General features: G+C 41.8%; 1 protein-coding gene across 3 annotated transcripts; it reads right to left on the reverse strand.

Moving 5' to 3' along the window:
• Positions 1 to 30,505: 30,505 nt before the first annotated feature.
• TAMM41 (TAM41 mitochondrial translocator assembly and maintenance homolog) lies at positions 30,506 to 96,274 on the reverse strand. Of its 3 annotated transcripts, none has more exons than XM_023739669.1 (8): positions 93,292 to 93,336; positions 87,921 to 88,013; positions 79,392 to 79,495; positions 78,725 to 78,875; positions 54,501 to 54,646; positions 48,866 to 49,031; positions 47,555 to 47,617; positions 30,506 to 31,160 (listed from the first exon to the last, which is right to left on the reverse strand). In XM_023739669.1, the coding sequence occupies exons 4-8, from the start codon at positions 78,858 to 78,860 to the stop codon at positions 31,087 to 31,089; spliced, it is 585 nt and encodes a 194-aa protein (XP_023595437.1). In that variant the 5' UTR covers positions 78,861 to 78,875; positions 79,392 to 79,495; positions 87,921 to 88,013; positions 93,292 to 93,336; the 3' UTR covers positions 30,506 to 31,086. The 3 variants fall into 3 exon arrangements, with proteins under 3 accessions (XP_023595437.1, XP_023595396.1, XP_012409751.1); XM_012554297.2 differs by lacking the exon at positions 79,392 to 79,495 and adding an exon at positions 95,924 to 96,274 and having other exon boundaries at positions 31,026 to 31,160; positions 93,292 to 93,474; XM_023739628.1 differs by having other exon boundaries at positions 78,725 to 79,495.
• Positions 96,275 to 144,179: the final 47,905 nt, after the last annotated feature.

Genomic DNA, 144,179 nt, shown 5'->3' on the forward strand with positions numbered 1-144,179 from the left:
CTGGAAATAAGTCAAATGTCCACCAACAGGTAAAAAGACAAACATATTGTTGTACACCAGTACAATGGAATAGTACTCAGCAATAAAAGGAATGAATGAACTACTGATACAAACAACATGAAGGAATCTCAAAAACATTACGCTGAGCAAAAGAGACCAGATACAAGAGACTACACACTATACGATTTCATTCATATCAAAGTCCAGAAAAGACTGTGATGGTTAAGATTTTGTGTTAACTTGTCTAGGCCATGATTCTCACTGTTTATATGTGATCACCCCCATGATGGGATCTGCTATGACTAGCCAATCAGTTGAAGGGGAGTTTTCTTGGGCATGTAGCCTGCATCCAAATATAAGCGGACATTATGGCTTTTGCCTGCTCTGGATCCGGCAGCTGCCTCTTGTTCGTCTGACCACCAGATCTTGGAACTTGAGCTAGCAGCTTAACTGCGGATCTTGGGAGTCATCAATCTTCACAGCCTGTGAGCAAGAACCCCACTCTCTGACCTGCTGATCTTGGGTTCGCAAGCCCCTGTGGCTACATGAATTAGGAGAAACCTCTATCTTGATCCATGGGCTTGGGACGTTCCAGCCTGTACAATTGTGTGAGCTGTTTCCTTGATATAAATCTCACTCTCTCTGTATATATTTATACACTTTACTGGTTTTGCTTCTCTAGAGAACCCAGCCTAAGACAAAGACAAATCTAATCTATGGTGATAGCAATTAGATTGGTGGTTACCTGGATAGGGGTTGGGAGGGTTTGACTGAAAGAGTGAGGGAAATTTCTGGAGTTATATCTTGATTGGTGGTTACACAGGTATAAACATTTGTCAAAACTCACTGAACTGTACTTTAAAAATAGATCTGAATTATACCTCAACAAAGTTGAAAAAATATTAGCAGAACACAGATAAGAAGAGTAGACTCCATACTTATATCTCAAACACTAGAGCCTCACCCTTCAGCTTCAACATAATTAGAATATGTCTCATATTAAAGCTATTAATATTTTCATACACTTATATGCAGCAGTAAAATGATAGAGAAAGGAAAGAAACAGAGACTGACATTTTTGAGAGCTTTCTCTTCTGTGGGAGCTCCTGGAGGGGTCATGTAGAGGTACCGGGGGTCCTGCTTGGCAATCTCCCATCATATTATCATTTAACCTGCAACACCTGAGGAAGTAGGCTTTAGTGCACTCGTGTTCATAGTCGAGCAAAGAGGCTCGGATTAGTTAAATAACTTACGTGTGGCCACACAGCCAGTAAGTGGTGGAACAAGGACTTGAGCCCACATTTCTCTCTCCAAAGTCCATACTGTTTTGACCACAAAACTGGGAATCGGAATCTTATATTCATAAGCTTTGAGTCCTGGCCGTCAAAGCTTGTTTCCTTTGCTTCACAAGATTAAGGTCCCCAGGAGAACCTCTAAATTCTGAGAAACTCCGATCTACACGGGTAAGACATAGGGAAGCTGATCCACAGTTATTAGAGTTGGTCAAGATATACTAACAGATTTTTTTTCTCCTTTTTGCTCTTGAGCCATTTATCTCTTTTCATTTACAGTTGTGCTCAATGCAAATCAATTCCATAACATGAGAAGTTAGCATGGATCCAAGCATAAATACACAAACACAGTGTATAATCCAAAACAGATGTGCAGCATTCAGATAGGAAACAAAAAGGACTGCTCATTCACATTCATAGCAGCTTGAGATCTGTTGGATCTGCTCGTTCCCATGTTGGTTTCTAAAGAAGGCAAAAATTGACTTGGGTTGTTAAGACTACTCCATGGCCTGTCTGTCAGTTTGTCAAACTGTGGTGGCTTGGGTGTTGCTATGATGCTGGGAGTTATACCACTAGTATTTCAAATACCAGCAGGGTCACCCATGGTAGACAGGTTTCAGTGGAGCTTCCAGAGTAAGACAGACTAAGAAGGCCTGGTGATCTACTTTCAAAAATTAGCCAATGCAAACCCTATAGATCACAACAGAGAACTGTCTGACTTGCTTGCTTTGGACACATCATCAGAGGGATAAATTGCTGGAGGAGGACATCATGCTTTGTGAAGTAGAGGGCCAACAAGGGTGAGGGAGACCCTCGGTGAGATGAATTGGCACAATAGCTGCAATGATAGACTCAAACATGCTGGTGATAATGAGGATGACATTTTGTTCTGTTGTACATAAGGTCGCCATGAGTCAGAGTTGACTCGATGGCAGCTAGTAATGATAACAATGACTTCTACGGCCATGCTGCATATTGGAACACCTCAGCATCAGTGTGTGCCCATGTAAACCAAAGACTGAAGTCTTTGAATGGAGTGTCTATTTCTAAAAAGGATTCTGTGTATCGAGGCAGTTGTCAAAGACTTGCTTTGCAGAATCAGGCCCACTTTAGGCTTAGGACAACGTTCTAACCATCTAAAACTATTGACTGATGCTGACAGATCTTCTGATTGCTCATGTCATTCTGGTGACTAAAGACTTGTGCCTTAATGTCCTAATAGAATAAAATCTGTTTGAAAAATCTGGGCACCACAAACTAAAGCTGGGTTTATCCTCACCTCACCAGATGCCTAGGTGGACTGTAAACCTGACTCAATCTGATTTCATCCCTCCCGCCAGCTGCCATGGAGCCGACTTCAACTCATGGCGGCCCCATGTGTATCTGTGCCCCACGGAGTTTTCAATGGCCGCTAAAGGAGTATGGATTTTTTCAAAATACAGTGGGAAGTCTCACATTTCCCTCTTATCCTTGGACCGTCTCTGTATCATTGTAAGCTGCTTTTTCTGCACCTGCCGCTTCAGCGTTCTTCTCCTAGCTTCTCTCTTTGGCTCACTGTTCTCATTCTACCTGGGGGATCTTGATCACTTTCAATGGGCAACCCAGACTCTCTCCAGAACTTTGGGCCGACGTTACCAAACGCCTGCCGGACTCTGTGTGTAGACCTCACAGACACCTCAAGCCTAGCTTATCAAAGTCCTCCAGCATCAACTCCCTTTAATCAGTTCCAAGCCCTGTACCTCCACCTCAGTTATCAGCACTACCTGCTGCCCAGATCTCCAAGCTGAAAACTCGAGTGTCATCGAGAATTCTTCCCTCTCTCACCTTATAGCCAATCAAATACAAACGTTTTTAACCTCCTAAATATTTCTCAAGTCAATGTTTTCCTCACTCTCCTGCCTTCCGCTGTCCTAATCTAGATGACTCTGAATTACCTCAGCAGCCTCCTAGTTAGTTCCCCTTCCTCAGGCTTGCTCCCCTCAAATATACTCTTCACTGACCACCAGAGTGACCTTTCTAAATGTAATTCTGCTCAGAACACACCCAGAAAATCCAAACTCCTTCCCGTGGGGTGGTATTAGTTAAACCAGTTGCCGTCGAGTCGACTCCAACTCATGACGACCCCATGTGTGTCACAGTAGAACTGTGCCTCATATCAATGGTTCCAAATCAATGGCTGATTTTTCTGAGGTAGATTGCCAGGGCTTTCTTCCAAGGTGCCTCTGGGTGGGCTCAAACCTTCAACCTTATGGTTAGCGACAGAGCACTTAACCATTTGCACCACGTAAGGACTCCCTTGGGGTGGCGGGATCCATTTTTCGCCCTTCCTCCCCCCACTCTTGTTCTCCTTCCTAGCCTGGGCAGATAGCTAAACTAGGAAAACAAAAGGAAGCCTTAGAAGATGGGATTCAAGGTAGAGAGAGAGAGAGAGGAGATTCGGCATAACGACACATGCCAAAGAGGCCCCCATCTCAGTTTTGTGAAAAGTCAGGACACCCACAGGACCTACAGACCCCCAGCCATTGCCGCTGGGCCTCTCACAAAGGATCCAGGCAGGGACTGTAAGAAGAGTGGGTGTGTCAGGGAAGGAAGGAGAAACAACTCAAGGGATCCAGGGACTGTTGGGGGAGAGAGAAAGCAGAGAAGGTCCAAAGGTGAGAGGTAGTGTTTCTGAGGGTCTGTGAGGGGACTGTGCAGTGGTCCAAGCTCCTGTGTCAGAGGACACATTCCTGTTAGGGAGCTGGGAAAAGGAATCCAGATGAGGAGAACCACTTGAGCCTTCACCCACCTCTAGATACTGTGGGATTGGAATGTACAGCTTGAACTGGAAGAGAAGCCATTTTACCTGCTCTTATGCTCTATGTGGAAACCCTGGTGGCATAGTGGTTAAGTGCTATGGCTGCTAACCATAAAGGTCAGCAGTTCAAATCCACCAGGCATTCCTTGGAAACTCTATGGGGCAGTTCTACCCTGTCCTATGGGGTTGCTATGAGTCGGAATCCACTCAACGGCAATGAGTTTGGTTTTTTTTTTTTTTTAAATGCTGTATGTGTACTCGATGCTAGCGCTAAAGTTGCTTGAACATATCCCACCTCTCACTAGGATGGAGTCCCTGAGCGGGACAAACAGTTAAGCACTCCACTACTAACTGAAAGGTTGGTGATTCAAATCCACCCAGAGGCACCTAGGAGGGAAAGCCTGGCGATCTGCTTCCACAAGGTCACAGCCTTGAAAACCCTGTGGAGCAGTTCTACTCTGCACACATGGGGTCTCCATGAGTCAGCTCCACAGCAACTGGTTTGTTTTGGTTTTGGTTTTCCTCTCACTATGAGGGGAATTATTAATCACTATTCTATACATGCAGAAGCCCTGGTGGCAAAGTGGTTTAAGAGCCCAGATGCTAACCAAAAGGCCGCTGGTTTGAACCTACCACCCCGTCCATGGGAAAAAGATGTGGCAGTCTGCTTCTGTAAAGTTTACAGCCTTGGAAACCCTATGGGGCAGTTCTACTCTGTCCTCTAGGGTCACTATGAGTCGGCATCGACTCAAAGGCAATGGGTTCATTCTATATATGAACAAATTGAGGCTCCAGGAAGTTAAATAACTTTCCTAGAGTCACACAGCCAGTAACTGATAGAGCCAAGATAGACATCTAGTTTTCTGGATTCCAAAGTCCATGTTCTTTTGGGTACACCACATTTCTTCTCATGAAATACTATATAATAGTAATAAAAATAGTTAACACTTAGTGATTACGTGTGTGCTGGGAATTATTATAGCTCTGTACATGTATTAATTTAATTACCCATTGCAAACATCCCATGAAGTAGTTACAATCATTATCCCATTTTACAGAGGAGGAAACTGAGGCATAAAAGGTTAAATAACCTGCCTGGATCATGCACCTGAATCTGTGTGTATGTGTGTGTGTGTGTTATGGATTAAACTGTGTCCCCCCACAATATGTGTTGAAATCCTAACCCCTTTACTGTGGATGTAATCCTGTTTGGAAATAGGGTTTTCTTTGTTATGTTAATTAGATTATACCCAAGTTAACAAAACAATCAAACAAACAAATGCATTGTTGTCAAGTCGATTCTGACTCTTAGGGACCCTATAAGACAGAGTAGAACTGTCCCATAGGGTTTCCAAGGAGCTGTTGGTGGGTTCAAACCGTCAATCTTTTGGTTAGCGGCTGAGCTCTTAACTATTGCACTTCCATGCCCAAGTAAGGTGGATACTAAATCAAATCACTTCTGAGTTATAAAAGACCAGATTAGACACAGAGGCGCACACACACAGGGGGTGGGGGACACAGACACCGTGTGAGGATCGTCTACAAGCCAAGGAACCAAGGAACACCCGAGACTACCTACAAGACAGGAATTGACACAGCCAAGACCCTGATCTGGACTTTTAGCCTCCAGAACTGTGAGAAAATAAATGTCTGTTCTTTAAAGCCACTTACGTGTGATATTTGTGTTACAGCAGCACTAAGAAACTAAGACAGTGTGTTTCTGTGCGTGTGTGTGCATAGTCATTGAATACTGTAGTCTTCATTCTATCTTCTTCCTTCAATGAGTGTAAGATCAAATGCTCAAATGAGAGAATAGTGGAAACACTTTATGAACTGTGATATGGGAACGTAAGCTGTTATGTTGGAATTCAAGTGAGGGGAAATTTTGAGTGTACTCAGGGTTTGCAAACCAGTGAGCACGGGCACTGCTCTCCTGCAGTGCTGCATTTGCCAGGGACACTGTTGCCCCAGAGCTGAGGGTCACAAGCAGGGTGAAGGAACAGGGAGACTGACGTTTGTCACCCTCCCTGGAGAGCCAGAGGATCAGAAGCCTTACGAAGACGAGCAGCAGCCCAGGAGACCGAGGACAGCCTCTTCCAACCAGCAATACAGAGCTGACAACTTGCAGGATCCCTGGGGAGTATGTCACCATGATGTCACCTTGTTTACTTCCCACATGGGAATCAGGCCCCACTGGGGCTCCAGGAACTGCTGGTCCCAGATGGCATGATGACAATGCTTTTTAAGTTATGCTGCAGACCACTAACATCTCCCCATCTGAAAGTCACTCAGAAGTAAATCACAGCGTTGTTTAATCTTTGCTCTGATTTTGCGATTTAGAAGCAATTCTGTGTCCCTTCCCCTCAATCACTGGGCATGTCATCACTTACATACAGAGTGGAAATCACTCATGCAGACAACACGTATCCATTGAGAGTCTCTTCTAATCTCTTCACTGCGGGGCGAGGGGGGGTGCTCAGGATGTGCTGGTGAGTAAGAATGACACAAATGGTACACTTAAAAATGGTTAAAGTGGCACATTTTTTGTTATATATATTTTACCACAATAAAAAGAAAATAAAAAAGAATGATATGGTCTCAGTGGCTTAGGAGCTAAGTCTAGTGCGGAAGGGAGACATTTAAAAAACAATGAAAGTTAAGGCTTATAAAGGAGATGTCTAGTGAGTCAGAGGGCAGTGGTGGTGGTTTAGTGGTAAAATTCTTGCCTTCCACGCGAGAGACCCGGGTTTGATTCCCAGCCAATATACCTCATGCGCAGCCACCACCTGTCTGTCAGTGGAGGTTTGTGGGTTGCTATGATGCTGAACAGGTTTCAGCAGAGCGTCCAGACTAAGATGGACTAGGAAGAAAGGCCTGGTGATCTACTTCTGAAAATCAGCCAAGGAAAACCCTATGAATCATAAGGGTTCAATCTGCAACCGATCATGGGGATGACACAGGACAGGGCAGCATCGTGTTCTGCTGTCCATGAGGTTGCTGTGCGTGGGAGTCGGCTTGATGGCAGCTAACAACAGCACAGAATAGGGGTCCCAACCCAGTCTTGGGGAGGTCAGAGGACACCTCCCCGCGTAACTGATAGGTACGCTGAGGCCAGGAGGTTGCGCAGAAATGAGTCAGGTAAGTGAAGGAAAGAACAGTATGTGTGAAGTCAGGAGACAGGAAGTCCAAGGAATGGAGACAATTGCAGTTGAGCGGGGAAGGCCGGGGTCCCCACAAGGTGAGGCAGGACTCTGTGGGCCAAGTCAAAATGTTAAGAATTTCATAGGTTTTTGTTCTTGTCCCCTTAAGGGCAATGGGAAATGGTCAAGGATTTTAAGCAGAAGAGTGACATGATTTTCTAGGTGTATTTTTTATTTTTAGGCGCTCACAGTTATCTAGTTTCTCTTCTGGTGTTTGTGCATTGCTAGTCATGTTTTGTATTCTGTTTATGCCATGTATTAGGGCTCCTAGCGTTGTCCCTATTTTTAATTCCATGATCTTTATCATTTTAGATTTTATATTTAGGTCTTTGATCGATTTTGAGTTAGTTTTTTGTGCATGGTGTGAGGTATGGGTCTTATTTCCTTTTTTTTGCAGATGGATATCCAGTTATGCCAGCATCATTTGTTAAAGAGACTATCTTTTCCCCATTTAATGGACTTTGGGCCTTTGTCAAATGTCAGCTGCTCGTAGGTGGATGAATTTGTCTGGATTCTCAATTCTGTTCCACCGGTCTATGTATCTGTTGTTGTACCAGTACCAGGCTGTTTTGACTACCGTGGCGGTATGATAGGTTCTAAAATCAGGTAGTGTGAGGCCTCCCACTTTTTTCTTCTTCTTGAGTAATGCTTTACTTATCCACAGCTTCTTCCTGTATAGGTGTATTTTTAAAAGTCCACCCTGAGTGCATGTGGAGAATAAATTGGAGGGAAGCAAAGGGAGAAGTGGAGGTAAGAAATAAAGGTGTCTTGAATTAGGATTGAGGAGTCTGCAGTGCAGCTTTGTGGGTTGGAACTGCCAACCTTTTGGTTAGTAGCCGAGTGCAAACTGTTTGCACCATCCAGAGGCCTTTTTAAGTGAAATAAACCAGACACAAAAGGATAAATATTGTATGATCCCACTTACATGAAAAATCTAGAATAGGCAAGTGCATAGAGACAGAAAGTAGATGGTGATCACCAGGGATCTGGGGGGAGGGGAAGATGGGGAGATATTGCTTAAAAGGTACAGAATTTCTGTTTAGGGTGACGAAAACATCTCAGAAATGTAGTGGTGATGGTTATACAACATTTGAATATAGTTAATGCTACTGAATTGTACTATTAAAAATGGTTAAAACGGCAAATTTTATTGTATGTGTTTTATCACAATTAAAAAAAAGAAAAAGAAAAGAAAACATTCCTGAGCAGAAAACTCACACAAAGATGACGAACCTAATGATAATATTTCCAGAACACGTCGATTCTAGTCATTCTGGATGGGCAAGGTATGCCTTCTCAGGAAGTTTTTCAGATTAAAGAAACATTAGCTTCATTGTCAAACAAAGCTTGTTCTCTTCCCTATAATGCAAGCAATTGCCTGTTTTCTTTCCAAAGGCTGGAGGCCAGCCTACTGTCATTTCGGACATTAACCCAGGAGCTGGTGAGTATAGCATTCAAGGACATGCTATGGAGTTCCCTCCCTGGTGGTGATGGAGAATCCTTAGAGCACCAGCTCAGCATTACCTCCTGAGCCTTACCACCAACCTGAATCAGTTGCTTTCTTTTCTCTCCTTCGTTAATACTTTGTTTTCAATGATCACATTTTTCTTTTTCTTTTTTTTTTTATTGTTGTGCTTTAAGTGAAAGTTCATATTTCAAGTTAGTCTCTCATACAAAAATTTATACATACATTGTTACGTGACCCTAGTTGCTCTCCCTATACTGTGACACTCCTCCTTTCCACCCCGGATTTCCCGTGTCCATTCAACCAGCTCCCGACCCTCTCTGCCTTCTCGTCTCGCCTCCAGACAGGAGCCGCCCATTTAGTCTCATGTATCTACTTGAGCTAAGAAGCACGCTATTAACGCATATCATTTTACGTGCCATAGTCCAGTCTAATCTTTGTCTGAAGAGTTGGTCTCGGGAATGGTTTTAGTTTTGGGCTAACAGACAGTCCAGGGGCCATGTCTTCCAGAGTCCCTCCAGTCTCAGTCAAACCATTAAGTCTGGTCTTTTTACTAGAATTTGAGCTCTGCACCCCACTTTTCTCCTGCTCCATGAGGGACTCTCTTGTGTTCCCTGTCAGGGCTATCATTGATGGTAGCTGGGCACCATCTAGTTCTTCTGGTCTCAGGCTGGTGAAGTCTCTGGTTTATGTACAATCATATTTTTCATTTTCAGAATTTGCCTCTTTTTCATATCCATTTAAAAAAATTTTTCAAAGGATGTTATTCCTCCCTTTATCCCATGGAGGACTATAAAAAATACTCATCTTAAAGTCATTTTTAGGTTGCGTGATTATTTTCATTTTATCTGGATTGAATTCATCTTTTTTAATATATTTTTTATTGTGGTACATATATATATGTATATATAACTAAACATTTGCCATTTCAACACTTTTTACATGTACAATTCAATGACATTGAATTCATCTCTTGATTGTTGATTTTGTTTGGCTATGTGTCTCAGCACTGATTTTTCTTGTAGACTTTGGGACTTTGGTTTGCAGGTTCACCTGGAGGGTGTTTTTCTGCTCTTGACCACCCCAATCTCTTAGCTGCATTCCATCTTCCCTGTCTAGCAAGTTGTGGTTGCCTCCATCCAGCGCCTTAGGCTCCTAGTCCAGAATTAAATCTTATATTGCTGCCTTGGGATCTCATTCAGTATTGGACTCTCAATCCGTATACGGGAAAACTCAGACCTAGGCACTGAGAGTCACTGGAAAAGCTGACCCAGGTCTTGATTTCTCCATTGTCCAAGAAACACACCTTTATAACCTGTCACGGATTGAGTTGTGTCCCTCAAAAATATCTGTCAGCTTGGCTGGGTCATGATTCCCAGTGTTGTATGATTGTGTAATCTGATGTGATTTCCTTATGTGTTGTAAACTCTATCACTATGATGAGATTATATGTGATCTCCTTACGTGTTGTAAATTCTATCACTGTGATGAGGTTATACTGATGAGGTTGACAAGATTAGATAGTGTCTTAATGCAATCTCTTTTGAGATATAAAAGAGAGAAGCGAGCAGAGACACATGGGAACCTCATACCACCAAGAAAGCAGTGCTGGGAGCAGAGCGCGTCCTTTGGACCTGAGGTTACTGCGCAGAGAAGCTTTCAGACCAAGAAAAGACTGATGTATCACAAGGACCTTCCTCCAGAGCCGACAGAGAGAGCCTTCTTCTGGAGCTGATGCCCTGAGTTTGGACTTGTAGCCTACTGGACTGTGAGAGAATAAACTTCTCCTTGTTAAAACCATCCACTCGTGGTACTTCTATTAGAGCAGCACTAGATGACTAAGACAAAAGCCATAGGTCCAAATAACTGTCAGTTGAAGATTTCTTGTCTTCCTTTCACAGATGGAATGTATATGTGTGCATGCATGTGTGTTTGTGTATGTATGCAAGCGTGTGAATAAAGCGGACCCTCTGTTTCCTAGCCCCTGATTTGAAGCAGTGGGCCCGAGTCTGATCTTGCACCTTGCTTGGTACACTTTCTGTTCCTGTTCTACACAAAGCCAGGTTCCTGGTCATCCCTGCCTGCTTCTCCACCTACAGCCCTGCAGGCCTATTTCTTATCTGTGTTTTTGTTTCATTTCTGCTCCACACAGACAGTTATTACATTCTTTAGTGTGGCTATGTTTCTCTTTTCATACTTTATTATTTCACATATTTAGTGCAGGGGAAAGTTTCAAAGCACAACCTTATGACACCATCTTGACCAGAAGCCTCCCACAGTCCTTTGCACACACCTCTGTTAAGAGTCTTGTTACATGGTATTGTGATTGTTCACACGTTTGACTTCACCACTTGCTCAAAGTCATAGATTTGAACCTATGTCTACTGACACCAAAGCCTCTTGTCTAGAACATGAAGGAATACTCCTCCATTCAGTTCCCCAACCCCAGAGTCTTGCAAAAGTTTTGGCTCAGTTAACGTTTGTTGAATCACTTAACCTTGGAGTCCCTACTGTCTTCTCGATTTATCACAATCCTCCTTCGCTTTTTTTTTTTTCTTTCTTAAAGCTAACACAGTTTTCATATCTTTAGAAGAGGTAAGTCAGGTAAGTGAACACCTGATCCTCTTGCCTATACTGTTCTTTCTGTGCCCATGGCAAATATCACAAACTGATCAGAGAACTTTCTCTTATAGTCCTGACTTTGCTACCGGACCCTTCCTTACATAGCACCTCAAGCAATCACCATTAATTGATAAGTGCTCGCCCTCCCAGAAGCGAAGAAACAAATTTCTCTTTTACTAATTGGAGATTCTAAAGCTCTTGAAAGACAAAACACAGGAAAATTGCTAAATTAGTTGGGTTCATGCAGCAGTGGCCTAAAATGTGAAAAACAAACACATCTAGAAAGAATACAATTCTAGTGTGATCCTGGGTTATCTGTAAACAGCACACAATTGAAAAAAAAATTGTATCTCTATAATTTCCGAGAATGCTACCTTATATTTGAGTAACATTCAATAATTTATTATGTTATTTACTTTAATAATATTTTATTTCTTAATATCATATTTAATTTTCAACCTAGTGAGGTAGGCATTATTCTTTTTTTTACTGAGGTGCAGAGAGGTTAAGTGACTTGGCTAAAGCCACACAATGAATCAGTGGCAGAACCTGTACCAAACCCCACATCTTTTCATTTTTAATCTTTGTATTTCTCAGGACACCAGCAGTTTCCATTGTCATACCATTTTTTTTTTTTTAAACACCAGAAGATGACCTTCACACAACAGCCAGCATCATCCTAAATGAGAGAGTCTGAAAGCATTCCCCTTGAGAACGAGAACCTGACAAGGATGCCCTTTATCATCACTCTTATTCAACATTGTGCTGGTGGTCCTAGCCAGAGCAATTAGGCTAGAAAAAGAAATAAAGGGCATCCAAATTGGTAAGGAAGAGGTAAAAGTATCTCTATTTGCAGATGATAATGATCTTATACACAAAAAACCCCAAAGAATCCACAAGAAAACTACTGAAAATAATAGAAGATTTCAACTAAGTATCAGGATACAAGATAAACTCACAAAAATCATTTGGATTCCTTTACACCAACAAAGAGAACTTGGAAGAGGAAATTACCAAATCAATATCATTTACAGTAGCCCCCAAGAAGATAAAATACTTAGGAATAAATCTAACCAGAGACGTAAAAGACTTATACGATGAAACCTACAAGACACTACTGCAAGAGACCAAAAGAGACCTGCGTAAGTGGAAAAACATACCTTGCTCATGGGTAGGTAGACTCAACATTGGGAAAATATCAGTTCTACCCAAAGCAATTTATAGATACAATGCAATCCCGATCCAAATTCCAACAGCATTTTTTAATGAGATAGAGAAACAAATCACCAACTTCACACGGAAAGGGAAGAGGCCCCGGCTAAGTAAAGCGTTAAGAAAAAGAACAAAGTGGGAGGCCTCACACTACCTGATTTTAGAAACTATTATACCGCCATGGTAGTCAAAACAGCCTAGTACCTGGTACAACAACAGATACATAGACCAATGGAACATAACTGAGAATCTAGACAAATTCATCCACCTATGAGCAGCTGATATTTGACAAAGGCCCAAAGTCCGTTAACTGGGGAAAAGACAGTCTCTTTAACAAATGGTGCTGGCATAACTGGATATCCATCTGCAAAAAACGGAAACAAGACCCGTACCTCACACCATGCACAAAAGATGACCTTCACAATCATTTTCGTTTCAGTATTATCTGAAGATAAAACATTCACAGAGTCACTGCCTTTTATTCTTTACAGGCCCTTCTGGTTTTTTATACTTTATAGGTGCAGTTCTGTGAATGCCTTGCAGATAGGGGCCGGTTGGCACCCTCAGGCTCAGTAAGGTGCTGGGCACTGACATACAGTTGCTGAGCCGTTTCAAACAGTTCTCCATAACGTTTCACAAATTCAAAGATCAAGTTTAAGGGCAAGGTCCCGACTGGGTGAATACATAACCAAATGTGATTTAAGTGCACACAGGCCTTTTCATACATGAAACACCACAAATCACACAGATTAATAAAAACAACTTTTCCGAGACTATAGGCAAAAGACAGTCACTGTCAGATCACGATTTGTACAAAATGCTTTGTGACTCAGTCAACCACCAGCTGACCTCAGGATGCAAACCTTAGCTGGCCTCGCCCTCCCTGTGGTTTTTCCACCCTGTTTTTGTAGCTTTCATTTAAAATAAGATTAGCTTGAGCCTTCAACATAACCACTCCTTTGTTCTCATCCTCCTTTTGCTCTTCTAGCAGAACTGACGATAGAAGCCTTTTCTCTGGCTCTGGTTAAAGACAAATCCATTATCAAGTGAACCTGCAAACCCACTCGGTGGGCTTTTACCACTACTGCTAGTCACCTACAAATACACCTCAGGGACAACCAGCTATAAATCACCATCATCAGTATTGTCACCGTCATAATAAAAAACCAGGGGCTGTCAAATTGGCTCCAACTTGTGGCGACCCTATGTGTGTCAGAGTAGAACTATGCTCCATAGGGATTTCAATGGCTGAGTTTTTAGAAGTAGATGGCCAGGCCTTTCTTTTGAGGGATCTCTGAGTGGATTTGTTTTTTTCTTTTTTTTACTTTCTCAGTCCTAATCAATTAGCAGCAAAGTAGCCTTGTGTACTGAAAGAACACAGGTTTTGGAGTCAGATGGGTCTGTGGTCGAGGTCCTGCCACTTGGTCTGACCCTGGGCAAGGCGCACAAGCCCTCTGAGCCTCAGCGCCCCCCTGGAGTATATGGATGCTCCCAACCTCTCTCTCTGGAACATTTTGAGGAGAGGTGTGTAATGTGTAGTACAGTGCCTGCGAACACTAAACCAGTTACCATTAAGTCGCTTCTGACTCATGATGGACCCCGCGTGTGTCAGATGGAATAGTGCTCCCTAGAATTTTCTGTGGCTGATTTTTCAAAGATCACCACAGCCTTTCTTTCAAGGTGCCTCTGGGTGGTCTCAATTCCTCCAGACTTTCAGTTAGCATCTGCGTGTATTAACAGTTTACACCACCCAGGGACTCCACCACTGCCCGAGTCAACTACAAATATACATAAGGAACAACTGCGAATAATTCACCATCGTTGGTATCACAGTCATCATAATACCAAAAAACCAAACCTGTTGTTATAAAGTTGACTGACTCCTAGCGATGTTATAGGACAGAGTAGAACTGCCCAATAGGATTTGGGAAGTTGTAATCTTCAGGGAATCAGACTGCCACATCTTTCTCCTGTGGAGTGGCTTCGAACTGCCGGCCTTTTGGTTAGCAGCCAAGTGCTTAACCACTGTGCCACCAGGGCTCCTTGTAATCATAATAGCTACCAGGTATTGAGCCATTACTATGTGGCAGGCACTCCACTGAGCCTTTTACATGAATTAGTTCATTTAATTTTCACAATAACCCTATGGAGTAGGTGTCATGGATTGAATTCTGTCCCCCCAAAAATGTGTGTATCAGTTTGGCTGGGCCATGATTCCTGGTATTCTGTGATTTTCCTATATGTTGTAAATCCTGCCTCTGTGATGTTAATGAGGGAGGATGGGCAGCAGTTGTGTTAGTGAGGCAGGACTCAGTCTACAAGATTGGATTGTATCCTGAGGCAATCTCTTGAGATATAAAAGAGAGAAGCCAGCAGAGAGACAGGGGGACCTCATACCACCAAGAAAGCAGTGCCAGGAGCAGAGCGTGTCCTTTGGACCTGAGGTCCCGGCTCAGAGAAGTTCCTAGTCCGGGGGAACATTGATGAGAAGGCCGACAGACAAGAGAGACTTCCCCTGGAGCTGATGCCCTAAATTTGGATTTTTAGCCCACTTTACTGTGAAGAAATAAATTTCTCTTTGTTAAAGTCATCCACTTGTGGCATTTCTGTTGCAGCAGCACTAGAGGACGAAGACAGTAGGTATCACAATTTTTCTTTTACATAGAAAGAAACTGAGACTCAGAGAAGTTAAGAAACTTATCCAAAGTCACAGAGCTACAAGACATAAAGATAGAATTGAAAACTAGCTTAGCTCTGGTTTTGAATCCTCATAGTATTTAATGCACCCATATCACACATTGAATATATTATGTAAGTATAATACACACACACACACACACACACACACACACACACACACACTTGAACATATGAGTTGAATTGCAGCTGACTATTTGATTGGGTCATATTTTGTACACATTTAAACATTTCTTAATGATTTTATGGTTTTTCTTTTCATTTTTTTGGAGCCAATAAGTATTTTTGGCACCTCAAAACTTTGGTCAGTTCTTGAAAAATTCACAGGGTCTAAGAGCTAGGCTGGTGGCTCTTAACAAGTAAAAGATGCCATCAGATAGCAACATGGTTTAAAGAACATGGCCATACTGTGCCTTTGAAGTTTTTATTTTCAGAGAAGAGGAATAAGGAAGACATAGAGTACTTTTTAATTAAACTCTTTCTTTTGATGTAATTGTAGATTCACATGCACTTGCAAGAAACAATACAAAGAAATCCATTTACCCTTTACCTAGTCCCCTCAGTGGGTAACATCTTACAAAACTAGTACAATTTCATAACCAGGATATTGACATTTATAGACTCTACCAATCTTAGATCTTATTTGAGGTAGAATATTTAAAAAAAAACTTTGTTGATATATATAATTCACATATCACAAAATTCCCCTATTTAAAGTGTACAGTTCAATGGTTTTATTATATCCATAGAGTTGTGCAACCATCAAACCAAAAACCAAATCAGTGGCCTTGGAGTCAGTTCTGACTCATTGAGACCCTATGTGTGTCAGAGTAGAACTGTGCTTCACAAGGTTTTCAGAGGCTGATTTTTTGGAAGCAGATCACCAGGCCTTTCTACTGAGGTACTTCTGGGTGGACTGGAACCACCAACCTTTCAGTCAGCTGAGCACATTAACTGTTTGTACCACCCAGGGACTCCTGTGCAATCATCGCCACTATTTAATTCCAGAACATTTCCACTACCCCAAAAAGAAACTCCCTACCATTAGCATTCATTCCCATCTCTCCTCCCCACCCCCCAACAGCTGTAGGCAACCACTAATTTACTCTATGTCTCTACGAATTTTAAAATTCTGGATATTTCATATAAAAGGAATCCTACAATCTGTGGCCTTTTGTGACTGACTTCTTTTACTTAGCATATTTTGAAGGTTCATCCACGTTAAAGCATGTACCAGTAATTCTATAGTTTTAATGGTCAAATAATATTCCATTGTATGGGATATGTCATTTTATTTATATATTTGTCCCTATGAGTCATAATCGACTCGACGGCAACGGGTTTGGTTTTGGCTTTTATTTATCAATTGATGGGCATTTGTGTTGCTTCTACTTTTTGGCTGTTATGAATAATGCTGCTATGAACGTTCGTGTACAAGTTTTTGCGTGAATGGAAGTATGTTTTCATTTCTCTGGTTTACCATATTTCCTCCTTTTGAGGAACAGCCAGACTGTTTTCCAAAGTGGCTGCACCATTTTACATTCCTACCAGCGGTGCAGAAAGGTTCCAGTCTCTCCACATCATCAGTTATTGTCCGACCTTTGGATTCTACTGGGTGTGAAGTATCTCATTGTGGTTTTGATTTGCATTTCCCTATGGCTAATGATGTGAATATCTTTTTGCTTCATTTGTATATCTTCTTTGGATGTAGAATACTTGTAAAAGTTCTGAAGGTACTTAAGAGTAAAGTGACTGTGACAATGTGTTCACTGCATTTTTAATGTGAGAATACAAGAAAAAATGGATGTATTTTATCCACTTGTACTCATTCAGACATTTTCTGAGCACCTATGATATGGTGAGCCAGGTCCAGGAGGTCCAGAGATAAAAAGAAACCAGAGAGTCGATCACAGAGGGTGGCATAGACAAGGTTCCTGGCACTTTTATAAAGCCTCTTTTGAACTTAACTTATTATCCAGATGATTCCTCTCCTTTCCTGTCAGGGACAAAGAGGCAATTAGACAAGGTCCCTAGCTCACTGTCCAGTGGGGGAAACAAATATATAAACACATAATTGCTATCCAGTAAAGTGAATGTAATGGTCACCATCTGTCCAAAGAGCTATAGGAGCACACAGGAGGGAGCAATGAATTCCGCTGGGCACCTAGGAGGGATTCATAGTGGAAGTGACTTCTGAATTTGGTCTTAAAGAATGTTTAGAGGTTTGACAGATGGAGACAGGAGAAGGGCCTTCTAGGCACAGGCACAGCATGGACAGAGGCACGGTGATATGAGAGAATGTGGCATGACTTGGAGAATGTTTAGAAAATGGTTGTGTTAGAGGTAAGGGTGCACAGAGGTGGAGGAGTGGAAAGAAGGGATGGAAGGGAAGTGTGGACCAGGTCTTAAAGAGCTACACTAAGAAGCTTCAGTCTAAAGACCAAAAACACCAAACCCGTTGCCGTAGAATCAATTCCAACTCATAGCAACCCTATACAACAGAGTAGAACTGACTCACAGGGTTTCCAAGGAGCGGCTGATGGATTTGAACTACCGACCTTCTGGTTAACAGCCAAGCTCTTAACCACTGCACCACCAGGGCTCCAGTCTAAGGACAGTGTGTTCTTATTGAGGTCATTTTTTTTTTCTTTTAGCAGAATAGTGATGTGATTGCATCTGAGGTTTAAGACGATCACTTGGGAGCAGCTAGGCAGGTGGATTAAAAGGTTGCAAAACTTTTTCTGTAAAGGATCAGATAGTAAATATGTCAGCTTTGTAGGCCATAAGTTCTCCGTTGCAATTTCTCAACTCTGCTGTCGTAGTGTGAAAGCAGTCACAGACAATACTTGAATGAGTGACTGTGTTCCAATAAAACTTTATTTACAAAAACAGGTGGGCTGGATTTATCCCAAGGGCTGTAGGTTACTGACCCTTAGATTAGACTATAGGGTCGCTGTGAGTTGGAATTGACTCAGCGGCAATGGGTTATGGTTTTTTTATGGTAGATTAGACTAAGTAAAGAATGAAAGCAAGTAGGCCACTGACTATGGAGTTCTCTCATTAGTGGTGAAAATCAAAATGGGGCAAGGGAAGCTTGAGTTTTAACTAAGGCAGAGGATATCTTTAGACTTCAAGAACAGTCAGGTCCTCAACACAGATTGTGCTGGTACCTCAATGTAGATTCTGCTAGAAATCGGGAACTCCATGCTATACCTCCTGCCCCCATTTCCTACAAGGCAAGGCAGCCCTCCCCCCCCCAGCTATGCCTAAGGGCATCATTCATTGCCCAACCACTGGAAGTCTCTGAAGGTCATTCTGTGTCATGGGAGACACAGAGCTTACACCAGTCACAAACACACCTAGGAACTCACAGCCCAGTCAAGGAGAAGCTTAGCAGACAACAAGGTGAAAAGTTTTGGAAAAGCATCATTTGGTCCAAGACACAGAAAGGCTTGATTCCAGTTAATTTAAGTAAAGAAGAGTTTGAAACCCAGAGGCGGGACACGCAGTTGGTCCTAGACTAGATCCAGGAGTCAGAGAGTTAGGAGCAGGTTCCTCTCTTGGCCTCTCTGGGTGGTGGTGTGCAACAAACCCTCAATGAGTGCGGATGGAGACACGGATAAGGTTTATGAGTGTACGTTGTTGTGTGCTGACAAGTCAATTTTCGACTCCTAGCGACCCCATGTGACAGAGTAGAAATGTCCCATAGGGTTCTCTAGGCTGTAATCTTTATGGAAGCAGAACGCCAGGTCTTTCTCCTGCAGAGCTGCTGGGTGGGTTTGAACCGCCGTGCCAACCTTTCCGATAGCAGCCAAGCGCTTACCGGTTGCGCCACCAGGGCCCTATAAAAGCCCGCATCATGGAGGCTCCTCGATGTAAGGAGGGCTGACGTCTAGTCCTGCTGCTCTGCTAACAGCACCCTGTGTGACCCTAGCCAAGCCCCTTCCCCTCTCTGGGCAAAATAAGGGGCTGAAGTAGATCACTGGTTCTCCACTGGGATTTCCCAAAAGTAGTGATGAAGTTTATCTGCAAGTTATTTGCAGTTTTTTAAAAAGTCATTGAGAAGGCTCTGCCTGCTGGCTAAACCCGTCAAGTTTCTTTGCTTTTGGAGAGGATTATCTCAACCCAGGGCAGTAACGCAGGTTAGCGCATGCTATTCGGGAACTCTGATTGGCTGCTGGTGACATCATAGGAAGCGCCGGCCCGTGACTGGCTGACCAGACGCTGTTCGCAGAGCCGCATACCGGGTGGGTGTAGGACCAGGACGGAACGTGTCTAGTATGGGAACAAAAGTACATGTGACAACCAACATCTTTTTAAGCATGAAGCCGTGTTTTTAAATATAAAGAGGGCCTTCAATGGTGAAACTATGAACGGGCCATCTCTCCTGGCTTCATTTGGGTTGTTTCTCCCTCTCATGGTCCCAGCGTCTCTGCTGCGGTGTCAGTAGGGACGGTTGTGACTCGCAGGTAGGTGCTGACACGTCTCCTTCCACAACCAGGCCACTTCTCTCTGCCCAAACGTTCTCTTGGGGCCCTGGGGCGGGCGACCAGCTCCCTCCTGCAGCCCACACCAGACTGAGGCTGCCCCCGCTGCCCCGGGCGCCCGGCAGGGACCCTGGCTTCCGCCACACGTCAGCCTCTCGAGCCCGCGCCTAGTGCACCGCTTTGAGAATTCTCAGAACAGAGCAAAGAAAACCACAGAGGGAAGAATAAAAATCAAAAGAAACAAAAGCCTATGGGCACCTTCGGGAAAGCAGTGTTTTCTTTAACAGGAAGAGTAACTAGGGACTGAGGACCGGCTCACCTGGTGAGTCACCGCTCCTTCTCTCCTCTTGGCTGGCTACCAAAACAAGAGAATACAGCCTCACCCGGCCTCGAGGGACAGCGTCGGGCATTTTAGAAAGGCCCTGGTTTGCAGAAGAGAACAGCACACCCTTTACACATCCTTTGCCGTGGAGTCGATTCCCACTCCGAGAAAAGCAATGGGCTGAGGCAGGCGGGTGGGATTCTGTGCCTGGCTCACCGCAAACTTTGGACTCCTGAGTCTGTTTCCTCTTCTGTTAAACAAGGAAATAAAAACCAATTTGAGTCTCTGAGGTCTTTTCCAGCTCAGACAGTCTTTCCCTAATGGAACACTGGTGTTTTGTTAGCTGGATGAAGTGTTCTGATACTAGTAATATTAAAAATACCTGTCCTTTATTAAGCTTCCTACTATGGGTGGGGAGTCCCTGGGTGGTGCAAATGGTTAAGACCCTCAGCTGCTAACTGAAAGGTTAGTGGTTGGAGTCCACCCAGAGGCACCTTGGAAGAAAGGCCTAGCAATTTACTTCTGAAAACTCAGCTATTGAAAACCCTGTGGAACACAGTTCTATTCTGACACACATGGAGTTGCCATGAGTTCACTCTACGGCAACTAGCTTACTATGGACAAGGTCCTGTGCTGGGGGCTTTACATACATACAAACTAGGAGCTTTACAAACACATCCCACTGTTACATAGCTAATACTCTCAATTCAAACCTAGGACTTTCTGGCTCCAAAGCCCCAAAACAACTTTTTTTTCTTCTTCTTGATCTAAAAGTTAATAACTAGTCCATCAATTTTAAGTTTTTCTCCCAAAATCTTTCTTTCATGACTACTGCCAAGTACCACCAGAACATCCAAACCTAATGGCAAATGAAAAGTAATGGACATACTTGGAAACTTCATCCTGAATAGCTCAATAGCTTGTTTTCTTCATGAGCCAGTGCATTTATGGCTGTGTTATTTTATAACAGTACGCACATGTAATTACTCAGAAAATTTCTAACCCAACCTAGATGCTAATTCCATCCATGTATTCTTCTGAGCTAAATCATGGTTGGTATGAGAAATAGAAACATCAGTGTTACATTATCTTCTGCAAATGAAGTCATGACTTCCAGGTGCTCTGCCACCTAAACAGGTTTGAGCACTCTGGTTCGCTCTTTGAATACACAATTTATGCACAGGAACACTTCCTGGACAAAAGACGCAGCAAGGGAGAATTCTCTCCCCACCATAGAAAGTCCAAGCCTGGGAAGTATTTTCTTCTCTTCCCTGGGAATCAGAATGTGTGCCTTTCCTTTTGTGTCCATCCACAAAGTTCTCCATCAAATCAAGCTGACACAGGCAGGCCCTCCACTCTTGCCAACAAAAGCAATAATTGAGTTTCAGAGTGGCTATTAACTAGTTGGCTGGGCTAGCACAAGACAGCTTGTGCCATGGGCAGAAGAGGGAGCACTTTGCATACAGCAACCACATGCACTGGCCCAGGGGTGGAGCTTGCAATGTCCTAGCTCCCAAGACAGCTCCTGGACTTTACAACTCTCCCTTTGAGGTGCAAGCCATGAGCCAGAATATTTGCCTTATTACTATCACCTGATGACCTCTGGAGCCCTGGTGGCACAGTGGTTAAGAGCTCAGCTTGCTAACCAAAAGGTCAGCAGTTCAAATCCACCAACTGCTCCTTGGAAACCCTATGGAGCAGTTCTACTCTGTCCCTATAGGGTCACTATGAGTCGGAATCAACGGCAACAGGTTTGGTTTGGTTTTGGTTAATGAACTCTGGTCCCTCCCAACATTCACTGTAGCTTTGGGAGCCAGCACACCATCTTCCTTTCTGCCACATTCCCAGCCATCATCCTGGTGATTCCCTACCTCCATGTGAACAGCTCACCTTTCAACTGTGTTTTTCAAGACAGCATTATAATTCCACTCAGGTTGCCAGGACGTGGGTGTTCTGCAGTCATGTCAAAACCATTACATATTTTAAGAGATGTGTGTGCTGAGACGTTTTAAGATAAAGCCATGCCAGTGCGCTGGTGGAAGTCAGTTCATTCAGATTCAGATGGAATGAATATTTACTATGCTCCTACTGTGAGCTAGGTGTCACTGTGGGTGTTGTCCTATATGACCCTAGCGGTAACCATTTGAGCTTTTACTTTTTATTTATAGCTGCTCGACTACTAACCAAATGGCTGGAAGTTCAAGTCCACCCAGAGGCAACTCAGAGAAAAGCCTGGTGATCTACTTCTAAAAAATTAGCCATTGAAAACCCTATGGAGCACAATTCCACTCTGACACACATGGGGTCACCACGAATCAGAGTCAACTTGATGGCAAGTATTTTTTTTTTTTTCAATCTAGCTCCAAAAAGGATTTGGGTGTCTCCAAAAAGGATTTGAGGTGCTACTGTGTGATGTCATGATTAATACTACTGCAATTTACAGATAAGTGAGCATTAGAATGAATGATATCCCCAAGGCCACATGGTAATTGGCATAATGGAAACTTGAACCTACTTTTAAGAGGTGCAAGGCGAAGAGCAGACATCAAAATGGGAATTTTAACACCTACCTGCAAGATTATTGTAAGGAAAATGAGATAATTTAGGTAAAGTACCAGGCACTCAGTAGGTATTTCACCAGTGTTACCTTCTCTCCCCTTCTGACTGCAAATTCAGAGCTCTTTTTATTATATCACACCGCCTCTTGAATTAATCAGAGAGGACATTATATGTAAACTTTATGACTGGTGGAGTCCCTGAGTGGTGCAAACAGTTAATGTGCTTGATTGCTAACTGAAAGGTTGGAGGTTTGAGGGCACCTAGAGGCACCGCAGAAGAAAGGCCTGGTGATCTACTTCTGAAACAGTAGCCACTGAAAACTCTATGGAGCACAGCTCTACTCTGACACACATGTGGTCACCATAAGTCAGACTCGACCTGACGACAACTGGTACTTATGATTGATAAAATACTAGTCATTTAATTTGATCCTTGTGCCAATCCTTGCAAGGAAGGTATTACTATCCCCATTTTATAGAAGAGGAAAGGTAACTTCTTAGAGAACAAACGATCTCCTCAGGCCTCCTAGCTGAGGATTTGAACTAAGTCTGACTACCTCCGAGGCCACACCTTTCTTGTTAGACCACATCGTCACTTTCTGAGCTGATAATTAAGCTTTTAACAGCAATAAGCATAGAAAGAATATGTACTTCCTTTGAACAAGTTAATACTCAGTGGAGATATGGTTTGGGTACTGGAGAGTGGCATTGCTTTCTCTTCCATGCTGTGAGTAAAGAGGAAGGAGAAACTGAGAAGAGTGTTAGCTGCATCATCACGTATTTTAAGGTTCACATGCTGGTCTGATTGAAACAACCTGCTTAGTACATCTATATATATTTTTTAAAGAAACACGTTTTATATTTGTAAATGAGTTAAACATTTTAAAAGTTCTCATTCTTTCAATGGAAAAAAAAAATCTCATTTTTTTTTGTCTTAAATAAAAATATCTGGAACACATATGCTTATTGTTCTAGTTAAATAAAGCCACTGAAATCTCTATGCTTATGGTAGCTGTGTCTGTACTCCTAATAAAAATAGTGAAAATATTACCCCCCAACCTTCACTGACCTGCTGAATTGGAAATGGGTTACTTTCCAGGAAATTCAGTTATCTGTTTCAATTAGCTGCATATTATGAATCAGCAGCAAAATTTGAAAAACAAATGATTATCAGCATCTGGTCCTCCGAAAAAAGAAAGCCTTAAAATTATCTTTGAGCTAAGAAAGATAAGGCAATGTTAAACTACTAGAATGTACTTACCAAAGAAAAACTTAAATGGAATCTTCTGTGCTAGGGATCAAACCAGGACTAAGTATTTAAATCACAATGTAAATGAATTTGATTATAAAGTTTAATCAATGTCTTTGAATTACGACTTAGATTAAGAACCCTACTCATTTGGTTTCATTCAGTTTTTCAATACGAAAAATACGAACTTGGCCAAGGAGCAGGGGTCAAAATCCCAAACTCCACAGGGCCAGGTAGATAATGTAGATCAGAATTTGGAGAGACTAGAGGGTTTCCTCACCTGTAAATTGATGGTCATAAAAATACACATCTCACAGTATTGTTATGAGGATTAAATAATGCCTGTGAAAAGCATTCAGGACATGTTGAGCATCTTTTCAAATACTTGTTGGCCCTCTGTAGATCTTTTGAGAAATGTCTATTCAGATCCTTTGCCCATTTTTAAATCAGGCTACCTGTCTTTTGATTATTGAGTTGCAATAGTTCTTTATATGTTCTAGATACAAGGGCCTTATCAGATACATGATTTGCAAATATTTTCTCCCATTCTATAGGTTGTCTTCACTTTCTTGATTAAAAAAACAAAACAAAAAACAATCAAACCCGTTGCTGTTGAGTTGATTCTGACTCACAGCGACCATATAGTAGGACAGGGTAGAACCGCCCCATATGGTTTCCAGGGAGTGCCTGGTGGATTCAAACTGCCAACCTTTCGGTTAGCAGCCAAGTTCTTTAACCACTGTACCACAAGGGCTCCAACTTTCTTGACAGTGCCCTTTAAAGCACAAAAGTTTTAAATTTTGATGAAGTCTGGTTCAACTATTTTTTCTTTTGTTGCCTGGGCTTTTGGTGTCATACCCAGGAAACCATTGCCAAACCCAAGGTCCTGAAGTTTTACCCCCGTGTCTTCTTCTAAGAGTTTTATAGTTTTATCTCTTAAATTTAGTTATGATATCCATTTTGAGTTAATTATTTTACATGGTGTGAGGTAGGGGGCCAACTGTATTTTTTGCATGTGGGTATCCTGTCGTTCCAGCACCATTTGTTGAAAAGACTATTCTTCCCCCATTTAATTGTTTTGACATCCTTGTTGGAAATAAATTTATAGCATGAAGCCTTTCTTGATCTTCCCAGCTGAATCTGACTTTTGCCACTTTTCAGTCAGGATAGAATAGGCAATGCGGTAGTTAACAAGTGGTTCCAACATCTCAGAGGCTACAACAACAAATGTTTATTTTTCACTCATGCGAAGTGTCCATGCGGATCAGCTGTGGCTTCCCTCCAGGGCCCAGGCTGATGAAGAAGACTCCGTTTGGAACATTGTTAATCCTATGGCAGAGCGATAGTGATAAAACTCTGGGCTGACTCTTAAACGTTTCTGCTCAGAAGGGACACACATCACTCCTGTTCTCACTTTATTGGCCAGAACAAGTCATAAGGCCAAACCTGGTATCAACGGAGTAGGAAGATCAATCCTCTGACAGGGAGGGGCACTGCAGGGAGGAAAAAGAGATTATCCAGGAGAACAATAACACAATTTAAGACATCCTTATTATCCCCCCGTACGAACTGACACCCAGTTCTCCTGGTTTTCCTCTGACCGCTCCAGCCACATCTCAGGTTTCCGTGCCCATTCCTTTCATGTTGGTGTTCCGCAGTGTTCTGCCCTTGGCTGTCTGCTTTAAAAAATGTTTTACTTTTACTCATTATTGTGATAAGAATATACATATATAAAACATTTGCCAATTCAACAATTTGTATTATTCAGTGACATTTATTACATTCACGTTGTGCAGCCTTTATCACTATCCTTTTCTGAATTATTCCACCACTATTAACATAAACTCAATGCCTTCTACACAGTAAGTCTCCCTCCCCACCCATTCACGCATTCAGTGGTTCAAGTTAGCATTAGAAATTACATTTAGGTGGAGAGCCCTGCCACTAATAAGCTTAGGTTCTATCTATTTGCCTATTTAATATAAGCAAGATCATACAGTATTAATCCTTTTACGACTGACTTATTTCACTTGGCATGTTTTCAGGGTCCATCCATGTTGTGGCATGCTTTAGAACTGCATTTCTCTTTATGGCTGAGTAATATTCCTTGGCCCTCTCCTTTCCATATTCTACAGACTTCCTGGGGCATCTCATTCACTGCCATGGTGTTTTTAATCACCATAACCATAACCTTAAGCTGCTAACTCCCACATTACATTTCCAGCTCCATCGTGTAGCCACCTGTCTGCTAAACATCTCCCAGACACCCCAAACTCAGCATGCCCAGACTTGAATTTATCACCATCCTCATGCCACCCCAAACCTGTTCCTTCACCCGATGCCCATTTGGGAAACAGCACATCCTCCTCCCAGTGGCCCACCCAGAACCTTGGCTCCTCCTTCTCCACATTCAATCAAGTTGTACTGAGTCTACTTCGGAAACACTGCTTGAGTCTGTCCCTTTTGGTCCGTTCTCGGTGCTTCTGCCCTAGACCACCATTATCTCTCAGTTAGATGAGCACAGTGGCCTCCAGTCTTACTTCTTCTAACCCATTCTCTACATTATACTGCAAAAATCATGATTTTTATAAAATGAAAATCCAGTTTTGCCACTTTTCACCTCAAAATCCCTCAGTGGCTCTCTCTCCACTACTCTTGGGATAATGATAAACACACTAACTTAGGAGGCCTCTCATGATCTGGCCTCGAGCTCTTCTCCAGCCTCGCCTTGTGCAGGATCTTCCTGGTACTTTCTTTATCTCGAGTGACTTTAGCCTCCTAAACACACCATGGTCCCTTGTTCAGGGCTTTTGAACATGCACCTCCCTATGCCTGGGATACTCTCCTCTCCCCTCTGGGTAATTCCTACTTGTAACAGGTGGACACTACTTGCTTCCTCCCCTTCAGACTGGGGAACACTAAGTGATGGAGAGACAGTTTAGTCAAGAGGTGACAAGGGAGGGCTCTGTGACCAGAGTGCCCAGCTCTGAATCCTAGCTGTCATCTGCTAGCTGTGAAACTGTGCACAAGGTACCACTTCTCTGTGCTTCTGCTTCCTCACGCAGAAAATGCGGAATAATAATGAGTCCCTATCACAGGCGGCTTTGGGGAGGATTAAATGAATACATATATAGAAAGTGCTTAGAACAGCACCCAGGCACACTGTGAGGGCTCAACCAACGTTTGCCATTACTTTTACGTATCTGCATACCAAACAAAAACAAAAACAAAACAAAACAAAATAAAAAACCAACCAGTTTCTGTGGAGTCGTCTCTGACTCATGGTGATTCTGTGTGTGTTGGAGTAGAACTGTGCTCCACAGGGTTTTCAGTGGCTGATTTTTTGATTTTTTGGAAGTATATCACTAGGCCTTTCTTCCAAGGCACCTCTAGGTGGAGTTGAACCTCCAACTTTTTGGTTAGCAGCTGAATGCATTAACTGTTTTTCAGGCCGGGGACCTCCATAGCGTGGTATAAAACCAAAAAACCAAACCCACTGCCATCGAGTTGATTCTGACTCATAGTGAACCTATAGGACAGAGTAGAACTGCCCCCACAGGGTTTCCAAGGAGCAGCTGGTGGATTCGAACTGCCGACCTTTTGGTTAGCAGACGAACACTTAAGCACTGTATAGTTACCCTTATAAATAAGCACTTACCAGAGAAATATAATTCCCAATTTACTTACCTGTCTACTCTTCTGCATTGTAAGGTCCTTAGAGTTGGGGCAATGTCTTATTACTAGGGCTCCAGTTTCTGGCACACAGTAAGCATTTATCAAATATTTGTTGAATGACTAAATCAATGAATGAATCTTTGCTAAACCAATAAATTAATGAACCTCTCTTCATGGCATTTATCACTTCTCATCTTATGAGTATAAATATTGTCCTCCTTACTTGATAGACCTCAAGCTTACTGAGGGCAGGATCACAAGTATAGCCATCTTGGCATATCCTATCTCCCTCCAACCCAACATTGCTTAGCAACATTTTATTTTTGGTAGACAATGAATTAACACTAGTTGAATTACACTGTTCTGTGAATATGCTTTAGATTCTTCCTGCTTTCCCACCTGCCACATTTCTGATCCACTGCTATGTAACCCACTTGTAACCTACAGACCTTCTTGTATCTGTAGCTCAATTATTATAGTAGGTTAGTTACACAAGAAATGATTAAGGACAGTGGTTAAAGTTAGCATTAGAAATTACATTTAGGTGGGGAGCCCTACCATTTTTTAAAAGAATGGTGACCCCAAGATTTTGTTTCCCCTGATCTCACAAATGCTACTGCAGCCCTGTTGTTGCTGTTGCTAGCTGCCATTGAATCAGCTCCCGATTCATGGTGACCCCATGCACAGCACAACAAAATGAAATCCTGCCCGGCCCTGTGCCATCCCCATGGTAGGTTGCAGATCAAACCTTTTTGATCCATAGGGTTTTCATTGGCTGATTTTCGGGACTAGCTCACCAAGCCTTTCTTCCTAGTCTGTCTTAGCCTGAAGCTCCACTGAAACCCGTTTAGCATCATAGCAACATGCAAGCCTCCACTGACACACAGGTGGTGGCTGCGCTTGAGGTGCCTTGGCTGGGAATCAAACCCGGGTCACCCACACGGAAGGCGAGAATTCTACCACTGAACCACCACTGCCCCAAGCTCTAGGCCTGTAGCCTGGTGGGGAGAACAGCAGGTTGAATTGAAAGGGGAATTAAGTAGGACGTAAGGGATCCAGGTTTTAGTTGAGGCTGGTAACAAATATACGTGGCCTTGAAGTCACAGTCTCTCTGGGACTTATTTATCCCACTGTAAAGTAAGGGAGTGGAAATGATTTCTATGTTTCCCATCAATTCTCACATCTAGGAATGATCTCAGAAAGATTAGAAAAAATAAAAATGGGGAAAAAAATACAGGCGGTATCTTGAGCTCCAGGGCTAGCGACGGTTGCCAATAATCACAGAAGTCATCTGGATAAACTTGGAGAATTACCCAAATCATGCAGACAAGGGCTAAAGATGGGGTGTAATACTGGAGAGAGAATGGGCTTTTGAGTCAGACAGACCTGAATTTAAATCCCACCCTTGCTATTTACTAGCTATGGGCCTGTTACTTAACCTCTTTAATCTTGAGTTTCCTTGGTTGTAAAAAAGAAAATGGGAATTCAACCTATGTTGTTGGTCTAGGGTACAGATTAAATGAAGCAGTTTACCACACCTGACATTTATAGGCCCTCAATAAATGTTAGGTCATTTTCTCTACCTTTATACACTCCTTCAGAGTTGCTGGGTGGTGCAAATGGTTAACATGCTCAGCTGCTAACTGAAAGGTTGGTGGTAAGAATCCACCTAGAACCCAATGCCGTCAAGTTGATACCGACTCATGGAGGTACGTTGAAAGAAAGGCCTGGTGATCTACTTCCAAAAATCAGCCATTGAAAACCCTATGGAGCACAGTTCTACTCTGACACATGCACGGAGTTGCCATGAGTCAGAATTGACTTGACAGCAACTGGTTTGGTTTTGATTATACACTTTCACTAGTTAAAAGTACTTTCTCAGATACCTGTCTGTGCCTGTGAAACTACTTTATTCATCCACTCCTCACCACAAAGTTGGAATGTGGGGAGTGGACATTTCTGCAGGTTAGAATAGTTCCGTAATCTCCTGGTAGGACAGAGTACCTAGGCTGGTGAGATCTTCCCTTCGTCTAATACAGTGCGTCTGATAAGATGCAGCCCTGCACTTCCTGCTGTTCACTGTGGTGTTTGGTAGTTAAGATGACCATCAGCTTGGGGCGGAGCGGGGAGGAGAGTAAGGAGGGGCAGGGCTCAGGTGGGAGATCTGGGGCTTGAAGACTCACTGGCCACGTCATACCTCAAGGGAGTAAGAATTCACAATCCAGAGGGAGTTGCAGTCCAGGACTCTGGCCATTGAGACCCCTCAGCAACCCCAGGGAGCTACAGGGGTGCTTCTTATTTCTAAGAAGTTCTGCTCACATGACAAAGCATAGAAGAATCTCCCTGAGCACACGGCTATTTGGAATGCCATCTGGGGTCATTTGGGCTCTGACCTACACTTCTAAGCAGAGGCAGCCCACCTAGGTTGGGCTTTCTTCCATCCGAGGTCTTGACAATCCATTTTTCTCCAGGCTCCCAGAGACTGACCTGTAGCTAAGTGAGGGAGCTAACCATCAGGTCCTTAAGACAGAGCCAAGGTCACCTGGCTGACGTGTGGCAGAGCTGACCTGATCATGATTCTTGGGTCACCAAATCCAAAACTTTCTCCAAGGTCACCTGGCTAATACAAGAGAAATGTGTGGCTGGAAGCCAGGACTCTTAATTTGTAGAGAAGCTCTCTTCTCGGAATCAGGCTTTTCGTTAGATAGACAGCTGTAAATTCTGAGACACTGTTTTAGGAGTGGGCCAGAAATCAGGGAGATACCCTCCTCTTTGCCAGCATTTATTTGGTCAACGAGCAGTTAATAAAAGATTCAGAACTCCAAGAGACAGGTATCAGTCAAACGAAAGTAATAACAATAGTAGCTACCACCTACTGAACCACATGCTTACAGAGGTAGCATAGCATAGTGGTTAAGTGCACAGCATCTGGATCCAGACCATGTGGGTTTGTAACTTGGCTCCACCACTTACTAGCTGTGTGACTTTGGGCAAATCACCCATCCTCTCTGAGCCTCAGTTTCCTCATCTGTAAAGTTGGGATAATAATAGTATCTATCTTACCGGACTGTTGTAAGGAAGATGTTGATGCGATGCTTCCGAGGCCTTGCTGGAAAAAAGCAAATGAACAGAAAGAACAAGACAGGCAGAAAGAGGAAACTTCTTGGGCCTGCGATCAGCCCAGGACTGCTTGATTTACAAGTGTACATACAGTTTTCATGTCACTGATGCTCCGGGGCCTGGGGAATGTAGACCGCGGTGAAGCTCTGATGAAAGTGGGATTCAGATGGTTTAGGAGGTAAAGCAAGCTCTTTCCTGTTGATGCTAAGCCCTCAAAGATATTTGAGTCCCACCTGGATAAATGTCTGATACATAACTTTCAAAAATAAAATATTATACAAACCAGGGTATCTTCAAAATTGAGCAATGAGTCAAAGTAACAAACACTGTTCTGTCAAAAAGGTCAAATACTTTATTCATCTCTACATACATATATAAAAGCAAGCAACATTAGGTTTTCCTCAGCCATCCTCTCCACATTTTGTGTAGTTTTAATGAACTATAAATCACCGATTTCTTCATGCCTAAGAGAGAGAAGAAGACAGGGTGAGACAATGGAGGCCTACTGAGCGTGCCTACTCGGTGAGCGTCCGGCACATTCTGACCAGAGACCTGTCTTTGTAACGGAACGGCGATCACTGACTAGTGGGGTCTCAGAGACCGTGGCCGCTGAAGTTTACCAAAAGCCACCAGGGATCAATGTGGGGGGAAGATTCTGATTTAGGCACCTACTGAAACTGTGATATGATGCCAAAGGTACTTGGGTTACGGGGATAAGTGAATCTTTTGAGCTACACGTATATTGGCAGCGTTTGAATTTTAAGGAGGAGAAAGGCAGGACCAAGACAAGACTCTGTATGTGACTAGGTCCTCAGCCTGCCACGACGCCTGCCATCACCGCACACTCAGTTCAACGTTCCTGCATCACTGCATATGCTGTTATCTGCCCAGAAGGGATGCTGTGCTCTTCACTTTCCACACAGGAGACTCCAAACCCTTTCAACGTTTCTTCTCTAGGAAGTGCCTTCCTTGACTCCCAGGCTGATTCTGATGCCACTCCTCCGGGCACCCCAGCTTACCTCAATCACAGCACTTCCTACACAGTACAAAGCCTGCCACTTCACCCACCTGCTGTCCCTCCACCTAGACTGTGAGCCCTTGTCCTACTCTTCTCTGTAGCCCACCACCTAGTACAGTACCAGCACATGGCAGGTACTCAGTACATGCCTCTGAAATGACTGAGCAAATGCTGATTCCTCGGATACCTGACCTTCTACTAGCACCCCTCCTGACTTCATCACAAATGCATGATGAAACACGAGAGGCTCTGGGGGCTGATGGGAAAGAAGGAAAGTGGGACAAAATGAATGGAATGTTATCTGTCACATCTAACAGGATCACATTCATGGCCGGCATTAGGGTTTGTCTTCCTTTGCGTTGAGGATGAGATCATTTAGATGGTATCTTAGGGTGTTGTTCAAATATGTAAATAGTGTTTTTCACCATGAGATATAAAAACCCATTGAAACCAAGTCCATTGCCATTGAGTCGATTCCTACACATAGCGACCGTACAGGATAGAGCAGAACTGCCCCATAGGGTTTCCAACGCTGTAAATCTTTATGGAAGCAGACTGGCACATCTTTCTCCCACGAAGCGGCTAGTGGGCTTGAACTGCTGAGTTTTCAGTTAGCAGCTGAGCGCTTAACCACTGCGCTACCAGAGTATAAAATGCACATCCCTGGCCATGCTCTTTGGTAAGCACTGCTGACAAAGTAACAGGATTCGGTCTGGAGACTCCTAGCACTAGGGTTTGAGTGATATCTTGAAAATATCTGGCCCTGTTACCTGTAAGCTGCTGAGTCCACTGAGAACATTTGAAGAGGCTATTGTAGGCAGTAGCAGGTAAAAAGGCAGAGTACCAGTAAAATCATTAATGAATACTTCTAGATACTCCGGCCTGGCTTGTCTACCAGCTGACTCCTTGCAAACTGACACAGCCTAGTCAGGAAACCCAGAACTCCCTCCCCTGCCTTCACTCCTTTTAATTTTCTTCCTGGAGCAACCACTCTGGTAAACCTCACCCACTTGAGCATTGAGACCGGAAACTTATTACGTAAGGTGCTTTTCAAAATTCCAGCCAGAACCAATCAAGAGGCCAAACAGCACACAGGTAGTTGTATACGGTGAGGTTCAATACAGCAACCCCAGGGCACTGAGTCACAGCTGGAGGAAGATGCATCCACCATGGTAATTTCCAGCTCAACTTCAAAAAACTTAGTCACACTCTCCTTGGAGCTTAAACATTTAAGGCAAATACATAAAGTACATGAGTGTCACCAACCAGCCATTTTTCGCTGCTAGTGGAGAGAAACCTCCCTTCACTAAAAACAGTCTCTCCCTTGGATGGCAGCGGGAACCACGTTAGAAAGAGCACTGGAACAGGAGACAAGAGACCTGGATTCTGGTGCCAGCCGGGTCACAGAGTTACAGTATGACCCCCTTTTCTCGGCCTCAATGTCCTCATCTGCAAAGTGACTAGGTTGAACTAGATTAGGGGTCCTCTAATAAGGGGCCCATAAACAGGCTCGGATACCAGTTTGTGAACCTCCTGAAATTGTAGGAAAATCTGATGTATATGTGCACACGTGCACTTCTGGGCAGGCGCTCCAGAGAGTCCATTAGATTCTCGCAGCGATTCAGGACTTGCAAAAGGTTAAGAACCAAGAGATCGGAATGAAGGGTCCCTTATTTTAACATTCTAATTTCAACCAAGGTGGAGAACTTCCGCTACCAGACATGAAGGCCTATTATAAACACAGCAGAATAGCTTCAAGAATCTGAAGTAGGTAAAAATTTATCAAAAGGACACAAAAAGTTGTCCTAAAGAACAAAACTGATAGATTAGGCTAAGTAAAATCAAGAACTTCTTTTCACCAAAAGACACCATTAAGAAGAGTGAAGAGACAACCCTCAGAGTGGGAGAAAATTTTTACATTCCATATGTTGAACAAAGGACTTGTATTAAGACCATATGAAGAATTTAATAAGAAAAAAGCAGATAACTTGATAGAAAAACGAGCAAAAGGACTAGCATAGACACTTCACAAAAAGAGGAAATGCAAATAAGCATGAAAAAGTGCTCAATTAAAATGAAAAAGACATAGTATCAAGTACTGGCCAAGGGGAGTCCCTGGGTGGTACAAATAGTTAACACACTCAGCTGTTAACCAAAAGGTTGGAGCTTCCAGTCTACCCAGAGGTGCCCCGGAAGAAAGGCATGGCGATTACTTCTGAAAAATCCGCCACTGAAAATCCTATGGAGGCAGTTCTACTCTGACACACATTGGGTCACCTATGAGTCAGAGTGGACTCAACAGAAATGTGGTGGTGGTGGTGGACTGGCCAAAGAGTATTGGCCACAGAACTCTGATAGTGGGAGTGGGATTTGGTAACTTGCTAAATTGTTGCTGTTGTTAAGTGCCGTTGAGTCGGTTCCGACTCACAGCAAACCTATGTACAACAGAATGAAACACTGACCTCACAATTATTGCTGTTTGAGCCTGTTGTTTGAGCCACTGTGTCAATCCATCTTGATGAGGGTCTTCCTCTTTTTCACTGACCCTCTACTTTACCAAGCAAGATACTACTTGTTTAGTAGTATCTGCTAAAGCTGACCATTCACATACTTTACAACTCAGTAATTCTACCTCTTTCCTAACAGAAATGCATATATAGATTCACCAAAAGATAGGTACAAAGACATTCGTAGCAGCACTACCTGTAACAATCCCAAATGGGAAACAACCTAAGTATCCATCAACAATAGAATGGATTAATAAACTGTGGTACAGTCAGTCAGTAGAATACTATAGTGGAATGAGAACAGATGAACAGCTGTTACTCAAAACAACACGATGAATCTCATTGATGTTATGAGGAGTGAAAGAAGCTAGACACAGATGAGTATATATGATTCTATCTATGTAAAGTTCAAAAACAGGCAAAACATAACCATGGTGTCAGAAGTCAAGATAGTTGTTATCCTTGGAGGGGGTAGTGACTGGGAGTAGGGTGTTAGGGGGCTTCTGGGTGCTGATACTGGTCTGTATCTTGATTTGGGTACTAGGTCCATGAGTGTATTCACTTTGTGAAACGTCATCAACTTTATGATTCTGTATATACGTTATACTTCAATTAAAATTTTAATTTAAGACAGTCTATTTCCATGGAAATCCTTCCTATTTCCAGAAGATTTACAATCTTTCATTATTCAGTCACACGCTGAACAAGTATTTATTGAGCAACTACATATATGCAAAACACTGAGCTAGTTGCTGGGGATACTGGCATGAACAACAGTATGGTCTCTGCCATCACAGAGCTTACAGTCCACAGAATTCTTCTTGGCCTGCATTAAGCTTACTCTTGGTTTCTGTTTCCTTTCTACAGAAAAGTATAGAGATTTAGAAATTCTGTACACCTTAGAACCCATTTAGAATGTGTCTTTGAGGGAAGACAGGCTACTAAGAGAATGACTTTACTCTGACTGTGTCTCACCATCATTGTCTCTGCTCCTCTTTAGAGAGATCCTTATTTACCTAAAGCTAGGGTCGCTGTGAGTTGGAACTGACTCGAGGGCACCTAACAACAACAGTCATTAGGAACTCTGATTAGGATCTAAAGTCCAGATTTTTATTTGGAAGCACACAGAAATGGACTTCAACACATGGCTCCTAAGGCTTTTCTTTTGTTTATGGTCAATTGCCAGCTTCTTTCACATGGCCTACAGCAAAATGCATACATGCATGAGACCCTGAATTTCCTGTGTGACCTTACACTGATGGATCCAGTGACAGACAAAATTCTTCAGGAAAGAATGTGAGGCAGAGCTATGACTAGGCTGTGACGGGTCTCTATCTTCCCATCATTCTCTATTTCAGATATTTGGGAGAGAAAATTAGTAAGCCTCAATGTAATTCTTCCAATTAACTTTCAATCATAGTTAGACATATTTACAAAGAAATTCTCTTCTGAGCCAGGAGTACAACTTAAGAACTTTCAGGCTTATGTAATAAGCACATCTCCAGAGAAACCTTTACTATTATCATGTGTTATTTTTCTTTAAATACCAAGGTATCAGAAAATAGAAAAATAGTTTTAGTTATAAGAAACCAGAACAGAGAATAATGAAAGATCCATTCTATTGTGTTTCTGGAAAGGACTGGTAAAGCTCAATTGAGGCATGCCAGCATCTTTTTAGGAACAAGACTAGACCTGTCTTGCTTAATTCAGTTGACTCTTTTGAAGCTGGAGAAGTAGTAAATAGGCTAACTCTGATTGACCAGAAAGTTAGGTGAGGAAATACAAAGCAAGGTTTCAAAATTAATCTCATCTCCCTCTCCAAACTCCCTCACCTCAGGGAAGGGGACCACCATTCACTGCTTCCCAAGCCAGAAACCCAGGGAGTTATCCTTGACTCCTCCCCTTTTCCTCACACCCCATATCCTTTCAATCAACAAGACCCAGTCATTTACCATCTAAATACTGCTTGAATCTCTTCTCTCTTTGTGTACTGCATGACCTGGGTTCAGGCTGCCATAATGTCTCAGCTGGCTGGCTGCACCCATATCTAATTGGTCTCGCTAGGGATAGCTGTATTGCCCTTTCTCTCTCTTCTCTGGCTGTAGTGATCTTTCTACATTCCTTCAGTGGCTTTCCCCTGCCCTCAACATAAACTCTGAACCCCCTGACATAGCTTTAAAGGCATTCCTTTGTCTGCTTCTGCTTACTTGATCACTAAATATCCCCACTTCTCAGCTACCTATTCCCACAGCATAACACACAAACATTTCCACTTCTCTCCAATTATGTTAGAAACATAAACGGCAGCAAGCTCGGAATTGAGTGTACTTAGCTGCTCTGGTTATCAGTTGGGATGCAAAACTGTCTACTGCTCTCAGAAAGGGAGGAGCCCAAGTATTAGGGAAACGAATGCTCCTTCTCTGCTCCTGAGCCGCTGGCTTCACTTGCTGACCCGCCAGCCCTGATGAAACCTATGCTATTCTGTTAATAGCATGGCCTAAGAGAAGTCAGTGCTATTTTCTAAATCACTTTCCAGGCTAAAGGAAAAGAAAACAATGCTTGGCTTTGGAAGCATTTCTGCACTCACATTTGAACATGGGTATGTCTGATGGGTCAGGGAATGTCAACGCAACAGATAAAGACAGTGTCAGACCACATGAGAACATGCTATTGTGTTACCAACATAGTTGCCTAGAAAGGGCAATCCTCTAAGCTGGTTTTAGATGGCTTCCATTTTTTCGAGGAATAGAGTGAGATTTAGATCTAGACTCACCCAAGTTCATGAAACACCTACTGGGTACCAGGTAACCTACTGGATACTCAATTAAGCCTCATAACACCTTGTGAGTTGGGTATTAATATCCCCACTGTTTCATAGAAGAGAGGTTAATTAACATACCACCAAGGTTACATAATGAACAAGGGAATAACTAGAACTTCAAACCCCTGTCTTCTGGCCCCAAGGTTAGTTCCTTAGCTTAGCTGTCTCCCTGGATGTAACTGTATAGGAATATAAAAGGTGCTCCCTAGCTAAAGGGCAAACTGACTTTTCTTTTTATAATCAGTGATGAGGCTGCAAAGGGGAAGAGTGATAATGCCTACCAAGCCAAAGACACTGGGGTTTTCTCACCCTGCAGATGGTATACCGGCTGGCTGAAAGACTGGACGGAGGTAGAACTCTGGAGATTTCAGGGAGAGGACCTAGCAAAAGCAAGGCATAACAACAGCAGTTACTGCTACAACAAAAGGACTTCAAAGGACAGGAGGACAGAGGAACGGTTCCGAAGCTCGCTGTGAGGGTAGAAAAAAGAGAAGCAGGCAAACTCAGTGCCTATCATTGCTAGTTTACTCCAGTGGGAGAATTGGCTAGCATTTGAATATGACAGTTATAAGATTTGAATGTTGTTGTTAGGTGCTGTCGAGTCGGTTCTGACTCATAGTGACCTTATGTACCACAGAACGAAACACTGCCCAGTCCTGCGCCATGCTCATAATCGTTACGCTTGAGCCCATTGTTGCAGCCACTATGTCAATCCATCTCGTTGAGGATCTTCCTCTTTTTCGTTGACCCTCTGCTTTACCAAGCATGATGTCCTTCTCCAGGGACTGATCCCTCCTGACAACATGTCCAAAGTATGTAAGATGTAGTCTCGCCATCACTGCTTCTAAGGAGCATTCTGGTTGTAATTCTTTCAAGACAGATTTGTTCATTCTTTTGGCAGTCCATGGTATATTCAATATTCTTTGCCAACACCACAATTCAAAGGTGTCAATTCTTCTTCTGTTTTCCTTATTCATTGCCCAGTTTTCACATGCATATGATGTGACTTAAAATACCACGGCTTGTGACATCTTTGCTTTTCAACACTTTAAAGAGGTCTTTTGCAGAGGATTTGCCCAATGCAATACGTCTTTTGATTTCTTGACTGCTGCTTCCATGGGCACTGATTATGGATCCAAGTAAAATGAAATCCTTGACATCATCAGTCTTTTCTCCATTTATCATGATGTTGCTTACTGGTCCAGTTGTGAGGATTTTTATTTTCTTTATGTTGAGGTATAATCCATACTGAAGGCTGTGGTCTTTGATCTTCATCAGCAAGTGCTTCAAGTTCTCTTCACTTTCAGCAAGCAAGGTTGTGTCATCTGCATGACGCAGGTTATTAATGAGTCTTCCTCCAATCCTGATGCCCCGTTCTTCTTCATATAGTCCAGCTTCTTGAATTATTTGCTCAGCACACCGATTGAATAGGTATGGTTAAAGGATACAACCCTGACACATACCCTTCCTGACTTTAACCGTGCAGTATCCCCTTGTTCTGTCCGAACAACTGCCTCTTGATCTATGTACAGGTTCCTCATGAGCACAATTAAGTGTTCTGGAATTCCCGTTCTTAGCAATGTTATCCATAATTTGATATGATCACATAGTCAAATGCCTTTGCATAGTCAATAAAACACAGGTAAACATCTTTTTGGTATTCTCTGCTTTCAGCCAGGATCCATCTGACATCAGCAATGATATCCCTGGTTCCACGTCCTCTTCTGAACCTGGTCTGAATTTCTGGCAGTTCCCTGTTGATATACTGCTGCAGATGCTTTTGAATGATGTTTAGCAAAATTTTACTTGTGTGTGATATTAATGATATTGTTCTATAATTTCTGCATTCAGTTGGATTGCCTTTCTTCGGAATAGGCATAAATATTGATCTCTTCCAGTCGACTGGCCAAGTAGCTATCTTCCAAATTTCTTGGCACAGATGAGCGAGCACTTTCAGAGCTGCATCTGTTTGTTGAAACATCTCAACTGATATTCTGTCAATTTCCTGGAGCCTTGTTTTTTGCCCGTGCCTTCAGTGCAGCTTGGACTTCTTCTTTCAGTACCGTTGGTTCCTGATCATATGCTACCTCCTGAAATGGCTGCATATCAACTGATTCTTTTTCATATGATGACTCTGTGTGTTCCTTCCATCTTCTTTTGATGCTTCCTGCGTCGTTTTAATATTTTCCCCATAGAATCCTTTAGTATTGCAACTCGAGGCTTGGATTTTTTCTTTAGTTCTTCCAGCTTGAGAAATGCCGCACGTGTTCTTCCCTTTTGGTTTTCTATATCCCGGTATTTGCACATGTCATTATAATACTTTACTTTGTCTTCTTGAGCCACCCTTTGAAATCTTCTGTTCAACTCTTTGACTTCATCATTTCTTCCTTTTGTTTTAGCTACTTGATGTTCAACAGCAAGTTTCAGAGTCTCTTCTGACATCCATTTTGGTCTTTTCTTTCTTTCCTGTCTTTCTAATGACCTCTTGCTTTCTTCATATATGATTTCCTTGATGTCATTCCACAACTCATCCAGTCTTCAGTCATTAGTGTTCAATGCATCAAATCTATTCTTGAGATGGTCTCTAAATTCAGGTGGGATGTACTCAAGGTCGTACTTTGGCTCTTGTGGACTTGTTCTAATTTTCTTCAGTTTCAACTTGAACTTGCAGATGAGCAATTGATGGTCTGTTCTGTAGTCGGCCCCTGGCCTTGTTCTGACTGATGATATGGAGCTTTTCCATCGTCTCTTTCCACAGATGTAGTCGATTTGATTCCTGTGTATTCCATCTGGCGAGGTCCACATGTACAGTCACCTTTTATGTCAGTGAAAAAAGGTATTTGCAATGAAGAAGTCGTTGGTCTCGCAAAATTGTATCATGCAATCTCCGGCATTGTTTCTATCATCAAGGCTGTATTTTTCAACTACAACTCTTCTTCGTTTCCAACTTTCACATTCCAATCACCAGCAATTATCAATGCATCCTTATCGCATGTTTGATCAATTTCAGACTGCAGAAGTTGGTAAAAGTCTTCAATTTCATCATCTTTGGCCTTAGTGGTTGGGGGGTAAATTTGAATAATAGTTGTATTAACTGGTCTTCCTTGTAGGCGTATGGATATAATACTATCACTGACAGTGTTGTACTTTAGGATAGATCTTGAAATGTTCTTTTTGACGATGAATGCAATGCCATTCCTCTTCAAGCTGTCATTCCCGACATAGTAGACCATATGACTGTCGAATTCAAAATGGCCAATACCAGTCCATTTTGGCTCACTAATGCCTGGGATATCAATGTTTATGCATTCCATTTCATTTTTGACAATTTCCAGTTTTCCTAGATTCATACTTTGTACATTCTGCATTCCGATTATTATGTGGATGTTTGCAGCTGTTTCTTCTCATTTTGAGTCGCGCCACATCAGCAAACGAAGGTCCCAAAAGCTGTACGCCATCCATGTCATTAAACTCGACTCTATTTGAGGAGGCAGCTCTTCCGCAGTCATCTTTTGAGAGCATTCCAACCTGGGGGGCTCATTTTTCGGCACTATATCAGACACTGTTCCACTGCTATTCATAAGGTTTTCCCTGGCTAATTCTTTTCAGAAGTAGAGTGCCAGGTCTTTCTTCCTAGTCTGTCTTAGTCTGGAAACTCAGCTGAAACCTGTCCGCCACGGGTGACCCTGCTGGTATCTGAATACCAGTGGCATGGCTTCCAGCATCACAGCAACACGCAAGCCCCTATAGTACAACAAACTGACAGACAGTGTAAAGAGGCATGTTTTAAAGAGAGGTCAGAAAAGCTGCATAACTTTCAGGTAACGATACCAAAAGAGGAAAGACCAGGCATCGTGCTAGATGCTTTTACATTTAAAAGACATTTTAAGATATAATTTTCACAACCCGGTGAGGCAAGTATAATTATTGTTACAAAATTGAAGCTCAGATGAACTAGGTAACTTGCCCAAGTCACAGTAGTTAAGTTGAAGTTTGGACTCCAGTCTGGGGGCTAACAAACCCTTGCACTTGGCACTACCCGTCATCACAACCCACCACCACCATAAACCAGAGAAACCAGAGCAGAAGGTAAGTACACTCATAGCATCTGAAGAGGTGCTCGTCACTCTCCCCAAGTTCTGTAACCTCAGTGCAAGGTTACATACATTCAGTGGCTCTGGCCATCCCTCATCTGATGTGACATCTTTAGAAGTGAAAGGGAAGCCAGCCATAAACACTGGGGGAAACCAGCATCCGGCCCTTGGCAGCCACTACGTGGAAAATCAGGGGCTGAGGTTCTTTGAGGTGTTCCCACTGCCCTCTACTGGCAAGTGGGGAGGATGTGTGAAGACAGAACAGAAGACTAAAGGTTCGTTTCAGGTTGGAAGTATCAAGAAATCATGATGTAGGACCTTTTATTAGAGAAAATTTCAAACTTATACATAGATAGGCTAGTATAACATATCTCCCCTGTACTCTTCACTTTAAAATTTATCAATTCACGGCCAATCTTGTTTCATCTATCTCTTATTCACTTCCCTCTTCTATGTATTATTTTGAAGCAAATACCAGACATCATCTCATTTCATCCATAAATATTTAAGCATGTATCTCTGAAATAAAAGGAATCTTAAAGAAAAGTCATAACATCATCATCACAACTAAAAAAACTAACAATAATTCTAATAATTCCTTATAGCATGGGAAGACAAAAATCAAAATAAGCAAATGATTGTGTCTCACCCAAGGAGGATCACGGCAAGGGAGCTGCAATCATGCAAGACAGACTAATAGCCTGAACCACTCATGCAACACAAGCGCCACATCTTCATCTTGCCAGGATATGCCAGTAAGAACACAGATTAAGTAAATATCTTCACTGGAAATGCAGAGCTACGCACCCTGGAGTGGTGGGAAAGTCTTTGGCTGAACAGCACTTGGCCCACATGCTACTGAATGTTTACTGCATCTTTGCAAAGATTCAGAAGGGCAGCACTGTGTCCTTGGGGCCAAGATGTCTGGAAGAATATCCAAGCAGCTGGGCTGTGGCATGGAGAGAGGTGTGACCACACCACCTCCCTGCACCCTGAACCTAGGGATCAGAATCAGGTTGAAAGACCACTCCCATTCTTCGGCTACTTCTGTGCCATTTATCCCCCATGTACCACAAAGCTCTATTTACACGTCTGTTTCCCCTTCTAGATTATGAGCTCCATGAAGGCAGGATGGTGTTGTGTTCCCTTTTGTATCCTGTGTGGCTAACACATGAGAGATGCTTAAGAGATGGTTAAAGGAAGAAAGACTGAACTAGAGATGCCAGTTATTTGAGAATACCAAGTGCTGGACAGGATGGGGAGAAATACAATGTTGATGGGACTATAAATCGATGTAACCACTTTAGAGGGCAATTTGGCAATAACCAATAAAGCTAAGGATGCAGATACTCTATCTCCCCAGAGAAACTGCCCAGCAAGTGCCCAAGGGGACGTGCAGAAGAGTATTCAGTGCAGCACTGCTGTAATACTGAAAAATCAGGAACAAACCGCTGTCTACCAACAGAGGGTTGGATGAATCAATTGTGGTATATTAATATGACAGAATACTACACAGCAGTTAAAATGAATGGGCTAGATCTACACTTAACATAAATTACAAAACAACATGGAGCATAGAAAGCAAGCAGCAGAATAATAAATGCAGTGTGATAACAGTTATTTAAAAAAACACATCACACATAAAAACCCCTTTATACTGTGTTGTTTATGGGATATGAACATCAAGTAAAAGTATGAAAACATGAACAGGTCAGAAACACGCCAACTTCAGAACAGTGATTACCTCTGGGAGAAAGAAAGGGAGGGAAATAAGGCTGAAAAGGGAGCATAAAGGATGTTTTGACTATCTAATATCCTAGTACCTAAGGGCGAAGCCCATGAGGCTTTTCAAATTGGAGACAGTGTCACCTGTGCAGAGAAGTGGATGCTTCTATTCCTACTGCCTTCCCTCGCAGTATCATGCATTTCGTGGAGCTGGGAGAAGGGAATCTTAATGTTTGTTGACCTTTTACCACCTGCCAAGTGCTTTATATGGATTATCTCATGCCTGGCAACAACCATTTGAGGTAGGAACTATTATTGGTCCTATTTTAAAGACAAGGTTTAAAGAAGGGTAAGTATCTTGCCCAAGGTTTTAACAGCTAGTGAGCGGGAGAATCAGGATTTGAAGTCGGGTGTGTCTGATGCTAGATCCCACTCTTAACCCCATGTTAAACTGCTTCCCTGATTTGCTGTGCCAAAAAAGCAGAGCAGAACATGGATAAGGATTTCCAAAAGAAGATGCTTTTGGGAAAAAGTGGATGGTTTTGTCACTTTCACCTAAATACTTTAGGTTTGATTTAGATTTCATTTAAAGCTTTTGTCACAGTGGAGCTGCAAACTGAAATATCATGTTTAATTTAACCAAATTCCTATTGTAAAAATTGGTGTTTGTACTGATTTTTCACTAACATGAAAAATGCTGGGATGAAGAATATCTTTTATACACAAATTGCTGTCAGCATCACTGATTATTTTTCCTAGGATAAATTCTAGAAATGGAATTACACTTTCCTGTATATTTGAAATACTTCATTTACTAATAGTGAAATTACAGGATCAAAGGAAATAAACACTGCAATAAGGTTTGCAAACATTTAGAATGTTGATGTCTAAAAGAACCTCCACAATATTTGTGTGTCACCTTTATAGTTGGATGGATATAAATTATCTGGCGTGGAACAGATTGAAGATATTTAGGAAAAGCTATAAGCTTAAAAAGCTGGGCTTGCACCAAGACTGTCTGAAAAGGGGAAAAAAATATCAAAATAAGCTTATCAGAGTGTCCCATCCCAGGTTACTCTTAATAAATTCCCAAAGAAGAAAAATAAATCAAAATGTAATTATAAATCTGAAGAACTTTAAAAATTATTGGACAAATATCAGAAGATAATTTCTTGGGTTAGAAAGATGACAGGGATTAGTCTAACCTTTGTTGTCAAAGAGATGCCCTTACACAGAAAGGTTTGCTCAAATACTTAAACCCAACTGTTTGTGGTTCATAGGAGATGCTATACATCTAAGTTTGAGTGCTTCTTTCTTTTCCTTCTAAAACCTTATGGTTTTCAATTCATATAGCTCACAGGGTGCAAGGGAAAAAATCAATGAGAAAGAAGGCAGAATCGCTTCTCAGCCTTTTGGCTCAGATCAAGGGTGAAAAAAAAAAACAGAATCATAAAGAATATTTTAAAACAGCCATGAAGTAAAACAGAACGCGGCTTAGAAATGTATACCCTAAAAAAAAACAGGATAAGTAAACCACAACGCAACTACTGACATTTAGCAATGACAGAATGCATTCATGCATCTTTGAGGAATAAAGCATAAAAGAAAAATAAAGACAGCAAAGATAACTGATTGAACACGTACAGCATAGTTTACTAAGTCCCCAAACTTGACAAAATGACAGCAAAAGGATTTGTTAAAAGCTGTAAGCCAACAAGGGCATAAAATAGCATACAAATTTTGGAAGCTGGATACTAAATAGATGACACTGACTTAGTGCACTTAAACCAAACCTGATGCCACTGAGTAGATTCCGACTCTTAGCGACCCTATAGGACAGGGTAGAACTGCCCCACAGGGTTTGCAAAGCTGTAAATCTTTACAGAAGCAGACTGCCACATCTTTCTCCTGTGGAGTGGCTGGTGGATTCAAACCATCAACCTTTTGGTTAGTGGCCCAGTGGTTTCACCACCGTGCAACCAAGGCCCCTTATTAGTGCACTGGGGAAACCAAATTCTAAGCCAGAAGAGGAGAAAGCCAAGAAGTGGCCTGATTTACCCAGTAGAGCTCCCCAAAGGTTCAGGAATTAGTGCACCCTGGCATCTTTGGAAGTAGAGGTGAAGGTGGGCCTGGAAAGAAGAGGATGAGTTGAAAGTCTGCATAAGAAGTAGTTACCCACAAATTCCCTGCCGCACTCGGAGCAGGCGGGTAACTGTACATCCTCTAAGAGATCACTGGAGGTTCATTCTCTGGAGACGGTAAAATAGAGGGTTTCTGTAATACTGGATACCAGGTACATTTGAGGACAGTGGTAACATGCTAAAAGAAAAAAGACAAAAACCGACCAACCAACCAAAACAAACAAACAACACACACACTTCAGGAAAAAAAAAAAGAAACTTAGAGGAAACAGAGACCATGAAGGGAGATGATAACTTCTAAAAAACTAACCTTCATATGGTTAGGAATAAGAGAAGATATTTTAACCCTAAACAAGAATAGGATGCCATGAAATAAAAAAAGGAACATTTTGAGAACAAAAAAGAAGAGCTCCTGGAAATTAAAAACACAATAGCAGAAACAAAAAACTCAATAGAAGGGCTGGCACCTAAAGTTGAAAAAATCTCCCAGAAAGCAGATCAAAAGGACAAAGAGATTAAAATAGGAAACAAAGAAAACCAAAGGATCATTCTAGGAAGTCCAATATCTGAATAAACAAGGTTCCAGAAAAAGAACAGAGAGACAGATGGGAGGATATCAAAGAAATAATATAAGAAAATTTCCCAGAATTGAAAAATATGAGTTTTAAACTGAAAGGGCAATGAGTCCCCAGTGTAATAGATGGAAACAGACTTCCATCAAGGCACATCATGAACAATTTCAGAACCCTTGGGAAAAACAGAAGGCCTAATAAGCTTCCAGAAAGAAAGAACGTACACAAAGGAATAAGAATCGGAAAGGTTTTGGATGTTGACAGTGACCCTGGAAGTGAATTCTAACGGAAAATGATTCTTAATCTATACCCAGCATAAGTATCAATTATATGTGAGGGTAGACTAGAGATATTTTCATACATGCATGGTCTCCAAATTTACCTCCCATGCACTCTTTCTCAGGACATTACTGGATGATCTGCTTCTCCAAAATAAGAGTGTACACCAAGGAAGTAAAAGACACGAAATGCAGGAAACAGGGGATCCAACACAGGAAAGAGGTGAAGACAATCTCCATGGGAAAAGAAAGTTGTGCAGGAAAGGAAAAGTATATCACCTGGCCCCCCTATATATCACATTGCTGTTGTTAGCTGCTGTCTAGTCAGCCCGACTCACGGCAACCTCATGCACAATGAAACTAAACACTGTCCAGTCCTGCACTAGCCTCATGATCTGTTGCGGATTGAGTTGTTGTGATCAATAGGGTTTCGTCATCGGCTGATTTTTGGAAGTAGATTGCCAGGCCTTTCTTCCCAGTCTTAGTCTGGAAGTACTGCTGAAACCCCTTCATCATCACAACATGCAAGCACCACTGACAGATGAGTGGTGGCTGCACATGAGGTGCACTGGCCAAGAATCCAACCGGGGTCTCTGGTATGGAAGGTGAGAACTCTACCACTGAACCACCAGTGCTTCAATGAATCATATTAGCATAACCATAATAATGCCAATACTGAATACTGACTTAACCAAAATTAAAATACAACTACGGTGAAACTTGTCAGGGCTGGAAATCAACTTGTTTTTTCAGGTCTCACAAGTTTTCCACTTTTGACAGGGTACAGTCTTACCACTTTTCTATCACTCATTTAAGTGGAAAATATTTGAGTTTTCCTTTTCTGACAGGTTTCTGCCTTATGCAGGTTCTGGCTTTTCAGGTTTTACTGTATATAGTTGTATATACAATACAACTGTAATACAAAATTGTAATATACAACTATATTACAATACAACATAGAGGGATGAGGGGGTGAGTATGTGCGGTGAGGGTGGGTGAGAGAGTGGAATTCTAATCTTCCATAGTGAGAAGTCTATGATGTCTAAAATGGAAAAACAGACAGTAGTAATATAAGTTTATAGTTTAGAGAAATGGTAGTAAAAACTAAAATAATCAATTAAGAGAGTTGGAGGCAGTTGTCTCTGAAGAGGGGGAAGTAGGGGAAGAAGAGTAAGATGCTGCTGTTTTTGCAACTACATGAATGTGTAATGACAAGTATAAAAAACATGAGGGAAAAACTGCATGCAAGGACTTATTCCCCAATGTTAGAGGAGCAGTAAAGCTTTCCAATGAAGTTCCTCGGTAGCATAAATGGTTTAGCACTTGACTACTAGCTGAAAGGTTGGCGATTCAAACCCACCCAGACACACCTTGGAAAAAAGGCCTAGCATCTCTGAAGGAAAACCCAATGGAGCAATTCTACTCTGCACCCATGAGGTCGCCATGAGTAGGAATCCACTGCAAGGCAACCAACAACAACAACAAAGCCTTCCAGGAGTACTTCAAATGGTTTGCATTTTCTAGACACCAAATGACAATGCTGTTCTGCCTCATATGTTGCAATATCCCAGTTTATGACCATCACAATTCAGCATTTCACAAGTTCTTAGAGGATGCAGATAAATCTTTACATTTTAACCAGGCATGTTGAAGCCACTGAAACCAGCAGGTACATCAAGCATGGACTTTCTCAAGTTCTTACCAGCAGTAAAAATGCCCTTGGTGCTCTGTCTCACACTGGAGGGTCTCACGATTGCTGAAAGGCCTGGGAGAAGAAAACAAAAAACACACCCCAAAGCAGATGTTAGCCGTCCATAGAGTTAAACCCGGACCTAGACGTTCTTTCCAGGTATCTAGGAAAGCTGGTGTCCTAGACTGACAGTGACAAGGGCACCAGGAGTAACAGCTGGGAGACTGGAGCTGCACAGGCCCTGACTGAGCACCCTAGGCCTCCTCATCTGGAAACCCAGGCTGGGGGGTAGGTCACCCTCACAGGACACTTTATCACTTTGAGACTGTTTAAAGCTGCTGGTTCTCAATTCCAAGATATAAACAAATAAAAAACACATTCTGTCTCCGAGAGAAACTTTCATTCTGAAAATATTTGCACAGGATTCCTCAGAGAGGAGCAACAAGTCTTCCATGCCCTCAGAAAGGCAGCAGACATTACACTTTTAACAGGACCACATTAAAACTAAAACAAACCAACATGTCTCCCACAGACTTATCTTCAGAATAGGTACGTGGTTACCTATATATTTGCTCCGAAAATCTGGGGCTGGTCCAGGAGATGGTGAGAAGGGTGCCTGTATATTGTAGCTAATGTTCAGATGTGGTTTAATGTTCAATATCATTACTGTAATTGCATCTTGCCCAGTGGCTTGAGCCCTAGAGGAGCTCAGTAAATATTTACTAGAGGAAAACAGGAGAATGTACTCATCTGAGGGAGGCAGTCATCTCCAATTTCATAATTATTTCTTTACTGACTGACCTCATAAATCACCATTAACACCTGAAAGGGAAGCAGGTCTCTGATGGGAAGGTTCAGATTTTTTGTTAAACATTAGGAGGCCCTGCGGATACGGCTGTGAAGCATGGGCTGTGGCAGAGGGCATCTGGTGAACACAGTATGAAACATATCAGATTGGCATCGCTGGATGAAAGCTGTGTTCTCAACGTTATAAAAACATTAAAAGCATCACCAGTCTCCTTCCGTCTCAGACCACCATGAAGAACATAGATATGTCTTTTAAGTAACTTCTAGAAGTTATGCTCTTGGAACCAAAAGAAACATTGTTTCCCCTTTTGACAGTGATTTAGGATCCAGGAATCTAAAAATAGAAGTATTTATATCCTACTTAAAACAAGTGAAAATTTAGATTTGAAAAACCCTGGACTGTCAGTGCTTTCTTCTTAGAGGAAATCTCTTGATCTCACGAGGCAAGAAAGAATAAACACAAGTCTCAGTTCCAAAGTTTGCTTTTACCCATGGCCAGCAAGTTTGTAAGCATACCTAGTCGCACTACCTCTGAACAGTCAGGATCATTAGCAAGTTGGAATAAAGTTTCTTCCACATCTCTGTTTTTTCCAGGAGGGTCCATAATATGATTTATTTGTTGCTGTAAGGTTTTGGGCAATGCCATTAGCTGAGTGAATTGTCCTTCTGGGCTTTTATCTAGCTGGAAGAAAAAAAAAAAAAAAGATGACATCTGTGGAAAGTGCTTTAAATTCTATAAATATTCAAAGGCACAATGGCTTCTCTTTAAAATTACATAAACATAGATGTGCCCACACCTTGGACTCTGCAGCCTGCTAAGGAGATACTCTCTCTCTCCTCTCTGAAGCTGAATGTGTAAAAGGTTCCAGACTCTCAGTCCCTTTAAAAAAGGCAAGTCTTTTTCTATAATATTCCATTTCTACACAAGAAAAGGATAGAAACCTCTTTCAAGATGAATTTCTGATGTTTAAAATCTCTATTTGTCTTAAACCCAGCAGTTAAAGGAAGTAGGGCTGCAGCTAACATGCACTGAGGCCTCATCAAATCCAGGCATTCAAATTATCCCTCCCATTCTAAAGATGGGGAAACTGAGTAACTTGCCCAGGATCATAGTCAAGGAGAGAGAGTAGCATTTGAATTTCTGTCTCCTGCCTCTGAGGTCTTTTACATACCATGCTGTATGTCACAAACTATAGGAATAAATTGGTGACAAAGACTAATCTTGTTCACTTTTTAATCCCCTGGTCATAGAAGGTACTCAAAAATGTTAGTTCAATAAGAGAATGAATAACTGCATCAATAAAACTTAGTTGTCATTATTTGTTAAACAGGAGTAAGTTGCAACAGTGATTTCTGTTCTCAAAGTATTCTAAAATACATCCAGGTGAAAGATAAATTCAGAAATAAAACAGATACAAAAACATGCATCGGACTTTCCTTGGAAACCTCTGAATCGAAAGTTAGCTGCAGAGCTGAGGCCAGAGCCCAGCTTCCCTAACTCCTAGTCTAAGATACTTTACTATGTGGAATTACATTTTGTAAAAATTCTGTAAACACTTGACTGCATGCTGAATTAGAACCAGTAACACTGCCCTCAACAGCTCATCACGTTATTTTCCAAGCAAGATTTTGTCTTGTATTCTTTTAACAAATGTTTAGGTTTTCACTCCAGCTAATAGAAAGAAAAATTAAGAAAAATGAATGCATTACACATTTGATTCAGATGTTCCAGATATTACTACCTTTCTTAATAATTAGAACTTATTCTACCAGTTTTTCATTCAATAAATTTTTATTGAGTACATACCAATGTCTAGATTTCTAGTTTTGTCTATAAAAATCTATGCAAAGAATAAGAAAATGCTATTATTTAGTGACTCTAAAGGTAGAGGGGTGTTTTTTACTTGGCTATTCAAAGCTTGTTCATTAGGACAGTTCTAAATTCACAGGCTCCATCCTCTATTTAGCTTTGGCTATATAAATGACAAACATAATTGTGGCTATATATGTAAAATATCCTAGCGATTACATTTATGAACTTATGTTTTGGGCCAAGTATTGAGATTTGTCAGGAGCCCTAGTAGCACAGTGGTTCAGTGCTCGGCTACTGAAAGGTTGGCAGTTTGAACTCACCAGCCACTCTGAGGGAGAAAGATGTGGCAGTCTCCTTCCATAAATATTACAACATTAGAAACCCTATGGGGCAGTTCTGCTTTGTCCTATAGGGTCACTATGAGTTGGAATTGACTCAATGGGCAATGGGTTGTTTCTTTTTTTTTTAACTGAGACTAGCCCAAGGATCTTATATTTCATTCATGCTTTACCTATGAAACTTCTAGGAATTTTAGAGATGCTAAAATGGCTTGAGTAATATGAGGAATTAGAAAATAATATTTGCCATTGCTTTCTTTTGAAAAAAGAATGCTCTGAAATTTTTACTTGAAGGTATGTGTCTGAAGACAAAATACTAGGTGACATGTTCAAACAAATTGCTAAATTCTGATTTTTGTTACTCTTTAATTCTCATTAAAACATGAAAATGACACCATTCAGTTAAACTGTGAGAGTCAAATTTTAAAAGTAGATATGAAAAAGGTCACATATTGTACGAGTCCATTTATATGAAATGTCCAGAACAGGCAAATCCGTAGAGACAGACGACAGATTAGTGGCTGCCAGTGGCTGGTGGGAGGCAAGAGCTGGGGAGTGACTGGTAATGGGTACAAGGTTTCTTTTTTGGGGGAAGGAAATGTTCTAAAATTAGATTGTGGCGATGGTTGTACAACTTTGTGAATATGCTAAAAACCACTGAATTGCATACTTTAAAAGGGTGAATTTGAAGGTATGTGAGTTATATCTTATAAGGCTGGTACGAAAAAAGCAAACGGGGTCATATGATAGTGGACACTGCGGTACACCACCCAGATCCCGCCTTCAAGACCAAGGCACTCGTTTCACTAGCTGCTGGGAAAGTTAGCTGAGTCCCTCCCAGAACTGTCCTCAGCCGAAGGGAGCTGCCTGTATCCAATGACTGGAAAATGCCAGAGTACAAGAGCCTGCCCTCTGTCCCTCTGGCCAAGAGAGTAAATAAAAAATAAAACTGCACCCCGGGAGGAATGGCAGAGATTAGTGTAACTGGTAGACCTAAAGGATGTAGGGGTGATGGTCCCATCATATCTCCATTAAACTCATCAGTTTGGCCCTTACAAAAACCAAATGGATCCTGGCAGATTATAGTGGACTACTACAAACTCATCCCAATAGTAGCCCCAATTGCATCTGCTGTGCCAGATGTGGTGAATATGTTAGAATAGGTATATGGATGGGGCCCCGGGGCAGGCAAATGAATCCTTTCCATCCCTGTTAGGGAGGAGGACGAGAAGCAGCTCACATTCATATGGAACAGACAACAGGATACCTTACGGTCTTGCCTCAAGGCTATGCTAACCCCTGCATCCTCTGTTATAAGATATTCAAAGGAAACTGGATTACTTGGACATTCTGTATATCACATTGGTCTACTATACCAATGACATATTGTTACTGTCATCTGCTGCACAATAAGGGCAAGTACACAGGAGGCCTTAGTAAGATACATGTACTCCTGAAGGTAGGAGATAAGCCCTATGAAGTTTCAGAAGTCCACTACATCAGTGAAGTTTTTAGGGATCGAGTAGTCTGGAGCATGCTGGGACATCCCTCCAAAGCAAAGGTCAATTATTGTATCTCACACCTCTCACCACTAAGAAAGAAGCACAAAGGCCTAGTTGGCCTCTTCAGGTTCTGGAGGCAGCGTATTTCACAACTGGCAATAATTCTCAGACTCATTTACCAAGTGACACGAAAGGATTCCAGCTTTGTGAGGGTCCTACATAGAGCATAAAAGAGCTCTGCAATAGAGCTAGACACTGTGTATGAAACCCTGCACTTGGACCATACAATCTTGCAGACCCCATGGTACTAGAGGAATATGAAGAGTGAAAAGCAGTCACACAGAACTTACAGTGGGCCTCCAGTGGGAGAATCACAATGTGGACTGCTAGGGTTCTGGAGCATGGCCATGCCATCTACAAGAGAGAATCACATGCTATTTGAAAATCAGCTCCTAGGTACTGGGCCCCAATGGAGACAGAGCTGCTGATCATGGGACATAAAATGACCACATGGCCAGAACTGCCGTCACAAGCTGGGATCTGTCAGATTCACCAAGTCATAAGGTCAGGCAGGCTTAACAGCAATCCACTGTGAGATGGAAGAGGCACATCAGGACTGGATGTGAGCAAGGCCAGAGAGCACATGTGAGCCGCACAAGCAGGAAATCTAGACCCTCACAATATCCACACTGCTGCCCCAGCGCCTGTCAGCTCATGCCGATGGCTACACAGAGGCTCCCCTGTGACTTGTTTTGGAGGATGTTTTGGATTGTGTCCCTCAAAAATATGTGTTGAATTTACCTGTAGATGTAACCATTCCACTTGGGAACGTGCAGCAATGTGTCCTGACTGGAAGTGACACATATTCTGAGCAGGTTTTGCCTTTCCTGCCCTCAGTACAGCCAGCACCACTGTATAAGGGCTTAAAGAAGGTCTGACTCACCAACATGGTGTACCATATACATCACTTATGGGACCCACTTTAGAGCAAAGAGGTGAAGTAAGGGGCACAGGACCATGGCTCCACTGCTCCTACCACATACAGCACCAAAGCCACCAGCCTGTAGAGCAGCGGTTCTCAAAGGAGGGTGATTTTTGCCACCCACAGGATATTTGGTAATGTCTAGAGACATTTTTGGTTGTCACAAGTGGGGTGCGGGGAGTGCTCCTGGTATCTAATGGGTGGGGGACAGTCTATAATATACAAGATAGCCATCCCACAACAAAGAATGATCTGGTCTAAAATGTCGGCAGTGCTCCTGTTGAGAACCCTATGACAGAGCAATGGAGGAACATCTGAGGCACCAGCTTGGAGATGCTGCCCTGTGAGGATGGGGTATTATCCTTCAGGATGTGAGATATGTCCTAAATTAATGACCATTACATGGTGCTAGGTTCCCAAATGATAGAATACATGGATCTGGGAACCAAGGGGTAGAAGGAAAAGTGGACTTGCTATCACTCCCAGTGACCCACTTGGAAAATTTGTGCTTCCCATCCCTGCAACTTTAGGTCTCAGTTTCCAAAGGAGCAATGCTTCTAACAGAGGGCACAGTAAACATCTCATTAAGCTTTAAGCTATGTCTGTCACTCGGTCACTTCAGACTCCCATGCCAAGAGTCCAGCAGACAAAGAAATGAGTCACCATATTGACAGGAGTAATTGACCCTGGTATTCAGGAGGTAGGGCTGCCATTACACCTTAGCAGTACCCCTTGCCCCATTTTGCTGGTAAATGGACACATGCAGTAGCCACAAAGCAAGATAAGCATGGTGACCAGAGTCTGAGACTCCTCAGAGATGAGGATCAGGGCCACCTCACCTAGACCAGCAGAAGTGCTGGCTGAGGGTGAGGGAAATCTAGAATGGGTAGTAGAGGAGGGAGATGATGAGTGTCAGTTACAGCCTCAAGATCAGCTGCAACGTTGGGGATTGTAGTTCGATCCACTAATCATGTTCTTATGTTTCCCCAGGAAAAGAAACCAATTAGAATCCAGATCACATAGGCTTTTGTAGGTCACAGTGAGGAGTTTGGATAAATTCATTTTCATGGTTAAATGAACTTTCCAGCCCTTGCCCTTGCTCAGTTTCTCAGAAGTTGGCAGCTAGGCATATTCTTCTTCCCTACCCTCTAGTCAGGGAGTAGTTGTTTCTCTGGAGAAATGCTGTAGATACTGCCATTTGGGGTCTTCCAATGAAACAGTCAGGGCTGGAAAGAAGGTAATCTGAGGTTTCATCCATTTTTGATTGGTGAAAACAAGTCTCCCTCCTACTTCTGTCCCTTGTTCCCTCCCCCAAAGGCAGCCCCTTATTACTAATTTCTTGTGCTACCTTTCAGCATTATTCTAAGTATACAGAAGCATATGCTTATGTACAATATTCACTTTTTTATATACATAAATGTTATCACACTACTCATACTGTTCTACCCCTTACTTTTTCCCTTAAAATACCTCTTGTCTTAGAAACAACGTAAATTATTTTCCATATACAGCTTACCTCCAGTCTGCCTTGTTGTATTTTATGCACCACTTGGGGATTCTCCTGTAGTATGGTGCCATAGAGCTCACGAAAGTGAACTATGTTGGGCTTCACAATATTCAACACTTTTGTCTTATCTTCTCCAACCACCATCCGAAAGTCACCTAGTCAAAACAAACAGAAAAACAAATCTTCCATTGAGAATCCACAAGCAGTCCCCACACTGATTCTGCACTAGTTCCCCTGGCAGGATCCCTCCCCAAAACATTTCTTTTTCCTCCTTAAAGCCATGCACACATTACCCAAGGAAAGAAGGGACTGGTTTGGGGGAAAAGAGGGGACCTGTAGGTGACACACAGCTTCAGTTAAAATACAGTTAGCCAAATACAAAAGGTTATCTTCATCCAGAAGCCAGATTTTTTGTTTGCTTGTTTTTTTTTTTTGGCCAGTGCAGAAGCTCTGGTACTTGTAAATTTTCATTTTATGAACAAAACTCTGCCTGCAAGCAATCAGGGGGACAGTAGTTGTGCACTGCCACTTGTCCTTGCTATTGCTTACTCATCTTTGACCTGTTTAATGTGTTTGCATAAGGGTTTTGAGGTGCTTTATGAATATTATTAACCTTATTATGTTTGATAATGGCAAGAGCAGTGAGGGTTAAAAATCCTAGCAAGAAAAGTTTACTTTCAAGATGAAACTGAAAGCAGATATAAGTTCAAAAATTGCAAGTGGTGAAAAATGAAGGATATTGCATTGGCCTATGGGATGACTTGAGCTGAAAAAAAAAAATATATACAGAAGGACAGAGCAACTTTTAAAACAAGTGAAAAGTGCCCTACCCGTGCCATTGACAAACATCAGCAAGATGTTGGGGAAAAAAGGGTTAAAATAGGAAAACATGAATGAATCCCTATCAAAAAAAAAACCAAACCCATTGCCGCTGAATTGATTCCAACTCGTAGAGACCCTATGGGACAGAGTAGAACTGCCCCACAGGGTTTCCAAGGAGTGCCTGGTAGATTCAAACTACCGACCTTTTTGGTTAGCAGCAGTAGCACTTAACCAGTACACCACCAGAGTTTCCGAATGCCTGTTGGGCCAATGTTAATTCAAAAGAGCTTATACACATGTATGGGAAGTTCCAAGGTTAAGCTTAGTGAAAGGAGTACAGCTGAAACATTTGTTGGATGGTTACAAAGATATAAAGTCTGTTTGGGTGAGTACTGGCAAGTATAGGCAGACACCTCAGCTTCTAAGAAAGCCCCTGTAACTAGGTGACTGTGATCACCTCCATGATAGGATCTGCTGTGAGTAGCCAATCAGTTGAAAGGGAGTTTCCTTGGGGGTGTGGCCTGCATCAAATATAAGTGGACCTTCTGGCAAGGCTTGTGGGCTTTTGCTTGCTCTGGATCCAGCAGCAGAGATGAACACTGAGTCCCTGATATGGAACCATCCCTCGAGGTAATCAGCCAGCAACCTGGTGGCAAGCTGATTACATTGGACCACTTCCATCATGGAAAGGGCAGTGATTTGTTCTTACTGGAATAGACACTTACTCTGGATATGGATTTGCCTTCCCTGTACACAATGCTTCTACCAAAATACCATCCGTGGACTTACAAAACGCCTTATCCACTGTCATGATATCCCACACAGCATCACCTTGGATCTAAGGACTCACTTCACAGCAAATGAAGCACGGCTGTGGGCCCATGCTCATGGAATTCACTGGTCTTACCATGTTCCCCATTATCCTGAAATAGCTGGCTTGATAAAACAATGGAATGGCCTTCTAAAGACACAATTATGGCACCAGCTGGGTGGCAATACCTTGCAGGGTTGGGGCAATGTTCTCCAGGAAGCCCTATATACTCTAAACCAGTGTCCAATATATGGTGCTGTTTCTCCCATAGCCAGGATTCATGGGTCCAGGAATCAAGGGGTGGAAATGGGAGTGGCACCACTCATTATTACCCCCAGTGACCCACTTGCAAAATTTTTGCTTCCTGTCCCTGTGACCTTATGCTCTGTGGGTCTAGAGGTCTTAGTTCCAAAGGGAGGAATGCTCCCACCTGGAGACACATCACTGATTCCACTGAACTGGAAGCTAAGAATGCCACCTGGCCACTTTGGGCTTCTTATGCCTCTGGATCGACAGGCAAAGAAGGGAGTTATCATGTTGGCTGGTGTGACTGATCCTGATTACCAAGAGGAAATTGGATTGATAATACATAATGGAAGTAAAGAAGAGTATGTCTGGAATGCAGGAGATCCCTTAGGGCATCTCTTGACCATGCCCTGTGATTAAAGTCAATGGAAAACTAAAAAAATCCAATTCTGACATGACTACTAATGGCCCAGACCCTTCAGGAATGAACGTTTGGGTCACCCCAACAGGCAAAGAACCACAACCAGCTGAGGTGCTTGCTGAGGGCAAGGGAAATATGGAATGGGTAGTCGAACAAGTTAGTTCGAAATACCAGTTATGACCACATGACCAGTTGCAGAAATGAGGACTGCAATTGTTATGAGTATTTCTGCTTTGTATGTGTGCATCAAATATTTTTGTTTTCTTCCTTATAACATATCAGATATAAACAGGGCTAGTGCATATTCAGTTGTATGTGTGTTCAGTGTATCATGTTAGGCACAAGTATGACTACTGTCTTTATTTAGAGATTATGTATAGGTGTTTAAAGAGATGTATATAGGTGCCAAGCTGACAAGGGGTGGACTGTGAACATTAAGGTTGTGTGTCAACTTGGCTGGGCCATGATTCTCAGTGGTTTGGCAGTTATGATGTAGTTTGGTAGTCATATGATGACGTGATCACTTCCATGATGAGATTTGATATAATGTGATCACCTTCATGATAGGATTTGCTGGGAATAGCCAATCAGTTGAAAGGGAGTTTCCTTGGGGGTGTGGCCTGCACTGAATATAAGTGGACTCTCTGGCAAGACAGCTTTTGCTTGCTCTGGATCCTGCAGCTGGCTCCTGTTTGTCACCAATTCAACTGTTTCTATGTGTTCAATTCAGTGACACTGATTACACTCTTCGAGTTGTGCAACCATTCTCATCTTCCTTTTCTGAGTTGTTCCTTCCTCATTAATATAAACTCACTGCCCCTAGGGTTCCTATGTAATCTTTTCAGTTGCTATACATATATATATATATATGTATGTATATATATATATGTATGTGTATATATATATATATATATGTATGTATATATATATATATATATACATATATAGTTCTCAAAAGAGCATAAGGCTCAAGGAAGAGATTTTCTACTAGTTAAGCTAAACTATTGTTTGGTTTTAAGAAGACTTCAGGGGATATTTTTGGGTTAAATTTTAACGATTACCTCAGGGCAATAGTTTCATGGGTTCATCCAGCTTCCATGGCTCCAGAAAGTCTGGAGTCCATAAGAATTTGAAATTCTATTCTGTATTTTTCCCCTTTTGATCAGGATTCTTCTATAGAATCTTTTATCAGAATGTTCAGTAGTGGTAGCTGGGCACGATACAATTCTTCTGGTCTCATGGCAAAGGAGGCAGCTGTTCATGGATGCAATTAGCCACACATTCCATATCCTCCTCCTATTCCTGACTCTACTCTGTTGCTCCAGAGAAATAGAGACCAATTGTTGTGACTTGGATGGCTGCTTGCAAGCTTTTAAGACCCCAGGCACTACGTAATGAACTAGGAGGTAGAGAAGAAGCACTAAACACATTATTAGGCCAATTAACTAGGATGTTCCATGAAACATAAACCTCCAAACCAAGGAACCAAATCCCATGAGGTTTCTGGTTGTACATAAGCAGACTTAGCAGTTACTTTTTTTTTTTTGGTTGTCGTTGTAAATATATCTATCATCCAACTTTTGCCAATTCAGCTTTTTAAAGGTGTACAACTTACTGACAGCAATTACAATAATTGGCTGTGCAACCTTACCCTTAATCAATGCATTTTTATCATTTTTATCATCATGAACTAGGTCACTTTTGAGAGTGAAGGGGCTCTATGAAAAATCACACCAGGACAAATATAAACTGGGCAAACCAGGACATGTGGTCACCTTTGCCTATTTTTTTTCTATGGAGGAAGAAGGAATCAAGGAGATTATTACCTGTCAAAACAGATTTTCTGCGTTAAAAAAAAAAAAAAAAAAAAAAGATCCTCAGTTGTATGTACTTCAGTAGGGCGTAAAATATGCTGGGTTTTTAAACTTCAAAGGACCAACCCACATTCCAGTCTGGTAGAACAGCATCTGGGGACTGCAGGTTAAGAAAAATGGACTTAAGACACAGCCTTTGGGAACCTAAGCTTTGGGTAGATGAGGTCTGACTGTTGAGTGGAGTGAGCAAAAGTGAGTCCTGTCATAGCAAGCTGCCCAAATATGGAGGAACTTGTTTTTTCACTATTATTTTAAAGGTAAAAAGAGTTACACAGTTAAAACCTGGGATGAATGCTAGTGAGAGAGCAGAGAAATTGGCCTTTTCACATAGTATTGCTGTTCACATCATAAACTGCTAAAATCCTTCTGGAAAGCAATTAATCAAGAAACTCCATCTCTGGAGAGCAAGCCTAAAGAAACTGAAATAGGGTTCAAAAGGTCATATGTTTACTGAGCACTTGGTAAGCGCCAAATCCTGTTCCACGTGTTTTGTATATTACTTCATCTGTTCCACACAGCTACCCTCTCGGGCAGATATTATTTTACCTCCATTTAGCAAACTAGGCAACAAAAGCACAGATTAAGTAACCAGCCTTAGATTTCCCAGCTAGTAAGGGAACACAACAGGTCCCTGGGTGGTGCAAATGGTTTGTGCTGGATTACTCACCTAAAGGCTGGCAGTTTGAACCCACTCAGTGGCACTGCAGAGGAAAGGCCTGGCGATCTGCTTTTGTACATATTACAGCCAGGAAAACCCTAGGGAGCAGTTCTACTCTATAATACCAGGGGTCACCATGAGTCAGAATCAACTTGATAGCAACACGTTTAGTTGGTTTGTTAAGGGAATACATTATCCACATAAAACTGTTCATTGGAAGCAAACAAAATGTCCAACAACAGGGGAATAGCTACACTACTGATAGTATCCCCATCTCCACCCCATGTCATGGAATAGTGTACGACCACCAGAATTAGTCACCAAACACAGCAAGATGGGAAATGACCACAGAGTAACATGCAGTAAGAAACCAGGATACAAAATTGAATGCACAAGAGAATGATTTTTGCAAAAAAAAAAAAAAAAGAAAAAAGAAACAGGAAAAACACGACCAAGAAACTATATAAAAACTGTTATTTTTCTTCTAACAAAATACACATTTATTGTGGGCTCTTTTTTGTGTTCTACATCTGCTATCTCATTTAATCCTCACAAAGCCCTATTAAGGTACTGTTTGGTGCTGTTAGCTGCCACTGAGTCGGCTCTGACTCAGGGAGATCTTACGTACAATAGAATGAAATACTGCCTGATCTTGTACCGTCTTCACGATCTTTGATAATATGTTTGAGTCCATTCTTGCAGCTACTGTGTCAGTCTATCTCACTGAGGGCTTCCCTTGTTTTCACTGACCCTCTACTTTACCAAATACGATGTCCTTTTATAGGGGTTTGTTTTTCCTGTTGATGTGTTCAAAGTAAGCAAGATGAAGTCTCACCATCTTTGCTTCTAAGGAGCATTCTGGTTGTATTTCTTCTAAGACTGATAATTTTATAGATGAAGAGGTTGAGGTGCAAAGATAACTTGCCCACAGTCCAAGCGCCTCTCAGGATGAAGGCAGTGGCATTTTAGGTAACTAGTTTTACTCTAAGGAGCCCTGGTGGTGCAATGGTTAAGTGCTCAGCTGCTAACCAAAAGGCTGGCGTTTCAAATCCACCAGCTGCTCTGAGGGAGAAAAGACCTGGCAATTTGCTCCCGTAAAGATTATAGCCTAGGAAACCCTACGGGGAAGTTCTGTTCTGTCCTATAGGGCTGCTATGAGTCCGAATTGACTTGATGGTCAACAACCACAGTTTTACTCTACTTGGTAATCTTGCTCCATTTCCCTTACTTGTGCAATGTTGGCACATTATGTCTAGCATTTTAAAATAAATAAACGGGATGCAGAGATGTGATCACTTGGCAAATACGAATGGTGTGGCAGCTGGGCTAACTTGCAATTGTGTGAATCCTTATGCTTTTATCTGTATCCTATAAATTGCTTCTATTAATCTCTGAAGCCTCCCCCGACCCACTTTGCGGATAAGAAGTCACCAAACTCCAACTCAAACAGCACTGGCCCTGAAGTGTTTGTATCACTGTTGAGTTTTAAATATTTGTGCCATTCCTTCTCCTTCTGTATGCTCCACAAACAAAAAGTTCTTAAACTTTAGCCAGTAAGTTTCTGAGAGAAGGACTGTATTTTACCAAAATGCAAAAGCAAAATAATCCAAACCCTCCCCCAAAAGAACAAATGCATGCCATGATTAAAAGACCTGGAAAATACCATGGACTTTCTGAGAAAGAGGGCTGGGTCCTATTCAACTCTGTATCCCCAGTTCCTTGTGCACTGCCTGGCACAGGGAAGGCCCATCAATAAATGTCTACTGAATTGAACTTCTCCACCACAGGGAGCAGTAAGCAAACAGGCTTATTACCAGTTTCTTCAGAACAAAATGAATAAATCACGGGCACAGCATGAACCAGCATCTGATCATAAGAATCAATTTTTCTTACCTCCAGAGATATGTTTGCAATAAAACTCAGGGCTTGAAAAAAAATGACTGCTGACTTTTTTATGCCTATTCTGATGGTTTTAACTCTTGACTGCTCAAGCCAGAGAATTGCCAGTATACTAAAAGGATCATTTCTCTTTAACTTTGAAATGAGACAAATCAGAGGCTTTAACGCATGTGTAGCTGGCCCTCCCTGTGACACAGGCATGCTGCCAGCAGTCAGGGGCCTCGTAAATGCAGGTATGCGAGGGGCTGCACATTGCATTGCGGAGGCCTGCCTTTCAAGTCTACCACTATGCTAGCATGATTTGAGGTAAGTTACTTAACCTTTCTAAGCCAGTTTCCTTCTCTGTGAAATGGGTACAAGTATCATACTCATTGCCTCACAAGGTGACTTTCAGATTTAGATGAGCTAAGGCTTTAGAGAATGCTCTGCAAATACTTGTGTTGTTATGATGTGTATAAAGGATGGGCAAAGGATGGGGTAGATAAAGCCCTGAGTCTTTGAAGGTAATGACTACTGGCTAACTTTTTTTCCACTTAAACTAACGCAATACTGCTGCCATTGCAGTCCAACAAATATTTACGTGGCCACTAAGTACCAGGAGCTGAGCAAGACATTGGAGATACAAAGATATAGGCCCTACCTCAGGCAGCAAGTGACATGAAAACAGATCCTCTCAATGCAGGTTCCAGAAATGGGTGCTTGTTATGTGGTAGTGTTTAAGAACAGCAGCCCAAACAGGATGTTGATATGCCAAAATAGTAGGTTTTTAAAGGGAGATATAATTAACATACTTTACAATTCACCCATTTAAATTGCACAATTCAACGTTTTTTAGTTCCATTTACAGTATGAGACCATCACTCCAATCTAATTTTAGAACATTTTCAGTGGCCCCGAATGAATATCCATGCCCACTGATAGGGACTCCCTATCTCCCTCCACCCACCCCTCCCACTCCCTGCTCTAGGCAACCACTAATTTACTTTCTGTCTATAGATTTGCCTATTCTGCACATTTCACATTAATGAAAACATACAACATGTGGTCTTTTGTGACCTTAGCATGATGTTTTCAAGGTCGATTAATGTTGTAGCATGTATCAGTACTTCATTCCTTTTTACGACCAAATAATATTCCATGCCAATTTTATTTATCCATTCAACAGTTGACGGGCATTTGCGTTGTTTCCACTTTTTGGCTATCATGAACAATGCTATTATGAACATCCATGTACAGTTTTTATGTAGACATATGCTTTTATTTCTCTTGGGTATGCATATTAGGAATAGAATTGCTGGATCATATGGTAACTCTATGTGTAACACTTTGAGGAACTGCGAACGCCCTCCAAAGCGGCTGGACCATTTTACATTCCTACGTTTTATATACATGACAGTTCCAATTTCTCTACATCTTCACCAACACTTGTTATTATCTGTCTTTTTTATGACTGCCATCCAAGTGGGTGTGAAGTGGTATTTCTGTGGCTTTGGCTGGCATTTTCCTAATGACTAATGATGTGGAACATCACTGGCATCATGAGCTCTTACACTTAAGTTTATGATCCATTTTGAGTTAATTTTGTACATGGTATGGGTTAGGGGACCAAATTCATTCTTTAGCATGTGGACAAAATGACATTTTAAAAAGACAGCTAAACAGTATTTCTTGGAGGCAGTCCAATACACCATTGAAAATGTATCCTCAAAAATATTTCCATAGCTGCAGAAGAGATACCAGGTTGCACTAACTCACGTGAAAAAGAATGAGATAGGAACAAATGGTTGATGCACTTGTGATACAAATTTGAATTGTGTTTTGTTTTCCAACCTTATAGAACACAGAATGGATGGGCGTGGGCGGGAGGGAGAGGGAGGAATCAGGTTCACTATAATATTGGCTCACGAAGGAACCAATATCATAATCATTCATTCATTTATTCATTCACCAAATATTTACTGAGCACCTAGTATGTGTCAGGTACTGTTGTAAGTACCGGGGATAGAGTGAGCAAAACAAGACAAACATCCCTGCTCTCCACATTCCAGTGGTGGAACAAAACCCAAAAACAAATAACCAACAGACAAACAAAATATGCAGTATGTCACATGCTGGAAAGTGCTATGGAGAAAAATAAAACAAGAAAAGAAGGCAGGGAGAGTCGGAAGAGCACACTGATGAGCCAGAACAGAGCTGTAAAGGAGGGGACAGAGTAAGCCCTGTGGCTCCCTGACAGAAGAGCATTCCAAGTATGAACCATGGATGACATCCACCACCACAAATCCTTTGTAAAACAGTGAGGGCTGAGAACAAGGATTATAAAACCAGACCCCCTGGGCTCAAATCCTAGCTCAGCACTTACAAGCTATGTGACCCAAAGCAAGTTACTTAACTTCTCTGGACTTCAGTAACCTCACATGTAAAATGGGAGCAATAATAGGAACCAGTTCATATGTTTCAAGGATTAAATGCGTTAACACATGTAAAACACTTCAGACAGTACCTGACACATAGTAAGTAATCCATAAGCCTTAGGTATTATTAATGAAAATTATCCCTTCAAGAGTGTTGCATTCTCAGAAATTAGGAAGTGACTATTGAGTACAAAGAATTCCAACTGAGGCTTCAGCAAAAGCTCAAGCATGCCAAGCATAGAGAAACACGTTTCCAAATTCCTGAAATATTCAACCCCAAATATGAAGATCATCCAATGACACTGCTTTGCAAGACTGCAGATGGTAAACTGGGATGGAATAAATCTTAATAGCTCCCACTCCAGAGAAAATATTTCTTTATTGGCTTTTACCAGGATCCAGAAATGGGGTATTTACTCACACATTAGAGTGCTGGCACCCATTTCTAATTTTTTTTTTCCCAAGAATAGCTGAACTTCCTCACTGCTTTGTCTTATTCCTAGAAGTAGCTAAGCCTGTGTTCAGACAATACGGCACTGAAAGAAATCCATTCTTTCTCTTGAAGGTGTTCTTCATTACTTAAGGACCTTAAAGGACTAATGTAGTTTCAATCCACCTGATCTAAGTATTGTAGTTTTGGTAGGCATTATTTGTTTTATTATTCTTACAGTTGACAACATAATTACATTTTGGAGAAAATATTCAAGAAAGTGAATGTCCTCCTTTGCCCCCTTCACCTACCAACATAATTTATACAAACTGATTCACAACAGTGACATTAATAAAAGGGATAAACGGAGCTAACCCAATGACCACGAATCACTGAATGAGCAAATAATGGTGTCTCAATCTCAGGAAAACCTGTGCTGCCAACAGTAATACATAACAGCAGTAATAAATAATAACAGCAATCACTTTCTGACTACCAACCAGGTGTGAGGCTGAAGGCTAAGCTATCAAGTGGCTATGTTAACACAAGTCAACATGTATCTAAAATAATAATGCTAACATTTATTGAGCACTTACTATGTGCCAGCGACTGTGCTAAGTACCTTATGTGTTTGATCTAATTGAATCCATATAAAAACTCACTTTAGAAATAGAAACTGAGTCACAATGAGATAAGGAACTTTCCTAAAGCCAGAAATAGGAAGTACAGTTAAGATTTGAACCCAGGCCGTCTGACTCCAGCTTTGAAACACTTCACTATGCTGTCTTCCAAGAAGTAACGTAAGACTATGTTTTTAAAAAAAAAAAAAAAAAAAAGGCAAGGCACAAAGTAGGACGCATGAAAACTGTCAAGGATGATTAGAAGGAAATCTCGAGCAATTTAAGTCATTAAGGGTTTCGTATTATTTTTTCACGTGAAGTTGCTGACTTCCAAGCTGTCATCATCCTTCATACAAATTCGTCTCTCTGTCCATCTATCTAGCAGCTATGTACAGAGCGCCTACCCTGTGCCAAGGCAAGTGTTCTACAGGCTGAGGACACGATGGCAACAGAACACAAGACTTGCTCCTCATGATTATGCCCAGCAGGCTCCTCTCTTGCCTGCATTGCTTTCCTGGGCTCTTTTTATGGGTCCTTCTCAGCAGTTGGTGCTCAGCTCAAATGTGACCTGCTAGCAAGGCCTTCCCTGGTCACGCTAAAGTAAACCATGTTTACCTTCCTCCCCTATTCGAGTGCCACCATTTGTTTGGTGCATGACTTCTCAACTGGAATGAAAGGACCATGAGGGTAGGGACCATTCCTGCATGTTTACTTCCTTCATCCTGAAGGCTTAGGAGAGTGGGCAGAGGAGACTCTGAGAACTGTTTGCTGAATGAATGAACATCTTCCTGTTTCTAGTTTCTCTCCCTCCTACAGAGTGCTGGCAAAATTTATCTTTCCACAACAACAAATCTCAGACTATCTTGCAACACTTGTAATCTTCTATGGCTGCTGGGTGTCTATAGGCTGTTAAAGTCCACTCCCTTTCAATCTAGACTTCAAGGCCCTGCCCAACCTGGCCCTGGACTAAGCTCTTCTCCAATAGACCAGAGAGGCAGTAGGGTTGAACTGAATGTGAGTGTAGGGTCAAATTCCAGCTTTACCACTTAGTAGATGAGTGATCTTAGACAAAAAACATCTCTGGGCCTTAGTTCTCTCATCTGTAAAATGGGGCAATGATACAACACCAAAATCAAAGGATTGTCTTGAGGATTAAATTAGTTATTACATCAAAAGGACTGGGAGCAGTTCCTCACACACAATAATAAATGATATGCTATTTTCTCCTGCCACAACCCTCAGACTTCAGTCACATCAGTTACTCCTTCTTCTCTAAACAAGTCATATTCTTCCACACGCCTTGCTTTTTTCACATGTTGCTTTCTTCCCACTCCTTTTGACTGTTGTAGTTTAAGTGAAAGTTTACATTTCAAGTTAGTCTCTCATACAAAAATTTATACATACATTGTTATGTGATCCTAATTGCTCTCTCTGTACTGTGACAGCACACTCTTCCTTTCCACCCCGATCTCCCGTGTCCATTCAATCAGCTCCTGACCCTCTCTGCCTTCTCATCTTACCTCTGGACAGAAGCTGCCCATTTAGTCTCATGTATCTATTTGAGCTAAGAAGCACACTCTTCATGAGTATCATTTTATGTCCCACAGTCCAGTCCAACCTTTGTCTGAAGAGTTGGCCTCGGGAACTGTTTTAGTTCTGGGTTGACAGAGTGTCCAGGGGCCATGCTTTCTGGGGTTCCTCCAGTCTCAGTCAGACCATTAAGTCTGGTCTTCTTACTAGAATTTGAGTTCTGCACCCCACCTTTCTCCTGCTCCATCAGGGACTCTCTGTTGTGCTCCCTGTTAGGGCGGCCATGCGTGGTAGCTGGGCACCATCTAGTTCTTCTGGTCTCAGGCTGATGAAGTCTCTGGTTTATGTGGCCCTTTCTGTCTCTTGGGCTAATACCTTCCTTGTGTCTTTGGTGTTCTACCTTCTCCTTTACTCCAGGTGGTTGGGACCAATTGATGCATCTTAGATGGCCACTTGCAAGCTTTTAAGACCCCAGATGCCACTCAACAAAGGAGGATGCAGAACATTTTCTTAATAAACTTTGTTATGCCAATTGACCTAGATGTCCCCTGAAAGCATGGTCCCCAAACCCCCACCCCTGCTACTCTGTCCCTTGAAGTGTTTGATTGTATTCAGGAAATTTCTTAGCTTTGGATTAGTCCCATTGTGTTGACTTCCCCTGTAGTGTGTGCTGTCCCTCCCTTCACCTAAGATAATTCTTGTCTACTAGTTACTGAATAACCCTCTCCCTCCCTCCCCACCCTCACAGCCATCAAGGAATGTTTTCTTCTGTGTTTAAACCTTTTCTTGAGTTCTTATAATAGTAGTCTTATACAATATTTGTCCTTCTGTGACTAATTTCACTCAGCATAATGCCTTCCAGATTCATCCATGTTATGTTTCACAGATTCATCATTATTCTTTATCATTGCATAGTATTCCATTGTGTGAATATACCATAATTTGTTTATCCATTCATCTGTTGATGGGCACTTAGGTTTTTCCCATCTTTTTGCTATTGTGAACAGTGCTGCAATGAACATGGTTATGCATATCTATTTGTGTGACGGCTCTTGTTTCTCTGGGATATAGTCCAAGGAGTAGGATTGCTGGATTGTATGGTACTTATATTTCTAGCTTTTTAAGGAAGCACCCAATCTATTTCCAAAGTGGCTGTACCATTTTACGTTCCCACCAACAATGTATAAGTGTTCTAGTCTCCCCACCACCTCTCCAACATTTATGATTCTGTTTTTTGAATTAATGCTAATCTTGCTAGAGTGAGATGGCATCTCATTGTAGTTTTGATTTGCATTTCTCTAATTGCTAATGATCGTGTGCATTTCTTCATGCGTCTGTTAGCTGCCTGAATGTCTTCTTTGGCATAGTGCCTGTTCATACCCTTTACCCATTTTTTAATTGGGTTATTTGTCTTTTTGTTATTGAGGTTTTTGCAGTATCTTGTAGATTTTAGAGATTAGATGCTGACTGGATTTGTCATAGCCAAAATTTTTTTCCCAGTCTGTAGACTGTCTTTTGACCCTTCTGGTGAAGTCTTTTGATAAGTGTCTGATTTTTAGGAGCTCCCAGCTATCCAGTCTCTCTTCTGGTGCTTGTGCATTGTTACTTACGGTTTATATTCTGTTTATGCCATGTATTAGGGCTCCTAGCGTTGTCCCTATTTTTTCTTCAATGATCTTTATCGTTTTCAATTTTATATTTAGGTCTTTGATCCATTTTGAGTTAGTTTTTGTGCATGGTGTGAGGTATGGGTCTTATTTCAGTTTTTTGCAGATAGATATCCACTTAAGCAGGCACCATTTGTTAAAGAGACTGTCTTTTCCCTCAATTAATGGACTTTAGGCCTTTGTCAAACATCAGCTGGATGAATTTATGTCTAGATGAATTTATGTCTGGATTCTCAATTCTGTTTCATTGGTCTGTGTATCTGTTGTTGTACAGTACCAGACTGTTTTGACTACTGTGGCGGTATAACAGGTTCTAAAATCAGGTAGTGTGAGGTCTCCTACTTTGTTCTTCTTCTTCAGTAATCCGTTACTTATCCGGGGCCTCTTCCCTTTCCATATGAAGTTGGTAATGTGTTTCTCCATCTCATTACAAAATGCTGTTGGAATTTGTATCGGGATTGCATTGTATCTGTAGATCGCTTTGGGTAGAATTAACATCTTCACAATGTTGAGTCTTCCTATCCATGAGCAAGGTATGTTTTTCCACTTATGCAGGTCTCTTTTGGTTTCCTGCAGTAGTGTCCTGTAGTTTTCATTGTATAGGTTTTTTACGTCTGTGTGTTGCTTTTTAAGCCTACCACTGACTATGACTGCATATATATATATTTAATTTTATTGTTTTAGGTGCAAGTTTACAGTGCAGATTAGTTTCTCATCAATAATTTATATACAAATTGTTTTGTGGCATTGGTTGCAATCCCCATAATGTGACAGCACTCTCCCCCTTTCCCTTTCCACTGTTTTCTCCATGCCCATTCGTCCAGTTTTCCTGTTCCTTCCTGTCTTTTCATCTTTGCTTTTAGGCAGGTGTTACCCATTTAGTCTTGTATACTTGACTGAACTAAGACACACGTTCCTCACATGTGTTATTGTTTGTTTTACAGGCCTGTCTAATCTTTGGCTGAAAGATGGACTTCGGGAGTGGCTTCAGTTCTGATTTGGCAGGGTGTCTGGGGGCCATAGTCTCGGGGGTTCCTCCAGTTTGTCAGACCAATAAGCCCGGCCTTTTTTTTTGTGTGTGTGTGAGTGAATTTGAATTTTGTTCTACATTTTTCTCCCACTCTGTCTGGGACCCTCTGTTGTGATCCCTGTCAGAGCATTCGGTGGTGGTAGCCAGGCACCATCTAGTTCTTCTAGGTTCAGGCTGGTGGAGGCTGTGGTTTATGTGGTTCATTAGTCCTTTGGACTATTTTCCTTGTGTCTTTGGTTTTGTGCATTCTCCTTTGCTCTGAACATGATGAGATCAATATAAATGTATTTTAGATGACCGCTCGCAAGCTTTTAAGATCCCAAACACTACTCACCAAAGTAGGATGTAGAATATTTTCTTTATGAACTGTTATGCCAATTGACCTAGATGTCCCCCAAGACCATTGTCCCTACCCTCAGCCCCAGTAACTGGGTCCCTCAAGGTATCTGGATGTGTCTAGGAAGCTTCTAAGGCTTTGCCTTGGTCAAGCTGTGCTGACTTCCCCTGTACTGTGTTGTCTTTCCCTTCACCAAAGTTAACACTTGTTTACTATCTAGTTAGTAATTTTCCCTCCTCACCCCTCCCCTCCCTTGTAACCTTCAAAGACTGTTTTTTCTGTGTGTAAATCTTTGCTTAGGTTTTTATAATTGTGGCCTCATACAATATTTGTCCTTTTCTGATTAACTTATTTCACTCAGCATAATGTTCTCCAGATTCATCCATGTCGTGAGATGTTTCACAGATTCATCATTGTTCTTTATTATTGTGTAGTATTCCACTGTGTGTATGTACCATGATTTGTTTATCCATTCATCTGTTGATGGGCGCTTAGATTGTTTCCATCTTTTTGCTATTATGAATAATGCTGCAATGAACATGGGTGTGCATATGTCTATTCGTGTGATGGCTCTTACTTCTCTAGGATATATTCTTAGCAGTGGGATTACTGGATCACATGGTATTTCTGTTTCTAGCTTTTTAAGGAGGTGCCATATCGTTTTCCATAGTGGTTGTACCATTTTACATTCCCACTAGCACTGCATTAGAGTTCCAATCTTCCCAAAGTCTCTCCAGTATTTGTTATTTTCTGTTTTTTTGGATTAGTGCCAGTAATGTTAGGGTGAGACAGTGTCTTAGTCATCTAGTGCTGCTATAACAGAAATACCACAAGTGGATGGCTTTAACAAAGAGAAATTTATTCTCTCACAGTCTAGGAGGCTACAAGTCCAAATTAAGGGCATCAGCTCCAGGGCAAGGCTTTCGCTGTCAGCTCTGGAGGAAGGTCCTTGTCATCAATCTTCCCCTGGTTGAAGAGCTTCTTCATGCAGGAACCCCAGGTCCAAAGGACACACTCTGCTCCCAGTGCTGCTTTCTTGGTGGTATGAGGTCCCCCTGTCTCTCTGGTTGCTTCTCTCTTTTATATCCCAAAAGAAATTGGCTCAACTGCTGCCTATCCCACCTCATTAACATCATAGAGGCAGGCTTTACAACACATACGAAAATCATATTAGATGACAAAATGGTGGACAATCACACAATACTGGGAATCATGGCCTAGCCAAACTGATACACATATTTTTGGGGGACAAAATTCAATTCATGACAGATGGTATCTCATTGTAGTTTTGATTTGCATTTCTCTAATAGCCAATGATCGAGAGCATTTCCTCACGTGTCTGTTAGCTGCCTGAATGCCTTCTTTGGTGAAGTGTCTGTTTACAGCCTTTGCCCATTTTTTAACTGGATTATTTATCTTTTTTGTTATTGAGGTGTTGAAATAGTCTACATATTATAGAGATTAGCCCCTCTGTTTCCTGTTGGGAGCTTTGTGAAGTTGCCTTCCCATACTCCTCATCCGAGGTCATTGCTGGCTGTGTTCCAAGATGGCGATGTTGTGCCATGTTAGTTGGCAGGGGACCTCCACTCTGTATCTCTCCTTGTTCTCTGTTTCCATTAGTTTCTTCTTCCATTTGGTATTTGATCTAGTTTATTATACCCTCATTTGATGCTTTGGGTTCTAGGACTGACTTTTCTATCTCTTTTACTTAGTTTCTCGAGTCTTTGCTGCAAAGGGTTGGCATGGTATGTCTTTCTACAGTGCCATACTGGTGCCGCTTCTCAAGAGAAGGTTTTTAATTCTAAATATTTTCACTATATTTTCATAGTCTCTCCCTAAAAATAATGTTCTCACTTGCCCGACAGCCTCCTTACTGCATATATTTATTAATGCAAAGTTCCTTAGAGCAGAAATCGTATCCTCAGTTCTTTACAGGGTATGGAATACTGATTCACTTAAACCAGGATCATTACCTAAAATTAGACATTTTTATAGTTTGTACTTACATAACAAAGTTCAAGGTGATCCTTTAAAGTTCACTTGGCTTTTCTTTTCTGTTTACTTAAATGCTGACTTCTAAGAATAACTGAAGGATTAGGAAGGTTTCTCCTCCCCAATTTGGCGGGTTCTCACCCTCCACCTACTCCTTTCTCACTCATTTACAACAATAATGCCATAAATACTGACCCCAGGGGCAGTCAAAGTGATCTGTAAATATCATACTAAAGTAAAGAGTTCTTTTTACTGCTATTAACACTGATAGATCTTGCCTCTGCCAGTAATTACTAGCAGGAACTTGCTCAATAACGTGGGGAGACACTGCTTTCTCTTTTTTTTTTTTAAGGAAGAAATGTTGAATTTCACAGGTTAGGGAACATACTGTCTTTCAAGTAGAAATAGGTGGAAAATAAACGTCAAAGTTATAAATAAATATGTGATTGGTGGCTAATTTGAAGCTTGGAGTATTCAGAGGAGTTGGGAGGTTGGGCGGTCTGCTGAAGGGAAAGAATCCCAGCACTACAACAATACTGGGTTCTCAGAAGCCTAGCAAAGGCAGGAGGACAAAGCTAAGGAAGGAGCATGTCAAGTACAAACCTTGCCTTTCAACACATTGCGTGGGGCAAGTCTCATACCTATGAAAGATCTCTACCTGCAGTGCCTAGATCATTCTCTACTCAGTACTCCAGTCTACTTCTATTATATTACAGACTAGGTAACCACTTACTTGTGTCCTGGTTTAGAAACAACCATCATATACAATGTTGTTTCAATGGGAAAATGTGTTGCCAGTACTAAACAAGTGACTTACAGAAGACCTTTTGGAAAATGTCTCATTTGTAAGCTGGGAACTGCACAGAGTTGAAATCAGCTCCTGCTGGATAGGGTTTGCCAGGTACTGTTTTCCAAGAGTCGCAGAAAAAACGAAGGAGCCTCATTGCAGGCAGTAATGTAGGATACTTGGCCAAATTCTCAGATTCAAATCTGGGTGACGCAATAAACAATACAATGGCAAAAAAGTGACAGGAGACTGGCTGAGGAATGGGGGAGACTAGCTGAAGAATGGGAGAAACTGGAGGCTGAGGAAGCTGGAGTCACACAGACCAAGGTTTACAACCTGAATCTCAGGAAGTAACTGTTTCTTTGCTCTTCTCCTCCTATCAGTTCATGGCTGGCTTCTTATCACTATTTAGATCTTACCTCAAATATCACCTTCTCAGAGGGTCTTCCTTGACTATCCATTACAAAGCCAGCCTTACCCTCACCATCAGTACCTGTTTTTACTCTTATCCTGACTTTCCCTTCTCTTCACAGCATTTACCATTATCTGAAATTACTGTATGACTGCTTTATTGTCTGTCTCTACCTGAAGAACATAAACTCCACGAGGAGCGTCACTCACGTCATATTCACTAGTGTACACCTAGAGCCTACCACACTGTATAACATGTGGAAAAGCACATAAAACATATTTGTTGAATACAAAAATAAACAGGGCTGTTATGTGAGGATTAAATGATGGAATGTCTGTCTGTCTACCCACCTATCTGAGAAGCCCTGGTGGCACAATAGTTAAATGCTCGGCGGTTAACTGAAATGTTGGTGGTTTGAACCCACCAGCCTCTCCACAGGAGAAAGATGTGGCAGTCTGCTTCTGTAAAGATTATAGCCTTGAAAACCCTATGGGGCAGTTCTACTCTGTCCTACAGGGTATGAGTCGGAATCGACTCAACGGCACAAAACAACATCCATGCACCCACCCCCCCACCCATCCACCCCATCCACCCCATCCACCCATCTACCCACCCATCCATCCGTCACCAGGCACAGTCCTGCTATACAGCAGCCCTTAATAAGTATTATAAAAGAAGCAAAACAGAAGATGATACAGTTATTAGTCAGCAAGTATTTACTGAACATTTTGCATGTGTCTTGTAGTGAAGGAGAAACATGGTCCTTCCAGGAGGCAAAGCAAAAATCAGGTAAAGATTGATTGCTGCTGTTGTTGATGTGTGCTGTCAAGTCAATTCTGACTCATAACAACCCTACAGGACAGAGTAAAACTGCCCAATAGCGTTTCCTAAGCTGTAATGTTTACAGGAGCAGACTGCCTGGTCTTTTTCCCATGGAGCTGCTGGTGGGTTTGATCCACCAACCTTTTGGTTAGTAGACGAGCACTTAACCACTGCATCATTAGGGATCCTTAAAAATTGATAACAATTTGAATCCTAACTTAACAAAGTCTGCAAACAGATGAAGACAGTTACATCATTAGATAAACTTCTGTTACTCAGTGTTCAGAATCTACCTGAGACTCTGCTGATACTGAGGACACGGGAAAACAGGGAGCGGTGGTAGCGGTGTGGGCAAAGTGCAGAATAGTCCTGCGTCTTCCCCCACAAAGTCAACCCTTCATAGAATGTTCCTGGTCCATCTTTTTTCAAGGGAGCAAGGAGTGGAACTTACCCTAGAAAAGTGATCCCCTTTTCCCACATGTTGTATGTAGGACCATTTATTCCGGTACTTGGCCATCCCACCTTTTGCTCCTCCACCTTTTGCTAAGAAGCAGGGATGTAAAGCCAGAAGCAACCATAAGACCTAGGTTATTTCACTTCCTTTCTCTCCAGTGTTACAACAGCAGCCGTAGCGGTGCTAGACACATTTTGGGAAGAAGACTAAAGAACAAGACCTGTAAGATCTCTTTCAGCATTAAATTTCCACAAAATCTTATCTGTACTGGGATTCAGAGGATGAGTAAATTGCTTTTACAATGTTTTGAGCATGGTGTTCTTTGACTCATACTTTAAAGTTGGGAAAGATGGTACATATTTAAGACAGTGGTTTTCAAACTATTTTTTTAACTAGCAGATGCCCTTTTTTGTAAATGAAATTTTATACGGAATGCAAATGTGGCACTCCTCTGGTTGTGGCAGGGGGACAGGCCAGAGGCTCTATCCTTATAGCTTCTCCCTTTCCTTTCTGAAGGAGTCCCTGACATTTCTGAGATACACATATCGTTTAAGAAAAAAGGAAAAGGAAGTTAACATTTAGATAAATAAATGAAAAAAATAAAGAAATGAATGGGAAAGAAGAGAAAGTTTTTCCTTACTGTGGAGGGAGGAGTTGAGTTGGAAAATCAATACTTCGTAACCATTTAGCAAAGACTGGTTCCAGCAAGATTCATCATTAGATGATAAATCTAGGAGGGCAAGTTTTATCAGAAGCAGAATATTTGTGTGATTTTCAAACGTCTCCCCATAGAAGGAGTGCAACATTGCTTCTGAGGGGGAAACATTAGTTGTTGTTAGGTGTGCAGAATCAGTTCTGACTCATAGCGACCCTATGTACAATGGAACAAAACATTGCCCTGTCCCGTGCCATCCTCAAAATCATTGTTATGCATGAGTCTATTGTTGTAGCCACTGTGTAAATCCACCTTGTTGCGGGTCTTCCTCTTTTTTGCTGACCTTCCAAGCATGATGCCCTTCTCCAGGGACTGATCCCTCCTGATAGTATGTCCAAGGTCTGTGAGACGAAGTCTCGCCATCCTTGCTTCTAACGAGCATCCTGGCTGTACTTCTTCTAAGACAGACTTGTTCGTTCTTTTGTCAGCCCATGGTATATTCAGTATTCTTTGCCAACGCCATAATTCAAAGGCATCAATTCTTCTTTGGTCTTCTTTATTCATTGTCCAGCTTTCACAAGCATATGAGGTGACTGAAAACACCAAGGCTTGGGTCAGGCGCACCTTAGTCCTTAAGGTGACATCTTTGCTTTTTAACACTTTACAGAGATCTTTTGCCACAGATTTGCCCAATGCAATGTATCATTTGATTTCCTAACTGCTGCTGCCATGGGCGTTGATGGTGGATACAAGTGAAATGAAATCCTTGACAACTTGAATCTTTTCTTTGTTTATCATGATGCTACTTGCTGGTACGGTTATGAGGATTTTTGTTTTCTTCATATTGAGGCGTAATCCATACTGAAGACTGTGGTCTTTGATCTTCATCAGTAAGTGCTTCAAATCCTCCTCACTTTTAGCAAGTAAGGTTGTGTCACCTGCATAATGCAGGTGGTTAATGAGTCTTCCTCCAATCTTGATGCCCTGTTCTTCTTCATATAGTCCAGCTTCTTGGATTATTTGCTCAGCATATAAACTGGATAAGTATGGTGAAAGGAAACAACCCTGACGCACACCTTTTTTGATTTTAAACCATGCGGTATCCCCTTGTTCTGTTCGAATGACTGCCTCTTGGGCTAAGTACAGGTTCCTCATGAGCACAATTAAGTGTTCTGGAAGTCTGATTCTTCACAATGTTATCCATAACTTGTTATGATCCACAGAGTCGAATGCCTTTGTATAGTCAATAAAACACAGGTAAACATCTTTCTGGTATTCTCTGCTTTCAGCCAGGATCCATCTGACATCAGCAGTGATATCTCTGTCGCACATACTGTTCTGAATCTGGCTTGAATTTCTGGCAGTTCCCTATGGATATACTGCTGCAACCGCTTTTGAATGAACTTCAGCAAAATTTTACTTGTGTGTGATATTACTGATGTTGTTTGGTAATTACTACATTCTGTTGGATCACCTTCCTTTGGAATGGGTACAAATAGGGATCTCTTCCAGTCAGTTGGCCAGGTAGCTGTCTTCAAAATTTCTTGGCATAGATGAGTGAGCACTTCCAGTGCTGCATCTGTTTGTTTAAACATCTCAGTTGGTATTCTGTCAATTCCTGGAGCTTTGTTTGTTGTCAATGCCTTCAGTGCAGCTTGGATCTCTTCTTTCAGTACCATGGGTTCTTGATCATATGCTACCTCCTGAAATGGCTGAATATTGATCAATTCTTTTTGGTAAAGTGACTGTGTATTCCTTCCATGTGCTTTTGATGCTCCCTGCGTCATTCAATATCTTGCCCATAGAATCCTTTGAAATTGCAACTGGAGGCTTGAATTTTTTCTTCAGTTCTTTCTGCTTGAGAAATGCTGAGTGTGTTCTTCCCTATTGGTTTTCTATCTCCAAGTTTCTGCACATTTCATTATAATACTTTACTCTGTCTTCTTGAGTTGCCCTTTGAAATCTTCTGTTCAGCTCTTTTACTTCATCATTTCTTCCCTTCACTTTAGCTACCTGATGTTTAAGAGAAACTTTCAGAGTCTCTTCTAACATCCATTTTGGTCTTTTCTTTCTTTCCTGTCTTTTTAATGACCTCTTGTTTTCTTCATGTATGATGGATGCCCTTGATGTTATTCCACAACTCGTCTGGTGTTCGGTCTTACTGTTCAATGCATCAAATCTATTATTGAGACAGTCTCTAAATTCAGGTGGGATATACTCAAGGTCATACTTTGGCTCTCGTGGACTTGTTTCAATTTTCTTCAACTTGAACTTGCATATGAGCAATTGATGGTCTGTTCCGCAGTTGGCTCCTGGCCTTGTTCTAACTGATGATATGGAGCTTTTCCATCGTCTCTTTCCACAGATGTAGTTTATTTGATTACTGTTATTCTATCTGGCAAGGTCCATGTGTATAGTCACCATTTGTGTTTTTGGAAAAAGGTATTTGCAATGAAGAAGTCGTGGGTCTTGCAAAATCCTATCATGTGATCTCCAGCATTGTTTCTATCACCAAGGCCATATTTTCCAACTACCAACCCTTCTTCTTTGCTTCCAACTTTCATATTCCAATCACCAGTAACTATCAATGCATCCTGACTGCATGTTTGATCAATTTCAGACTGCAGAAATTGGTAAAAATCTTCAATTTCTTCCATCTCTGGCCTTAGTGGTTGGTGCACAGATTTGAACAATAGTCGTATTAACTGGTCTTCCATGTAGACATATGGATATTATCCTATTACTGATGGCATTGTACTTCAGGATAGATCCCGAAATATTCTTTTTGATGATGAACTTGACGCCATTCCTCTTCAATTTGTCATTCCCGGCATAGCAGATCATATTATTGTCTTATTCAAAATGGCCAGTACCAGTCCATTTCAATTCACTAATGCTAGGATATCGATTGTTATGTGTTCCATTTCATTTTTGATGACTTCCAGTTTTCCTAAATTCATACTTCATGCATTCCACATTTGAATTATTAATGAATATTTGCAGCTGTTTTTTTCTTATTTTGAGTTGTGCCACATCAGCAAATGAAGGTCCTGAAAGCTTGACTCCATCCATGTCGTTAGGGTTAACTCTACTTTGAGGAGGCAGCTCTTCTCCAGTAGCATTCTGAGTGCCTTCCAACCTGAAGGGCTCATCTTCTGGCACTCTATCAATATTCTGCTGCTATTCATAAGGTTTTCACTGGCCAGTTTTTTCAGAAGTAGACTGTCAGGTCCTTCTTACTGGTCTTAGTCTGGAAGTTCAGCTGAAACCTGTTCACTAAGGGTGACTCTGCTGGTATTTGAAGTACCTGTGGCAAAGCTTCCAGTATCACAGCAACACGCAAGCCGCCAAACAGTATGACAAACTGACAGGCACAAAGAGGGGAAATGTTACTAGCCTGTATACTTCAAAAATGTCACGTAACACAAAGAAAGGCTAAGGAAATGTTTCAGATTAAAAGGTAAAAGAGACATGACAACTAAATATATATATGATCTTCAACTGGCCCACATACTTGAGGGAAAAAATGCCATAAAAAACATTATTAGGACAAATGACAACATTTGGAATATGGTTTGTCAATTGGATAAAAGTATCGGTGTTAAATTTCTAGATTTTTATCACTGGACTATGGTTATGTAAGAGAATGTTCTAGTTTAGGAAAAAAACATACTGAAGTATTATGGCCTAAAGAGGGCATGATATGGGCAACCTAATCCTAAACAGTTCATAAAGAAATAAATACTACTATGTATTCACGTATTTAAGTTGAAAATCAAGTTGACGGCAACTAACAACAACATTTATGTACACAGAAAGCAGTGGCTCTTAGACTGAGGTCCCTGGAGGAGCATCAGCAGCCCCTGGATGCTTGTTAGAAATGCCAATTCTTAGGCCCCACCCCAGACCTGCTGAATCAGTTGTCGTGGGGTTGGGGCCTAGCAATCTGTGTTTTAACAAGCCATCCAGTGGATTCTGATTCATGCTAAAATTTGAAAACCACTGATACTGAGAGAATGATAAAACAATGTGGTGAAATGTTAAAAAATTGGTGAATCTGGCTAAAGGATATAGCAGAGTTTTCTCTATTATTCTTGTAACTTTTCCTTAAGTTTGAATTATTTTCAAAATAAAAATTAACAACAGCAACAAAAAGATGAACCCTGGGCAATGTCTGAAGAGATGTGGAGAGAACACCCTGGAGGCAAGAAGGCAAATCCCCTAATTCAAGGAAGTCATGAAAGTTAGAACTAAAGTTGCAGCAACTTCAATCCAGAGTAGGAAGCAGGATATTTGCAAGGTCTTCCAACAAAAAAATCTCCTTGCAGAGAATGGACACAGGCTATACTAACCTGAATAGGAGAGTCTGGCAATCTCTATAAAGAGCTCTTCTTCTGAAAAGCTTTCGGGGAGTAGTAGGAAAGCAGCATTCACAGCGCTCTTCAGATTTTTATCAAGGGCTGCCCTAAGAGTGGCATTCTCATTCATTGCTACGATTTTCACCTGAAAAAAAAAAGCAGACCATTCAGAAGAAAAATTCCAGAAGTAAAGTATTGCTCAAGCTATGGGTGTGCACATGTACTTGAACTCTCCCAAACTTTTAGCACTGAAGATCTTGGAATATCAGGCCAGTTAAAAAGAAGAAATTAGTATCCTAATAAGCAATCCCAGAGTCTCCTGTTTTATGCCAAAGTCAGAGAAATCATAACACAGGAAAGGATCAAAATGCCAACGAAGACAAAATAAATATTCCTTTTGAAAAAGGAAACTCATCATGGGTTTTGAAAAAGAAATCAGTACAAGGGGAGCAGACATCCTTTGGAAACTTTAATTTTTAAAATTATTTTCTAATCTCACTGTTCTTCACTTAATTTTCAGGGGACAAAAGCATTTAACTTCTTTATTTAGAACTGATCTCTGTTCTTGCCTATATATATAACCTCAGCAGTTTATGTTCTATTTCATGATCTCTAGATAAACTGATTTTGAAGTTGACTAAGGAAAAAGAAAATTACGTACCGTAGAAAGAGCATGGGTTTTGGAGACAGGTCTGGGTTCAAGTTCAGGTACTTACTAGCTGTGTGAGTTTGGAAAATTACATCTCTGAACTTAAGTCCTCATCTCTACAATGAAGATAACAGATTTGCATTAAAACACTGTCACAAAGATTGAATGAGATAATATATGTAAAGTGTCTAGGTGTCATGGATTGAACTGTGTCCCCAAAAAATATCTGTCAATTTGGCTAGGCCATGATTCCCAGTACTGTGTGGTTGTCTTCCGTTTTGTGATTTTAATTTTCCTATGTGTTGGAAATCCTAATCTCTGCCTGTGGTTAATGAGGAAAGATGAGATTACGTTAAAGAGGATTAGGGCGGGATTGTAACACCCTTACTAAGGTCACATCCCTGATCCAATGTAAAGGGAGTTTCCCTGGGATGTGGCCCGTACCACTTTTTATTTTATAAGAGATAAAAGGAAAGGGAAGCGAGCAGAGAGTGAGGGACCTCATACTACCAAGAAAGCAGCGCTGGGAGCAGAGCGTGTCCTTTGGACCTGTGGTTCCTGCACTCAGATGCTCCCAGACCAAGGGAAGACTGACGATAAGGACCTTCCTCCAGAGCTGACAGAGAAAGCCTTGCCCTGGAGCTGATGCCCTGAACTTGGACATTTAGCCCACTTTACTATGGAGAAATAAATTTTTCTTTGTTAAAGCCATCCACTTGTGGTATTTCTGTTATAGCAGCACTAGATGACTAAGACACTAGGATACTATCGAATGTTTTGCTTAAATTAATAAATGCTTATTGATTCTTTCCCTTCCCTTTCACTAGCTACCAAGTTTACAGTTCCTCTTGAAGAGGGTTTTTCTTCTAAATATACAGCAGAAGCTGCTGCTTTTGAAACTACCCCAAATCCATTAAAATACAAAGAGGTCCAGTCTGTTCCGAAATTCTGAGTTTTAAAGGTCTTAACAGTATAAGAGAATGTGCTCAAGTCCCAGCTCCCTTTCTCACTATCTCTGTGACTAGGGATATAATTCCTTATCAGTAAAATGGGGGTTAATAACAGAACCAAGCTCATAAGGTGGTTGGGAAGATTAAACGAGATATTGCATACAAACCCTTAGCATGTATTTGTGTCTCCTGGTGCACAATGCAAGAGTTTCTCTGGACCAGTGTGGTTCTCACACATGAGGGGGCATCAGAATCACCTGGAGGACTTGTTAAAATGCGTACTGCTGGGCCCCACCACCAGAGTTCCAGATTTAGAAGGCCTAGGTAAGGCCTCAAAATGTACATTTGTAACAAGTTCCTAAGTAAGCACATTTTGAGAACCACTGCTCTAAGGTATATACTTAAAAGTAGAACTGCCCAGCTGCTTTTCAGGGTGGTTGTACCAATTCACACTCCTGCTGTCATCTTTTTAAAACACCATGCTGTTTTTGACTGATTTTCTAAACCAGGAAAGGGTCTTCTTGTTGTTGTCAACTGTTGTCGAGTTGATTCTGACTCATAGTGACTCTACAGGATACAGTATAACTGTCCCATAGGGTTTCCAAGGCTGTACACTTTACGGAAGAAGACTGCCACATCTTTCTCCTGAGGAGCTGCCGGTGAATTGGAACCACCAACCATTCGGTTAGCAGCTGAGTGCTTTAACCACTGCACCACCAGGGCTCCTTAAAAGTCCTTAATAAGGACCCCTGTATATTGGAAATGTAGCCACCATCTCTAAACCATTTAGTGCTGTCACCAAATTTTCCTCTAATCGTGGAAATCGGGGTTTAAGCTGCCTTTTATTTGCCAATTACCGATGATGATGTCTGACAATATTAAGATGGTACATAAAAGATACACTATTAAAAAAATCTCAAAATAAAATTAGAAAGCCAGGAAAGAGGAGAATAATGTCTATCCCAAGATATAATTTCTTCTCTCTCTTTTCTTATTCATTGTAACAAGCAGTATTATAAAACACATAACTATTTCATGAATGAGACTTAAGAACCTAAATTCTATCTTTTACCTTTTTTTTTCTCCTCCACTGTTTTTCTAAGGGAGTTTTCCTATGGCCAAACTCCCACATACTAGCTAAGCTGCTTGATTCAATACCACCACCTCCTCCCTTGTAATTACCAGTTAATTGCCCTTAATTAATCCTTTCAGCACTTGTGTAAGTTAAGCATTGTTGCAATCAACTGTGGAGAGTAAAATCAAGGAGCAGCCCAGGAACGTGACTGGCCCAAGGTTGCATAACATGTTGATGGCAAAAATCAGGGTAACACCCTATACTTGGCAAATGCAGCTCTAAATATTCTGAATTACTCTCACACATTCAGTTCGGGATCTGTTCTAGTTAACTTCTTATCTTGAAAGATGATGAAAACAAATTGTAAGGTCCTAAATAACTCCTGAATTTATTCCTTGAATAGCTTCACCAAACCTTTTATTCTTTATAGAATCATGGATCTAAGAGAGATTTCAAAAGAAGATTTACTCCAACCTCCTCATTTACTGATGGGGAATCAGAGGCCCAACGGGGTTAAAATATTTCCCCAAAGAAGTAGTGGCACACCCAGACCTGGCCCCAGGTCTTTTCTAGTGCTCATTCTACATCACTGGGATGCCTCCTCACTTCCAAACTCCCATTCTTCTTCCTCGTCCACCAGGTCCTTCTAAAGAATTCTTCTCCCTCTCTTTTTTGGATGGCTTTCACAGAAGGTCAGTGAAGTCAGAAGCTATTTTGAGATGCTAACAAATCAAAGACGCAATGAAAAGAGTAAGTCTGGGGAAATTCTCCTATTCAACAGACTACACTTGTTCTCTGAAAAGCTGTTCTACTTAGTTTATAAGAAAGCAGTCCGTTTGCTACTTTAGGTTCAGAGAGTGAAAATAAGAATATCCTTACTCAAAGGGAAAATGTCAGTTCAGAAGACTCTGCTATTATGCTGATCTGGTTCTTCATCGTAAGGTGAACTAGGAACTTGTCTCTGCAGCACTGCTAATTGTTGTTCAGAGTGAAAAGCCAATGAACTCTTGGGTGACTGCCAGAGAGGCCTGGGAAAAAAAGAAAGTCCTCAGATTTGTGAATAGCTGTTTGTATCTTGCTGGGAATGCCCCGACCTGAACTGCATAGATAACATTGGCATGACTGCCACAAGAAAATTTTACTGGAGAGAGGAAGGGGCAACGTTTGAAGGGACTTTCAAAAGCCCAACTCAAGAGATTTGTGAGTACCTTTCAAAATAGAAAAAAGGAGAAAGTCACGTGTGGTCTCCTCTATAACAGTCACATGAAGAGAGGTCTTAAATTGCAAAGAGTGAAGTTCAAGCCACAAAGAACACAGACGGCCCTACCTAGTGTTCAAATACGCAGTCACTAACCAAATGCCCCTTTCCGCAGAACTTTTCCATCCAAATGACCAGAAAGGCTAACTCTTCTCAATGGTCAGTGCTTGAGGAGGAAGAAGAAACAGGGAACGTCAGAGCTGGATGAAGCCTTGTTAATTATCTACTTGTTGGACTGTGGGCTCTTCGAGGACAAGCAATGTGGTGTCTTGTTCTTTTTTTTTTATTCCTTTGGCACACATGAAGAGGAAACCTAGTTGTCTTTTGAATAAGTAAATGAATAGCTCAATCTTTGCATTTCAAAGGCTAGAGGCCCAAAGATTTGCTCACAGCTGGGCAGAGCCAAGACAGTAGCCAGGTTTTCCAACTCCCAGTTGAGGGATCTTCTATATAGCTGAGATTTTTCTATCTACAAAAATTAAAACAATAAAGCTGAAACATGGTGATAGCTGCACAACTCTGAATATACTAAAAACTAATGGAGTGTATGGTATGTGAATTATATTTCAATAAAGCTGTTATAAAAAATAAAGCTACAATACTAGCAAATAAAAGAAAAAATAAATTGCAATGAATACATTAGCTAAATTAAAATCCCCTTAACAAGGAAGCAAAAAAAACCATTATATGTCAATGTGAATGCTTTAAAAGTTCAAAGCAAAATTATCTACACACAAAAACAATGTGAAGTATAAAAATCCAAACTTATGTTAAATAAATCAGGAAACAATTATTAATATTACTGTAGAGTTCTTTTGATTTAAATAAGATTGGCCACAAGGTTCTATTATATATTTTAAATCTCATGGTTCTTGAAGAAAAAAGACTCAAACTTAAGGCTGTGCTAGAAATAAAAATGGAGTATCTCTTCAATTATGAGTGAACTTAATGGAAAAATATGATAGAAATTTAATTTACACTCTACTTTTCCAGAAATGTCCATCTTTTTAAGTAAGGTATTCCTTTACATCCCTTTTAAAGACAAATTGCTAGTGATTGAGAAATTCTATTTCAACTGGCAATATGCTGGACACTGTTGGAGCTTTAGGCAATAAAATTTAACCTAACTCTTTCTTTTAAAACACGTAAAAAATTCACTCATGTTCTCATAATTCTTTCTTAAGATATTCACCTAATTTCCTTGTCCAAATGCTACCACTCTTTTCTTTCATCGGAGATTTGTTCCTTTATCAAGTTTGATTAATATTTGCTGCCACCTAGAGGTAAAAATAGTTTGCTTAAAGATAGTTATCACAGATTCTCTGGAAGGGACGACAAAAAACTGATGAACAGCGACTTCCACTGGAGAGGGAAATAGGCCAGGAGCGGATGTCATACACTCATTTACTATTTTTGACTTTTTTTCTTTACCTTGCATATGTTCAATACTTTCAAGTGATTTTTAAGAGAGTCAGCTTAATTTTCTTGCTGCAAGACTAATAAGCCTGAGGGAGAGTCATTGGCATCAATAACATTTTCTTCTCTCCAGGTAAATTCCAAGTTAGGTGAGAAATGCAGTTTTGCATGGTATGACTGTAGCTGCTACTACCTGTCTTGTATTGCTATTTTTATTTTATAAGGATATGTATGATGTTTAGATAAAATCTGAGGTCATTTCCAGGGCTTAGATTTTGACATTTCATGGCATTTCAGTTTCTAAAGCCAATTTCTTTTTTCAAATTTTAAATGTTCCAAGCATAAAGCATAGTACAGAGAATAATACAAAATTTTCACATTCAGTATCTCATTTGCTCTCCAAATAACTCTGAGATAGGCCAGGACAGAGAGAAGGGGAAGAAGATCCGCTGAGTGTTATTAAGTGTGAGGCATTTCAGAACCCTTCTGGAGTCCAGTGGTGTCCCTAGGGAGGTGTGGGGGCCTCCATCAGAACTGTCATTATTACCCGATTACGATGACGCTTCAAATCACGCGATGTCACCTGCACAGGCTACAAGCACGCACTGTTGTTTTCGTTGCTGCCGGTGTTTTTACAGTCGCTGATTTTGTCAAATTTTCTGGGGTTTTGGCTACAATATTGTGGTAATTAGAATGGGGTGGGTGATATCATGAGTTACTGCACTGGATGACACCAACCCTCGTGATGCCACTGTGCCAGTGTTTATAAAGTCACTGATTTTTTTGTCACATTTTCTGGTGTTTTAGCTACGATGCTGTGGTAATTAGTATTTGTAAACCTACATCAATAACTTTTTTGAGAATGAAATAGTAACTAAAGGAAGAGAAGGAGTGACATATGAGAATTACGATTTATGAGTAACATCAGTACAAAAAACATTACTTAAGATTCTGTACGGTCTGATAGGGGACGAGGTCCATGGCGGGGGGTGACACCATGAGTTACCTGGGTGACACCAACCTAGTGACACCATTGCTGGGGTCAGTGTCTTAGCCTCACTCCACAGATGAGGGTCTACTGAGGCTCAGGGAGATTAAGCCAGGGGTGCAGGGTCACATAGCCAGGGAGTGTCAGAGCTGGAACCCAAATCCTAGGTCTGTCTCATTCTGAAACACCCGTGTTCTTTCCAGCACTACTACCGTGCTTCTAACTAACCTGCAATACCTTCATGAAGTAGGTAGGCCAAGTACTGCTATCCCTATTCTACAGGTAAATTAACTGAGCTTCAGAAAGATAGAACAAGTCACCAAAGTTCATATAAACAGCTAATAAGTGACAGGAATGGACATGATCCAACACTTCTAATCCCATGTTCATTACTCTTTCCACCAAGCTACATAATTTGTAAATTAAAAAAAAATCTTGGAAAGAAAATGAATATTTACAAATTTTCAATATTTGCTCAATTATGAGATTTACTAGTCATCTAGTCAAGAAATAAGAAATTCATTTATTTGGATATGAAATTATTTTGGTAAGTCTATTGCTTCTGGGGAGCCCTGGTGGCACAGTGGTTAAGGGTTCAGCTGCTAACCAAAAGGCTGGCAGTTCGAATCTACCAGCCACTTCTTGGAAACTCTATGGGGCAGTTCCGCTCTGTCCTATAGGATTGCTATGAGTCGGAATTGACTTGACAGAAATGAGTTTTTGGTTTTGGTTGACTGCTTCTGACCTTTTAAAGAAATGTTTTACTGAAAAATTACATCCAATAAAACGTGCAAGTCTTAAGGGTACAGCTTGATAAATTCTTACATACACACATAACCGTGTAACCACCACCCAGATGCAGTGTTTCTAGATGTTCCTGGACATTTTTATGAGCTACACTATTTAAATTTTAAGCCCAGGTGTAAGGCAAAAGAATCTCAACAGCCTATGTATATCAATAAAAAGATTTTTATGATATAAACCAACTAAGATTGCATAAATCTGATTTTTTTTTTTTTTGCTGTAACTGACTATAAAAGGAGGAACAGCTCAGTCACTGTGGGAGGCCCTTGGGGACAATCCATACACCCTGTTATAGGGCCCTAAACCCTCCGGTATTACAGTGAAATTTCTCCTTGTTGTGTCAAGTACATGAGATTAGCAACTGTGACTATTTTCCATAATTCTTAAACTATGAAAAGATCTCTTCTCAGAAAAGACATGCCTGCAAAAAGCAGGAAACGTGATATTTGCAAATACTTATTAAAAGGGCGAGTTCCCTCTCACTTTTTTCCCTGTTTCGTTTTCATTAGAGACCAGGGAAAAGCCTACTCCCCACAGCCTCCCTTAGTAGTGTCCCAAATGAGGTAAGAAAGTTAGGACTGATGTCACCACTGGCCTGAGGAGGATAATAAAAGGGGTCAGAACACCATTCCCTCTTGGAATGGCTACCTGGCTCATTCATTTATTCAACAAATATTTACTGACTGCTTACTATATGCCCGGTATTGTCCTCACAGCACTCACATCCTAGAAAAGAGGTAATCTGTGCCATGCTGATATAGTCTCCACTGACCCTTTGCCATCCTTGCCAAGCCCAAGTGAAATGAATCTCAGCCTCATCAATTCAACATAGTTGAAGAATCTTTACGGAGAGGGCAAAAGTACTGTGGGTAATACCTGGATATCGTTTGGTACTGGATTTTATACAGAGTAAAGGAATCTAAGGAGCCCTGGTTGCACAACGGTTAAGCATTTGGCTGCTTACCAAAAGGTCAACAGTTCGAATCCACCAGCCACTCCTTGGAAACCCTATGGGGCAGTTCTACTCTGTCCTATAGGGTCACTATAAGTCAGAATCGACTCAAAGGCAACTTTTTTTTTTTTTTTTTAATTTAAAGGAATCTAATGGGAGAAAGATGTGGCAGTCTGCTTCTGTAAAGATTTACAGCCTTGGAAACCCTATGGGGCAGTTCTACTCTGTCCTATAGGGTCACTATGAGTCAGAATCGACTCAAAGGCAATTTTTTTTTTTTTTTAATTTAAAGGGATCTAATGGGAGAAAGATGTGGCAGTCTGCTTCTGTAAAGATTTACAGCCTTGGAAACCCTGTGGGGCAGTTGTACTCTGTCCTATAGGGTCACTACGAGTCAGAACCAACTTGATGGCAATGAGTTTGGTTTGGGTAAAGGAATCTAAACTTATGGCTATTTCCTGAAGTTTTATCTTATTGCAATCAAATGATCAAATTAAGGCCTAGCCTGGAGAGGAGACCAAAAAAAAAAAAAAAACGAAAAACCCAAACCAGTTGCTGTTGAGTCAATTCCAACTCATGGTGACCCCATGTGTGTCAGAGTAGAACTGTGCTCCATAGGGTTTTCAATGGCTGATTTTTCGGATGAAGATCACTAGGCCTTTGTTCTGTGGCACCTCTGGGTGGACTCAAACCACCAACCTTTTGGTTAACAGCCGAGTGCTTAACGTTTTGTGCTGCTCAGGGACTCCAAACCAGTTGCCATCGAGTTGATTCTGATTTATGGCAACCTCGTGTAGAACTGCACTCCGCAGGGTTTTAAATGGCTGTGATCTTTCAGTTCTCGGCAGAAAGGCCTGCCGATCTACTGCCTAAAGGTCATAGCCATTGAAAACCTTACGGAGCACAGTTCTGCTCTAAAACACATGGGGTTGCCATGAGTCGGACTTGACTCAACAGCAATTGGGTTTTTTTGTTGTTGTTTTTCTTTCATGGTACCTCTGGGTAGACTCTAATGGCCAATCCTTCAGTTAGTAGCTGGGCGCTTAACTGTCTGTGTCACCTAGGGACTCCTGAGGGAGGTGAGGCACCCTTACTCACCGGTTTTTGGAGTCGTCCAGCAATGTATAAGTTATTCCAGGTGAGGAGATCTTCAACCAGAATACTAGTGCTAATAACCCCGTATTTGATAAGCTAGAAAAGGAAAGAAATGAGCATGAAAACCAGCAAAATACCACATTGTAACTTAGGCTTTTTACAGAATATAAGGAGATCAAATTACTAACGAGAGTAGTACCTTGATTTCCAAAGTTATGCAAAATGCCTACCTTGTAAAGTTACAGATCTCCACCAAAACCCTTCATACACGTTTAGTGCCCAAGACTGATCTGGCTCTTCAAGTACATGAGGTGAGGTGACCACTACTTTAATGACATTAAAGGCAGAATGGCTTTTGGGGGCTATCTAGTACTGGTCCTCAGTGGAGTACATTGAAAAAACTGGTCCTTAACCACAGACAGATTGAGAAGCAGTGATGCAGTTTGGTCTCCTCATTTCAGGAAAAAGAAACTCAGGGCCCAGAGAGAACAAATGATGTGCCCAAGGTGACACTATTAGAAAGAGTGTCAAAACTAGGTCCTAGAATTTCAGTCTGTGTCTTCCAAAGTTCTTTTTACACCAGGTATAAGAAATTTTCTTTAATTAAAAGTTTTCACTGACATCCTTTATATAGCAAATTTCTCTTTCGCTATTGAGTATTTCAAACACTTTTATAAGCAAAAAAAAAAAAAAAAAAATCCAAAAAAGAAAATCTCTTTATCAGTGCTAAACACATGGAATTATGGTCAAGCTCATTTCAATAGTAAACTGACTGTAGTGCAACAGATTGCTTTTACATGGCCTTTCTTGCCATGTAACTCCCACCAAATGATTGGGTGGGACTATGCAAATAAGGTGCTAGTAGACCATCAAGGGGATTGGAAAGCTTGCTAATAATGCAAATAAGGTGCATGGCACACGTGCGGGGGTGGCACCATGCAAATAAGGTGCGTGGAATCTTAATGAAGGGATTGGTCAGTTTTGCCATCCCAGAGGCAGACGGGGTACCTCAATTCCACCAAGAAGAGAGAGGAACAGAGTATGTCCTTTAGACCCATAGCCTCTGCGCTGAGAACCTCCTAGACCCAGGAGACAGCGAGAGAGAGAGCTGTAACACCGGAGACAGCGCAAGACAGTGAGAAGTGGTAGCAGAGAGGCAGCGGCAGCAGAACCAGGAGACCAATGCGAGATGGCACAGTGAGCTTCCCAGACCACAGAGTAAGGTGGTTACAGTGGGTGTATGACCCATGGAGCAAGGGAGCTGAGTGCCTTCAGGCAGGAGGCTTCCTGGTGGAGTGGAGTGCCTCTGGGCACTTGTTGGCAGAGCTAGGCTTGCCAACCCACAGAGCAAGAGAGCTGAGTGCCTCTGGGGTCGAGGCTTGCTAGTGGAATGAGATGCCCCCAGGGAACTTATTGGCAGAGCTAAAGAGCTTTGTAATACTTGCCCAAGCAGGGCAGAGACCGGACCAAGGGGCTGAGGGGCCAAGGGCTAGAGAGAGGCCTGTCTGCAGGCATGGCTGAGAAGAGGCTGTCCTGATCAAAGAACTGAATCCTGAATTATAACCTGTTACTTCTCTAATAAACCATGTAACTGTAAGTACAGTTTGTGAGTTCTGTGTGGCCATTACAATGAATTATCGAACACAGCAGAGAAGCAGAGAATGCCGTGGGAGGGACAGCTGGTGTCAGAATTGGTAAAAACGTTGGAGGGTAGAAGTATGTCTGATCTCTGCCTCACAGGAATCAGCCTTGGGCTGTTGATGCTGATAATGATTCTCTCTTCACCCCATTCTGAAGTTAGAGGAAGTCAGACAATGCTGCGCTGCCATTTTTACACTGACAAATCCTGAATGTAATTCTCCCAGGTCACAGAATCCTATCTGCATCAGCAAATGCCTCCATACCCACTGTGCTGAGCTCCAAATATCCAAACACCCCTCTCACTGCAAATATCTAAAAAGTAGCTAAAGGGTGGAGGGCTGTTGGGACCATGGTCTCGGGGAACATCTAGCTCAATTGGCATAACACAGTTTATAAAGACAATGTTCTACATTCTACCTTAGTAAGTAGCATCTGGAGTCTTAAAAGCCTGTAAGCAGCCATCTAAGATACTCCACTGGTCTCACCCCTTCGGGAGCAAGGGAGAATGAAGAGAACAGGATACAAGGAAAAGATTAGTCCAAAGGACTAATGGACCACAGCTACCAAGGCCTCCACCAGTCTGAGTCCAGTACAGCTAAATGGTGCCCGGCTACCACCACTCACTGCTCTGACCGGGATCACAACAGAGGGTTGTGGACAGAGCTGGAAAAGGATGTAGAACAAAATTCTAACTCACAAAAAAAAAAAGACCAGATTTACTGGCCTAAAGGAGACTGGAGAAACCCCGAGAGTATGGCCCCCGGACACCCTTTTAGCTCAGTGGTGAAGTCATCTCCAAGGTTCACCGTTCAGCCTGGGAGTGGACAGCCCCATAAAACCAAATGGGACTAATAAGGTACAGCAGTCCAGGGACAAGGGCCAGAAGGCAGAAGGGGACAAGGAAGCTGGTGATAGGGAACCCAAGGTTGAGTAAGGATAGTGTTGATGTGTTGTGAGGTTGTTAACCACTGTCATAGGGCAACATGTGTAGTAACTGTTAAATGAGAAACTATTTTGTTCTGTAAGCCTTCATCTAAAGTGAGAATAGCAGCACAACTGGGAGAGCGTAGTCGATGTCACTGAACCGTGCATGTAGAAATTTTTGAATGGTGTATCTTTGGCTATGTATATTTTCACCAAAAAAAAAAAAAAAGGTCAAGAAGGGAGAGGGTTGACATGTTGTGGGGTTGTTAACCAGTGTCATAAAACAATATGTGTACTACTGTTTCATGAGAAACTATTTATTCTGTAAGCCTTCACCTGAAGTACAATAAAAAATAAATAAATAAAAAGTAGCTAAAGAATTTCAGTTAAAAAGTATAACACCTTTGTAATATAATCATGCCCAAACATTTTGTTACTGGAGCTTATAATATTGTTTGGAAACTACTAATTAGAGATAGGCTCAGTGTAACGTTAACTATGGACAAAGAAGAAACCTACGTGTTTTGTTATGACTAAAGTGGATGTGGAAGGCTGTGCTGAAAAGCTACCCTCTTCATTCCACTCTAGATGCAGTACTGCAGAAACCCCTTCTTGCTGCAGCCACATAACGACTGGGAGGCAAGGAAAACATCAGTAGCCTGTAAGTCAGGGGGCATGATGGTTAATTGTTGTGCCAACTCCACTAACTATGATTCCTAACAGTTTGGCCAAATACCAGTCTAGTTGCTGTTCCACTATGGAATCCAATGTAATGTAGTATAATCACATTCCACAATGTGATCTACTGTAATCAATCAGTCAGTTGAAAGGAGGAGTTTCCTTAGGGTGTGGTCTGCCTTCACACTATAAATGGATATTTTGGCATCTCTCTCTCTCTCTTCCCATCACCCGACCTACGGATCTTGAGACGCAAGCCTACAGAAGTCTTCAGCCTGCCGCCTGACCTTTCCAATATTTTGGACTTGTCAACCCCTCAAAATTCCTTGAGCCAATCCTTTGAACTAAATCAACCAATCTTGCCCACTCTCTCTACATATATATATGTGTGTGTATATATATACATATATATACATACATACATATATATATATATGTACATATATATAGTCAGTAAAACCTGTGAGCGCCAGAACTGAACGGGACTGCCTTGTTTTTCCAGGTCTCGGAGGTTTTCTGCCTTTGACAGGATGCAGTCTTACCTTACCACTTTTCTGTTGCTTGTTTTTGTGGAAAATACTTCAGCTTTCCTTTTCTGACTGGTTTCTGCCTTACACAGGTTCTGGCTTTCCCAGGTTTTACTGTATACGCCTCACTGGTTCTGCTTCTCTAGAGAACCCTCACTGAGACAACAGGCCTGTCACTAACTAGCTGCCCAACCTTATGAAGTCATTTTCTCACTCTGAACTTTGGTTTCTTCACCTGCAAAATGCAGGTGGAGCAGGATTGAACCTCAATCATAAAAAGCAAATACAATAAAACCTGCAAAGGCCAGAACCTGTGTAAGGCAGAAACCGATTAGAGAAGGAAAATTCAGATATTTTTGGCTAAAACAAGCCAAAGAAAAGCGGTAAGACTGCACCCTGTCAAAGGCAGAAAACTTGTGAGACCCGGAAAAATAAGGCAGTCTCACTGAGCTCTGGCTCTCACAGGTTTCACTATATACCGCCCACAGTATGCACAGACATCATTAATCAATCACAGAACTCATTCCTGCTAAGTTCAGCTGTCTTCAAAATCCTTCTCAAGGCAGCATTCCAACCTCCTGCCCTTCAAAATGTGGTCCTTCAACCGGTAGCATCAGCATCACCTGGGAGCTTGTAAAAAATTTCAGAATCTCAGGCTCCATCCCAGACCAAATGAGTCAGAATCTGCATTTTAACAAGACCCCCAGGTGAACTGTATTCATGTCAAAATGTGACTGCTCTAAGCAATCAGAAGCAATGAGGAGAGCTGGCACAACAGGTGAAACCCCTACATCATCCCTAGCCTAGCTAACCTCAAAGTGGCATCTGCTTAGCCCCCACTGGTCCTCTTAGGCTGGGGTCCTGCCTAGCCCTTAGCAGCCCTCACAGAGATTGGGGTCCTTCATCCGAAGAATAGTCTGGCACTGTTCCTGCTGTCAGACAACCCATCTGCTGGGATCCATGCATCTTACCTGTTCTCCAATACCCCTATTGCTAAATTCCACCCACTAGCTAGCACCAAGAGGATCTTATCATTTGGCCCCAGATGCTGCTGACCACCTGTGATATCCTCTTCACTTGTAACTTCTTCGTGGGGGTGTCTGCTCCTTCTTACAGATATGATTAAATCTTCACCTTGACCCTAAGTGGCCTACCTATTCCTTTCACTGACCAAACCACTGGTTCTCAAAAGGTGATCCCCAGACTAGCAGAATGGGCAGCACCTAGGAGCTTGTTAGAAATGCAGAATCCCAAGCCCCACCCCAGGCCTATGGAATCAGCAACTCTGGCGATGGGACCCAGCAATCTGTGTTTTAAACAGGAACTCCAGGTGATTGTGATGAACACTAAAATTTGAGACCCACTTGGCCTAAGACAAAAAATAAAGACAGTTAACACCCAACCACCTTCTCACACTGCAATCACAGTCGAGGGAAACTGAGGACTCCAGTTACTGCTCTGTCCCTGGGTTCAAGATACCCAGCAGGACACCCAACGTTTCCTGACAGCAAGAAGATACATATCAGCTGGTATTCTATTAACAAAGGTTAAGGGGCCTATGCAGGTCCCTATCCAAGTCAAGACAACGGTCCAAAGTCACTTACCCTACCATCACACTTTATCAATGGATTGTAGTAAACTCCAGCGCCAAAGTTATTCTGGATGGTTGTGATAATCCTGGGCCCCAAAACTTTTAGGAAAGAATAGTGGCTCCAGTTTTTCTTCAGGTTCTTTGAATGCCATCTAACAGGATCATCTACTGTGAACACAAGGTCCAGCATGGGATTCTGTGAGGTGAAGAAAAACAGAATGATCTCAGTATTAAGTCCTAGAAAGAAACCAAGACACAGTGGAAAACTCTATCTGACCAACTGAGTCAGAATCTGCATCATGACATTATGATTAATAGTTAGAAGACATGGGATTCTCCTTAGAGACTTAAGCAAGTCTTTGGAATCAAACTGAGCTTTGTTTTCATCAATACAAATAACAACAGCAAACATTTACTTATATGTATTATGTTATGCCAGGCATTCTTCTAAGCATTTTATTATATATATATACAGGAACTCATTTTATCCTCAAAACAATTTTATAAGGTAGGCCCTTTTTTATCCCCATTTTATAGGAGAGGAAACCAAGGCACAGCGTAAGGTCCTTGGCCAAGGACACATAGTGAGTGGCAGACCTAAGTAGTATGGTTCCCAATTCTGTGTGCACAATCGCTATGCTACACAGCTTTTCAGCTAAATGTAGCTAAGTGTGCTCCACTTTCCTTCCAGATGATCAAATAATACTATAGAGATAAAACTCTATAAAGTATTACATAAAGGAAAATAACTATTTCAACTCTTATCGATTCACTAACCACTCACTGAGCACCTACAATGATATGTCCTTGGCTAGAGGTAAGGAGGAGCCTGGGTGGCACAGAGTCTGAGCCTACTGGGGAGAAGAGACAATTCAAGTGTAAGTTGTCTTGAGAGAGAATGCAAAATGTAGTAACATCACTCTGAATGGGGCTGGGTCAGGAGAACAGAAAGGAGAAAACTTCCTAGAGATGATAAATCTGAGTTGTGAGGAATGCGCAGGGGAATGACTACCACCTAGTACTTGGTGGAAGTACTAGGGAAACACAGAGGGGGTAGGTAGTCCTGTTAGAGAAAACTGCTCCTGTGGGTATGAGACAAGCCCCAGGCATTCTGGGAGCTGCATTTCGTTTGGTATGACTGGGACAGACTACAAGCATGGGAGTGGTGGGACCAGAGAGAGGCTGTCTGCGATGCTAAGAAATGTTCCTGCAGAAGAGCTGAGTGGAGGGAGGGGAGACTAAAGTCAGAGAAACCTGGTAAGAGGCTACTTTGACAGCTCAGGTGAGAACTGAGAAGAGGATATTAACTAAGACACGGAGAGAAGGGTCTGATTTGAGATTTAGGTGTTAGAACCGCCAAGATTTGTTAACTTGAACGTAGGGAATTAGGGTGAAGGTGAGGGAAAGGGAAGGAAGGATGTTTTCTTGGAGGGAATGCCAGGTCTGTTCAAAGGAAAAGCTTCACGGAAAATGAAGAAGTGGCTATAGAATCAGGAGGGAATGACTACCACCTGCTCTGAGTTTCCCATCATGTGATCCACAAATCCCTGGTGATACTTGGGAAGGTTTGAGGTGGTTCACAGGTAAACATTAAAAAAAACATTTTCTGCAGTTATGTTAACATGTTTTAGGAAAAATAACTAGCACATCCAAAATATAATTCCTCATACTTATTGCCAATTTAAAGAAAATATGTTAATTAAATAGTATAGGTGGAAACAGAAGTCCAAGCAACAGCATAGACAGCCTCACCAGGAAATGAATAGGCAAACTTTAATTGGAAGACAGATTCCAGCCCAGGACGCCAAATCAGCAAGGCCCTCTTGCAACCTGCCCACTGAATTTTGCGGTCCACAGGAAATGTGTATCCTCACAGCTACTGGTATTGCTGGCCCTCAGCAGACTCTTAAGAATTAACAATACCTAGAGCTTGGCTGCTGACCAAAAGGTCAGCAGTTCAAATCTACCGGCTGCTCCTTGGAAACCCTATGGGGCAGTTCTACTCTGTCCCATAGGGTCGCTATGAGTCCGAATGGACTCTATGGCAACAGGTTTAGTCCCAAAGGTCCTTGTTAAATGTACTTAGGATGACACTGGTATCCATTACCTTGTGCTGTCAATTACCTTCCCTGCACCTGCCCTGGCCCTACAACCAGTCTGTCAGCTTCCTGGAGTCAACAGAATCATTTTGGCCTATTTTCTCCTACAGCTACAGAACTGACTCTCAAACTTAGCTGTGCATTAGAATCCTTTGGAAAGTTTTTTAAATTCCTGAAGCCCAGGCCAGTTAAATCAGAATCTCTGGAGATGGGACCCACGAAATCCCACTGTTCAACCAAGACTGAGCACCACTGAGCTAGAACCTTACAAAATTTTTTTCTTTCTTCCATCTTGCCTTTGCACCAGCTTTTCCTTCTGCCTAGTTGCATCTTTTGCTCCGAAGTGTACTTCAAAAGTCACCTCACGCTGTCGTTATACTAGCAACACTTCGTAAGATCTGTACTTGGCTGACACATGGAAGTGTGCAGAGCGGGAAGGTCGCTCTAGGGCTCGGAAGCGACAGAAGGCCAAAAGGAACTTGTGAGAACAGGCAGATTCCGGGAGAGGGCTGAACTGGAGAATGCACACGGAGGGTCTGGCCTCACCTTCTGGTTTGCATTGGGCCCCGCCTGGCGGTACACCCCGGAGCCATAGGCGAAAGCCAGGCTCAGCTCCTCGGGGAAGTGAGACAGGATCTTGCGGAAGGCCACCCCCGAACTCGGCAGCGATTGCAGCACCATGGGGCCGAGGTTCAGAGACAGGGGACCCCTCAGAACAGGGCAGAAAACGGCGGGGAACAGATACAGGGCAAACTGATACTGAGGCAGGCGTCTAAGGGTGGGGAAATGGAAGTCGGAGACCCGCCCAAACACGAGCGAGCTAAGGAGAGAAAAAGGTCGCGGCACCGGCAAGGACCTAGGCAGGTCCAGCGGTCCACACACAGGCCGGGAAACGCTGCAGCCGATGCACTCTCTGGGGTGGCGGTCGTGCCGGCCCAGCGGCCCGCCTCTCGCACCCACACGCGCTTCAAAGAGACGGCGCTCGCCGGGGTGTGGAGAACTTAAGCGCGTCACAGTGACCCCGGGTGGTGGGAGGAGCGCACTGCATACTGGTAGCTTAGGACTGCAGCTTGGGCAAATGAGAGGGGGAGTGTCAACTGATTTAAAACTGCTTTTGATCCTTAAAAGTCCTTTTTTGTTCTCTCCTCAAATCACATTTTAGGAAATTATTACAAAATCATGCGCGTGTATTGAAGATGATTTTTTAAAATTGAGATGAAATTCACAAAACTAACGGTTTTACAGTGTACGATTCAGTGGCCTTTAGTACATTCACATGTTGCGCAACCATTACCTCTATTTAGTTCCCAGACTGCAGAATGTTAAGGTCTAGAAAAACACAAATTAAAGAAAAGTAAAACCATGCCCAATTCTACCATCTGGAGATAACGACTGGTAAGATTTGGGTGTGTTTTCTTCTGGTTAAAGCCCTTTTCAAATCAGGTCATGGGTATAAAAATGCTCTGTAAATGGGAAAGGGCTATACAGATGTTCTCTGACGTTTGTATTTCATTTTAAGAGTGAATAAGAGCCTGTGCCCCTTTGCCTTGGGTATTGGTCTCACAAAGGACACTTGAAATGCAGTTTTCAGAGGAGATGGGAGAAACTTGTTCGAGATCACACGCCATTTGAAATAGTTTGACTTCTAGGACGGATACTTTTCAGCTACTTTTTCTCTCTTCCCTGATGTACACTGCCTCGGAAAAAAATTAAAAACCACTTGCCATTGAGTCGATTCCAACTAATGGAGAACCCATGTGTGCCAGATAAAACTGTGGTCCACAGGGTTTTCAATGGCTGAGTTTCCGGACGTAGATCACCAGACCCTCCTCCAGAGGCACCTCTGGGTAGACTTGAACCTCCAACCTTTTGGTTAGCTGCTGAGCGTGTTAACCGTTTAAACCACCCTGGGACTCCAACAACCATAATACCAAAACAAACAAACAAACAAACAAACCAAACTCATTGCTGTCGAGTCAGCTCCAACTCATAATAATAATAGGTGCTATTTATTAAGCACTTGCTGTGCCCAAGCACTATTTTATAATAATCTCTTTCCATCATTCTTAAGACCCTGTGAGGCAGGTTCTCTAAGATTATCATCGAATTTCACATGAGGAAACAGAGGCCCTAAAGGATAAGCAAATTTCCCAGTCACACAGTAAGAAAAGTGGTGAAGTCAGAATTTGAACCCAGGGCTACCAAACTCCAACGGGCATGTCTTTCCACCATGTTTTATTGCCTTCTAAAATGGACAACTTGTACGGCAGAGAGAAAGAAATAGGAAATAAGCTGTTTCTAAACCATTAGCCAAGGTTCAGAAGCAGCTGCAATAGCCAAAGGGACAATCAAGAAACCAGAATAACAGAGGCAGAAGTGAAAAGAGTATGTCTCACTCTCCATATGTGAGCACAGTCATTTTGGTTGATTCTGACTGAATGTCACCTTTGCCCCATTGCCGGAATCTGGAGTGCACTTACCATGGAATTACATGGAAACTTTCCACCCAAAGACCATGAGTGAATCCTCTTACCAGTGGGCTGGTATTTTTGTTTTGTTTTCCTTTCTTCCCTTAAGGAAGTAATTTATCTTTGTTGGTTTATTTTCTATTTGCAGAAGAAATCCATGCTCATAACGTTTTAAACATTTCAGCAATGTATAATACCACCCCCAGAGATAGCCACTGGTAATCTTTGCAACACATTCCTGCAGATATTTTTCTATGAATATCTTAACATTAAAAACATTTTTAAATGGAACCATATGGAAGATACAATTTTGCAATTTGCTTTTTTCACTTAACATATCAGTGACATGTCAGAATATACATCTATCTATCTCATTCTGTTTGTTAGCAGCAAATTATTCTAAAATACGGATATTTCATAATTTGTTTAAGTATTTTCATATTGGTGGATATAGATGATTTCTGGTTTTTCATGTGTGCAAACAATGCTACAATGAATCTCCGTGTACACATACCTTTTTGTACGTGTGCAAGTATTGCCATAGGATAGATTCCTAGATGTGGAATTGCTGGGCCTAAGTGTCAACACATTGCTGAACTCCCCTCCAAAAGATTATACCAGTTCTCATTTCCACCAGCTGTGCTCAGCGTTTAACATAAATAAAGATTCTGCAACGTTTCTCCCTTACAGGCTTTCACACCTAATTATCAGTAATTTTCATTTTCACAAACACTTTCCCTCCTGATAATACAAAACTACCAGCTGGAACATTCCATCACATTCCTTCGTGCTTTTTGCCTTTCCCCAGAAAGAGGCAGAAGCAGTGTAGCAGAGAACACATTTGTATTCTTTAGCAGAAATCTCCCTGCCCCTAGCAATTCATCCGCTCCCTTTTAAATTACCGTGCCTTGCTAAGTTAGAAGCTATTAAAAAGCCCTAGTGTTCTATATAATTGCTTTAGGTTCTCTTGGAAATCTCATACCAATGGAATAAAAACTTTAGCGAGCCATTTATAAATATAGAGAAATGCCACTTGATTTAAGTGAATGTTGGGCCTCATTTTTCTGATTTAACAGCAGTTGGCTTTGTAGTCCTCAACAAAGACCTCGCCAAGCTCGATTTCACTAGGAGTGGGTTTAACTGTTCCATTTTTAAAAAGTCTTACAAAATTTCTGTAATTTTTCTTCTTATCAGTGTTTAAAGGACAGAAAAATGTTTGGGAAAAAAAATCCAGGCTCTGTGACTCTTACATGTTCAAATCATCTGCTCATGGAGGGAAGGAGGAGGGTCATCCAATACCCTTTCCAATCTGTCCACTCTCAGCTGTTTGGTCATTAACCAGGCCAGACTGAGAGCATCTTAATACATCTTCATTCTCTGTTCAGGGGACCTGAGTCACCACCTGAGTTTAAATCTAGGCCCCAGGAGTTATTAGCTATGTGATCTTGGGCAAAACAACCTCTCTGTGCCTTCCTTTCCTCATTTGTAAAGTGAGTTGACACAGTGTCCAAAACAATGGACTCAAACATTGCAATGATCATGAAGATGGTGCAGGACCGGGCAACATTTTGTTCTGTTGTACATAAAGTCGCCATGAGTCGGAACCCACATGATAGCAACTAAGAACAATGAAGTCGGGCTAATGGTAGTACCTACCTCATAAGGGTGTTGTGACAGTAAATGAAATAGCATCTGGAAAGTACATAGAACAGTGACTGCCACAGAGTAAGCTCTCAATAAACTCCATCTTACTGAGTTCTTAAGAGTCAACATACAAAAGGAATTAAGAAGCACAGTTATACCTAACATCTTTATGGCATTCAGCATTTCACACAAAGCACTTTTCCAGACACGATTTTATTTAATTCTTAAAGCAAATCCTTGGAAAATAAGTAGTTATTGTTCCAATTTTACAGATGGATAAACTGAAGCTTAGAAGAATGAAGTGATTTGTCTGAAGTCAGAGAGCTAATGGCAGATTCTGCTAAGACTCTGAGTCAAGTTCTCTCCCCCCTGTACCATAAAAAGAACATAAATTGTTCATTTTCCCAAGGGATTCATTCATTCATTCTCCCTCCTTCGCACTGAAATCTTCCTCATCCTTTAGTCCCAGCTTAAATATCACTTCCTTCTAATCTGTCTTTGAAAGAAATACAGCTAGAATGCTCCTTAGAAGCGGGGATAATGAGACTTCATCTTACTTACTTTGGACATGTTATCAAGAGAGACTAGTTCCTGGAGAAGGACATCACACTTGGTAAAGTAGAGGGTCAGCAAAAGAGAGGAAGACCCTCAACAAGATGGATTAACACAGTGGTTTCAACAATGGGTTCAAGCATAGCAATGATTGTGAGGGGGTTGGCACAGGACCAGGCAATGTTTTGTTCTGTTGCACATAGGGCCACTATCATTTGAAACCAACTCAACGGCACCTAACAACAGCAATATGATAAGTTCAGACAAGGTATACCACAACTGTGGTAACACACAGCAGGGATTATTTGCTCTTCTTAGAAGAAGTGTGTCTTAGTCTGGGTTCTCTAGAGATGCAAAACCAGTAAAGCGTATAAATGTGTACATACATAGATTTATATCAAAGAAATGGCTCATGCGGTTGTAGAGGCTGTAACGTCCTAAGTCCATTGGTCAGGAAAGAGGCTTCTCCTGATTCACCAGGAGGGCTGGCAAACCCAAGATTGGCAGGCCAGAATGCAGGGCTGTTGCTCACAGGCTATGAAGATCAACGAATCCCAAGATTGGCAGGCAAGACTTCAGGCAAGCTTCTAGCTCAAGTCCCAAGAACCGGATGTCAGACGAACAGGAGCCAGCTGTAGGATCCAGAATGAGAAAAGCTCCCCGAGCCCTGTCTGAACACCTGTCCACACTTGATGCAGGCCACACACCCAAGGAAAGTCCCCTTCAACTGTTTGGCTACTTACAGCAGATCCTATCATGGGGGTGATCATGTATCGAATGTCAACAGGGAAGTGAACACAACGTTGTATGACTGCCAAAACACTGAGAATCATGGCCCAGCCAAGTTGATATACAATCTTAACCATCACAAAGCAACATTTGGGCTAGATCTTGAGAGATGACCAGCAGGCCACCAGATAGTAAAGAGTGGTGAAAGCAGGTGTCTTCGTCATCTAGTGCTGCTCCAAGAGAAACACCGCAAGTGGATGGCTTTAACAAAGAGAAGTTTATTCTCTCACAGTCCAGTAGGCTACAAGTCCAAATTCAGGGTGTCAGCTCCAGGGGAACGCTTTCTCCATTGGCTCTGGAGGAAGGTCTGTGTCATCAATCTTTCCTTGATCTGGGAGCTTCTCTGCGCAGGAACCGCAGGTCCAAAAGATGCGCTGTGCTCCCAGCACTGCTTTATTGGTGGTATGAGGTTCCCATGTGTCTCTGCTCACTTCTCTCTTTTATATCTCAAAAGAGATTGGCTTAAGACACTATCCAACTTGTATACCTCATCAGTATAACTGCTGCTAATCCGTCTTATTAGATCACAGTGATTGAATTTACAACACATAAGGAAATCACATCAGATTACAAACTGGTACACAATTATACAATACTGAGAATCATGACTCAGCCAAATTGACAGATGTCAATCCATGACAGTGGTCTAGGGAGAAGGAGCAGCCCCTACACTGGGTCTTGAAATTCTCACTGTGGGAGGACACTTTGTGTTTTCTAAAGGAGTTCTAAAGACCACAAACTCTTACGGTGCCAAAGAAATGAATGACTAACGGTAGAATTTCAGAGAACAGAGCAGGTGGCTCGTCTGAGAGGCAGTATAACATAGTGGTCAAGAGTGTGGACTATGGATTGAGACTGCCTTATTTGTATCCTGGGTCAGCCACTTACTATCTGTGTGACCTTGGGCAAATAGCTCTGTGCCTCAGTTTCCACATTTGTAAAATGGGAATAATAATACTATCTACCTCACAAGGTTGTCATGACAACTAAAAGGGTTGGCATACATAAAGTGCTTGGAACAAAGCTGGCATGTAGTAACTACTATGTGTATGTTGGCTATTGTTATTATCCACTGTCCCTGAAATTCAGGCAAATCAGTAACTGCCTACTTCATCTCTTTGTAAAACTGGCCCTAAATTTTGTCAGAAACTAAATTGGCAAAGAACCTGGTTAGAAAAGAATTAATTGCTGTACTGTAAGTCTATTTCCAGCCACCAAAGTCTACAATCTGGGTCTGGTGTACAGTGGTATGTCTCAAAGTAGGTTTCATTGAACTGTTATTATTTGGTGTTCTTTGAAAAAGGAGCTCCACGGTCAGCTCAATTTGGAAAACGCTGATAAACAGATTTCATCTATGTGGGATTTCTCAGAGCATTTAACATACTAATATACTTTGTGAATTTCCAAGAGAAAAATAAAGCATGTAGCATTTCCCAGACTACTTCTCTCCCTGTCCCTTCCCTCTGCCTCTCTCTCTCCCCCCGGCCCCCATCTTGTTGAACATCTGCTGGGACTAATGTTCCGTAGCACCAATTTGTTTTAATATACGCATGGGAGTATATTAGTCATAAAACCAAAAAAACCAAACCCGCTGCCATCTCGTTGATTCTGACTCATAGATATTTAAAATTTCCTTTCTGATAGTTCCCAAATCTGTGTCATATCTGAGTTTGATGGTGTTGCTTTCCACAAGTTTCACATTCCTCTAGTGGCTCCAGAGTACTTCTCCAGTTAGCCTAAATGGTGACAGTCCCCTCTCCTGCACCAGAGCAGGCGTTACATAATTAAGTGGCTAATCTGGGCTGTCAAACCTGACTCCTTCCCTTCCTCCTCTATAAAAATTATAAATAATAACCTGCAAATCCACCCTAAAGTCGTGTAACTCCAGTCGACAGGATAGAAGCCTGATGTTTTTTATTACTCTGGGCAGGCTTTTGGAAGATAAACAAATGCTTTTATTAGGTTTTATTTGGAAATATTGAAAGTAACCAGAGAATCTTTTTTTTTTTTATTATGTTTGGAGTGCACCGGGTCGTAAGACTTCTAGCTGGGAGTAGGACAGAGTCAGCCCTACCTGCTCTTTTTTAAGATGAAGGTATTGAGGTCCAGGGGGGTGCTTGAGATTCCCAAGTGCCTCCAAATTTAGTACCAGTGGCTTTAATAGTTTTTTGACTTAAAAATTTTTTATTATGGTAAAATATACACAGCATAAAATTGGCCATTTTACCCTTTTTAAGTGTATAATTCAGCGACATTTACTACATTCACAATAATGTGCAGCCATCACCTCTAAGTTGTTGTTAGTTGCCATTGAGTTGATTCCAACTCACGGTGACCCCATGTGTGTCAGAGTGGAACTGTGATCCACAGATTTTCAAGGCTGTGACCTTTCAGAAGCAGGTCGCCAGGCCTGTCTTCCAAGGCACCTCTGGGTGGGTTTGAACTGCTAACCTTTCAGCTAGTAGTTGACTGTTTAACTGTACCATTTAGGCAATAACTCCCTGTTTGTTCCTCCTCTCAGCCCCCACTAACCACTCATCTACTTTTGTCTCTATGCATTTGTCTATTCTAGGTATTTCATCTAAGAAGGATCCTACAATATTTATCCTTTTCTGTCTGACTTATTTTGCACAGTATAATGTTTTCAAGGTTCATTGATGTTATGGCATGTATCATAACTTCATTTCCCTTTATGACTGACTAATATCCCGTTGTATATATGCACCGCATCTTTCCCTCCATTCATCTCTTGATGGACACTCGGGTTGTTTCCACCTTTTGGCTATTGTGAATAGGGCTGCAATGAACATTGCACATAAGTGTCTGTTTGTGTTCCTGCTTTCAACTCTTTTGGGTATGTACTTAAGAGTGGAATTGCTGGGTCATCTAGAAATTGTATGCTTAACTTTTCTGAGGAACCAGTGTTTTGACTTTTAAGGAACAGCATGCTATCCTTTTGACACTTAGGTTTTGTAGAATTAAAGCACTGAAAGAAAAATTTACCCAATCCCATTCTTCTGAGATGAACAAAATATTGTTATTCCATGTCTTGTGATAATATACCCCATCCTGACAATTCTTAAGTACTTCAGTTGCTTTAGAAAAAATATCGGTTGAATGAGGAAAATCAAGGGCTAAAATAACAAGCATGTATTCTGGCAATCTAACAAACTGCATGTTGCTAATATTTCAAAAGCACAAAGTCGCGTTAAAGTTATTTGTGAACTTTTAAGTCACTAACATAACAGAAGAAGGTTCTAACGTTTCAGTTTTAACTCCATATTTAAATTTATTTTTTATTGAGAGAGAACTACTTTGTATTGAGCGATTACTGCAGTATGTGGTAGGCATTTCAGACATTATCTCACTTGATTCTCACAATGTACTATAACAGAGCCATTAATCTCTCCATTTTGCAGATTAGAAAGCTGAGCACAGAGGAAATAACTGTTTGCACTGACTGTGTTAGTGATTGGAATCAAAGATTGCCTGATACCAAAATTTATGCTTTAAATACATCCTGATTCAGAGAGTAAATTTCCATTTATTGATTACTCTTTCCTTCTCTCTTACACTCTTTCAGACATTCGCTAGCTCTAGTGTCTACCACAGAAACCCCAGTGCTAAAACCTGAGACAGCTCAACAAGCCAGATACATAAACATATTGTTTTTGGGTGCTGTCTAGTTGATTCCCTTACTCATAGTGACCCCGTGTGACAGAGTCGAACTGCCCCATAGGATTTCCTAGGCTGTAATCTTTTTCTAAAGTTCTTAAAATATCCTTTATTTGTGGTATTTTTGGCTCACAATACGGCATTTGAGTTTAAAGGAAAGATTCTTATTTAAACTTTTAGAGTTCCGTGAAAGAAAATGAACAATATGGTATAACAAAGATCAGAACTGAGCATTGTTCATGTGTCTGTACTTGTGAAAATACTTGTGGGAACTATTTTTAAATCTTGTTTCTGAGAGGAAAATCAAAGAAGCGTGAGGGAAATTACAACTGAATCTCCAAGGGGAGAGACTGTACTACACTCATCTCTCTACGATGAGTTTAAAGACCAAAAAATGTGACTGTGAAATGACATTTCTATCATCTATGGAAAGAAGTATATACCGACTTGGATGAGACTTGCCCTGTTGAAAATCTTATATACTGCAAAGACAAGTCTAAGTGTTTTAAATTTGGGGGAAAAAGTACTTTCTTCATCTTCAGCTTCAAATAAAAATGACTTTCTTTCTGTGACATCACCTCTCCAGCAAAAAAAAAAAAAAAAAGAAAGAAAAATGGGTGTCTGGTAATTTAGCTTTAGGCAAGCATTTAAAATCAAGCACATTTTTCTTTACTAATATTTGTAGGAAATCTATCAAGAAAAAGAAACTGTAAAATAACCCATGTTTATTTAGTAGCAACCACGATGACTAAAAAAGTTTTGGTGTCGAAAGGGACTTATTTCAAAATAGATTTATTTTTGATTATAACATATACTGCCCGATGCATAATTAATAGATTAAAATTGTAATTAAGATTTTAAGTGATCCTAGGCTGTAATCTTTATGGAAGCAGATATGTTTGAACCACCAACCTTTCATGTAGCAGCACAGTGCTTAACCATTATACACCAGGGCTCCTTACGTACACCATACAGCAGTTTAAAAAAAGGACACAAATGAGTGTTTTAAGTACTAAATGAACGGCAACTGTATGAGTTTCCTATTGCTGCTGTAACAAATTACCACAATGCACTGGCTTAAAACAACACAAATTTATTACCTTACAGTTCTGGAGGGCAAAAGTCTCAGATGAATTTCACTGAGCTAAGATCAAAGTGCTGACAGGGATGTTCTAGAGGCTCTAGGGGAGAATCTGTTTCCTTGCCCTTTCCAGCTTCTAGATGCCACCTGCATTCCTTAGCTCATGGCCCCTTCCTCCATCTTCAAGCCAGCAGCATAACATCTTCATATCTCTCTCTGACTCTTTTAAGGACTCTCCTGAGTACCTTGGGCCCATCCGGATAATCCAGAATAATCTCTCAAGGTCCTTAACTTAATCACATCTGCAAAATCCTTTTTTCTATGTAAGGTAACATATTTACAGATTCTAGGGATTAGGACATGGACATCTTTGGTGGGGGCCATTATTCTACCTACCCCAGCAACTAACATTTGTAGGTTGCTTTACAGTTTACAAAGGACTCTCCAATTCATTTTCTCATTGAGTCCTCCTAGTATTTTGGTGGAGTTAGTTATCCACAGTAACTGTTTTATTGAATGAATTGTACTCAATGAAGTATAATCACAAAGCAGCTTTACTGTTTTTTTCTCTGTCCCTTCAAAGCACGATACTTTTCCAGTCCCTTTTAGATAGAAGAAAGTTCTCATTATAACAATTAAAAAGTCTCACTCTAGCCCAGGATGATATAGTCATCCAAACTGCTGTACAGTTTAGAGATTTCCCCCCTCCTGGCTTGGTATAACTTCAGGCCCATAACCATGGAGGGGAGATGGGAGGTGTAGTGGTGGCTTCTTTTCTCTTAGCCCACCATCATGACAGTGCAGCTTTTTCCCAAGGCTGCTTCATGAATCTATGTCCAGCTGTGGCCTCTCCTACCAGTCTTCATGCTCTTCAAACTCAGGGGACACCTGTCAAGTTGTCTGGGTGATCTCCATGAAGCTTCCCACTTGGTTTTGGTGAAAGAAAGTGTCTCATCTCCTCCCACAGGGTGGGGTTGGGTAGAAGGCCACAGCTCACCAACCCCTCTCTCCAAAGATGTCTCTTTCAAATGTGCCACCCAATTCCTTTATTGGCTTGAGATGGAGCTAAAGTTGGCAGAACAATTTTCACAATCTCAGCATTTTTCTACTTAGGTGATCTGGCGCCTTTTTGTAGGGTGTGGGAGTTCTTGTTCCCCATTTCAATATTCTTGGGCCTTTGAGGTCTCATCAGAAATTGAGATGGAAAGAGACCCATTTTAGTATTAGTTACCCTCATGCAGAGAAGGAAGCCAAGGTTCAAGGTGGTGGGTGTCACCTGCGCAATGGTATGCAAACAGCCAGTGGTGGAGCCAAGTCTTCATGGTCTGATGTTTAGCCCCTCCATTTTACCAGGGGTTTGGAGGAAGGAGAGCTTAGAATGGATGCTGGGCGATAAAGGCACATAGAAGAGCTGGGCTTGAAGTGGACTAAGAAGTAGAGAAGACAGGGAAGAAAGGAAAGCATTCCAAGCAGGGCAACAACTGTAGCAAGCTCTGGGGTTAGGGGCTGAGAATTATTTATTCAGGTACAACAAAGAACTTGCCCATCACATGTGTAGAGTACTTCACATTTTATAATGTGTATTTATATCCAGTGTCTAATTTAATTCTCACAATGACCTTGTGAGGGAGGGACTCATTCAGCCATTGACTCCATAGGGAATACATACAACTGTACTAGGAGCAGAAGACATAGAGGTTTTTAGGGCAAGGTCCCTGATTATTTTTTTAAAACAGTTTTGTAAAACAGAGGTATAATTCACATACCATAACATTCACCTACTTAAAGAGTACAAATCAATGGTTTTTAGTAAATTCATGAAGTTATGCAATCATCACCATAATCGATTTGAGAACCTTTTCATCATCCACAGAAGAAACCCTGTACCTATTAGCAGCCATGCCCCATTTCCCTCCAGGTCTTTCTCCCCAGTTCTAGGCAAGCAATATCCTACTTCCTGTCTCTATGAGTTTGACTATTTTGAACATTTCATATAAATAAATCACAATATGTGGTCTTTTGTGTCTGACTTCCTTCACTTGTAATAATGTTTTTGAGGTTCATGCACACTGCTGCATGTATTAGGACTTCGTTTCTTTTTATTGCCCAATGATATTCCCTTGTATGGATATACCACATTTTATTTATCCATTCATCCATTGATGGACATTTGGGTTGTTTCCATTTTTTGGCCATTATGAGTAATTGTGGTACAGTGATTTACTTAATATGGCCCTTCTAGGCATTCATGGTCTTGTGATTCCTACAAAATGATTCCGTGGGACTATGCAAATAAGGTGCTTGTGGCCCACCAAGGGGATTGGACAGCTTGTTAACAATGCAAATAAGGTACATGGAATCCTTGCATGGATGGGATCATGCAAATAAGGTGTATGGAACCCTAACAACAGATTGGTCAGTTTTGTCATCACGCTAGGTTTAAAATGAGCCATCCTAGAGGTGGACCTCACTATCATCAAGAAGAAGAGCTGGGAGCAGAGCATGTCCTTTGGACCTGGGGTCCCTGTACTGAGAACCTCCTAGACGCAGGAGACAGAGAGCTATAACACTGGAGATGACACGAGATGATGAGAAGCAGCAACAGAGAAATGGTGGCAGCAGAAATAGGAGGCAGGCACGAGATGGTGGAATGGCTTTCCTGGCCCATGGAGTGAGGCAGCTACAGTGAACTTGTAGACCAACGTAGCTAGACAGCTGAGTGCCTTCGGGCAAGAGGCTTGCTGGTGGAATGGGGTGCCTCCTAGCACTTATTGGCTGAGTTGAAAGAGCTTTGTAACACTTCTCTGAGCAGGGCAGAGGCCAGGTTGAGGGCTGAGGGCCGAGAAAAGGTGCCTGTTCTGAGATGCCTGGGAGGAGCCTGTTCTCAGGGGGTTGAGAGGAGCCCTGTGCAGCTGAGAGCAGCTGAGAGGGCTGTCCTGCACTAAAAAAGGGAGACTTTGCCTACATATTTCCTGATCCTGATCCTGAATTGTAGCCTGTTGATCCTGATCCCAAGTTGTAACCTGGCACTTCCCTAATAAACCCCGTAACTGTGAGTATGGTCTGTGAGTTCTGTGTGGTCATTGCAATGAATTATTGAACCCAGCAGAGAAGTAGAGAGCGCAGTGGGAGGGATAGCTGGTGTCAGAATGGGTAAAAAGGGAGGAGAGGGGAGGTATGTCTGACTTCTGTCTCATAGGAATCAGCCTTTGGCTGATGCTGATCTTGATAATTCTCCTCTCTCCCTCTGAAGTCAGATGAGATCTGATGCCGCCATGCCATTTTTACAACAATGCTGCTATGAACATTCATATACAAGTTTTTTGTGGACATATGTTTTCATTTCCCTTGGGTAGATACCTAGGAGTGGGACTCCTGGGTCATATGGTAACTCTATGTTTAACATTTTGAGAAACTGCCGAACTGTTTTCCACAGTAGCTGCACTATTTTACATTCCTACCGGCAGTGTAGGGGGGTTCTAATTTCTCCACATCCTCACCAACACTTGTTATTGTCTGTCTTTTTTTATCATAGCCATTCTAGTTGATGTGAAGTGGTTTTGATTTGCGTTTCCCTGATGGCTAACGATGTTGACCATTTTTTCATGTGCTCATTGGCCATTTGTATGTCTTTGGAGAAGTGTCTATTCAGAGCCTTTGCCCGTTTTTTAATTAGGGTACTTGTCTTTTTATTATTGAGTTGTAAGAATTTTTTTTTTCTACATTCCAGGTACAAGTTGGTTATTAGATACATGATTTAAAAAAAAAAAGTTCTCCCCTTCTGTAGGTTGTCTTTTTACTTTCTTAACGGTATCCTTTGATGCACAAAAGTTTTAAATTTTGATGATGCCCAATTATCTATTTATTCTTTTGTTGCTGTGCTTTTGGTATCATGTATAAGAAAGCATTGCCTAATCCAAGGTTTTTTACCTAAGAGTTTTATAGTTTTAGTTCTTATCTTTAGATCTTTGATTCATTTTGAGTTAATTTTTGCATATGGTATAAGGCAGGGAGGGGTCCAATTTAATTCAGTTGTCCCAGCACCATTTATTGAAAAGACTGTTCTTTATCTATTGAATTGACTAGGCACTCTTGTCTAAAATCAATTGACTATAGGTGTCTAGGTTTATTTCTGGACTGCCAATTCTATTCTATTGATTTATATGTTTATCCTTACGCCAGTCTAACACTATGTCAATTACTGTAGCTTTGTATTAAGTTTTGAAATTAGGAGGTATGAGTCCTCCACCTTTGTTCTTTTTCAAGATTGTTTTGGCTGTTTTGGGTCCCTTTAGTTTCCATATGAATTTTTGAAACTGCTTTTCAATTTCTGCAAAGAAGTCAGCTTGGATTTTGATAGGGATTATGTTGAATCTGTAGATTAATTTGGAGAGTCCTGGTGATTTAATAGAGTCTAGTTTATGTTGTGGTTGAGGCAAGCACAGAGAGGACAAGGAAGGCTTCCCTGAGTGTCAGAGATGACTCCTGAAAGAAGTTTGAAGCACAAGTGGAAGTTAGCTAGGAGAATGGCAGGGGAGGGTAGAGCATTCCAGACTAGCAAATAAGTTTGTATGGAGCCAAGGATGGGTGAGTGTGTGTGTGTACGTACAAGACACAGTGAGATCGAGAGATGAGTGACATAGAGATGAAGAACAGAGAGAGAGATCAGAGACAAAAGGAGAGATGGGATTTAGCATGCAGATATATATTAGGAATCAACATTTGTGGAAGGAGAGAGAGAGGAACTAGGATTGGGCAGAGGGTAAAATTGAACTGCGATGTAGGCCTAACAAAGCCTTGGCCAATCCCATGGGGATCTCTAGAGCTATGTGACCCATCGGCGTTGATCTGTCATGGGTCAAAATGGCTGGACCTTCATACTTTTGCAATAACCAGTCATTGGATGTGGTCTACCACAGGAAGGATGTGCTTCTGGGTAAGGCAGTTCTCTACAGCTGAGGTGAACCCTGGAGGAGCTGATAACTGGAGGTTGTCTACTGACAACACTCTCAGCAGCTGAGGCATCAAGTCCTTTCTTGAACTGCTGGGATCTATATCTTCCTGTTGGTTTGGGAAGCAGCTCCTCCAGGATTCCGGTGAGTCTCCCTCCTAAGGGAAATGTAAGAGAGGAATATTAATGATGATGAATTCACAGCCCTTGCTGCTGAAGCTGGGCTTGGAGCTGGAACTGATACTCATTTTCTCCTTCCCACACTATCCATTCTAGATTTCCAACTCAGTAGGTCTTGGGGGGGGGGTCCAAGAACCTGCATTTGTAACAAGTTTCCAGGTAATTCTACTGCTGCTGGTTGGCGGACCACACTTTGAGAACCAATTGAGCTAGGCTATTGTGGGACAAATTATCCCAGGGAAGGGATATGTTGGCAGAAGGCAGAGGAAAAGTTGCTGCCCCTGGCTTTTGAATTTCCAAAGCCAAGACTTTTAAAGGAATGCAAGAACTCAGGGTATAAATAAATTTGGGAGAAAAATTTGAGGACTCAGATCAAGGCCTCTTGTCTCCAAGACTAGAAAATGATTCTTCACACTGAACAGGAGAAGGAGAGAGATAGAGAAGGCATGAGGAAGTCAAGTTTGTGGATTTGGACCTGCAGGGACTCCATGGACAGGAGGAGAGACAGATCCTGTTCACCATCCAACTCCCACCTGTGTGACCACCATCCTTCACCTGCAACCGGGAGCATTTGGGAAGTGGGTCAGGGTCTGTGGACCTTCCAGCCTCTGTTTTAAGGGCTCACTGTCCTCTTGTTAGTGAGGAGCGAGGACCTCCTTCGACAGCACTCAGCAGGGTCCTGTGGGAGAAATGCCTGTCTGTGCCCAAGTCCCTGTCCAGTTCCTGTCCAGCTGCACTATCCAGGATACAGGGTAACTACGTCACCACATCCCTCTTCCCCCATCCAAGGACACTTAACGATCCTTCCAAGATGGAGGGTGCAGGCCTTGATCTGAGCACTCAACATCCACGCGCAGCCCCACAAACCTTCCTCCTGAGAGTTCTTGCTCCCAAGCCTCCAACATGCACATTGGCAGGTAGGGAGATGATTCCATTCCAGGGGTTCAACAGCTGCTGCTGCTGATCTGAGCCCCCACTACATGTAAATGAGCCATAAATATCATGACCACTTGCTTACAGGTGAGTGGATTGAGCCTTGGGAGGACAGGTACTGTGAAAAGGAAAGGGGAGAAAGGTTACATTTATTGAGCGTCTATCTACCATGGACTAATCCTTTTGCATACCTATGTCATTAACACCCTGCTATGGCTTGGGCAGGCATGTGTAATAAACTCCATTTAACAGATGAGGGAAATGAGGTTCAGAAGGTGAAAGTAACAGGCTCAAGGTCACACTGTGAATAAGGAAGAGCCCACACACTACAAAGCTTCTTTAGCTGCCAGGATGCTTTTAAACCCCAGCCGTCTCCTACTGCTCAGGGCCATGATAGCATTTCCTCCTATGTACCTGTCAATGCACAGCGTCACATACAGCCCGGGTCTTCGGCAAACAAGGGTACATTCCATGCTGGGAAACTTGGCCTAGACCAGTTAGCAGTGACAATATCTAGACTGGAGCTGTAGGCATCACTTACTAGCTTTGTGTGACCTTGGGCAAATGACAACCTCTCAGTTTCCACAACTGTAAAATGGGGATAAGACTACGTGCCTATAGTGTTATTGTGAGGGCCAAAGGAGGTAACATTCGTAAACACGGTTTCTGACACCTGGGAAGGGAGTGTGGGGTCTCAGAAAAATCAGCATCCTGTTTACTCATTTATACCCAGGAGTCCCTGGGTGGTGCAAATGCTGCTAACCAAAAGGTTGGCAGTTCAAGTCCACCCAGAGGCACCTGGGAAGAAAGGCCTGGCAATCTGCTTCTGAAGAATCAGCCATTGAAAACCCTATAGAGCACAGTTCTACTCTGACACACATGGAGTCGCCAGGAGTTGGAGTTGACTAGATGGCAGTTGGTTTGTTTTTTTGGTTTTACTCCTTTTATTAGCTATGTAACCTAATATTTCTGAACCTTTGTTTCATCATGGGGTCGGGAGGATTAAATGAGATACTTTAAGTTCAAGTGTTTGCCACAGTACCCATTGGACACTCAACAAAGTGAGTTTCCTAGTCCTTCTTCCCTTTTAATCCCTAGGTAGTTGGTAGAGAATTAATGAAGGAATCAATGGATCAATGAATGAATGAATAAAATGGCACTCTACCTACCCTATAGTTTCAACCAAGACACTAGCCCTGTCTTTACTTACATTTAGCACTCACAAAAAATGCTGAGAGATGTATATTATTATCCCAGTCTACAGACAAAGAAACCCAGAAATCAAGGCTCTGTGAGGCTGAGTGATCTGTCCAGGATTCATCTGCTGGGAAGTGGCAAAGCAACGTTCAAACCCAGCTCTGTATTAATTTGAAAGAAGGGAGGAGTAAAAGGAGGACGGTCAAAAGGGTAGAAAAAGGATGATGTTCTCAGTGGATTTCAGGAGTTAGAAAATGAATAGAAACTAATGCAACTGAATTTACCCTCCACTACACATGGGAAGAAGCAGCCTTGGAGGTGCAGCGATTAAGCACTTGACTGCTGACCGAAAGGTCGATCATTCGAACCCACCAGCTGGTCCATGGGAGAAAGATGTGGCAGTCTGCTTTTGTAAAGATTTACAGCCTTGGAAACTGTCTGGGGAAGTTCTATTCTGTCCTATAGGGTTGCCATGGTGGGAATCAACTCCACGGCAACTGGCTTACCTTCTTTATATTTACATGGTTACTTTTTTCTGCGTGGTAAAACTTTTTTTCATTTTTGATATTAAAGTATAATTTACATAAATATGCGGTCCCCGGGTTACGATCTAGATCCGTTCCTAAGTGTGTCTTTAAGTCAAACTTGTAGGCAAGTCAGAACAGGTGCATATGGTTCTTATTTAGCCTTACTTTAGAGCAAGAAAAGGCGCGAAGGCTTTTCAATGATTTAAAAGTCACATGTGCAACAAGTGAAGGTGATGATGATGAAGAATTTGTTGCAAACGGGTTGGTTCCGTCGTTTCAAAGTGAGGGCAAACTTACACAACATTAAAGGTCAAGTACAAGTTGTCTGTAAGTTGGATGTTTGTAACCTGGGGACTTACTGTAGTAAAATTCATCCTTTAAAAGTGTACAGTTCTGCAAGTTTTGACAAATGTACGAAGTCCTGTAACCACCACCATAATCAAGATATAAAACAGTTCTATTCCACCCTCCCCTAAATCTCCCAACTCCCTGGTCCCTAGCAACTGTGATCTGTTTTTTGTCCCTATAGATTTGCCTTTGCAAGAATGTCATATAAATGGAATCACAGTATGTGGCCCCTTGAGTCTGTCTTCTTTCACTCAGTGTATCTGTATGGTATATCTTCAAATATTTCCTAGGCACAGACCCCTGGCCTAGTGGGGATTTATAATTATCACAAACTAGTTTTTTTTCCCCCTCTTTAGCATGTGGGAAAAAATTTCTGACATTTTCCAAACGCAGCCATTCCTTAAAGAGTAGATAAGAAGAGGGAGGAAAAGGAAGGAAATAAGATTTAAGCTGTTTTCTCTCCAAATCTTCTATGCCCTGGGAAACACAGCAAAGAACCTAGTTAACTTTTCATGCTGTCAGAGGCAAAAACCCACATAATCCTAGGTGATTGGTCATTCCTGATTAAACTTTCAGGAGACTTGCAGGAGTTGGGGCAGCAACTAAAGAGAAATGAGTCTTGATTTTAAGCAATGTAAGGACTAACCCCCAGAGATAAGGCCCTTGCTTGGAAGATAGCTAAGGTGGTGAACTGGTTAGAGGTGAACAGCTGTGGGATGACATGATAAAGAAGGATGTGGATATTCACTGTCCAGCAGACATGGAGACCAGGGAGCAAACTCTGCGTTGACCCATCCATCCATCCACCCATCCACCCACCCATCGATCCATTGATCCATCCATCCATCCATCCATCCATCCATCCATCCATTGATCCATCGGTCTATCCATCCATCCATCCATCCATCCATCATCCAACAGATGTTATGTTATACAAGAGTGAACAAGGTATAGTGCTCCTATTCCTCAAGGGGTCGAAGCTAGGGCCTCCACAGATGGTTGTGTAGTGTGTACACTGCACAACTCGGTCTCTTATAAGTTGTACACTGTATGACCCATGCAGCTCTGCCAGTCTAGAGAAGACAAAGAAGTAAACAGGCAATTATGGTACAGAATTTAAGTTAAGTAAGAAGAGGACTGTGGGAGCAGAGAGGAGGAGTACTGAATTAAATCATTGAGCAGGGAGGGAGGTGTTGGATTTCGAAGAAGGCTTCCTGGAGAAAGTGATATTTAAGTTGATCCCTGTAGACATATAGGAGTTGGCCAGGTGAAGATGTTTGAGGGTAGGCGGTACTGGAGAGTTCTGAGCAGAGGAAGCATTTGCAAAGCCCTGGAGGCAAGAGAAAGCTTGGCATACTCTGGGAACTACAAGCAGTTTATATGGTTGGAATGAGGTGGGAGGGCTGCGTGAGGACTAAGAGAGATGAATCTAGAGAGATTAGTAGGGCCAGGTCATAAGGGATCTTGTAGGGGAGGCTGAGGAGGTTGGCTTTATCCTGAGACCAGTGAAGACCAGTTGAAGGGACTTAAGCAGGGATGTGACATATCAGAGTTGCTCTTTAGAAACACCATTACGGCTACTGTGTGGAAGATGGACTAAAGGGAACTAGAGAAGAAACAGAGAGATTAATTAAGAGGCTGTTACAATAGTCCAGGTGCAAGATGAGAGTGGCCCAGTGTAAGTTTGTGACAGTGGATTTGGAAAGAAGGGGATGAAGTTGAAATATATTAGCAGGTAGAATTGCCAGGACTTGGTGATTGGTTAGATGCCAGAGGTGATGGAGAGGCTAGAAATGAAGGGTGACACCAAGACTGCTAGCTTGACCCTTGAGTAGATAATGTGACCATTTACTGAACTGAACAAGGGAGATGAGGTTTAGGGGTAAGGTGATGAGTTGCATTTGGGCTATGTTGAGTTTGAGGCGCCCATGGGACCCAGGAGTGGTGGTACAGGTAGCATACATGGCTCTGATGCTCAGGAGGGAGATGTGGAGTTCCTAAGACACCCACAGTCATTGGAAGTGATCACTAAGGGACCTTGTGAGGAGTGAGAGGGAAAGAAGACATAGAACAGAATTCCTGAAGCACCATCATAAGTGACAGACTGAGGTCAAGAACCAGGAAAAGAGAGTGCCAAGTCTTGCCTTGGTCAAAATGGAGCAGGGTTGAGCTGATCTACAAACTCTTAAAAATATTCATCTCCGCACCCCTAGCTATTGGCATAGAGCCTGGCAAATAGAGGTAGCAGCAGATGTTGGTTGGAAAAAAAAAGATTGAATGAATAAATAAAAAAGCATAACTATGAAGCTTTAGACTTTAAAAACAAGTTACCAGCGTCTATACATCCAAACACATCTTGTTCTCAGCAAAGCACTCACCCTTAGTGAACATTTATTTCCTTGTAGGAAAGGCCTACTATCTTAGTAAGCTAGTGCTGCGGTAACAGAATACTACAAATGGGTGCCTTTAACAAATAGAAATTTATTTTCTCCCAGTTTAGGAGGCTAGAAGTCCGAATTCAGGGAGCTGGCTATAGGGAAAGCCTTTCTCTTTCTGTCAACTCCAGAGGAAGGCCCTTGTTTCTTTGATCTTTTGCTCCTGGGCAATCTTTACGTGGCTTGGCAGTTCTCTTCCACCATTTCTGCTTGCTAGTTTGCATTTAATCTCTTTTATATCTTAAAAAAGATTAACTCAAGATACCCCCTACACTAATCCTGCCTCATCAACATAACAAAGACAACCATTTCCAAATGCTATCATAACCACAGGCATAGAGGTTAAGATTTATGACACATATTTTGTGGAGACATAATTCAATCCATAACGCCTGCTGAAGTATACAAGCATCACAGATACCACATAGGAAAAGATCTCTATATCCAGCTACATGAAAGTAAAAACTTAATCTAAAAGTCATTAAAGATTGAAAGGCAAATGACAAGTTAGGAAAAGCAAAGTGTATGACATACAAAGGGTTGGCTTCTTTAATATAGAAACAGTCCTTTCAAATAAAAAAGGGAAAGATAAATACATCAATATGAAAATGATGAAAAGTGATAAACAGGCAATCCATAAAAGAATATTAACAACAAATAAACATATAAAAATGTTCCATCTCATTAATAATCAAAACATTCACTTTAAAATACAATTTCTCACTTCCCAATTTGGCAATGAATTTGAAAAGTCTTAAAAACATACATACTTTTTGATCCAGAAATTCTCCTTCTAGAGTTTTGTACTAAGGAAATAATCAAGGGTGTGCAAAACACATATAAATGCAAGAATATTCATTGCAGCATGATTTCAATAGCAACAAAATTGGAAACAGCAGAAACAACAGGAGATTACAAGTAATATATGTTTTTGTTTTGATCTTTCCATTTTCCACTTTCTACAGTAAAGATAAATGGCCTTTGAAATCCAGAAAACAAACAAATATCTGCTTTTACTAAAAGAAAAGAAAAGTCACCTTGACTACAAATATTCTTTTGGAAGGTTGCCATTGCTCCAAATCTTCCCGGTCCCCCTAATATGTAGTGTTAAGAGCTAGTTTCTGAGGCACATAGAAAATTGGTCCCATTACTCTCTACTCATTTCGTTTTGGATCAAATACAGCCATGATTCAGATCAACACCCACCTTATTCATCTGCCTCTATACCGGATGACTTCAGGCTCTTGCCAAAAATCACGCTCTCAAAGAATGAACATTTCCCCTTCACTAAAGCAATGAAAAGGAACATTGTTGAGATTTTAGGTATGTATATATCACGGTAGGAGCCCTGGTGGCACAGTGGTCAAAGTGCTTGGCTGCTAACCAAAAGGTCGGCAGCACGGCGGGAGAAAGATGTGGCAATCTACTCCTGTAAAGAGTTACAGACTTAGAAACCCTATGGGGCAGTTCTACTCTGTCCTATAGGGTCGCTGTGAGTTGGAATCAACTCGATGGCAGTGGGTTTGGGTTTTTTGGTTTATATATCACGGTGCTTGACATATGGAGCTCAATAAACAGTAGCAGTTGTTATTCTCATTTTCTTATCTGGTTTTATTTATTTCCGTAGTTATCTAGGAGGCCAGATTGCTGAGGCCAGATGGGTGAATTCTCCAGCCAATGCTTTTGATAAAATACTGACTCATTCCATCGGTTTTTTTGGTGGACACTCTGTAGCCTCACCTTAAAATGTCAGATTCCAGAACCTAAAGAGGCAAATGAATAATGTCCAATGAAATACCTTAGCGACACCCATAGACTGTGGGAGTGGACGTTGTGATTCCTCGATGCACATCAATACATGATCTTTAAGGGAAGTGACTGAGTTTGGGGCCAAGCCTTGGTCTTCCCTCTACTGCCATCTAGGGGTCAAGGAGGGGAAGTGCTGCCTCTCCTGCCTGCTAGTGTCGTTTGAACAAGACCGTGGTACGTTAGCTTTAGTGCTCCAGGCTCTCTGAGCCCTGGCTTCTTCATTTGCAAAATGGAGGCAATAACCTCTTCCACAAGGCAGCAGACGGGGCTCAGCGAGAAATGCATGTGAAAATGCATCAACCTTACCCAAAAGTTAGATATTACTACTTCTATTATTTTTGCTGGAGTCCTTGTGTGGTGCAAGCTGTTAATGCGCTCAGCAGCTAACCGAAAGGTTGGAGGTGCAGTCCACCCAAAGGCACCTTTGAAAGAAAGCCCTGGCTCTACTTCTGAAAGATCAGCCATTGAACTTGAGACCCTCACTTTCCCTATCTAAGCCTGTTTTATCCTCCGTTAAGATGGGATAGATTAATTGCTACTTCATAGGGTTATTGTATGATGAATTTAGATAGCAAAAACGAATCACCTAAAATGGGGCCTGGTACATTACAGGTGCTCCACAGATGGTATCTTTAGTGAGATTCAAGAATATGATTAGACCATACTGCTAGGAGGCTGTAAAGAGATCAAAAATAGAACTGGATAAGGGGAAATCTCTCTCGGCTCTTTCTTTCCTTGATGCTTCAGGATTGCTTTTCTGTCTTCCACAATGAATCCAGTATTGGGGCTGCCACCCCCATGGGCAGGCTATGCCCCTTCGAAGACCTATCCAGGTTGGATAGACTGGAAAGTAGGGGTGGAGTGGAGGGTTCAGGAATCAGAGTGTGGAGCTGGGAAAAAGGAGCCAGAGACAGCATTATTTGTATTTTGCGTGTCCAATCTGATTTTGGGAGATTTTCAGAGAAGGTTTCTGAGGTCGCATCAAAGATCTGTGGGAAAGAGTGCTGTGATCCATTAGCAATGTCTGCTGTGGTTGTGGAATAAGGGAGAGGTGGTACATATGCCACACAGTTGCCATCTGTGGCTTGGTGAAGTGCTATTCAATTGTTGTTTATGGATCGGTGCTGTTCTGTAAATTTTTGAACTGGTCTACGACAAGGCGAGTATCGAAATAGAGACTGTTTATAAATTTTTATAGCAAATTTGACAGAGTAATTTTATATCTATTGAATCTAAGAATAAAATATGTGACTTTCATTTTGTATGTCTTTTTTTTAATTTTATTTTTCTAGTAATCCGTTTTTATTGCATTTTATAAAGGTATCTATCCACAACAGATTGGAAAAGAAAAATGGTCCCTGGTCTCAGGGAACATCTAGCTCAATTGGCATAACACAGTTTATAAAGAAAATGTTCTACATTCTACCTTGGTGAGTAGCAACTAGGGTCTTAAAAGCCTGTGAGCAGCCATCTAAGATACTACATTGGTCTCACTACTTTGGGAGCAAGGGAGAATGAAGAAAACAAGATGCAAGGGAAAGATTAGTCCAAAGGACTAATGGACCACAGCTACCACGGCCTCCACCGGACTGAGTCCAGTACAGCTAGATGGTGCCCGGCTACCACCACTGACTGCTCTGACAGGGATTACAACAGAGGGTCCTGGACAGAGCTAGAGAAAAAAGTAGAACAAAATTCTAACTCAAAAAAATGACCAGACTTACTGGCCTGACAGAGACTGGAGAAACCCCCAGAGTATGGCCCCTGGACATCCTTTTATCTCAATAATGAAGTCACTCCTGAGGTTCACCCTTCCACCAAAGATTAGATAGCCCCATAAAACAAAATGAGACTAATGGGGCATAACAGTCCAGGGACAAGGACTAGAAGGCAGGAAGGGACAGGAAAGCCAGTAATAGGGAACCCAAGGTTGAGAAGGGACAGTGTTGACATGTCGTGGGGTTGTTAACGACTGTCATAAAACAATATTGGCACTAACTGTTTAATGAGAAAGCATTTGTTCTGTAAACCTTCACCTAAAGTACAATTAAAAAAAAAAAATCCTTCACCAAAGGAAGTTTGAGAAGTACTAATTAAAAACTTAGGCAAGAGGGCAAAAGGAATCCTTTCTGCTCCTATATAAACTACCAGGCTTATTAGAATAGGAGAAAATAAAGTAATAAGGAGTGGGTATTACCTGGATTTCTGCACATTTCCCTCAGGAATCCACAGCAGTGACTGGTGGAGAGTTCAGAATGTTGGGATCCTGGCTGCCTTTGCCTGAGGGAATGGTCAATAAACTGAATACTCTTGCCATTTTTTTTTTTTTTTTAAACTTTTGGCCTACAAAATGTTGATCACTTTTGGTAAACTGAGGCAGCTCAACCAATACAACATAAGTTCTCACAAAAGGGTTCCGAGGTAGAATTGGGGGAAGGAGACTATGGAAAAGAATGCACACTCTTGGGTATGTTTTCAGGCCACCCGTGTGGCAGGCCCTGAGGCACAAGGCTGAGTGAATGACAGAGGCAGTGAGCATTATGGGCTTTCTCTATCTCAGTCTGGATGCTTAGAGTTAAGGGTACTTTTACTTCCTCCGGTCAACTCAGCTGTAGATTTGGGCAATCTGGTTTTTATAGCAAGCTAAGCAGTCTGGAGAATGACAATTCCCGGTAAATTATTTATAATGAAATCATAAAATAAGAAGCCCATGGTAGGGAAAAGCAGAGAAAAGCTGAGGGCTTAGCAGGAAAGTGTACCCATGTATGCAGAAATCCATGGGAAGGAGTGATCAGGTGGATGGCAGTCCTGCCACTCACTTGGGAGGTCTTTCGAGTTTACCCAGAAGCAAGAGCACCTTCTCTGAAGCTCAGGCTTTGCACAGTTGGCTCCAGAGCCCCATTTCCAGAACTGTGGGACTGGTGTTGGAAGAGGCTGCATGTCATAGTGATTAATAGTCCGGGATGGAGTTGGAAGATCAGGGTTCAGATCCTGGATCCCCTGCTTACTGGCTGTGTCATCTTGGGAAATTGCCTCACCTTTCTGACTCATAGTTTCCTTGTCTTTAATATGGGGATAATATTAGAACCTCCTCCCAGGGTACTCAAGATCTAAGCTAAAAACCAGTTGCCATCACATTGGTTCTGACTCATGGCAACCTCATGTATGTCAGGGTAGAATTGTGCTGCATAGGGATTTCAATGGTTGATTTTTTGGAGGTAGATCACCAGGCCTTTCTTCCAAGGTGCCTCTGGGTGGACTCAAACCTCCAACCTTTCAGTTAACAGCTAAGAGTGTTTGTTGGCACCACCCAGGGATGCCCAAGCCAACAAATACTGAGGGACAAATATTGAAGGACGACACATACTGAAGACCTACTGGGGTATTCCCTTAGCACATTTTTATGGGGTGGACTCTAAAAAAGAGATGAGCTGGGTTGAACATGAGAGGCCAGCTGGTCCAACTCTCTTATTTTTTTCAGATGGGGAAATTGAGGCCTAGAGAGAAAAGTCAAATTGCTTAAGATTGTTTAGCCAGTTAGTACCAGGATTAGATTTCTTGATTCACCAGCTGGCTAAACACCCTCAAAGCTGCCTTGTCTTCCAAACTGAAAAGTGCTTGAAGCCAAAATGGTTTCCTAGTTTTTAGCTCACTTAGTTTGTAGCCAAGGTCCAAGCTACAGCCTGAGTGGAGATTCAGATTAGGTTTCCAGCTCACTAGAGCACATGTTCCTGGGCAGTACGAACAGTGAATGTGCTCAGTTGCTACCTGAAAGGTTAGAGGTTTGAGCCTACCCAGACTCCCCTTTCCAAGAAAGTCCTGGCAATCTACTTCTGAAAGATCCGCCGTTGACAACCCTACAGAGCATGGTTCTATTCTGACACACAAGGGGTCACCATGAGTTGGAATCAACTTGATGGCAACTGGAAATAAAAGAACATGTTGCCTCCTGGGAAAGAACTCTTCCTAAGGAAAGACAGTGTCTTACATAACCAGCTTGACCTAATCATAAATTCTGATCTTCAGAGGGGACAGTTGTGCACAGTGTGGTAGTTCTTGCTTGAATCTCTGTAGGCTTGGCCCCAGACACTTGTATTGAGGTCCTAGCAAAGGACCAGGCTGTAAGCGAGCTGTTTTACTAAAAAGTCTATAACGTTTTGGGAACAAGAAGTACCGTTGTGAGATAATTCTAACAGAGTGTAGCATGAAAGGAGGAGAGAAGTATTCACTCAACTTGGCTGCTACTCCCAGGGCAGCTTGACCACTTGGAGGCTGCAGCTGTGGCTGAAGATGATGTTGTCCAGAGAGGACACAGAAATACCCAGGGGATGCAAGACAGGGCAGGCAGAAACCTATCATGGTAGAAAAAGTTAATAAGTAACTGCCATACTGTTCAAAGAGGGAATATGTCTGGACCTAGGTTATGGGTCTGGTCTAAGTTAATTATGAAAATCCTATACCCCACTTTCCCAGGCTTCCTTGAAATTAGGGGTGACCATGTGACCTAGCTCTGGTCAATGTGACCTAAGGGGCAATATGCTCTGGGGGCCTCTGGGAAAATATTCAGGGTATAAATTCGGGGGCCCTGGCTCATTTCTTCTTTCTTCTTGCCTTGAATATGCATGTGAAGTCTGGAGCTAAGCAGCCATTTATTTAGACTCTACTTTAGATGGCTCCTTAGGTGAAAAATAAACTTTTATTTGTTTACGCCATTGTAGTCAAGTGTTCTGCCCTTTGTGGCAGAAAGCATTCCTACCTTGGTAACTGAGCACATGTAAAGAATACCTGCTGTGGGATCCCAGATATTCTTGGACTTGGAAGGGAAGTGGATTCTATAGAGAGTTCTGACACTCTGCAAAGCAATATGGATTACAGCATAGTAGTTAAGAAATGGGCTCTGAAGCAAGGAAAATTAGTAAGAGGCATAATTATTGGAAAGGTAGCAATAAATATGTCATGGCCTATAGATAATGTGATTGTGTATGTAAAAAATTCAAAAGCATTTACACAAAAACTATTAAATTAATATATGAATTTAGCCAGGTCACTGGATACAATGTCAATACACAAAAATTACTTTCTTTCTAAATACTGTCAATAAACAAAGCAAAGATGAAATTTTAAAATCTATTTATACTGGCATAGAAAATCAAATACCTTGGAATAAATTGAATGAAAGCTATGTATGACCCAAAAAAATCATACGTTACTGAAAGAAATTAAAGAAGATCTGGGGGGAAGAAAAAGGAGGCATAGTCTGTTTGGAAGGCCTGCTATTGTAAAGATGACAATTTTCACCAATTAAAAAAATCCCATCAGGCATTTTCGTGGCAATTGACAAGCTTGCCAAAGAGCTAAGAATTGCCAAAGCAATCTTAAATAAGAAAACTGGAGGAATTACACTATCAGATGTCAAGATGTAATATAAAGCTATAATAATTAAGTCAATGTGGCACTGGGCCAAGGATAGACAAATAGATCAACAGAATGGAATCAAGGGGCCAGAAACAGACTTTCATCTATACATACAGTCACCTAATTTATTTTCAAAATGATGCTAAGTCAATTGGATACTCATAAAAATTAACTCCAGATGGATTGAAGATCTAAATGTGAGAGATAAAACAGTAACACTTTATATGAAAACATAGGAGAACATCTTCATGACCTTGGAATAGGCAAACATGTCTTAAACACAGGTCACAAAATGCACTAACTATAAAGGGAAAAAATTGATAAATAAGACTACATTAAAATAAAAACTTCTACAGAAGTAGATTAGTGGTTGCTTAGGGCTGGGTTGGAGGGTTGGAGGGAAATGGAGAGTGACTACTAATGGCTTCTTTTGGGGATGCTGAAAATGTTCTAAAATTGATTGTGGTGACGATCGTACAATACTGTGAGTATACTAAAAACCATTGAATTGTACACTTCATATAAGTGAATTGTTTGGTATATGAATTATATCTCAGTAAGACTGGAAAAGGAAACCCTGGTGGCATAGTGGTTAAGTGCTACAGCTGCCAACCAAAAGATCAGCAGTTCAAATCTACCAGGTGCTCCTTGGAAACTCTATGGTAAAGTTCTACTCCATTCTATAGGGTTGCTATGAGTCGGAATCGACTTGACGGCAATGGTGTTTTTTGGATTTAAGGTTGGTAAAGAACAAACAGGCAAACAGGCTTCTGCCCATTAAAAAACACCACTAAGAGAAAAGCCTAGCCACTAAGTGGGAGAACATAGTTACCATACACATATCAAATGAAGGACTTGCATCCAGAATATTTAAGGAATTCCTACAAATCAATAAGAGAAACAACCTTTTTCTTACTGATTTGTAGGAATTCCTTAAATATGCATACAAAACTCAGCAGAAACAATGGGCCTAAGACTTGAGTAAGCACTTTACCAAAGAAAATATTGAAATGGGCAATAGCCTTAAGAGAAGGTACTTGACTTCATTCGTCTTTGGGGGAATACAAGTTAAAACCACAGTATGGGGGACTACTATACACCTACCTGCATGACTCAAATTAAACAACAACAAACAAACAAACAAACAAACAACAGACAACTGAGAATTGGCAAAGATGTGGAACAACTGGAACCCTTATACACTGCTAATGGAAAACCATCTGGGAGTATCTACTAAAGTCTAACATACATATACCATAATACCCGGCAATACCACTACTAGGTATATGTCCGAGAGAAATATACACCTACGTTCACCAAAAGACAAGCACAAGAATATCCGTAGAAGCACTATTTGAAATAGTGCCTAGCTGAAATTAACTCAAATGTCCATCGAAAGTAGAATGGAAAAATCATGGGCTATTCGTACGATGGAATATTTGAATTACGGTGTCCTTGGATAAGTTACTTAACGTCTTTGTCTCAGTTTCTTCATATGTGAACTGAGGATGAAAACGGTACCTACTTCATAGAGCTATTGAAAGGATCAAATGAGTTAATACAGCTAAAATCCTTAAAACAGTTTGGCCAACAGCAAGTATTTTATCAACATTAGCTGTTTTTTTTTTGTAACTTTTAAAATTGTGGTAAGTATATGTGTAACAAAAATACTTGCCATTTTGACATTCTTCACAAGTACAATTCAGTGACATTAATTACATTCATCGTGTTGTTCACCCATCACCACCATCTGTTTCTACATTTGTTCTATCGCCCTTAACAGGAGCTCAGTGCCCCCTATTCAACGAGTCCCTTTTCCCCTCCCTCCCACCTCTGGTAACCCCTACTAAACTTTGGTCTCTACGCATTTGCCTTTTCTGGATATTTCATATTGATGGGATTATATAATATCGCTTTCAAGGTTCATCCATGTTGTAGCATGAATCAGGACTTCGTTTCTCTTTATGGCAGAGGAATACTCCACTGTGTGTATGTACCACAGTTTGTTTATCTATTCGTTTATTGATGGACACTTAGGTTGTTTCTATCTTTGGGCTATTGTGAATAGTGCTGCAATGAACATTGTTGTACATGTGTCTGTTTGTGTTACGTTAGTTTCTTTTTATTCCTATTAATGTGACCAATTTGCAGTGGAAGCCTAGTGAGAAAGTTAGGGAAATAACCTGGAAAAGAAGCTTGATGTCTGGGCTTTGTAACCAAAATGGTTAAAAAAAAAAAATCAAGAAGGTCTCCCAAACTATTTGCCTGCAACCTTGCTAGCTAAAGAGTTCCAAACTAAAATGGACGCGAGCTAACAGAAGAGCTCTAAGTTCAGCATGGAGTTGCTAGCTCGCTTGTTAGCGAGCTCTGAACAGGAGTGAAGAACGTTTCCTCATTAGCTTGCAAGTAAAAAAAAAACAATCAAACTCTTTGCTCACTAATTTGTTAGCTTGCTAAAAGCCTCAAATTGAAGACTGCTTCCAGTTTTTTGCTTATCATTGCCCTCACCCAGACATTTTAGTTGTGAGCTGCCAGAGGGCAGACTCAGAATTCCAGATGATTCTAGGTCTTTGCTAGCTGATTGGTTGGAAGGGCAGTTTTCCAGACCCCACCTTCTCTTTCTCAGGGCTGTTTGCCTTGAAGTCTTGTCTCTAATTATGGAATGAAAGCCTTTGTCCTCCTGTGAAGGGGTTTTTGGGCTTCAGGGATCAGAAGGGGGAGGTAGGTAATGCTGGATCCTGTGAGTCACCTTGGTGGAGGACACAGATCATGGTACGCCCTGGGGTGGAGGGATAAAATAAGACCTAGTAAGAATCCTGCTCTTGAGAACAAAAATCTGCCAGCTGGTTCAAAATGCCACCTGGCCATCTATATATTTTTTAAGATAGGAAATTAAATGACCACAACCGTAGTTGGTCTGTATAAAGGCTTTGAAACCGAGGGCTTGTCTTTCCAGATCCCCAGGGCAAATTAAAACAGTGATGAAAAAGCCAAAGACAGGTGGTGCAGAATGACCTCACTTCCTGGTGCTGGCACCCTTCAAAGCCAAGTGATTCATCAGTCTCTCTCTTTGGGGCCCTCCAGCCACCCAGTCAGTCTCTTTCCTTGCTGTAGAGCAGGAACCTAGAGACAATTGTGGGTACAGAGAAACAGCTGGGCTCCGCTCCACCTCGCTAAGACAATTATGATACCACAGAGGAAGCATATTTCTTTCTTGGTTTAAAGGCCAAAGGAGGCAGTGACATACGAGGTCCAGCTCCACAGACGGAGAAGCAGAATACCAAGTGGCTAACAACCAGGATTGGGTTCAAACCCCAGCTCTGCTATTACTAGCTGTGTGATGTTGGGCAAGTGACCTCCCTTCCTGAACTTGAATCCCTTCACCTATCAAGTGGGGCAAGGTCCCTGGGTGGCAAAAACAGCTTGCATTCTACTGCTAACCTAAAGATTGGCAGTTCGAGCCCACCCAGCAGTGCCACAGAAGAAAGGCCTGGTGGTCTGTTTCCATTAAGATTGTTGTTATTGTTAGTTGCCATTGAGTCTATTCCAACTCATGGTAACCCCATGTGTGCAGAGTAGAACTGCTTCATAGCGTTTTCGAGGCTGTGGCCTGTTGGAAGCAGATTGCCAGGCCTGTCTTCTGAGGCATCTCTGGGTGGGTTTGAACCACCAACCTTGCAGTTAGTAGCTGAGCACATAGTGGTTTGCACCACCCAAAGACTCTTTCAGTTAAGATTACAGTCAAGAAAACCCTACGGAGCAGTTCTGCTCTGTAACACATGAGGTTACCATGAGTTGAAGTCCACTGGACGGCAACTAACAATATTAAGTGTGGCCAGGAGTACCAACTTCATGGGGTTGTGATGAGGATTAAATGAGATAATGCACACAAAGCACTTAGCACAGGGTCTGGACGTGGCAGGCCCTCAACAGATGACGGCTTTTATTTTTATTATTAATGTCAGGCGATGCCTCTCGTGGCTTCTGAAATGACAGCCTGTCTTCGTGGGCATTCCTTCCCCACTTGGAATCTTCCCAAATGAATTTTGTGCCTGCAACGTTTGTCTCTAGTGGTCTAGAGTTCTAGTTAATAAGGCCCTGGACTTCCGTTCCTTAGAGACAATTCTCGGGATAATTGGTAAGAAATTGAGTTATGGGCTGCTATGGTTTCCTCAAGGTTGGCCGATTGTGCTTCTCTCATCCGGGGGCCAGGACGGCCTGGCTTTTGTCTCCATCTTCAAAAAGCAGCAAGCGTGGGTGTGAGGTTGAGTTCAGGCCTCTGCAGCTGCTTGTGCATTTTGGAGGGCTGCCAGTGAGAGAGGGAAGCAACACACCCACGTTTGTCTGCTTTTGTCTCCCCACAGCTGGGAGAAGAGCAAAAGCACTCTCTGGACCCTACCCCATTCTACTGTGGCCTGGTCCTCCCCAGGCATGCAGGTTCCAGGCTGTGAGCCAGCCCCATGCTGCCTCTTTTGCCTTGTTTCTGACTCTCTCCCACATAATGATAATACCAGCAATTAATAGCTACCAATTATATAGGGCAGTGGTAGAATTGTCACCTTCCCTGCAGGAGACCCGGGTTCGATTCCCAGCCAATCCACCTCGTGTGCAGCTGCTACCTATCTGTCACTGGAGGCTCGCATGTTGCTGTAATGCTGAGCAGGTTTCAGCAGAGCTTCCAGACTAAGACAGACTAGGAGGAAAGGCCTGGCCATATACTTCTGAAAACCAGTCAATGAAAGACCGATAGATCACAACGGTCTGATCCCCAACCTGTCTTAGGGATGGCACAGGACCAGGTGGCATTTGGTTCTCTTGTACATGGGGCTGCCATGAGTTCAGGGCAGACTTCACAGCCGCTAACCACAACAACAGCTATCATTTATATACTCTCTCACCGGACACTTCACTATGACATCAGACAGACATGAGTTTACATCCTGGCTTGGCCATTTATTCCTATATGACTTTTACCTAAACCAGTGGTCCTCAAACTTTGCTATACAGTAGAATCACCTGCTGTTGTTGTAAGGTGTCATGGAGTGTGTTCTGACCCATAGTGGCCCTATGAGCAACAGAACGAAACAATGCCTGCTCCTGCACCATCCTCACAATCGTTGTTATGTTTGAGCCCATTGTAGCAGCCATGGTGTCAATCCATCATGTTGAGGGTCTTCTTTTTTCGTGCAACCTCTACTTTACCAAGCATAATGTCCTTCTCCAGGGACTGGTCCCTTCTGATAACATGTCTAAAGCCCCTGAGATGACGTCTCACCATCCTTGCTTCTAAGCAGCATTCTGGCTGTACTTCTTCCAAGACAGATTTGCTTCTTGTTCTCGCAGTCCATGGTATATTCAATATTCTTCTCCAGCACCATAATTCAAATACATCAATTCTTCTACAAGTCTTCCTTATTCATTGTCCAGGTTTCACATGCATATGAGGTGATTGAAAACACCAGGGCTTGGGTCAGGCGAACTGTCATTGATTGAATTGTGTCCCCCCAAAATATCTGTCAACTTGGCTGGGTCATGATTCCCACTATTGTATGATTGTGTACCATTTTGTAAATCTGATGTGATTTCTTTATGTGTTGTAAACTCTATCACTGTGATGAGGTTATATGTGATTTCCTTATGTGTTGTAAACTCTGTCACTATGATGAGGTTATACTGATCAGGTTTACAGGATTAGATAGTGTCTTAATCCAATCTCTTTTGAGATATAAAAGAGAGAAGCGAGTAGAGACACATGGGAACCTCATACCACCAAGAAAGCAGTGCTGGGAGTAGAGCACGTCTTTTGGACCTAAGGTTCCTGCGCTGAGAATCTCCCAGAGCAAAGGAAGACTGATGCATCACAAGGACCTTCCCCCAGAGCCGACAGAGAGAGAAGGCCTTCTCTTGGAGCTGATGCCCTGAATTTGGACTTGTAGCCTACTAGACTGTGAGAGAATAAATTTCTCTTTGTTAAAACCATCCAGTTGTGGTATTTCTGTTAGAGCAGCACTAGATGACTAAGACACCTACCTTAGTCCTCAAGGTGACATCTTTGCTTTTTAACACTTGAAAGAAAGGGTCTTTTGCAGCAGATTTGCCCAATGCAACACATTGTTTGATTTCTTGACTGCTGCTTCCATGTGCATTGATTGTGGATCCAAGTAAAATGAAATCCTTGACAATTTCAATCTTTTCTTTGTTTATCATGAGGTTACTTATTGGTCCAGGAGTGAAGATTTTTGTTTTCTTTATGTTAAGGTGTAATCCATATTGAAGGTGTATATTTGATCTTCATCAGTAAGTGCTTCAAGTCCTCTTCACTTTCAGCAAGCAAAGCTGTGTCATCTGCATAGTGCAGGTTGTTAACGAGTCTTCCTCCAATCCTGATGCCACGTTCTTCTTCATATAGTCCAGCTTCTTGGATTATTTGCTCAGCATATAAATTGAGTAAGTACAGTGAAAGGATACAACCCTGATGCACACCTTTCCTGACTTTAAACCATGCAGTGTCCCCTTGTTCTGTTTGAATGACTACCTCTTGGTCTATGTACAGGTTCCACACGAGCACAATTAAGTGTTCTGAAATTCCCATTCTTCACAACGTTATCCATAAAGTCGAATGCCTTTGCATGGGGAACAAAACACAGGTGAACATCCTTCTGGTATTCCCTGCTTTCAGCCATGATCCATCTGATATCAGCAATGATATCCCCCTTTCTACGTCCTCTTCTGAATCCAGCTTGAATTTCTGGCTCTTATGTAAATTGTGTATCATATCTGCATAGCTAGTGTCGATGTACTGCTGCAACTGTTTTTGAATTATCTTCAGCAAAATTTTACATGGTTGTGATAGTAATGATATTGTTCGATAATTTCCACATCAGTTGGATCACCTTTCCTTGGAATGGGCACAAATATGGATCTCTTCCAGTCAGTTGGACAGGTAGCTGTCTTCCAAATTTCTTGGCATAGATGAGTGAGTGCTTCCAGTGTTGCATCTGTTTGTTGAATCATCTCAGTTGGTATTCTGTCAATTCCTGAAGCCTCGTTTTTTGCCATTCACTTCAGTTCAGCTTGGGCTTCTTCCATCAACACCATCAGTTTTTGATCATATGCTACCTCGTGAAATGGTTGAATGTTGACCAATTCTTTTTGGTACGGTGACTTGTGTATTCCTTCCATCTTCTTTTGATGTTTCCTGCATTGTTTAATTTTTTGCCCATAGAATCCTTCAATTGGAGCTCGAGGCTTGAATTTTTTTTTTCAGTTCTTTGAGCTTAAGAAATGCTGAGCGTGTTTTTCCCTTTTGATTTCCTAACTCCAGGTCTTTGCACAGTTTATTATAATACTTTACTTTGTCTTCTTGAGCCGCCCTTTGAAATCTTCCATTCATCTCTTCTACTTAATCATTTCTTCTGTTTGCTATAGCTACTCTACTTTCAAGAGCAAGTTTCAGAGTCTCTTCTGACATCCATTTTGGTCTTTTTTGTCTTTTCTGTCTTTTTAATGATGTTTGATTTCTTCATGTATGATGTCCTTGATTTCATCCCACTACTCATCTGATCTTTGGTCATTAGTGTTCAAGGTCTCAAATCTATTTTTGAGATGGTCTCTAAATTCAGGTAGAATATACTCAAGGTCATACTTTGGCTCTTGTAGACTTGTTTTAATTTTCTTCAGCTTCAACTTGAACTTGTATATGAGCAATTGATGATCTGTTCCACAGTTGGCCCCTGACCTTCTGACTGATGATTTTGAGCTTTTCTGTCATCTCTTCCCACAGATGTAGTCGATTTGATTTCTATGTATTCCATCTGGTGAGGTCCACGTGTATAGTTGCCATTTATGTTGTTCAAAAAAGGTATTTGCAATAAAGAAGTCATTGGTCTTGCAAAATTCTATCATGTGATCTCTGGCGTCGTTTCTATCACCAAGGCCATATTTTCCGACTATCGATCCTCCTTTTTTGTTTCCAGCTTTTGCATTCCAATCACCAGTAATTATCAATGCATCTTGATTGCATGTTTGATCAATTTCAGACTGCAGAAGTTGGTAAATATCTTCAATTTCTTCATCTTTGGCTTTAGTGATTGGTATGTAAATTTGAATAATAACCACATTAACGGGTCTTCTTTATAGGTGTATGGATATTATCCTATCACTGACAGTATTGTATTTCAGGATAGATCTTGAAATGTTCTTTTTGACCATGAATTCAATACTATTCCTCTTCAATTTGTCATTCCTGACATAGTAGACCATATGATTTTCCAATTCAAAATGGCCAATACCAGTCCCTTTCAGCTCACTAATGCCTACAGTATCAATCTTCACGCATTCCATTTCACTTTTGACGAAGTCCAATTTTCCTCAATTAATACTTCATACATTCCACATTCCAATTATTAATGGAAGTTTGCCGCTGTTTCTTCTCATTTTAAGTCATGCCACATCAGCAAATGAAGGTCCTGGTAGCTTTACTCCATCCATGTCTTTAAGGTTGACTCTACTTTGAGGAGGGAGCTCTTCCCCAGTTATATATTGAGTGTCTTCCAACCCGAGGGGCTCATCTTCCAGCACTATATCAGACAATGTTTTGCCGTTATCCATAAGGTTTTCACTGGCCAGTTTTTTCAGAAGTAGACTGCCAATTTCTTCTTTCTAGTCTGTCTTAATCTTGAAACTCAGCGAAACCTGTCCACCATAAGTGACCCTGCTGGCATTTGAAATACTGGTGGTATAGCTTCCAGCATCATAGCAACATGCAAGCCACCACAGTATGACCAACTGACAGATGAGTGGTGGGAGGTTTAAAAAATCCCAATACCTGAGCCACACTCACTACTAATTCCACTAGAATACTTGTGGATAGGACCCAACCATCTGCATTTTTTTAGCTAATACCAGCGTGCAGGTAAATCTGAGAATCGTGAGCTATCTCTCTTGTCTAGCTCGTAACCACTCAAAGTGTGGTGCTCAGACCAGAGTTATACCCATTAGCTGTCACTCCCTGTGTCTCCCTCCCCCCACCTCCTGGAAACCATTAATCTACTTTCTGACTCGATGGATTTGCCTCTTGTGGATATTTCATATGAATGGAGCCAGACAATGTGTGGTTTTTCATGTCTGGCTTCTTTTACTTGGTGTAACTTTTTCAAGGTTCATCCATGTCAGAGTATCACTCAGAACTTCATTCCTTTTTATGGTTGAATAATATTCCATTATATGGATGTACCACATTTTATTTATTCATTTATCCATTGCTGGACATTTGGGTTGTTTCCACTTACTGACTATTATGAAAAATGTATTTCTTGATTACTTAAAGTCTGTTGAGACCCCATCCAACAACCCAGGGCTGCGATCCTCCTTGTGCTGACACTTGCTGCTCTTGGGTGCCTGATGCTGTGGCTCCACCACTTCCAAACCAAACCCACACATTTACTGCGGCAGGGGCAGAGAAAAGCCAGCAGCACTCACATCAGCTCTGTATGCTTCGGCCTGGAACAAAACATGTACCCACCCCTGCTTACAGCCCTCTGGCCAGAGCCAGTCTCTTGGGCCTGTCTAGCTGCAAGAGGTACTTTTCCTAGGTGCTCAGAAAGGGGAAATGGAGAACCAGATGTTGGTGAGCCCAAGTCATGTCTTTCCGAGGCAAGCTAATAATATGGCATCCCTGCAAACTATTATTCAAATATTTGTTAAAAGAGTGTTTCGAAAAGAGGCTGAATGCTGTTAGGGGTGACTAATGAAAACAAATGGGATTCCTCTTAGCAGCATTTAGCCCTGGACTCAAGCTTACATATTCATTCAGCAAAACAAAGGCTTGCAGTTAATCTGAACTACCTTCCCTGAAAGATGATGATAATATTATAATATTGCTAATTAATAATTATTGGACCAGACTTCTTGGAAATCTTATTGTCCACCAGATGGTTCTTGAAATAAGTCTTCCCAACTCTACATGGTACTCTCCTTACAAGGAATCCTAAGGATGGTGTAGCAGAGACAGCTAGCTGCCTACTCAACATCCATTCTCTTTTCTTCTTTCTGAGGATAGAGTACTAGCAATAGTCAGCTGCCTGCTCAGTCACCATTCTTCTTTTTTCCTTAATAATAGGATTCTGAATTTAGTTGGGGGTGGCAATGTGCCCAGATAAAAGACTCTGTTTCCCAGTCTTCTCTGAAGATTGGTTGTTGTTGGTAGTTGCTGTTGAGTCAGCTCTGATTCACGGCGACCCTGTGTACAAGGAATGAAATGTTGCCCAGTCCTATGCGGTCTTCACGATTGCTGGAGTGCTGGAGTCCATTGTTGTGGCCACTGTGCATTTTCGGGACTTCCAATCCAGGGGCTCATCTTCTAGCGCTATATTGGGCAATACTCTGTTGTGATCCGTGGGATTTTCACTGGCTAATTTTTCAGAAGAAGATCACCAGGCCTTTCTTCTTTGTCTTAGTCTTGAAGCTCCACTGAAACCTGTCCATCACGGTTTCTAGCATCATTAAAAAAAAAAAAAAAACCATTGCCATCAAGTGGATTCCAACTCATAGCAACCCTATAGGACAGGATAGACCTGCTCCACAGGGTTTCCAAGGAGTGGCTGGTGGATTCGAACTGCCAGCTTTTTTAGGTTAGCAGCCAAACTCTTAACAATAGCAACACACAAACCACCACAGTACAACAAACAGACGGGTGGTGGCTCCCTAAAGAGAAGAGTGACCAAATGGCAGTACTTGGGTGGGACTTTCAGGAAAGTTCCTTAAAAGGCATTGACTCTGCTGAGTCACTTCTTTTAAATTTCCCTTTCCTACTACTTCGAATGTGGAAGTAATGGCTGGAAATGCAGTGTACATCTTGTCACCATGAGGTGACTTTTGAGGATGGAAGTAAGAATGCTTGATGATGGAGCTACCACACCTGCCCTGAACAACCCACTTATAGGTAGAGGGAAAGAGATGGAGAAGGGGAAAGGAAGGTAAAAAGTGGCAAGAATGGACAAAAAAGAGACAAGGACCTGTGTCCCAGAAATATGAGGTAGGGATTGGGTTATGGGGGGAAGGTGAAGCAAGGAGGTAGTTAGACAAGCTGAATGAAGGCAGGTTAGTGGTTAGGAATGCTGATTCAGAATCAGAAAATCCTGAGTTTAAATTACTAGCTTCATGACCTTAAGTACATAGCAAGTGTTCAATACAATACCAACAACAACAACAATAACAGAATTATTTAACACATTAGATGTGTCAGTTACTGTTCTAAGTACTTTACACATATATTAACTAATTGAATCCTCACAATAACCATGTAAGTATTATTATTACCTTCATTTTTTAAATGAATAGTCTGTGGCACAAAGACGTAGGCAACTTGACCAAGGTCAAAGCTAATGAGGGTCAGAGATGTGTGTTCAGCCATGTGTGCTCAAAACTATATGTTATTAAGAAATTCTTCTATTTAGCAAATGGATTGAGTTCTCAGGGTCTGCTCCTAAATCTGCTTGCTTTAGGTCCAAAATGACAATATACAAGTCACAGCTCTAGTGGAGCTGCAGAGTTGATGACCCTCTGCTCTGGCATCATATAAATTGCCTTAGTTCATAAAGACACAAGTTTATAGGGCTGAAATTTCAAAAGTTATTGAGATTCTGATTTATGACAATAATAATTATTATTGTGATTAAGCACATGCTAAGCGTAGGATGCCATGTGAGAAGTTTTCACTTATGCTATTTCAAAAATTATTAAATTAGTCCTATGAGATAAGTAATACAATTTTCATTTAGCAGATGAAGAAGCTGAGACAGAGAGAGTTAAAGCAACTTTCTCAAGTTGCTCCAAGTTATCATAGAGAGTAAGTGGTAGTGGTGGAGGGGTAGAGGTGGTTATGACGGTTGTGGAGATGGTGATGGAGGGTAGAGGTGGTAGTGATGGGAGAGATGGTGGTGGGAGTACAGGTGGTTGTGATAATGGGAGTGGAGGTAGTGGTGAAGATGGAGGTGGTGGAGGTGGTGGAGATGGTTGAGGTGGTGGTGGTGGAGGTGGTGGTGGTGGTAGAAGTGGTGATGGTAGAGGTGGTGGTGGTGGAGGTGGTGGTGGTGGAAGTGGTGGAGGTGGTAGAGGTGGAGGTGGTAGAGGTGGTGGTGGTGGTGGTGGTGGAGATGGTGGTGGAGGTGGTGGAAGTGGTGGAGGTGGTAGAGGTGGAGGTGGTGGTGGTGGTGATGAAGGTGGTGGAGGTGGTGTCAGTGGTAATGTGGCAGGCTGGTATCGGGAAACAGACCCGGGTTTATCTGAAGACAAAGCTGGAGCTCTTTCCACTGAGTAAAAATTTTCTGGGAGTAGGAAGAGAGAAAGGGTGGGCAGAGAATGTGGAAGAGGGAGGAGAGAGGAAAGGGGAGGCAGGAGAGATGTAGCGAGGCATGGACAATCAGTACAGGTTTAATGGGGAACCTGACTCAGTGTTGCTTGAAAGGTGGGAATTAGACCTTTTGTGTCTGTGCTTAATTAACATTTATTAGTCTCTCTAACAATCTAACTGTGAAGTTTCATTTATAAGCCTCCTGGTATTTAACAGCAAGTTGGTGTAGTAGAAAAATCCGGAGTTTGTAGTCTGGATACCTGAATTCTTTGTTCAGTATTGTCACTAATTTGCTATGTGTCCTTGGAACAGTCATTGAATTTCTGAGCTTCATTTTCTCTTAAGCAAAGATAACAGTGTATAGAACAAAGAGTTGGGAGAATAAATGAGGCAGTGTATTTGATTTATAAGCACTTTTTATTTGTATTTAATTAAATATAGTATTTAGTATAATAAAAGTAATATATGTCAAGGTTGCTTGACTACTAGCTGAAAGGTTGGCAGTTCAAATCCACCCAGACAGGCCTGGAGATCTGCTTATGGAAGCCTTGAAAACCGTCTGGGGCACAGTTGTACTCTGACACACAAGGGATTGCTATGAATTAGAATCAATTCTACAGCAATTAACCACAGCAACAACAACTTGTCAAGGTAGAAAAATTAGAAGATAAAGAGAAGCAAGATGAAAAACGTAAATGTCTCTTGTGATAGGCACCATTGGCTGGCTAACCCAATACCCATTTCCAACCCCCTTCTCCTATGCCCACCTGCGCCTGCACACTGGTGTTCCCGGCCATCTTTGCAGCTGGGGTGGCCATGTGACCCAGTCCTGGCCAATGAGATGAAAGCATAAAGCTTTTCCTTTTCCTGTTCAAATGAACAGACGGGGCCCGTGCCATCCCTTCTCCCTTGAATGTGGGATGTAATGCCTAGAATTGAAACCATCTTGAGACCACAAGTGAAAGGCCAAGAGAACTGCACAGATGCTGGCCCTGACAATGTTGAGCTGCTGAGCCAGTGCCAGCAGACGCCTTCCCAGACTTCTTGTTTTGTGAGAAGAATAAGCCCTCAATACTTTAAGGCACTGCTAGTTGGGCTCTGTAACTTCCACCATAACCATTACATTAATATGCCCCCATCATCCAGACATAATAACTGATAACACCTCAGCGTGTATCTTTTGAGATCTCTTCCAGTGTGTATGTAGCAGGAAAATATTTTGAATTATTAAGAGGCTGTTTTCTCCTAACACATGTTGCCTTGCACCCTTTGTGTTTACACCCACATTTCAGGCAGCTGGGATGGCTTTTTATAGGCACTGCCCTTGAGGGACAGTAAATATTCTAGAAAAAGAAAAAAACAAATTCTCGCTTACACATAAGATGACTTGAAAAATGTATAATAGGTACAAAAGTTTGGAAGCCAGAACACTTTTGATTCAGAAAAGCCAGGATTTTTAAATTTTTTTTTACACAGAAAAGGTTTCTCTCCAGATTTGCAGCAGCTTGACTTTTTATATAAAAAAGAAAACCTGGAGAAACCCAGAGCACAGAAATCATAGTGCAAACTCAGCACCCAGAATGAAGAAAAATGCATGTCAAAAAAAAAAAAAAAAAAAAGAGAGAGAGAGAGAGAGATGAGTTAGAATATCTGGAGAGAAATGGGGAAATTGGAGAGATAAGACTAGGACTGACACATTATTTGGGTTCTGAGAAGGGATCAGAGCTCTGGCCTACACCTGAGACGGGGAGGGACATTAACAAAACAACAAAACCCATTGCCATCCAGTCAATTTCAACCCATAGTGACCCTATAGGACAGAGTAGAACTGTCTCATAGGGTTTCCAAGGAGGGGCTGGTGGATTCAAACTGCCAGCCTACTGGTTTGCAGCCAAGCTTTTAACCACTGCACCACCAGGGCTCCTGGGAGGGTGGGGGCCATTAGGAATCCTAAACAGTTTAGGGAGAATACAAAAGCAGAAGGCAACTAAGTCTCTCTTCCCAGGGTGTATCTGGCAGATGCCAAGTTCCTTAAAGTCTCTCCATGTCAAACCTGACACCTTGAGGGGTAAAGTAGCTGTCTCTTGGGGAAGAAGGGTAGAGGGGGCTGAGGGCATCCTTTTAGAAGTGGGAAATCACCTAAGCATTTCCCACGGACCTTCGGGATGGGCAGCAAATGGGTGGAGAATAAATTGGGACAAAGTAGACTAGAAACGCATAGAGCTCTCAACAGGCAGCCAGGACAGGACCACAGATATTAGCTGATGCCAGAGCTTGATGATGCGGACCAGATAAGATGAACTGCAGAGGCCAGGGAAGAACAGAGGGTAGCACAGGGTCCAGATGCCACTCTGTGGATTCCAGGACAATGCATCTGCCCACCTAAGAACAAAGATCACTTCTAGAGAGCAGGGAAGCAGCAGGGAATGGGAGAATCGTGTTCTGACCACTTTAAATCAGGACGTGTCTGAGTTAATTTGCATTGCAAGATTAAGTTTTATATAATCAGCAGGAATGGAGTATAGCAGCCTAAGATAAGTTCAGTTTAAAGAAATAAGTAAAATTATTTTTTGGATAGCCAAGTACATACTTTGTAAATTTTAGCTCACCATCACACATACATACATTTATGACATATACTGTATGTAATTTTTCCAATCTAAAAGAATATTGTACATACTGTTTTATAAATTTCTTTTCCCTCAATATGTTGCGAACATCTTCCTACATCTACAAATATTAATTTTTAATAGTGATTCTTAAACTTTTTTGATATCTTTAAGAGTCTGATAAAAATTTTATACCTGGAAAAATGCCCATATACACCCACACAAAAGTGTTTGTGTATAATTTAGGGGCAGTTGTTTAAGAACACAAGGTTAAGACTACCTTGTTGGCAACACAATTTTCAATAACTGAATAGTACACATTACATGGCCACCCCACAATTTATTTTATTAACCTCCTGTTGTTGGATATTTAGTCTGTTTCCAGTTTTTCTCTGTCATAGTATAATCTTAATGATAAATTCCTAGAAGTAGGATTGCTAGTTATATTAGGAATGTTTCCACTGCAGGTAATGGAATACCCAAATAAAAGCAGCTTAAATGAACAGGGGTTGACTTTTCTCACATCACAAAAGATTCAGAGGAATCAGTCCAAGGTTGGTGTAGACTCAACAATGGCATCAAAGACCCGTATTTTTGCTGTCTTTCTGCTCGGTCATTCTTAGGTTTTTGTCTCATCACCTCATGGTCACAAGATGGCTGCTACAGCACCAGGTATCACATCTTTATTTAACGCAGGATAAAGTGGGGGGCAGTACTTTTTATCAGGAAAACAGACTTTTGTTTAACTCTCAATAGCTAGAACTAGTTCACATGTCTGTAGATCTCTAAGGGAAGCTGCAAAGGCGAATCTTGAGTTTTTCCAGGCTTTTTAGTGGAGGCAGTTAAGGAAGAAGAGTGTTGGTGGTGAGTTTTGGGTTAATCAGTCGTCTGCTCAGGGCCCACAGTTCTGAGCATTTGTAAGGAATTGTGCTACAGAGGTAACATACTTCAAAGGGCATTATACACCAAAAAATTCTGTAGAAATGTGAAGTATATAATTTACTAGAAGCAATGCTGTGTTTTCTCAGCAGATGGAATATGTAGTGTTATTGCTAATCCCTGGGTAACTGCCTTACTAATTGGCCACCTCTGTTCAGGAAGACATTGTTAAAAAGCTCTTTTCACAGAAACAGCTTTTCCACACTCAGTGACCAAATTGCTTGTTTAGACCCTGTTGTAATATTTTCCGTCACCTCCCACTGGGGTGTCAGGGAAACAACATTAAACGTGGGGTCTAAAGACCTGAGTTCACTTCTTAGCTCTGCCACCTGACCACGAGCAAGACATTTCTTTCAGCCTTGGATTCTTCACCTATGGGATGTGGATAATGATTTCTACTTCACAACATTGCTCGAGGACAAGAGAAGACTATGGGGTGAGAAAGTGCTATAAAGTGAAATATAAATATTAATGGTTATTGTTTAGCAGCCATTCTTGGTAGTCATACTGGGACTTCTTGCATTGAAGCCAGAAGCATTGGCTTGCTGGTAAACCAACTTTCTGGGGGCAGGGGTGGGAATGCCTTGATGTAGTGTTTCCTGATATCCATGGTATAAATACTCCCACTATGGCTGAATTCAAGCCACCAACAGTTTAACAATCAGCTAGCAAAGTTCCAAAATAGTTAACAAATGGCTCTTGTGAGCCAATACAAGCCTGCTCCAGCACACCACTGGCCCACAGTACAGAATCAGCCATGCTTTATATCAAGGTGTCTTGGCTGGACTAGAGCCAGCATTTGAATACACCTGGCAGGTGGAGTTATCAGTAAATCATCATTTCACCTCCTCCCCATCTCCATAATTTCACCCCTAATTTGTGAAAGTGTTTCGTATACTCCAAAGGCCATACTCGTACGAACTGTTTGATGAATTGATATTTAGTAGTAAACAGTTCTAGGTCTTCAGAGAAAAGATTAGAGGAGTTTCAAGTGGGGAGAAGTCATTGAGAACTAACATTGTACTATTCTATTGGTTGTATGTGGCAGGAACCCAACTCAAACTGATTTAAGAAATAAGGAAAGTTTATTGGTTCACATAACCGAGATGTTCGGGGCAGTTTTGGCTTCACGCAAGCCTGGATCCAGGGGCTCAAACAGTGTAACCAGGATCTGAGGCAGGCTCTACCCTCACAGTGCAAACTGGCCACTAGCAGTTCCAGTTTAGCAGTCCAGGTGAAAAGAGCACTTCTTTCCTGACAGTCCTGACTGGCCCATCTGGGGTCATGTGCTAATCTCTGAGCCAATCATGGTAAACTGGAGAATATAGTACTCTCAGTGGCCAGGCCTGAGCCATACGCCTCCCATTCTTGGAGCTGGAGATGTGGTCCACCCATCTAAACTACAGGGGCCAAGAATGGACAAGGGTGGTTCCCCAAAGAAAAAACGGAATTCTGTTACCAGAAGAAGGGTAAGTGGGTACTTGGTGGATCAAAACAACAAATGTCCACTACAAATCCGAAGGTTTCCCATTGTCCTAGGGAGATCTGAATTGCATCAAAGACAGCCCTTCCAAGTATAACGGAAACATCCTTGGCTTCACCAGTTTGTGATTCCCAAGGAGGTCACGTTAACATTGTTGCTCACATTTTATTCGTTTTTAAAAACTGCTTTTAAAGGTGGCGCCCTATGGTATTTTTTAATCTCTTTGGGATATTGTTGTGGATTGAATTGTGTTCCCCCAAAATATGTGTTAAAGTCCCTGTAAATATTACTCTGTTTGGAAATAAGAGGTTTCTTTTGTTATGTTAATGAGGTCATACCAGGGTGGGGTGAGTCCTAAACCTAATCCCTCCAGAGTGACATCCTATAAAAAGAGCAGAGAACAGACACACGAAGAGGTTAGAGACCATGTGAGGGACTGTCTATAAGCCAAGGAATGGCAAGGAACTCCCAGGGCTACCAACAAGGAGAGCCCTTCCCCTAGAGCCAATGCCCACTTATGATCTTTTATTATGGCAGCACTAGCAAACTGAGACAGGTATATCCACATGGACTCACCAATTAATCTTGACTACTTACTACTCCAGCAAACTGCCCCTGCTGTTCGTTGCTACACTCCAGAGCCATAAAGACAAAACAGTCGTGGACCCTGCTCCCAGGAGCCCATAGTCTAGCTGGGAGATGAGATAATCAATGAACATCTATGTATTGAACACTTACTCTGTACCAGGCAGCTTACATGCCTTTTCTCACTTGATCGTCCCTCCAGGGAGGGAAACTAGGTGGGGGTGAGGATGGGGCTTCATGCCTTTTGAACTTTACTTTACATACAATAAACCAGTTGCCATTTAATCGATTTCAATTCATGGTGACCCCGTGTGTGTTAGGGTAGAACTGTGCTCCACAGGGTTTTCAGTGACTGTGACCTTTCAGAAGCAGATCACCAGCCCTTTCTTACAAAGTGACTCTGGGTGGACTTGAGCCTCCAATCTTTTAGTAGTAGCTGAACGCATTAGCTTGCCCAGGGTAAGTCAGCTAGTGAGTGGTAGACAAGATTTACAAATCTTCTGATGTGTATTCGAGGTGCTCTTTCTCCTCTCCCTATCTCCCTATGGGCCAGAATAAAATCTAACTCAGCCTGGTATTATCCCAACCCTAAATCCTCACAAGAGATGTTCAATACAAGTTGCAGAAATATAAGAACCTGCAAATGTTCCTCAGAGAAGCCCTGGTCCGAAGGGGCTGAGTCCATAGGCGAAGGCCAGGAATATCTTGGAGAAGAATTGGATTTAAATGCTGCTGAGATGGAGGAAGAATGTCTTTTGTTGATTTTTTAAAAAAACTGACTGAGTAATATGTGCACATTCAAAGGCATAAAGCTCCATCCTCACCTCCACCCAGTTTCCCTCCCTGGAGGCAGACCTCTCCTGCTTCCTTCCAGGGATAGCCATTCTGTTTCTCTCTCCACAAACAAGCATAAATATATATTTAAATTATTCTTCTCACCCTATACACATTGCTCTGCAACCTTGCTTTTTCATTTAATAAAACAGCCTGAAGATCCTGCAAGGATGACTAACAAAGCATGTTTAGAAAGTCAGAGAAATACCCTGATGAATCACCAGCACGGTGAAAAAACAAAAGCCATGTATTAAAACAGCACCGCCACCCCATCAGATATTTTAAGGCTGCTGCACTCTGAGGAGCTGGGAAGAGAGGCGGCAGGAGGGGAGACGGGCCTTGTCTGAACTGTTTTGCACGCCAGAAAGGAGCCAGACTCTCAGGGGGGCAAACCTTTGGTTATTCGCCCCCTCCTCTTAGCGATCCTCTCTGTCCTTCTCTTCCCCACACTCAAAGTAGGTCAACGTGAGAGATGCTGCCTGCTGCCTCGAGTGGGAGGGAGGATGGTCCACGCTGAGTGGGAGGTACACACTTCTGGGCACGTATTGAGATGCCATCTGTAATCGTAGACTCTCAGAGCTGCAAAGGATCTTAACAGTCATCTTGTCTAAATCCCTCATTTTACAGATGGGGAAGCTGAGTCCAGAGGAAAAAAAGGAACTTTCTGGAGGTCACATAGCTGAGAAGGGACAGAGCAGGGACCGGAAAGTGGGATTCCTGCCTCTCAGGCAAATGTTCTTCTCACGTGGTCATGGGGCCTCTGTTGGTGTTGAAATCTTTATCTAGATGTCTAGATTTTACTTTGCCTTCTTTGCCATGCCCTATGTGCTTCTCCTCTGCAATTAAAAATAAAGAGAACAGACCCTGGAGTCAGACTGCCTGGGTTTCAATGCTCGTTGTAGCTCACTAGCTGTGTGATTTGGGGCAAGTTAATTAGCCCCTCTATAAAACGGAGATAAGCAGAATATCTACTCTATAGGGTTGTTGACAAGGCAGTCATGTTGCACAGCTCCGATGGCGCCAATCATGGCATAGTGTGTAATACTAAGTCTATATGTGGAAGAGTCCCTAGGTAATGAAAATGGTTAAGCAGTTCGCTAATAACCAAAAAGTTGAAGGTTCTAATCCACCCAGGAGTTCTAATCCACCTTGGAAGAAAGACCTGGCAAGCTACTTCCTATCACAGCCATTGAAAACCCTGCAGAGCACAGTTCTACCCTGACACTTGGAGTTGCCATGAGTTGGAATCAACTAGACAGCAACTGGTACATATGAGTCAAGCCCCCTGGAGTCATGCAGTTCACAGTCTGGGAGGCCGGACACAGAGCATCCCGTCTTTTAAGAGTTCAATGAGATTATGCCTATAACTCCCTTAGCATAGTAAGAGCTCATTAAATGTTGGTTATTCTTATTATCATCATCAGAAAGAACTTATTGTCATCAGAAAGAACTAATTGTTTTAAGAAGCAGCAAGGAATAGAGAGCTGAAAAGTCATCTTTTTATAACTTTCATTTTTATTAAAAAGTTAATAAACATTCAGTACAGAAAACCTGGAAAACACAGATAAGACCAAACTAAACAACAAAAACAATCTGTAATCCACCCACCAGAAACGACCTCTTTTGACATATGGAGTATGTTTTTCCAGACTCTTTTTTTGTGTGTGTGTGCTTGCTTTTTCACTTACTGATACGTTGGGAACACTTTTCCATGTCTATAATTTTTATCTATAACATCACTACAGTATAGTGGCTAAGAACATTATTCTTTTTTTTTCTGTTTTTTTTTTAAATTGTACTTTAGATGAAGATTTACAGAACAAATAGTTTCTCAATTAAACAGTCAGTACACATATTGTTTTATGACATTGGTTAACAATTCCACGACATGTCAACACTCTCCCTTCTCGAACTTGGGGGACTTTTTTTTTTTTTGGTGAAAATATACATAGTCAAAGTTACACCATTTCAAAAGTTTTTACATATACAATTCAGT

The sequence above is a fragment of the Trichechus manatus genome, unplaced genomic scaffold (assembly GCF_000243295.1).
Source record: "Trichechus manatus latirostris isolate Lorelei unplaced genomic scaffold, TriManLat1.0 scaffold00001, whole genome shotgun sequence".
Lineage (NCBI taxonomy): Eukaryota > Metazoa > Chordata > Mammalia > Sirenia > Trichechidae > Trichechus > Trichechus manatus.

Bases quoted from the DNA above. Each gene is read 5' to 3' on its own strand.
- TAMM41 (XM_012554297.2), bottom strand. From the start codon at position 96,058: ATGGTGCTGCAATCGCTGCCGAGTTCGGGGGTGGCCTTCCGCAAGATC. The intron at 93,475-95,923 runs GTGAGGCCAGAC...TTCACCTCACAG, and splicing joins GGCCCAATGCAAACCAGAAG to AATCCCATGCTGGACCTTGT. The intron at 31,161-47,554 runs GTAAGAACTTGA...TCTCTCTCTTAG, and splicing joins CAAGGGCATTTTTACTGCTG to GCATGAAGAAATCGGTGATT.